Source organism: Chionomys nivalis, chromosome 1, assembly GCF_950005125.1.
Source record: "Chionomys nivalis chromosome 1, mChiNiv1.1, whole genome shotgun sequence".
Taxonomy (NCBI): domain Eukaryota; kingdom Metazoa; phylum Chordata; class Mammalia; order Rodentia; family Cricetidae; genus Chionomys; species Chionomys nivalis.
In genome coordinates, this window is record NC_080086.1 from 141,837,001 (window position 1) to 141,963,877 (window position 126,877).

General features: G+C 43.4%; 3 protein-coding genes and 1 pseudogene across 4 annotated transcripts in view; 1 reads left to right on the forward strand and 3 right to left on the reverse strand.

Moving 5' to 3' along the window:
- The window catches only part of Mturn (maturin, neural progenitor differentiation regulator homolog), a 21,678-nt gene extending 12,054 nt beyond the window's left edge, over positions 1–9,624 (reverse strand). The window contains exons 1-2 of the mRNA XM_057782974.1: positions 9,368–9,624; positions 2,489–2,611 (exon numbers count right to left, since the gene is read on the reverse strand). Coding sequence (XP_057638957.1) covers positions 2,489–2,611; positions 9,368–9,529 — 285 coding nt within the window. The 5' untranslated portion in view covers positions 9,530–9,624. The remainder of the gene's footprint in view (positions 1–2,488; positions 2,612–9,367) is intronic.
- Positions 9,625–36,457: 26,833 nt separating this feature from the next.
- On the reverse strand, positions 36,458–36,828 carry LOC130886611 (60S ribosomal protein L31-like; annotated as a pseudogene).
- Positions 36,829–43,022: 6,194 nt separating this feature from the next.
- Plekha8 (pleckstrin homology domain containing A8) lies at positions 43,023–104,852 on the reverse strand. Of its 2 annotated transcripts, none has more exons than XM_057768848.1 (14): positions 104,612–104,852; positions 82,147–82,263; positions 80,221–80,376; positions 78,850–78,974; positions 76,295–76,453; positions 75,380–75,420; positions 73,590–73,747; positions 71,725–71,881; positions 71,371–71,456; positions 66,163–66,221; positions 65,134–65,264; positions 64,531–64,601; positions 56,288–56,349; positions 43,023–48,103 (listed from the first exon to the last, which is right to left on the reverse strand). In XM_057768848.1, the coding sequence occupies exons 1-14, from the start codon at positions 104,649–104,651 to the stop codon at positions 47,906–47,908; spliced, it is 1,560 nt and encodes a 519-aa protein (XP_057624831.1). In that variant the 5' UTR covers positions 104,652–104,852; the 3' UTR covers positions 43,023–47,905. The 2 variants fall into 2 exon arrangements, 1 of the variants encoding a protein (XP_057624831.1); XR_009057038.1 differs by having other exon boundaries at positions 48,032–48,103; positions 65,175–65,264.
- A 2,291-nt stretch (positions 104,853–107,143) lies between these two features.
- Fkbp14 (FKBP prolyl isomerase 14) lies at positions 107,144–119,688 on the forward strand. The gene is made up of 4 exons (XM_057774743.1): positions 107,144–107,427; positions 110,091–110,242; positions 112,786–112,913; positions 117,648–119,688. Exons 1-4 carry the CDS (start codon positions 107,231–107,233, stop codon positions 117,804–117,806), a joined length of 636 nt encoding a protein of 211 aa, XP_057630726.1. The 5' UTR covers positions 107,144–107,230; the 3' UTR covers positions 117,807–119,688.
- Positions 119,689–126,877: the final 7,189 nt, after the last annotated feature.

Below are 126,877 nucleotides of genomic sequence, written 5' to 3' on the forward strand. Positions count from 1 at the left end.
AAGCAGGGGACAAGGGACACAAGGTTCCCCCCGACTTCCCAGTCCCACAAAATGACATTCTAACAGCACCAGGTCCATGCGTCTCCTCCTGTCGCCCTCCAAGCCTCAGTCTACCACTATGACGTCCCTCCACTGCATGGCCAAGAAACTCAGCTTCCACCTTTCTCTCATTTTCTCATACTCTACTTCAACCCAACAGCGAGGCCAGCTGGGTCTGCTTTCCAGGCATTTCCAGCATCCGAGGTTCTTGTTCCACTTTTGCTATTTTTGAGCTGCCCTCACATCTGCCTGGAAGATGGCACTGGTCTTGCTGCTGCTGGTCAATCTAAGCACGTTAGTCCTCAAGAGGGAACCTCTCAAAAGAGGATATCAACATGGCCTTCTTGCTCTTGTCTCTTCAGGCTCTGCAGGACTGGTAAAGCCAAGTCCTTCCACAGCTACGAGACCCGATGTCTTCCTGGACTCCCCTCTCACTGTGCCCAGGTTCTCAACTCCAAACCCCTGTAGCTACATGGATACCTTCTGTACCCTAGGCTTTCAGATCTGCTAGTCTTTGTGCAGGGACACCCCCACCCATTATGATCATTGCAGACTCCAAAATATCCTCCTCACTGAAGACTACTTGTTGTTATTTTGAGACAGGGTTTCTCTGTGTAACAGCCCTGGCTGTCCCGGAACTCGCTTCATAGACCAGGCTGGCCTCAAACTCACAGAGATCCACCGGCCTCTGCCTCCTGAGTGCTGGGATTAAGGGCATGCACCACCACCACCCAGCTCAGGCTAACACCTCTTCCCCTCAGCCCTGGTTTATTTCCTGCTGTCTTGGCACCTATTGTGGACACACTGAGGTGTACTTGCTTATCTTGTCTTCCCCCAGGGGAACACAATGTTTACCACCTGGTTCCTGTGCTAGACCAGAGTAGGAAATGGTCCAAATGAGTTGGTGGGCATTCACCACACCTAACAAGGGCTTAGAAAATTAGCAAGGAAAAGACTAGAAGGCCAGATGGGTGACTGAAATAAGAGACTGTGACAAGAGCCACTGAGATTCCATTTCTCATGATGGTGGGCCAAATGATTAGGACAACTCTTTTCCTAAGAACAGCTAGGACATTTCACCATTTCACATCAAGTACGGAAATAGCTTCTTAAGTATGGGGAGGTCTTGGAAGCCAGAGAGGTTGACCTAATCTGACTGGGAAGCAAGAAGATAGATAGATAGATAGATAGATAGATAGATAGATAGATAGATAGAAGATAGATACATAGATAGATAGATAGATAGATAGATAGATAGATAGATAGAAGATAGATACATAGATAGATAGATAGATAGATAGATAGATAGATAGATAGATAGACTGTTCTAAGAACCATGAAGAAGGGAGTCAATGCCTAGGGCCTCTACGGGAACAGAACACAATAGGGTCCCCACTTTAACCTGGAGCCCTCCAAATGCCAACACTCCTGGAACAAAGATAAGCTAAGAGAGACAAGATCTGAACCCCATCTTTTCATCACTTAGAATGTCTGGGAACTACAAGTACTGAAGACCACCCCAGGCTGACAGGGCTCTCAAGGCCTGACAGCCCCAACACAAGTCCTCTCTGGATAAGGTACTGTCATCTTGAGATATCTGTGGGATACCAGAAGGGCCAGTCAGGAGACAAAAAAGACGCCAAACACCAACCCTGAGATGTCAGAAAGGCAGTTATGCAACCGACCTCCCTGGACCATAAAACAAGCTTGAGCTGCTTAGTGGAGAAGTAGAGACAGCAATTCCACAGCACAGCACTGAATGCATGGACTACAACCACAGTGGGCAGGGAAGCAAACGAGGGTGGGGCGGGGCAGGACGGGGCAGGGCATGATGCTAGGCATGGCTTTGGGAGAGAGAGGGAAGGGCTCACCAAGCTAGGGGAGAGTATAAACTTCACAGCCATCAGCTCTCACGAAAGCAGGCCATCGGCATACCAGAGAAATAGAGTCCTAAGTCCCAAGAGGGGACGCGAGCTTTATGAAGCACTTTTGAGAACTGAGACGAGAAAAAGAATCAATAATACTACCCTTCCCCACAGACACAAACCTGGATGGGCTTTACCTAGATTTGTGGCCATGTTCCTGATGCAGGCACCGCTATGATAAAACAAACAAGCAAGCAAGCAAAACCTGCACTACTTCCAGGTGCATTTGGGGTCTACCGGGTGAGAAATGGACTACCCCACTGTCTCGCAAAGGCTCTGTTTCTCCCACCCTCTCAGTACTTCTCAACTCAAGTGATGCTAGAGAGAGCCACCATTCCTGCACCAAATGGCCCTGCCACATCCCACCCTCGGCCTCCCCACTGCCCGCTACCTTTATACCCCAGAGCCTACAGTAGACAAGAGAAAAACAGTCATCCCTGGTTTGCCCCTTTCCCGACCATCCCTGCTATCAAGGTGCCCTACAGAGGGGGACAGGGCAGCTTCAGGAGCCACACAGCACCTACAGGTCGGAAGGACTTGAAGACTTTTTCCAAGACTTCATGGAGTGTCTTCTTGCCGCAGGAAGAGATGTAGTCCTGTGCAAGCTGCAGGAAGGGCAGGCAGTCCTCACTCTCGCTCCACACGTGCTGGGGCCCCACGGGGGCAGGAGAGACAAAGAACACAGGTCGTTACCCTAGAGTTTCACAGAATCGGGCATTCAAGGTTGGCCTCCCTTACAGGGTGAAATCCATCCCCTCGGTCTTCATTTGTTAGCACAGCAAGGGATCAGAAAATGTCAAATCCATAGAGCTCTCCCAAGCTTCATGCTCCCAGTCTCACCTGCTCTGTCTGCCATCTGTTCACACGTGACCAGAGAGCAGGGAGGCAGACAGACATCAGCCCTGCTCACCGTCACCCCTGTGTAGGGATAAGCCCCGCCCATTAGGGGGCGTGTTCGCCTCGGGCTAATGTTTACTTATAAATCTGCGGGGGGTGGGGGGGTGGGGGGGGTGTGCTCCGAGCCGCCCCTTATGCTTTCCTGTTCTCCGCGGGAACCTGTGGTTCTGTAAGTCTATTTCCCCATTAAAGCTGTATATATTTTTACAATTTGTCTGCATTCATTTACGCCGTTACACCCCTGCTCACCATCACCCCTGCTCACTATCACCCCTGCTCAACGTCTCCAGCAGGCACACGCACTGCACGAGGCTCATTTCAAAAGAGGAGAGAGGAGAAAGCAGAGCCATGGCCTTCAAATTCCTTTACTTTGCCTTCAGCTACCGCTGAGGAATTAATTAACCATAGTCTGGAATCACGAACTCGGAACAAGGTGTTCCCTCTGCAGATCGCCCCATGAATGGGGGTGCTGGTAAATTTCTTCAGAACGGAACGAACTTAGGAGAATTTGCAAAGTTGGCACGGAGTCACTGAAAAGCTCAGTTGTCCCTCCTGGCACCTTACGTGGGCATCCTACCTAGGCATCGCTGATAAACCTAGTATACGTGGAACCTGTATTTAGGTTTGCTGTTGTTACTGAGGCTGGGGAACATTGCTTTATGTGAGGAAAGCCATCTTAACATGTCTTTAAAATGAACACAAGTTTTTCCCAAAAAGGTCAAAGATGCAGATAAGCTGGGGAACCAGACTGGCAAGGTCTGGATGAAGAAGGCCTGGTTCTGTAGAGCCAACCAGTCAGGAACACAGGGCAGCCCACAGGTATCAAGGGTCTGTCTCGAGGGTGTAAACTGAGGAGACAGTGCTGAGGCCTGGGAATGGAAGGCATCTGGCAGACTGGAGGAGATACAGAGGCTAGGCGGTAGGAGACAAGACCTCGATAGAGAAGGACTCCGAGGGGTCCATGTAACACCACCTGCCTGCCACCATTCCTGTACGGAAGTGGGGTATCCCCCTAGGAAGTTCAGTTTGCTATCCTGTGAGCGCATCTCATCGCCCGCCCTCTTTGTCGCTGGAGGATGCCTTAGAATAGCTGTGGAGACTTCTAACACAGTAGGGGTCTAAAAAAAAAACACCGTTTATTAACTGCTAATCAGCTTATAGTTACTGTATTTAAAAATAAAAAGGATTTCATTTTATTTAAACTACTTCTCTCCTAAACTAAAGGTATCTAGCAGTGTTAGAATACAAGACAAGGTGATCCGAGAAGTCTGGAGAGCGTGTGTGTGTGTGTGTGTGTGTGTGTGTGTGTGTGTGTCCAGCAGGAACTGGAGAAGCTGGCTGCAGTCACAGAATTAGCTTAGGTGGGGGTGTCAGACTGAAGAATACTAGCTGCCTGTGGGTACAGAGGGTGCTTGGAGCCCATGGGCACAGTGGGCTCCAGGCTGCCCCTGATGGCAGGAGATGCCAAGGACGCCAAAAGTGAAGCGGAGCAAGTGACAATCACCCAGAAGCTTGTAACAATGCAGATTTCCAGGCCCACTTCCCAGAGTTTCTGATTGAGGTGGGCTACATTTCAAAACTTTGCATAGAGAACTCAAGCAGTTATGATACTAACCAGAGCCATGAGTTGCTGCGAAGTAGCCTACACGGCCCACACCCCGAGTGACCTGCCTTGCCCACAGCAAATGCCTGATGTGAACATTGTGATTACAGGCCCCCTGTGGCTCTTCTCTCTCTTACATCAGGCCTGAGCTCACCCAGCTAAGACAAAACAAGTGCGTCACCTTCAACAGGAAGGGAGCGTGTTCTACTTTCTATTAGAGATGACAAGGTCTGGTCATCAAAATGTGACATTAGATCAGTAAGACAACTCAACCCCGCTGAGTTCTTCTTGTCCTCAAGGGCATGCTGCTGGACTTTCTGCTGTGAACTGATGAAGTCAAGAGGGCTCGGAGCATACCCCGGATTCTTTCTGAGCCCCTGTGGCCTGCACCGTGTGCCTCTCTCATTGCTGTGTAACCACCCTCCCACAGTCACAGGTTCTGAGCCGTGCATGCGACCTGACCAGGAAGGGAATGACTTGAAGGAAAAGACGGCATCTGTACTGAACATGAGATGTTTGTCTGGCATTAGCCTGAACAATATAGAACAATGTGTACTTAATTTACATTCCCACTGTCCTAAGCACACTCAGTTATCTAAGACAGCGTACAGGGAACTGTGTGTAGGGTGTGTGTAAAGATGTCATTCCACACAACAGCTCTGAGCAGTCTCAAATTTGGGCAGCTAAAGAAGGTCCTAAAACCAATTTCCCCATGGACCATCTGAGCTGAAGTCAGGAGTGTCTGCTATTCTTGCTCTTTTTGGGGGAGGGGAGGTATTGTTGGTTCTTTGAGACAGAATAACAGTCTTAGCTGTCCCGGAACTCACTTGTAGCTCTATTTTTAATTGGTGTCTCTTAACCTAAAACTGATGTCTGTCTGTGGAGCAGACAGAACAGAAAAACCACAAGCCACCTTGTGGCAGCCAATGTACTAGCACACCCAGTGGGAAGAGCATAGTTAGCCATAACTAAGGCAGCTTGCTCATTGTGTTGAACATTCTGTCGGGGAGGAAACTGAGGTTCAAAAGGCCAAATAACTTGCTTGTGGTTACACGCGCAGCAGAAGGCAGGGAGTACCCCTTCTTGCATGCATACCCTCAACTACCTCTGTGCAAGCTGCTTAAGGGACCCTTGACTCAGTCACAGGTAAGTGACAGACAGGTTATTCCCAGAGGGGGTCAGAAGAGCTCAGGTGCCCGCCTGCAAACTGCCCACCATTTAGCAGATAATCAACAACTGCTTGTCCCCATTATTTGGACTCATAGCACCCCGACTTTACCCTCTTCATGATTAGCTGAATATACAAGTGGCTTTGTTCTCCCCTGAAATAACCTCTAGGAATAAGGCAACGCCGCTGCACACAGGACTCTTCGTACAGTGCTCACAGTAAGAACGGCTTAGCGTATGATTAGTCCACTCTGTGGGTGGGAAAACCAAAAGGAGCAGGTGGAGGGAAGTTTTTCCTCCTTCACACCATCACAAAACCACAAGGCAGCTCCATTTAAATACACCACAGAGACACGCTCACAAGGTACAACTATGTGAACATACATAGAAGAGATAGCCAGAATCCCTCTGTGAGTATTGCTTCTTTAAGAATATGACTATTGTTTCTGTGTGGGTTTGAGGGTGGATAAAACTGCACAAAAATGTGGATGCACATATGTTTCTTCTGGGTTGTCAAAAAAGGTGGAACTATTAGGTAAACAGAGCCCTCCCCACAATCAGTAATTTCTAGTCTAGGTGATGGTAGGGCATTTCTCAGTTAACAGACAAGGAAGAAGAGCAACCAATTGGATCCATACCTGCATATCTGCTCATGCACACACACACATGCACACGCTCACACACACAATTCTGTCCACCTGGTACTTGAATGGCTGCCCACATTTCCCTTCTCAGACCTGATAGCCACCAGGACCTTCTGAGTTGGCAGAAGAGGGAACCGCCATACAGTTGCTGAGTGCCCACCCCTCTGCCTGGGTGGCACAGGTCTTCCTGCCACTTGAAAAGCCACAACTCCCGGCATGATGTGCAGTTTGGGAAAGGGCTATATTGGCAGGTGGCCTGAGAAGTGAGGAGACAACAATGAGCTGCCCAGAGGAGTGGCAATCAAAAGAATCTTTGTCCTTGGGTCTCTGGAGCTACCATGGGCCAATCTTCAATGAGGGCACAGAGATCTGGGCTATCAGAGTCTCAATTTCCTCACCTATAAAATGAGTATAACATCTACCTCACAGAACTTTCGTGAGGCCCAATAAGATGTCATCTTTCAAGGCTGAGCAGATGGGTAAAGACTGGCTCAGTGGGGTAAAATACTTGTGGTACAAGCATGTGGACCTGAGTTCAGATCCCCAGTCCCCACTTAAAAACTTTTAACCCCAGCAGTTGAGGGCAGGATCCTCAGATCTCACTGGCCCTGAGGCAGGAAGTGCCTGTGCTGTAGGAAATGTCAGGAGATAGGTCATGCAAAGGCTTGAGATCCCCCCCACCCCGTCTTCTGACCACCCCGCCTTCTGAATGCTGGGCTTACCACCACCACGCCCAGCTCTAGCTCGTATTTTAGATACTTTAGAGAGACGCTAGTGGATGGCTAAGCTGCTTTCACAGCCATGGAGGGCACAGCACATGCCTTACCCACGATGCTGGTACAAGTCTGATGATCTGTACAGCAGAAGTGAGGAAGAGGAAGTTAGGAGGTTTTTAATTGGGGTTAGGATCTATCATACGGATGGCAGTAACATTTATAGCGATTGCCATAACACAGGCTCCCAGATATGAGGGCTGAGCTCAAGCCAGACACATTCTCCAGCAGCCCCACTAGGCATTGACAACAGGCTGCCACTTTAAGTCTGGTAACAGGCCACAAATATTTAAACTGCCAGAGAAGGGTTCAATGCTGTCTCCAAGCACACAGAAGTGGGAGCTTGGATGTTTGAGCAGAATCAGGGCTGCTATATCACTTCTGAGCTAGCTAAATGTACTGATGGGCCATTTGTATGTTGGCTATCCCTGACCCAGGAAAGCCTCATCAATGTTTGCAAGTTTTTCAATGATCTAAAACTTTGTAAATTGAGAGGTAAACAGTAAGGTTACATTCTTACTGTTACCCAAATCTTCAGATAGCAGAGATACCACTTAACTCAAACTTCTTTGGATGCTCTAACAGATTTTCTGAGAAAAATGACAAGACTCAAGAGGTGAGCGCTCTTAGCACACCCAACCTGGCACAGATTCGAGGAGCAATATGGCTAAGAAAACACCTGTGGTTGGCAACTTGTTCATCATGGTCTCCAGAATCTTTGCGACAGTGCTAATGTGTCCAAGCAGTTATCCTCTCTTCCTCATCCCCTCCTCCAGATGGTCAGCCAACACTGTAAAGACAGCTGAGGCGTGCTTACATGAATCAATAGTTTAATCTGTCTCCACTGGGAAAACTGTTTGGGGTGAGGTCTCAGGATCCTAGGCTGACAGGGAATGTAGGGATTACACCTCCACACACCCCACCCCCACTTCTGTAGTGCTGGGGGTCCAACCGGGGCTCTACACATGCTACTCAAGAGCTCTACCCACCAAGCAACATCCTTTATTCCAGGCAAGGGGTTTTAACAAAGAGAGTGGGGAACACCAGATCCCAGAACTTTAAATTTGCAGAACGCATGCTGTGCCTCAGACTGCTAGATGTACCTAAATGATCGCCAGAGAACTGGTATTAGGAAGCCAATTTTGTGGATAGGCAACTCAAGACATGTGGACAGAACTCAAATCTAGCTGCCACCCAAAGCCAGGAGCATATTGGCCAGGTGTACACCCAGACTACGCTTGTCCTGTCTGGGTTTGAGAAAGGTCTCGCTGTCTTCACTGTGAACTGTTGTACAGGTGAGATATTTATTTTGAGATAGGGTCTCACGGATCTTATGCTGAACTTCCCCATGAATGGGTCTGGGGCGCCGGGCCTGGGGTCCATGTCCAGCTTTGTCATTCCACCTGATGAGCCAAACCAATCGATGCACCGCCCATCTCCCTCCGCAGAAGCAGCAGCAGCGGCGGCAGCAGCAGCGCCTGCTCCAGCCTCAGGCCAGCGACCACACGATAACCCTCATTCCCAGCTGCCTCCATCTTACATTTGGGGACTATTATTTATAGTGCTTACGAACATTCCATGGCGTGCCATCCCCGCCCTGCTTCCACGCCTCCCATCTCAACCTCGTGCTCTCTGCATCCTCTTCCTAAACTGTCAGCGCCAGGATCCCTAGTGGGCGGGATGCAGGCCGAACGTTTGGTCACCATAATTCCTGGTCCTGGTCCCTCTGGGCCGGGTTGTGTAGGTTCTTTCTCTGGAAAAGCCGAAAGGCCTCGGTGGGGTCACAGAAGCCTCATGGCTGGCCAGAACCTGCACAGGGAACACACACTCCCTGGCAGCTCATTGAGGAGCTAGGGAAGCGTGGAACCGGGAATAGGCGTGCCCCCACCCCGAGAGAGCGCGCTCGCGCGTGTGTGCACGCGCGTGCATTTTCAAGCTCCTGGGCGTAATTCCGCAAATAGGGTCCAAAAGATCTAGCATTGCGGGTGTAGACAGAGGCTTTGTGTCTTTCCGAGGGATTTGCAGCCTGGGGCGGGGACCCTGCCGGGGAGGGGCGGCTGCAGAGTTGCATCTAAGACCCCGAAGGGTAAGAACATCTCCCTGGACCGGACCTCGGATCTAGACGCAGGGGCTGTGCGCCCCGCCCGGCGGATTTCATACAAGGACTCCCTGGGGATGCTCTAATCGAGTACGGGGGCGTCCGGGAGGTCGCCACACCTCGGCTCTGCGGCCCCGGGCGCCCTGCGCTGCCACTCCACCCCACCCAGCCTCCCTGGAGGAGCTCGGGCACAGCGGAGATCGCCTGCTCCAAGTACTCACAAAACTGTCGCCGCTGCCGTTGTCCGGACACAGCACGTAGAAGGATACGCCCGGGTCGGCATAGAAGTCCATCCTGCGCTCGGTCTCCTCGGCGGCGATGAGCTCGAAGGGTGTGCTGGAACACCACTTCTCCGCGACATCTGCCAGCTGCTGGAAGTCCATGGCGGCGCCACCCGCGCCTCCTCCGGGGCTCGCGGCTCCCGGGTCTGTTTACACCGCCCGCTCCGCCTCCGCCCCGCCCCCACCCCCGCCGCCCGTCTTGAAAGGAACCCAAGCACCCGGGGGCCCCGCCAGCCCGGGGCCGCCCCGGGATCGTGACGTCACGAGCCTTGACCAATCCCCGGAGCCCGACCCGGCGCTGCCCGGAGTTCGGTGACGTCAGGATGTGGGCGGGTCGCCCATCTCCGCAGGTGGTGGTGGGTGGGGCGGAGCAGGCTCCGGACCCTTACCCCAGCATCTGAGTCGCTCCCAGAACTACAGACAGATTGGCCCTTGCCAGGGTGGATGGTAGAGGTGCTGCCACAGCCTAGGAAAACAGCTTTGCTATCTACAGAAATCAAAATTTGGCCCTTCAAGGAACCCTGAATGTGTTTTCTAGACTGATTTGGGAGGAAGTGTACTCTTAACACGCAAAGATGTGCTTTTTAGAAATACCTTTACTATGATTCGGCCTGAATTTATGTTGAGTGTCCTAGAATGGCCAACTATTGTTTTAATTGTTGATTCTGGGGAATTGGGGCATTGTTTTGCATTTTGAGTTCCTGAAGATTGAATGCAGAGTCCTGCTTTTCCTATACAGGCAAGCTACCACTGATCCCCAGCTCACTGGAAAGCATGGCCTGACCATTGACTACACCTTTGATTGTTCTGGATGTTGCATGCTCAAGAGACACACTGGACTGCAGGAAGCGCAAGAGTCCTTGCACTTGAAGGGACACATTAAATAGCATCCATTCTATAAATGTCCACCGTGGTTGTTTTTAAAGTGGGCCTTCTGAACCAGGAGGCTTGCTAGCTGAGTGAACATGAGTGGTAGGCCACAGCCTAAGCAAACTGGCCGTCTAACCAAGTCCAGCTAACACACCTCTTATTCCCGAAAGGCCAGAGGTGTTGTTCCACAGTTACCTGCTTAGATCATTTCTGGGGCAGGAATTTTTCTTTCTCTTGACTCCCCTTAGTCAAATGAAGCCCAAAGGCATTGTGCACAACACAGCTGTCTGGGTCTTTTCCTTAGCTTGTCTAGAACTTGACCATGTAAAACAATTTCCTGATTCTACCTGTCTTCCTTGAAACTAGTTTAGTTCAGTAACTGTGGAGTGTATGTTGGGTACCAAAGATGCATGAGGCACGGCCTTGCCCTCAAAAAAGCATACAGCTCTACCCAGAACCTAAATGACCCCTAAAATTTCTGTCCCCCTGGGTGTACACACACCCACCAATTATCCTGTCAGATACTAATCTAGGTGCTGGTAATCCTGCAGAGGCACTTAAGGCACTTGAGATAGAGAGGATCCTGATGAGCCTGCTGACATGACCTCTTCACATGCGCTGGGTACTTCCTGGGGCCTGGGGAATATCCCTGCCATGGGTTCATCACTAAGGGCGGGGGTGGGAACCTTGCTTGGAACAGGTGCTAAGAGCAATCCTAGCCAATAACCAGTGAGAAAGCAGACTGCAAGAATGAGCTGAAATTGACTTTCTCTCAAAGTTTCCAGAGAGAACTGTGCCTTGCTAATGCCACAGATTCACTTTTGAGAAGCCCCGAGCCAAGAAGCCAGTTGTGCATGACCGAGCTGCACTCTCAGCTCCCAGAACTGACGACCACTAAAGGGGTGTTTTAAGTTGCTAAATTTGTTTCAATTTCTCTCATAGTAATAGAAACAAATAGAGGGGAAAATGAAAGAAACAAGAAGAACAATTACAAAACTTCAGTAAAACGTTATGTGGAATATACTATTACAAAGTCGCAAAGTGGGCAGCACAAGGTATCTCAAGCTTCCTTCCAATTTTACCTGGCTCTGACACCTAACTATGTTCTAATCTGGAGGGCAAAGTCGCCCTTCCTGGAGAGGCACAAGTGGAGAAAGGAAAGCCTGGAAGCAGTTCTGCTTTGGTTACATACTGAGTGGTTCACAGCTTGTCCATATATCATAGTCCAAATCTGTTCCAGAAAGTGTTTTACTTGAACCTCCGTTTCCCTAGATGCCTGGAAAAGTGGCCTCTGCTTGGATAAGATTATCAGCCTTCATCAAGACTCCACCTCCTTGGGCTGGTCTGGGGGGAGGGGCAGTCCAAGTATTCCAGGCCCGAGGGCAGGCCTGTGTCCACTCAGAGCTTCAGTCTGGCCTTTTGTGTTGTCCGTGGGTGAAGGAACTTCAGGGCCTATAGAACACCTTTTCCTTGTGTTCCCATGAGCCTATTACTATTGTCTGGAAGCAGAAGGAAATGAACGTTTATTACTATCCATGAGCAGAGACTTGAGTAGTCTTCATTGTACTTAGAAATATATTTCTGCTTAGAAGCCTTTAAAAATTATCGCCTGGCTTTTGGGAGCTGTGCATTGGAAAAAAAGAAAATGCAGATGCATACCCACAGGCTGGGAGGTCTTGGGAACTCAGTTTGGGGGAGCAGAGCCCACCCTACACTCAGACGAAAGCCAGCTTTTCACCCACCTGGCTCTTCAGGCCTCTGGGTTTTTAATTCTCCTTTGAACAGGTCTGACTTTAACATACAAGCTCACTCCAGCTCACTCCCACCTGGCAAGTCCATGTATTGAGTCTACTCTGGAAAAATCTTCTTCACCTACACAGACTCGCATTTCCACCGCAGGAGGAGCTGGGAGCGGAGAATGCTGGTTCCATGTCGCCCCTTGGTCTGAGCCCAAGGCAGCCGCATCCTGTCAGGGGGCACTGTCCAGAAAGTTGGTAAAGGTATGTGTGGTCTGATCCAACATCTGAGTGACACAAAACGAGAAGAGGGCACCCCTGAAACACAGTCTGGAGGGTGCACGTGGTGAGGGAGAGTGAGAAGAGGGGGCCCAGAGATTTGCGCCAAAGCTTGTCTCCTTGAAAACAGTCTGAAGAAAAGTGAAATTAAGAGACGAACAAAAATTACAATTTCCTTAAAAGAATCATTTGAAATTTACATTAAGTGTCTACAAAGCTCAGGGGAGAGAATGCTGTCAACAATCCTATCATCTTTAGCTGATTTGTGCAAACTGCACATTCCATACTTGTACAAGTAGCCCAGGTGATCCAGCCTCTCAGAATGCCTCTGTTGTAGTTTCCTCAAAAATCTGCACACAGGAAAACTTCAAAGCAGCTACTAAGATGGCCTAGCCTCACAAATTACTCCAGCCAGAACTTCAGATAAGCTCTACACTTTCCCTTCACACAGAGACCGAACAATAAATGATTCACCTAGCTCTCTTCTGGGACTTGGTCATTTTTCCAGTTTTCTCAGAGTCCTCTAAAGATGCCATCACTCCCAGATTACTGAAAGTAGTTTTAAGAACATGACACCCACATTCCCAAGAGGTGAGATGGATAGTTTTTGGTTATTCAGTGGGCTATGGATGTTTGTCATTGTTTAGGGAGGCTAGTTGCAAGTTGTTTTTGGTCATGGTCAGAGAGGAAACTAAACCAAGGAGGTTAGATTAAAGGATTCCTTTCTTTTTCTTTCCTCTATCTTTCTTTCCTATCTAGTGAGAAAAGGGAGGAGGGATATAGGAATGACAGAATAAAATGGTAGATTATTGAATCTAATTTTAAAAGAAAAAGCAAATACTAGTCTCAAATATTGTACATTGGTATGGGTTTTTGTATATTGATCCAAATTTAAGGTTATTTTTGTTATAACATACTGTATATATATGTTTCTACTCTTGCTTATTGTACTTATGCAGTTTATTTAAAAATGTAATGCAAAGGGGCTGGAGAGATGGCTCAGAGGTTAAGAACACTGGCTGCTCTTCCAGAGGTCCTGAGTTTAATTCCCAGCAACCACATGGTGGCTCACAACCATCTGTAATGAGATCTGGTGCCCTCTTCTGGTTTCTGGTGTGTGGGCATACATGGAGGCAGAATGCTGTATACAAAATAAATAAATAAATCTTTTAAAAAATGTAATGCAAAGTTCTAGTACTTGAAAGCTATTATTACAAACTGTTTAGGATAAGTAAGAAATGCAGGCCAGTGGTTAGTCATCTATAACAATCAAACTTGTAGTCATGTTAGATATGCCTTCAAGGTTAAACAGAGATATAATTTAGATAGATTGATGATATTCAAACATTTCAGAGATGTATAGAATATGGCATTTAAGATATTTTAATAACCCAAGGCTTTTCATGACAGTGAAACAAGTCTGCTCCTGGAAGCACCAATCTACTTCAGAGAAGATAATAGGCATTGAGGAACTTCCATACCGAATTTGCTTTAATGTGGCAAAGCTAGATTCTTGGAAAAAAAAAAAAAACTGTCGTTGCCTCGACTGCTAACAGTATGCTATCTGTATTGGATAAGCAGGACACAAAGGAAGTCAACTGCCATATTTTGTCAAGATAATGTCAGCCAGTCGTTTAAATTCCTGCTTCACAGAATAGTCCATCAGATATTCTAGGCCAAAGATGGATGTCCCAAAATTACAGAGGAACCTTGGGTGACTGTCTAGGCAGTCAGCTGTCTCTATCTGATGTGAAATTCCCCTCTGTATGCTGTGAAGATGCTTTGTTACTATTGGTTAATAAAGAAGCTGCTTTGGGCCTCTGGCAGGGCAGAATAGAGCAAGGCAGGAATTCTAAGCAGAGATATAAGAGGAAAGAAGGTGGAGAGTCGGGGAGATGTTATGTAGTTGCCAAAGGAGACAGACGCCTGGGAAACTTACTGGTAAACCATGAGCTTTGTGGCAAAACACAAAATTATAGAAATGGGTTGATTTAAGATATAAGAGTTATCCAGGAATATGCCTAAGCTATTGGTCAAGCAGTGTTGTAATTAATACAGTTTCTATGTGATTATTTCAGGTCTGGCAGCTGGGAAACAAAAAACAAATGGTCTCCGTTTACAAATTGGCACCCAACATGGGCAACTATATCCACATAAAACCTGAGAGAGCTTGGTAAGAAATTCTAGATACAAAATAACAGTTTAGTGCAACTTCTTGGTAGCCACATTATTTTTTTCTGGATGGGCTCTGTTTGCTGGTGGTGAGCTGGGGCCCTGCAGCTCCTTTAAGAGAGATCTTCCTGATTCATCATTGGCAGTGAAGGCTGTGCAGCTTCTTTACGGGGAGGGCTTCCTGGTTCTTGCTAGTTGCACAATCAGTCCTGGCTCTTTCGGGAGGCTAAGCACTTAAATGGGGATCTGTGAGCAGCATGTTACAAATTCAAATTGCTTAATGGAGACAAAGACCTACTGTGTCCCTGGAGCTGAGGTGGAGAGAATGGCTAAAAGAGCTGGCACTAAACATGTTGGACTGGGTGGATCAACAGGCAGAGTCACAGAATTGGTCCTTGTTGTGCCCACTTAGCATTTAAAAAAAAGCATTCTTAATTAAAAAATAATTACAGATACACAATAAAGACAGATTCAGATGAAAAATACTTCTAAATAAGACGCAGTGTTGGATAAATGTACATAGGATTGAGAGAGGAAAAAAAGAGTATAGATAGTTATAAAAGAGTAAATTTGTAAAAAAAATGTAATAGAGTAAGAAAAATAAGCCACGTAAAGATGGAAAATATACACAAATGGATGGAAATAGAAAACACTTTACTGAGTGAGATAACCCAGATCCAAAAAGATGAATATTGTATATACTCACTCAAAAGTGGATTCTAGCCATAAATAAAGGACATTGAGCCTATAATTCGTGATCCTAGAGAAGCTAAATAAGAAGGTGAACCCAAAGAAAACATATAGTTATCCTCCTGGATATTGGAAGTAGACAAGATTGCCAGGTAAAAGTTGGGAGCACGGGGGTGGGGGTAGGGTTGGGGTAAGGAGAGATGGGGAGAGAGAAGGGAGGAGGGGAGGATTGGGGAGAGCTTGGGGGAATGGGATGGTTGAGATGGAGGAAGGGTGGATATGGGAGCAGGGAAGTAGATATCTTAATTAAGGGAGCCATTTTAGGGTTGACAAGAGACTTGACTCTAGAGGGGTTCCCAGGTGTCCTAGGAGATGTCCCCAGCTTGTTCCTTGGGCAGCAGAGGAGGTGGTGCCTGAATTGGCCTTATCCCATAGCCACACTGATGAATATCTTGCATATCACCATAGAACCTTCATCTGGCAATGAATGGAGATAGAGACAGAGACCCACATTGGAGCACTGGACTGTGTTCCCAAGGTCCAAATGAAGAGCAGAAGGAGGGAGAACATGAGCAAGGAAGTCAGTACTGCGAGGGGTGCATCCACCCATGGAGACAGTGGGAATGATCTAATGAGAGCTCACCAAGGCCAGCTGGACTGGGACTGAACATGCATGTGATCAAACTGGAGTCTCTGAATGTGACTGACAATGAAGGCTGTCTGAGAAGCCAAGGACAATGGCACTGGGTTTTGATTCTACTGCATGTACTGGCTTTGTGGGAGCCTAGTCTGTTTGAATGCTCACCTTCCTAGAACTGGATGGAGGGGGGAGGACCTTGGACTTCCCACAGAGCAGGGAACCCTGACTGCTCTTAGGACTAGAGAGGGAGGGGGAGGGGAAGTGGGGAGAGTGGGAGGGAAATGAGAGGAGGGGAGGACGTGGAAATTTTTACTAAATAAAAAAAGATGTAAAATACACAGAGTCTGGATTATGTATACTATTGTGCTTTCTTTGAATTTTTTTTTTACTGTGAATGAGTACAGAGAGACATTTCATTGTACAGGCTGCTAAGCTAAACATATATATATTTAAAGGTATCTTGACTTCAAAATGTGGGTCTAAGGATATGTTGCTTTGGAAAAGAGTTTCTGTTTTTATTTCCACAGAAGATAGAAAGCTGTTGCTTCCTTATTGGCTAATATGGTTTGATCAAACAAGACCCCTGAGGCAATAACCCAGATCAGATGGTCCAATATCCATGACAGCTTCTGGACCGCTATCTGAGATGAACCTACCACACAGATACCCCATTGTGTGATTCTGTGTGATTATTTTGGGTCTGAAGGGCCAGGAAATGAACATGCTGTCTTTGTCTATATCTATCATTTCTAAGTTTTGAAAGTTGCTTGCTCTTCACTCCCTGTTTACTCAGGTAACAGTTTATCTTTCACAGGTATCTTATGGGGGTGAAGACTAAATTAGTTATAGTTTTACAGTTTTCATTGTCACCAAATTCAGTAAAGACTCTCACAAAAGAGATGTAAAGTTTATAAAGATTGAGAGTCTTCAAAGCTTTAGCTGTTTAATCTAAGAAAATGTTTTAAGGTCAAAAAGGATATTTTTAAGACTGGTAATACAAGTTACGATTGAAAGTGGTTTCAGTATAAAAACTTTACTCATTAAAATGGGATAGATAATAGCATACTTTCTCTAAATTTGGCAAATATTAATAAACTGGGCATTGTGAATGAAATTCTTATTTAATAATTGTTTTCATTGTATATTGTTTACCTGTGTTAGAGTTAATAGCTTTCCTTTTTATTTAGACAAAAGGGGGAAATGTTGTGGGATAATCTTTTTATCTACTGTGAAGCTGCATCTCTGCCAAGGCACCTTCTGATTGGTTTAATAAAGAGCTGAACAGCCAATAGCTAGGCAGGAGAAAAGAGGTGTGACTTTTGGGGAGATAGAGAAACTCTGAGAAGAATCTGAGGTGTTTGGGATTTTCCAGCCAGATACAGAGAAATAAGACACATGATACTAAACAGAGGTAATGAGCCACAAGGCAGAATGTAGATTAATATAACAGATTATTTTAAGTTTTCAGAGCTTGTTGGGAAAAGCCTTAGCTAAGGCCAAGATTTCAAACTTAATAAGTCTCAGTGTCATTATTTGGAAGCTGGTAATCCAAAGAAAGTCCTACAATTGACTTATTCCCCATTTCTACATCAAGGGATTCAAACAACCTTGATTCAGAAATACTGGAAACTGAGTTTTATGGCACTCTACTGAACTTGTATATTTTCTTTGTCAGGAATCCATTTAATACAAATATGGCTGCCTTATGAAGACGGGCATTCTCAGTGAAAGAGTAGAGCTGGGCATGCATTCCGCATAGTGCCTATTCCACCTGCTCAAAATAAGTACCCACGGGAGATGGAGAGGTGCGTCAGAAGTGAAGAGCGCCCTCAACTCTTCCAGAGGACCTGGGTTCAATTCCTAGCTCCCATATAAGACAGCTTACAAACCCTTGTAACTCTAATCCAGCAGATCTGACACCATCTTCTGGCCTCTGCAGGCACTCCCATGCATGTGGCACACACATGCACAGACACACAGATACATACAAAGAAGTCTTAAAAAAATTACACAAAGCCGGGCGGTGGTGGCGCACGCCTTTAATCCCAGCACTCGGGAGGCAGAGGCAGGCGGATCTCTGTGAGTTTGAGACCAGCCTGGTCTACAAGAGCTAGTTCCGGGACAGGCTCCAAAACCACAGAGAAACCCTGTCTCAAAAAACAAAAAACAAAAAACAAACAAACAAAAATTACACAAGTTCATAGCAGCCCCAGAAAGAAAGAAGAACTTTAAGGTGACGAGACTCAGGATACTTTTAACAGCAACAAAACAACCTTGGAAGAGGGCGTATTCAAAGGATATAGAAAGCTGAACATGAGTCATAGTAAGCCTTTTTAAGAAATAAAGTAGGGAAATGGCACCATGGGAAGTATAGCTCCAAGTGTGACACACACAGCTTTTAGAGTCTTGCCTGATTCATGCCCACTTGGCAATGAGGATACCAAAAGATCCATATATAGATATTACCAAAGAGTACTAGAATAGCCAAATGTAGCAGCTCACAAGCTAGTGTGTTGTGATTCTGCATCTTAGAAAAAGACCATTGGTTGGAAGCCCAGAAAGAGCCAGATTCACCCTAACTATCTTGTGTTCTTGGGTCATGCTCTTCTATTTCTCTATGCAGATACATTTATGACTGCCTGCCTCCTGCTGGAGCATCATAAATGGAGACGATGTAGCTCAAAGATACAGCTAATCTACTACCTGCCTTACATGCTGGATTAGCCACACAACTGGCTCCAGGATGTCAGTGTTTTTTTGTTTTTTTTTTCCCCCTTGGGAGAATAGGGCCAACTGGGACCTGGAGTTTACAGCATCCTCCAACATAGAGGGAAAGATTGCGCCACATCACTAGCTTGGGCATCCTGCTCTCCAACTTCCATAGGAGGAAGTATCTAAGCTAGGGCAGCTGCACATCCAGAGAGAAAGCTAGGAATATTGCTTTCTCCTAAGCCCTACCTGGCTCAGCCATTTTCCCAAGTTCAGCGTGACTGCTTAAGCTAGCTAGATAAAGGGAATTCTAAAAGGCTTGAGACAGGAAAATATGAGCACCATTTCCTGAAGGGGAGATGCATGCTGATGAGGCCAGCACTTCTGGAAGCAGCAGTCGGCTAGTTTGGGATCTTTGACATTGTTTCTTCATCGATTTAGAAACTAAGACAACATCTTCTCTAAAATCTGCCTCTGAACAGATAGCCAAAGATTAAGCCACAAATGAATGCAGTCAATTCATTTTCCAGGCAAGGAGCATAGATAAACCTCTTAATCCTGCTGGTATGCCAATCTCTCTCAAGATTTTTTCTGACCAGTGTCTTCCTGATATCCAATGTGTGTGACCATTTTAGGACCAGCTTCCCCATGAAAGAAGTGAAACAAATCCTGGTCCATGAAAACGCAGGTTGGCAGAGAGGAAGGCTCTGTTTTCCTCGGCAATCTTGCTACTCAAAGCTTCTGAGCCTAATCCTAGTACATAATCTGGGCTCTGGTTCTGGGTCTTGGTTTCATTTCTCTTAGGTAAAACACACACACAATGCACACTTGACATTGGCATAGAATGAGACAAAAATCTTACACTCAAGGGGGTGAGACTGAATGAAACTGTCTTTGAGGTACAGTTCCAAGATTGAGAGGCTGAAGATGTTCAGGGGTAGAAATCTGGGCATAAAAATTTTGTCCTAAGAATTTTGATGAATTCCATAAAACCTTAAAAACATACTTTATTTTTTAAAAAATTAAAATAAAGATGCATCATTTACCCCTTTCCCTTTTCCCCTCTAATCCTTCCTATGCCCCCTACTCCCTCTCCAATTAATGGTTATGATCTTTTTCTTTAGTTGTGATATATGTGTGTATTATATTATTAGCTATGTAATATATGAAATAATATATAAATATGACTTGTGGACCTACTTATTGTTGCTTGCACATATATGATCTCAGAACTGACAGCTTGGTATTGCATAACCAGTTAAGGGGCTTATTCCTTGTAGTGGGGGCTGTGGGCTGTGTTCCTGCCGTCCCAGCTCCTGGTTGCCTGGCTAGCTTATGCCCCGAAATAACTACACACAAACTGTATTCTTTTAAACACTGCTTGGCCCATTATATCTAGCCTCTTCTCAGCTAACTCTCGCACCTGGACTAGCCCATTTCTAATAATGTGTGTAGCACCCCAAGGTGTGCTTACCGGGAAGATTCTAGCCTACGTCCATCCTGGGTCGGAGCTTCATCACATCTGCTCTGAGAGGAGCTACCCTGCATCTGAGCTCACTTCCTCTTCCTCCCAGCATTCCATTCTGCCTACTCCACCCACCTATGTTCTAACCTATGAAGGCCAAGCAGTTTCTTTTTTAATTAACCAATGACCTTCCTCCATCAATCCCTGGAAGACTAATTCTCCCTCAGCATTCCTTAGTATCCTGTAGTTCTTTGTCTAGAGGTGGGGTCCAATGATGTGTCCCCCTTCCACATTAGCTTGTCTTTTCCTTATTCAGGTCTTATTTAGGCAGCCACTTTTGGTGCAGGACAATTGTCTATATTCTGTCAATTAGGTTTTAAATAAATACTGATTGGCTAGTAGCCAGGCAGGAAGTATAGGTGGGACAACCAGAAAGGAAGTAGAGGCGAGTCAATGAGAACAGGAGAATTCTGGGAAGGAGGAAGCCCATTCTTCCCCAGTTCTGTTTCAACCACAGAAGAAGGAAGATGTGATTGCCCTGCTGAAAAAGGTACCAAGCCATGTGGCTAACATAGATAAGAATAATGGGTTAATATAAGTTATAAGAGTTAATAAGAAGCCTGAGCTAATGGGCCAATCAGTTTATCATTAATATAGACTTTTGTGTGATTTCTTTGGGGCTAAATGGCTGTGGGACCTGGTGGGAGGACAGAAACCAGGCAGGACAGAAACCCAGACAACACACTTTGTTGAAGTATAATGGGTGAAGCTTCCCTGGCATTTCTAGGAGAAAAACAATCTCATAGCAGATGTCCTGTGTTGGGGGCTGTGGACCCCCAGACCCTTAATTTCCTGTGACCACTTGCCTGCCTGAGTAAACATGCTTGCAGTTGCTCTGAGCATGAGACAGGGGAGTAGTTTCTGGTGGGCTTGCAGCTGAGAGTTGGAGTGTGGCCATTGGTCAGGGAGATCCTATATAAACTGCTCTGTAACACAGTAAAGTGGGCATTCTTTATCAAGGGAGCATTCTTGTTTCAAAGATGACCCGTGTCTCTCTGTGTGTGTCCCTGTGTGTTTAAATCTCCAGATCTCCAGGCCCTTGCCCGAGGCTCAAATGCAAATGCCTTGTAGTGCAGGTGCCGCACTATAGGCATAGTACCATAGTACACATAGTACCGTAGTACATGTAGTACCATAGTACACATAGTACCGTAGTACATGTAGTAGGACAGACTGTACAGCCCTGGTCCTCTGTTTCTTACATCTTTCTACCCTTCTTTTTCCATGCTCCCTGAGCCCTACAGGAAGGATTTGTTATAGATTTACCAGGTGGGGGCGGGCACCCCCTGGTCAGTTGATCTCTGCATTTTGACCAGTTGTTCTCTGCAACCGTCTCCATGTGCTACAAAGAGAAGCTTCTTTGAAGAGGGGCGAGAACTCGAATTATTTGTGGTATGAAGATGAATACTCAGGATGCAGATAGTAATTATGCTGGTTTAGTAACATAGCAGTAGGACATTCTCTAAATCCAGAACCTCACTCGTCTCCAGTAGCTGCCTAGGTTTCTAGCACCAGGCATGATTTCCCTCCTGTTGAGCGGGTCTCAAGTCCGCTTAGGTAGTCGTTGGTAACTGTTAAGATATGAGAGCTACTACTGCATCCTTAGGGCTATTTTGCCATGCTGGTTATGGTTGTGGGTCACAGGCATCACAGCCGGCTAGGGCTTTTTAATCTCATTCATTCACTCAGATACTAGAGAAAGAAAACTGTTGGTTTCCTTTGCAAAGAGGTCCTTAGGCATTTCTTGGGAATTATGGTGAAACATTTATACTTTTCTGACTGTTGTGTAACAATCATCATTCTCTTTTACAATGTTTTAATTGCTTCGGACAAAACCAATATTCATTTTGTTAGTCATATCCTATCCTCCTCTCTCCTAAATCCTAACCACCAATCTGCTTTCAGTCTCTGTGGCTTTACCTATAAAGACTTTGTACAAATGGACTCATACACTATGTGACCTCTTACATCTGGCTTCTTGCAATGACAATGTTTTAAGCTTCCATGTCATAGTTTTCAGTTGTGTCATTGCTTCGTATGGTGGAATCCCATCCTACGGCACAGACTTACCTCAGTTTGCTCATCCATCACTTGATGGATACCTGAGCTATTTCACTTTTTGGCAAATGTCGTTTTGTATGTGCATTTTCTTTAAACATCACTTTTCAGATCTTGGGGGTCTTCACCCAGGAGCAGAATTCCTGGGCCTTACAGTAGTTCTATGTTTAGCCCACTGAGGAGTTGCCCAAATGCTTTCCCATAATAGCTGTGCCATTTACACTCTTAACTAATCACAATGCAAAGGTTCCAATTTTTCTGCATCCTTGCCTTCGCTTGTTGCTCTCTGGCCTTCAGCCTCTAATTATAGACATCCTAGTGAATGTGAAGAGATATCTTATTGTGGTTTTAACTCACATTTCCCCATTGGCTAAGTTCTTGCCTTGTTGAGGTCATAGAAGACTAGTTTCATAATGTGGATTATATTTTAGAGAGCTAACACTCTCAGAGCACAGTAGATCAGTGCTCCTTGACCTTCCTAGTGCTGTGACCCTTTAATACAGTTCTTCATGTGGTGACGACCCCCAAGCATAAATTTTCATCACGACTTCACAACTGTAATTTTGTTACTGTTATGAATTATAATATAAAATATCTGTGTTTTCTGATGGTCTTAGGTGACCCCCTGAAAAGGGGTCATTCAACCTCCAAAGGGGTCATCACCCACAGATCGAGAACTATTGCAGTAAATAGATGAGTGCTCATTACCCACAGATAGCTTTTCTGCAGACAGGATGGCTTTGTATATCAGCTGAGTACTCAAAACAGTTACATTTGGCTTGGAGTCAGGAGAGCAATGGGCGTGAATACATCCTAAAGGCTAATATGCTGGAAGCTAGTGAATTTACAGCCCAACACAAGCCTCTCTAATCCATTGGACTAAATAGCGGCTGAAGGTCAGTCACAGCTAACACAGACAGCAACCACTGTTCTCATGTCCATTGTCACTCTTAATCACATGTGTCTTGGTGGAAACCTCTCAAGGAAGATGGGTACCCATGTCTTAAAAGGTTTTTGTTGTAGAAATGCGAGCAGAGCGCTCTGATGAGAAGACCGCTGCTGTAATGGAAAGCCGATAGGCTCTTTTTAATAGTCTTCCGGGGGAGCATTTACTGTGTGGGATCCTGCCCCGGGCGAGTTATTAGTAGCTGAGGATGCACAGCTTGCAGACATTCTATCATTCTTAATAACAGTCGTCTCCGCGGCAGCAAGCTGATTTTGCCTAGGTTCAGGCCCGAGTCCCGTCACATGCTAGCTAGTCTCTATGAACACCACTTTCATTATCTATAAATATGGAAATTAGCATTCCCATCTCTTAGGGTTGTTTTCAGGATGTGTAAAGATAACCCATTTAACTTCCCACACTGCTGGGTGCACGAACAAAAGACAGCCCGTGTGTTACGTTTGCCTCCCCTCAAAACGGGAATTGGCAGATCCTCTTTACTTTGTAGCTGGGGAAAGGGAGGGACCAGTCCCACAGAGGTCACTGATTTTGAGGGTGCCTTCCTAGCTCACAGCCATTTCCAGTCCCCGGATAATTACGTGCTGGCTCAAAGTGGTGAGCACATAGCAGTGACGTCAGAGCCCTTCAGGCCACTTTGGAATGAACACAGAGATAGCAACGGGACCAAAGTAGGCCAGTCCCATTTCTGTCCGAGGGTTTGGGAATGAGATCGTAAGACAGATGGTTCCAACTATTTGTAGCTAGTACTATGGCACATGACTTAGGAACGCTGCCGGAGTTCTAGCTCCATGGTGGGACAAGAGGAAGTACATTCTCAGAAAGAGCAGAGGAGAGCAGACAAGCAGCAGGGAGTATTGACGGCAGCAGAGGGAAGTCCAGCAGCCTCCCCGCTTCTGGTGTTGGCCCTTCCCGAGTGAGCCCTGGGCTCTCTTTCATTTGGAGGTGCAGTCACTTGCTTAGTTATAACTAAAGCCTTCAGGTGGCTTTTCTGATTTGGTGGGCAAGATTTCTCAGAGGTCACAGACTTAACTGGGCAAGCAGTTGAGCTTGATTTAATGTCCCATTTGAGACCTCCTTCCATCCAATGGCAGTAAAGTGTATTCCTATCCAGATAAGAAAGCGTATCTAGCTCCAGATAAACTCAGACATTTCCAGCTGCCTAGACACTTTAGGGTTCACCCAAACTCAGGATATTCTCATAGGTGACTTTCTCTTCGGGATGTCACTACATGACTTCTTGGGTGTACTGGTATGGAAGAGTTAGTATTGGATCATCCTATTGTTTATAATACAAATCTTAAGAATCTCATTTAGACTTGGCATGTTGCAATCCCAGAACCTGAGACATGAACACAAGATGATCAGGAGTTTAAGAGCAGCCTCAACCGCATTCTAAGCTTAAGTCCAGCTCTGGGAATGAGGTCTGTCTCAAATAATGGTAATAATAAAATAATAATAATGATAATAACAAATAATTGTTATAAGGCATCTCATTTGGAACTAAATTTGAATGGAATCGACTTACATCATCATCATTGTCGTTGTCATTCTCATCATCATTATTATCAAGAACCTGACTCAGAGTTCAAGTATTTTGTTGAGCCATTTCAGTGTGCCGACAGATGCGGAAGGCCATCAGGTGACTTCTAGGGTGTGCATATACACTATTCACCATGCTGTATGAGTTTGAGCTGATTGCTTGATTGCTGGGATCTGAGAATCTGCCTCCCAAGAATCTTTTTCATCTTGCAAACCTACCACCCCGCCATGATTCCAGGATCTTCTCCTCCCAGATACTCAGTTTGCATTCATTCCTCAGTAATTCTGTCACCTGGAGGAGACAAAAGGCTGAGCCAATGATAGACTGTCGTCTGCAAGAGCAGTTAAGACAATGGGACCCATTCTCTTGAAGCCAGATCACTTCTGGAGGAGGAAAGAAGTGCTACCCCATCTAAGAAGCTTGTCACTTGTCACTGAGTTATCCTCGTGTTTTGGCCTAGTGGGAAGCTTGTCAATCCCTTCTAGCCCCTCCCAGCATGTGATGTAAGTAGTTGTAGGCTCACTTCAGACATCCCGGTCTTGTTGAGCAGTATCCACCAAGAAAGGCAGAATGGGGGGATAGCTAAGTGTGGAAGATGTTTTAGCACACGGGCAACTAGAAATAATAGTTGAGTCACTCAGAATAATCATTTAAAACCATGGTCTTTAAATTACTTCCTTCAAATATATGGTGTCTATCAGGGCTATAGAACTAATTGAAATCACAGGGATATTAGCTTGGGTATTTCATTTTGAAATATCTAAGTGGTAGGGACACAATAGTAAATTTGCCGAATAGCCAAATACATCCTTGAAGCCTCCCATTTATCTTTTCTCCTGTCTGTCTGTCTGTCTGTCTTGTGTGTTTGTGAGGGGTGTGCACCAAAGTACACATGCGGAGGTTAGAGAACAGCTTGGAGAGTTGTTTTTTTCTCCCAACACAAGGGTTCTGGGATGAAGCTTAGGTGGTCAAGCTATATAACAAACACCTTTGCCCAATCTTTAGGCATCTCAGTGGCCTCCATTTATCCACAGAAGTTTTTCTTTCATTATAATAAAATTTTAATTTTATAAGAAACACACAATAGGGGAGCTAGAGAGATGGCTCAGAGGTAAAGAATATTGCCTGCTCTTCCAAAGATCCCGAGTTCAATTCCCAGTAACCACATGGTGGCTCACAACCATCTGTAATGAGGTCTGGTGCCCTCTTCTGGCCAGCAGGCAAACACACAGACAGCATATTGTATACATAATAAATATTTTTTAAAAAAGAAACACACAATAGTAAGTAAAAATGACACATATAAATACTTGTATGCTTGCAAGCCCAGTTATGCCATAAACACATAAAATAAAAAAAATAAGGAAACATACAGCCATATCCAGTACTATTTTTTCATTTCATTCCAATAATTTTATGAATGTTCTTGAATTTTCATTAATGCAATAACAATGAAGCTTTTTAAAAGAGTGGGAATGGGACTTCTGATTTTCATATAGGTAAGGAAGAATAATTTGATAATTCTCCTTTGCTGCACTGTCTAAGAAAGCTGTACAAAATCTATCAAAAATATTTTAATATTTGTATAAACTGCATGAAAAAAAGGCCCAGGTGTGTGCCTAACAAAAAGGGGAAACCAGCAGAGAGGATGTGAAATGTTCATACAGCTGGGGTTGGTTAAAAGCTACCGTGGTTTCTAAAGAGCTGCACCCACAATGAAATCTCAGAAAGCCGTCACCAGTACAGACAGACAGAAAAGAATTTGTATGCTCTTAGTGGACAAAAATGATCGTGTGAAAAACAAAACCTTTCTGGTTGGTTTTCTCCCTGAATGTAGATTCAAGTTTGCAGGTAGCCCAGGACAAGATGAGAGCTCCTTAGATGATAAGTGACCAAAGAAGTGGTCTAGAAATCAAGACAATCAGTGCTCCCTTAAATGATAAGTGACCGAAGAAGTGATCTAGGAACCAAGACTGATCTAGTTCCCCAAGATAATAAGTCATCAAAGAAGCAGCCCAGGAATCAAGACAATTAGTGCCCCATTAAATGATTACTGACCATAGAAGTGGTCCAGAGAATTTTCTGTGGTGAGTGAAAAAGAGCTCTTGAGGGACTCATCTACAGTGCAGGCCACAGGACACTCTCATTGGACAAGTTTGCTAAAGATGAGCTCACAAACAAAAACTATGAAATGCAGGAAGATTCCTTCTGAAGAGTCAAGAGACACACAGGCCAGCGCTAGAAGATCCTGAGGATTTCACAAGATAAAATGATGATGTAAAAGAGGTTGTCAAGCAATCATGTTTCAAATAATTAAACCCTAGAATATCTAATTAAAACACTAGTAAAAAATCAAAATGGATGAAAGTTGCTTTCACATGGTAGGTGTGGGGATAGAAACTGGAGCTCGGTTGTTGTGTTTGGAAGTCAACACTACCATCTACTGCCCAGGAAGCTTTGGGAGACTCACCTCATACATATGCTTAGGTTCCTCATCTGGTAAGTGCAGATTTTAATAGTGCCCGCAGTGATGGGCTGTGAGGATTAAATGCCTACCTCCTACTGCTTAGAGCATTGCAAATATGCTGGGAATGGGTGGTTGCTATACTTTGATTGCTAAATCTCTCCAAAGGCCCGTGTGTTAAAAGCTTGGTGCTCAGAGCTGTGCTGTTGAGAGGTTCTGGAACGATGAAGAGGAAGGGCTATGTAGGAGGTCTTTAGGTCACTGGAACTGTGCCTTTGAAAGAGATCGTGGACCCCAGTCCCCATCTCTACCTTTCTTTCTGGACAGATGAAGAGTTTCACCACTCTATTTCCACCGTGCTATCCTTCCTTAGCAAAGGCTAAACCCAAAGAGGCCAATTAATCATGGACTGAAACCTCCTGAGAGTTAAACCATTTATCTTTAAAAGTTAATTGTTTTAGCTATTTTGGTACAGTTGCAGAAAGTTCACCAGTACTCTGTTATTATTATCAAAAAATGGGTGGGGGGAGATTTGGGAAAGAAACAGAATGTTTAGAAACAACACAAGTCATTGCATTTATTTATTTATCTATTTATTCTGGCAATCAAACCCAGAACCTCACACATACTGGGTAAGGGTTCTGCCACTTTGAAATTAAAAGTGAACTGATGAAAAAGAAATTGAAGAGAGAATTAATAAATTAGAAGGACCACTTAAAGAAATTACACAAAATATAGCACGAGGGTAAAGACATGGAAAACATAAAAAGAGTTTGAGAGACCCAAGACTAAGATGGTTCAGTACAGAGGAGGGAGTCAAAGAAAGCATCAGGGAGAAGTGTGGGGACTGCAGAGAGCCATGATGAGAATTCTAGGACCAGAGGGAGAAAAGAATGCTCCACCGAAAGGCACATAATCAATCTAGGCAAGACTTGAAATAAATCTATCCTAGACACTGTGTGGGAGAATCACAGAATCCACACAAAAGAGGTTGAAAGCATGACCAGAGATGAAAGACTGCCAACTATACAACAAACCAAGTGACAGCAGGTCACTCACTAGTTACAGCCGAAGGAGACAATAGAAACATATTTTCAAAATGTAGAAGGAAAATAAGTTACAATTTAGAATTTTGTAACTAGCTGAACCAATCAAAAGTGAGGCAGAAAAAGAGATTTTGCTTTTTAGGTAAAGTCTAAAGGAATCTATCATTCATAAAGTCTTACAGAAAATATCACCATGGGTAAACTCCAGGGAGGACGAAACCAACATCAGAGGGAAATGGAAGAGAAAAATAGTGACCACCAGAGACAAACAGGCAGGTAAACCTGACCCACCACTGGCTGCTGCTGACCCAATGGGAGGGAACAATGACTAGGGCAACCTAAAACCAAGCAGGAACACGAGGTTAAGAAAAGCAAGGACAGCGGAGGGGTACTGAAGTATCCTAAGGTCATATAGCCTTCAGAGAGGAAGACAGAGATAATGGTAAATGTCCAACTGTTGGGGAATACATGCTAAAAGTTCAAGGGTAACACTGAAAGAAAAGAAACGCAGTATTGCCAAACAAAGGTAAAGGGGAAAAAACCTCAACCCAATGCAGAATAGGGAAGGACAAAAGAAGTGGAGTGAAGCAGGATAAAAAGCAGGCTTTCTCTGGTGTTATAAGTGAACTAAGCTACATGGGTAACTCATATATACAGGCATGCGTGCACACACATATACTTATTACACCTACAAACATAAAAATAGACTTTAGATATAAAAAACAAAAACCTAACAATAGTCTATAATGGGCACATTCAAAATCCAACAGTCTGTGATGAGTGAGAGGAATAAAATCACAGTAATTACTCCAAGTTAGGAACCCACAGGGCACTGCTTAGTGGCCACAACAAAAGCCAGAAGAGAGTGGAATTATGTTGGTATTAGATAAAAGAAACTTTTTTAAACTTAGGGATAAAAACAGTGTGTGTCAAAGAGAAGTCTTGAGGAGTGAGCATATTTAGCCCTAAAGGCAGCTTTAGGTTGAGGCATATGGCTATGGTAACATCAGAGTCTTCGGTGGACTTCATGCCATATGTTAGGAAATGAGATCCTGACAGATGTCGAGACTAATGCCCAGTTTATAGTTTGAGAACAAATACATAAACCCAAGAATCTAGAACCTAGAAAATAACAAAAACAAGAATGCGAATTGATAAAAGGGAAAACAGAAAAAAACGATGAATAAAATCATAAACCTAAAGCAGTAATAAGAAAAGGAGCAAGATGACATCGACTACCAAGCAGACTAGAATAAGAACCATGCTGGGGGAGTTTAACCTTCTCCTTTCAAAACTGACCACAGAGTTGCAGAGACTAAGCTGTAATATTAAGGATCAAAGGATCAGTCAAACATACTGAGGAATTCAGTGGGAAAAGAGGACTCTTCTTTGCAAATGGCATCGGAAGACTCTCAAATGGCTGAGAAACACTTAAGGAGATTTTCAACATCCTTAGCCATCAGGAAAATGCAAACCAAAATGACTCTGAGATCCCATCTTACACTCGTCAGAATGGCTAAGATAGGATATAGAGCAAGGGGAACACTCCTCCATCGCTAGTGGGAGATAATGTGGGATGCCCTTCTGTATGCTGTGAATCTGTTTTATTACCATTGGTTAATAAAGAAGGGGATTTGGCCCATAGCAGAACAAAATTTCAGTGGGAAATCCAAATAAAGATACAGGGAAAAAGAGGGCAGAGTCTGGGAGATGCCAGCAGCCATCGGAGAAGCAAGATGTGAGGCAACAAGCAACGAGCCTCATGGTAAAATATAGAATAGAAATGGGCTAATTTAAGTTGTAAGAGCTAGTTAATAATAATCCTGAGCTAATAGGACAAACACTTTGTAGTTAATATTAAACCTCAGAGTGATTATTTGGGAACTGGAGTGCAAAGATGTCCAGCTACTTTGGAAGTTGGTATGGCGGTTTCTCAGAAAACTGGAAATCAGCCTACCACAAGATCCAGTACTACTGCTCTTGGACATATATCCAAAGGATGCTCAATCATATCACAAGGACACTTGCTCAACTACGTTTATAGCAGCTTTATTTGTAATATCCAGAACCTGGAAACAACCTATATGTCCTTCAACCAAGGAATAGATAAAAAAAAATGTGTGTATGGACTATTACTCAGATGTTAAAAACAAGAACACTGGGAAATTTGAAGGCAAATGGATGGAACTAGAAAAAAAATCATCCTGAGTGAGGTAAACCAGAGCTAGAAAGACAAACATGGTATAAACTCACTCATAAGTGGATATTAACTATAAAATAAAGGATAACCATGCTACAATCCACAACCCCAGAAAGATTAGGTAACAAAGAGGGTTCATGAGGGAATGCCCGGATCTCCCTGGGAAGGGGAAATAGAAGAGATTTAGTGAAGTGGACTGAGCGGGTCCACTCAGGTCAGGATGGGGACAAGAGTGATCAGTTTTGGGTGTCAGGGGGAGTCCTGAAAGAGACTACTGGAAAGGTGGCTCATTTTGGAGTCAGGTTAAAACCTGGCCCAAGGAGAAATCTCCTAGGAATCTACAAGGAAAACCCCAGCTTAGACTCCTAGCAATAGTAGATACATAACCCGATTTGGCCATCTCCTGTGGTCAGATTTGTGTCTATCCTAGTTGTTATGAGAGAGATTTCATCCAGCAGCTGATGGAAACAGATTCAGACCCATAGCCAAACATTAGGCAGGGTTGGGTGAACGCCTGCAGAAGAGGAGGAGGAAGGATTGTAGGAACCGGAGGGGGTCAAAGGCACCATAAGAAAACCCACAGAATCAACTAACCTGGACTCACAGGGACTCACAGAGACCGAATTGACAACCAGGGAGCCTGCATGGGACTGACCTAGGCACTCTGCATGTGTTACAGTTAGTTCTCTTATAGGTCTCCTAACAGTGGGAACGGGGCTGCCTCTGGCTCTTTTACGGGCCTCCAGGACTCTATTTCTCGTACTGGTTCACCTTGCTGAGCCTTAATACACAGGAAGGAGGTTAGTCTAACTGTAACCTGATATGTCATGTTTTGTTGACACTCATGGGAGACCTGTTCTTTCCTAAACAGAAACAGAGGAGGAGTGGATTGGGGGGTAGCAACAGAGGGGATGGGGGAAGAGGCTAGGAGGAGAGGAGGGAGGAGAAACTGAGGCCAGGATGAAAAATAAATAAATACATAAATTTATTTTTAAAACCCATAGAAGAAAAAATATGGGGGAAAATTCTGAGCCGGGGTAGTGGTGGCACACGCCTTTAATCCCAGCACTTTGGAGGCAGCAGCAGGTGGATCTCTGTGAGTTTGAGGACAGCCAGGACTGTTTCACAGAGAAATCCTATCTTGGAAGAAAATGAAAAAAGAAAAAAAGACTTTTTTTTTTAAAAAAAAAAAACAAAACACAATACGAATACACAAGAAAAACCACAGAAATGTCATCAAATTAAAATGTGCTTCAAATAACACCATTAAAAAAAAAGACGAAACTATTGACTGAGAAAATGTTGAGAACTATGGATCTGAAAGGGGACTTACATTCAAAATATATTTGCGAATTCTTGCAACTCAAACAAACAAACAAACAAACAAACAAGAAAACGACTCAGAAGTCGGGCAAAGATTTGAATAGAACATCTCTAAGGAAGATGCACAAAGAGCTGACAAGCAAAAAGAGATGTTCAAATCCATAAGTCACTAGAGAAACACAAGTCAAAATCACAATTGGATGCCACTTTATACACACTAGATTGGCTATAATTCGAAACAAAACAAAAATCCATAGTAAAAAGTGTTGATGAAGGTACGGGTGAGCAAGAAGTATGAGGCATTGCCAAATACTGCGAAACGATGCGGCCACATCAGGAGGAGGTGGGAAATTCCTGAAATGTTAAACATGAACTTCCCACATATGACCGAGCAATTCTGTGTTTAGCATATAGAAATAAAAGCATACATCGACACAAATGTCCATAGCAACATTATTAATAGCAAAAAATGGAAACAGTCCAAAAAACTCATTAATTAGGAATGGGTAAACAAAATTGTATCCATGTAAGGGAATAACACACAGCAACATAAAAGAATAAAATAGATCTAAATTACAATATGAATGAACCTGAAGAACTTGCTCACTGAAAAAAATTAGTCATAAAACACCACATATTGCACATCTGCATTATATAAAAGGCCTCAGATAATTCACTACGGGGGTAGAAAACAGATCGACAAGTGTCTGTGGCCAGAGAGGGAAGAATGGGTAAGGGCCATGTATCAATTACTGTTCTTGCTCTTGGGACAAAGCACCCGACCAGAAGCAACTTAAGAAGCAAGGGTTCATTTTGCTCCCCAGTTTAAAGGAAATGGTTCATCATGTTGGCGAAGGCAAGTGCATGTGAACCCAGAGCATGAGACGATCGCAGCTGGAGGGCAAGTGCTCACATGCCTGTGTGCATGCCTGTGTGCATGCCTGTGTGCTCGGAGACATTCCTCCAATCGCACTGGCCAGCCGCAACAGCTGCTTAGTGGGTGTGGGGATTCCTTTAAGGTTAACGAAGACAGTCTGAAGTTACGGTACAGTAAGGGCTGCTTTGTGAGTGTAAGAAAAGTAAGACTGCGAGTGTGAGGAAAAACCACAGAATCACGCAGAACGTTGAGAAGTCCATAAACGAAATGCACCCTGGCTAAAGCCTGCTTGCTCCTGCTCACTCGCCGTCACTGGCTGGCGGGTTTGATTAGCCCCGGTAGGGCTCATGCTCTCACTGGCCATCCCTGGCGGCCAGTTTAATCAGACCTGCCGCTGCTAAGCAACAGCATCACCGCAGGGTGATTTCACTCAGGCAGGGGAAGACTTGACATTACGTTTCCCAAGTCGCAGCAGCATAGAGAAAACAAGCTTCTTGCTCTGCTGACAGACAGTAGAGGCCAGGTGGAAACCCTATGCTCCCGAGTCCCGACAGCTCCCTGCACAAGGCTGGCTCCAGATGGCTTCTCCAGACGTCCCATTTGTTCAGCTGGACTGGGAAACTGTATCACTGTGAGTTCAGTTTTCCTCTTGAGACCCAAAAGAATGTTACAACACTCCCGAGTTCCATAAATTGTGCTGTTTGGATAACTAATATCTCCCTGTGGGTAAAGGAATAGCAACTTGAAAAAAACCTGGTGAGGAGAGGAAGTGATTGGTGGTAACGTAGTAATTTTTCCATCACTATGACACAATGGCTGAGATAAAAGGAGAGACAACTTTGTTTTAGAGTCATGGTTTCAAGAGGTTCCAATCTGTGCTCAGTCGGCCTACCGAACACAGTACCAGGGAACAATGCAGCTCACTTCCTGGTGACCAGGAAGAGGGTCGGGGAGGAACAGACCCGCAGTGACCTGACTTCCTCCACCCAAGCCCCATCTCCTCCATAGCATGTGAAGCCTGTGACCAAACCTCCAAGACAGGCTATGCAGGACATATAAGATATGATTGATACTATCAAGCCAGTGTCATATGAGGAACAGGAGACCCCACACATACCTTCATTTTAGAGCAATGGCGCCGATCCTTTATTTTTCCTTGCATGCTGGGGATGGACCTAGGAGCCTTGTGCATGCCGTGAGCTGCACCCCAGTCCTTCCCCAGTTGTAACAGGCTTTTATTTTGGGCCACCAACCAGCTCCAAAGCATACCACAAAGATTTACTAATAATTTTGAATGCTTGGCCTAGCTTAGGCACATTTCTGGCTAAATTGACCTGTTTCTCTTTATCTACCATTTGCCTTGGGTCTTAGTACCTTTCTTCTGTATACTTTACTTTGATTGCTTCTCTTGTCTGGCTGGTGGCTGCCTGACTTCTGGCCCCAGGTGTGTCCCTTATTCTCTCCTCCTTCTCTCATTCTTCCATTTTTTTTTTGAGCTTAGTATTCTCCTATTTATTCTCTCTGCCCACCCAGCCCCACCTATCCTTTCTCTGCCTAGCTACTGGCCATTCAGCTCTTTATTAGACCAGTCCGGTGCCTTAGGCAGGCAAGGTAAAACAAATGCAACACATCTTTATTAATGAAACATATCCTTACATCGTTAAACAAATGCAGCATAAACAAAAGGAACCCATCCTTACACAGTTAAAGTCATGGCCATGTTCTGCAGAGTAAACAAATCTTACACATCTTTGCCTAGTTAGAATTCCATAAGACTTCATGGTTTTCAAACAAAAACAAGCAACACATAAAGTAAAAAACAGACAAAAACAAAACTAAGAAAACCAAAAACAAAACCACAAAACCCAAACCAAACTACCGTCTTGATTTCACACGGATGGCTTTCTAAGTGTCTCTCTCTACCCAGACATGGTAGAGAGGTGGAGAGGGTTTTTATAAACATAGTTATATTTTAAATTTCTCATGTTGACTTCTTTTTTTTTGTTGTTATTGTTTTGGTTTTTTTTGAGACAGGGTTTCTCTGTGGTTTTGGAGCCTGTCCCGGAACTAGCTCTTGTAGACCAGGCTGGTCTCAAACTCACAGAGATCCGCCTGCCTCTGCCTCCCGAGTGCTGGGATTAAAGGCGTGCGCCACCACCGCCCGGCTCATGTTGACTTCTAATCACATTTATCTTTAATGAGAAAGGATCCTGCCAACTTGCGTGCAAATATTTATAAAAGATAAACTGAACTGAAGCAATTACTAAACTCTAAATATCCCCTTAAGCCAGGGGTTATCCCTCTGTAGTGTTAGGGCCCTGATAGATTATAAACTAGTCATGTAGAATGCGAGTCTGTAAGAAATAATCAACCAAGGGGAATGGAAGAGACTCAGTTCTACCTCAAACTACCAGAACAACCTGAGAGACTGGGGTCCCCAGACCCTGCAGCTAAGTACCCAAGGGACTGAGGAGTCTGTTCAGTGTTTGGGACTTAGCCCTTGTAGTGCAGAGTAGGGAGGAGTGCCTGGCTTCCTGTGGCCCAGAAATGGCTTGTGGGTGGGTCACAGGAAGGCTGCAGTCTGAACCAGCATGCCTATTTTTGCAACCTCCTGGCTCCAGGGCCAGTGTGGTAGTGGGGGAGGAGGATCACTTTCCAGAAGCCCATGGGCAGCAGGTTTCTTGAAGCCTGGGTCCTGTTTTGGACTGTGGTTTGGGACTGAGGGATTTCCTTTAGAGCCAGCTTGGACCACACGGGGAGACTGCGTCTCAAAATACAGAACAAGTGTAGAAACAATAAAAAGAATAAGTTTCTGCTCCACACATTCAGCCTGGGTGGCACTAGCTGCCTGGCAGGGGCTTGCAGCTGTCCTGTGTTCTTTCTTCATCTGGGCCAATACCTAACCTGACTCGAGGCACCTTTGTCTAGAAAGTGGACTGAGGTTTTAATTTCTTAATTACACACAGTTTGCTGTGCTGCTGAACTGCTGGTTCTGTCCAATAGCTTCTTTAGAGGTGTGCTACAAGCCTCCTGCATGCTTAGCAAAACTTGACATTCTGCTTTTCTCTTGCCTGCAATCATGCATAGTGGTTTTTCTTTTTTTCTATCCAGAACTTTGGAAATGACCCTCTATTACTTTCTGTCACTAAAACTCTTTATTTTTCACTGAATCCAGGCCCCTGATGACTTGCTTTTATGGAGTAGTGGTGAAGCAACTTCCTCAGAATATTTGAGAGTCTAGCATTTTCTGGTGGATTTTCTAGAACAAAAACCATTCATTCATTGATATCAACCTTTTGGTAGCACACAAAGAATGGCATTGTCATATATATATATATATATATATCATATTTTTTTCTTTTTCTCTTTTTTTTCGGGGAAGGGGTTTAGAGACAGGGTCTCTCTAGATAGTCCTGGCCGTCCTGGAGTTCAATATGTAGACCAGGCTGGCCTCGAACTCACGGAGATCCACTTGCCTCTGCCTCCCAAGTGCTGGAATTAAAGGTGTGCACCACCACACCTGGCATTATGTATCAACACTATGATCTCCAGGTCCATCTTGTAAATGTCATAATTCCATTCTTCATAGCCGAGCAAAATTCCACTCTATATATGCACATTTTATTCATCTGTTGGTCCGTTGCCTCTGATACTCTAGCTTGGGTCAAGTTGTCATAAAACCAGCCAGTCCTGGCTCTGACTGGCTTCAAATTCAGGATCCTCTGTCTTCACTTCCTAGGTACTGGGATCATAGGTGTGTGCCACAACATCCGGGTTTTTCTAGCTCATTTATTTCTTCTACAATATTCTCTGTAGCCAGTCTTTTTCTTTCCTGTTGCTCCTGGTCATGTCTGAATACGTGTTTTAGGCATTCAGGGTCCAAGTTTCTTTCTTTTTTTTTTTGGCAGTTCTCCGACTTTATTTGAGATTCAGTAGGTTAGTTCTCATCCACATTGACTGTCTGTAGCCAGGCACGTAAGTTACCAATGTGTAGAGTTTGTTTGGTGAGTCCTCATTCTCATTACGTTTTCTGGACAAACGTACCCGGATATGATATGGAACATTCCTTATTCCTTTGGCCCAGACGGCTTTATTGAGCCTGGTATCAATCCGCACATCTGGAGTCCCCATCTCCTTCATGTCAATTTTCCGGATTTCTTTGAGTGCCCTAGGAGCATGCTTCTTGAAGCCCACGCCATGGATGTGCTTGTGAATGTTGATGGTGTATTCTCGGGTCACCACCTCGTTGATGGCAGAACGGCCCTTCTTCTTCTCGCCACCCTTCTTTGCGGGAGCCATTCTGCCGGGCCCAAGCTGGAAAGCAGGGTCCAAGTTTCTTAAGGGCAGAGTACACCTGCAGGGACTCTGCCTCTTGCATGAGCGTCTCTTCTAAATTGGATCCACCTGTTCTCCACCCATCCCCCTCTTCTGACTATAGCACACTTAGTTGCCAGATCATTTTGTTTAAAATTGCTTACATCTGTGGTATGCTCCTCAGTTCAGACCACTTGCTGGTTTCATACAATCTTAGTGTATTTGCTTTGTTAAAATACCTACATGTCTTAGTTATTGTCCAATTGCTGTGAAGAGAAACCATGACCAAAGCAACTCTTACCAAAAAAAAAAAAAAAAATTTAATTAGAGGCTGGCTTACAGTTTGAGAGGATTTGTCCATGATCATTATGATGATATTTTGTTTGTGCTATAACAAATTAAGCTTGCCTGAAGATCAGAGTGCAGAACTATCCACACTAGTTAGCCATAGAGGTCAGGCAGTGGTGGAGCACACCTTTAATCTTAGCCCTGGGGGGGGGGCAAAGACAGGTGGATCTCTGAATTCAAGGCCACCCTAGGCTACATGAGATTGAATCAATCTAAAAGACAGAGTCAAGCAGTGATGGCTCACACCTTTAATCCCAGCACTAGGGAGGTTGAGATGGGAAATGATATGGCTGGGTGGAGAGAGGAATATAAGGCAGGAGGAGACAGGATTCTGTGGCTGGCTGTTCTGCTTCTCTGATATTTCAGCTTTCACTACCTCATATCTGACTCCATATTTTTATTTTATTTTATTATTATTTTGCAAGACCAGGTTTCTCTGCAGCTTTGGAGCCTGTCCTAGAACTAGCTCTTATAGACCAGACTGGCCCGGAAGTCACAGAGATCGTTCTCCCTCTGCCTCCCAAGTGTTGGGATTAAAGGCATGCACCACTACCGCCCAGCTAGGTTTTTATTATTAAGACCAGTTAAATATTGTAGTACAGCTCATCACAGCAGGAAGCAGGCAGGCAGGTGCTGAGCAGAAGCTGAGAGCTTTGCCTGCTGCCTGGTGATCAGGATGTAAAGAGAGACTGAACCTGGGGTGGGCTTTTGAAACCTCAGTGCCCACCTCCAGTGATATATGTCTTCCAAGGCCACACCTCCTAATCCTTCCTCAACAGTTCCACCAACTGGGACCTGAGCATTTAAACATATGAGCCTATAGGGACCATTCTCCTTCAAACCACCAAACCTATTGACTCATAAACAAAAAAGTTTTATTTGTTGTTTATTAAATTGTTTATTATTTGTTTCCATCCAGAATAAACTGGTCCTATTGATTTGGGCCTGTGATAAGTCTGAAAACCATGGGGGAGAATTGTCAGTGTGTGGCAGAGCAAGGCGGTTTACAAGTCAAAGGAGCGTAGGGACAGAGGCAGAGGCTGTGGTGTGTGTCCCATGATCCCTTTCAAGAGCACATCCCAGTGACCTAAAGACCTTTCAGTTGTTCTACAGGTTCCATGAAGGGACACAGTCTCCTTCTGCTGCCCGTGGATCAAGATGTAGAACTTTCAGCTACCTCTTCAGCACCATGTCTGTCCTCACGCCACCATGTCCCACCATGGTGATAATGGACTAAACCTCTGAAACTGTAAGGTAGCCCCAATGAAATGTTTTCATTATAAGAGTTGCTGTGGTAATGGTGCCTCTTCACAGCAATAGAAATTCTAACTAGGACACTTGTTATATTCCTATAAACAAGTCCAATAAATTCATTGATTCACCAAGATGGGCTTAACATATAATCCTTTCTTTGGTTTCTTGTTGATCTACCTGGTTAACAGACATTTGGTCACACCTCCTCAGAAAAAAAAGGAATTAATTGAGAAATGCCGAGCTGACTGCATGCCTGTGACACCCTTAGCTGAGAACACCGTGCTGACTGCATGCCTTGTACTCTTAGCTGAGGACACCGTGCTGACTGCATGCCTTGTACTCTTAGCTGAGGACACCGTGCTGACTGCATGCCTTGTGACACTCTTAGCTGAGGACACCGTGGTGACTGCATGCCTTGTACTCTTAGCTGAGGACACCGTGCTGACTGCATGCCTTGTACTCTTAGCTGAGGACACCGTGCTGACTGCATGCCTTGTACTCTTAGCTGAGGACGCCGTGCTGACTGCATGCCTTGTACTCTTAGCTGAGGGACGCCGTGCTGACTGCATGCCTTGTACTCTTAGCTGAGGGACGCCGTGCTGACTGCATGCCTTGTACTCTTAGCTGAGGGACGCCGTGCTGACTGCATGCCTTGTACTCTTAGCTGAGGGACGCCGTGCTGACTGCATGCCTTGTACTCTTAGCTGAGGGACGCCGTGCTGACTGCATGCCTTGTACTCTTAGCTGAGGACACCGTGCTGACTGCATGCCTTGTACTCTTAGCTGAGGACGCCGTGCTGACTGCATGCCTTGTACTCTTAGCTGAGGGACGCCGTGCTGACTGCATGCCTTGTACTCTTAGCTGAGGGACGCCGTGCTGACTGCATGCCTTGTACTCTTAGCTGAGGGACGCCGTGCTGACTGCATGCCTTGTACTCTTAGCTGAGGGACGCCGTGCTGACTGCATGCCTTGTACTCTTAGCTGAGGACACCGTGCTGACTGCATGCCTTGTACTCTTAGCTGAGGGACGCCGTGCTGACTGCATGCCTTGTACTCTTAGCTGAGGACGCCGTGCTGACTGCATGCCTTGTACTCTTAGCTGAGGGACGCCGTGCTGACTGCATGCCTTGTACTCTTAGCTGAGGACGCCGTGCTGACTGCATGCCTTGTACTCTTAGCTGAGGGATGCCGTGCTGACTGCATGCCTTGTACTCTTAGCTGAGGACGCCGTGCTGACTGCATGCCTTGTACTCTTAGCTGAGGGACGCCGTGCTGACTGCATGCCTTGTACTCTTAGCTGAGGACGCCGTGCTGAGTGCATGCCTTGTACTCTTAGCTGAGGGATGAGCTGTGTGTGTCCTAGTCTTTTTTCACTCCTACAACTGCATTCCCACTTCAACTCTGCCCCGGAATCACTCTGCTCAGAGGAAGACAGAAGGATGCCATTACAGCAAGAGTTTGTCAACTCAGACCACAGCGCTTACTCTGAAGAGAAGACCAAATGTAATATGAGCCAGATCTGAGTGACTGTGGTCTGGGGACACAGATTCAGGCTCCCCTGAATGGCACATTCCACTGTGGAATCAGTTACATAAGTTTGTAACAGAAAATGCAAGCATTTGCTAAATATATTGGTGAGGACTCAAGTAGATGGTTTACAATTAAGCAGGGGAATCCCTGATATGTGTTTCTGAGGCTGTTGGATGACGTTCTCAGCTTTGGGGCGATTGGTGGGAACTAGCAGTCTGCTTATGGCTCAGTGCATTTCAAAGGTTTCCCTGACAGAAACATGTCTGGTCGGATACACAGATGCACATGAAATAGCGAGGGGACCGAGGACAGATAGGTGATCTGCCTCTTCACCTGCAACATCCCAACTCTCCAAAGCCACACAAGTCCTAACCAGTCTGGAGAATCAACGTGGCTTTCTCAGGAGACTTCCTTTACTACCAGCTCCTTTCTAACCCCGAGATTTTAGTGAGATTCTGGATTTTCCCTCAGTGGAAAGGGGATTAGGAGCTATTCTGTCTCGATGGGAAATCTAGTCTTTATCTTTGGCTAGTACTCTGGAGCTCAAGGCACAAATGCAAATCTCAGTTCCTTCCACTGCTTGATCCCTGGAAACTTTCAAAGTTTTTTTTTTTAAACTTTTTAGAATTTTATTTATTTTGATTGCTATGTTGTTGGATCTTAGGAAAGAAGTTCTGCAGTCTGGATTCATCCTTAGAGGCTCCCTGGACAATTGTAAAGGCTTGCACCAGTAGCTCCAAGGATTTCAATCAGGGATGGGTGTCAGGATTACTGGGGAGAGTTTAACAGCATCAGGAAAAGGCCACGCTCCAGAGAATTGACGCATAGGGAGGGACCCAGACATTGGTGCTTTTAGACTCCTCCCACCAGATCTATATACAGAGTTGAGAACCATGAACTGGTCTAATCCTACCCTTTCATAATTTGACATCCAAAATATCATTGACACATTTTAGTAGAATTAGCAAAGACCAAGTAATATTATACATAGACATACTGACAGACACACTCAGAGTCACATGCATAGACACATAAACACAGACGCACACAGACGCACACACACACACACACACACACACGCAAAGATGCACAGCCATACAGACACACAAAATCAGCCCTCCACTCCTGACTCCTCCTTCCCTCCAGCCCCATTGCAGCCAGTCTCTCTGAGTATTGCTTAAATAATCAGGGCAGTAGGGGGGAGCTGCACTGTGTGGGGCACTGCCTCATATCTATTTTCATGTAGTTGGATAATAGAAATAATTCATCTGAAAGAATTAGGAAACACCATTTGAGGTGACAGAAAGCTTGTAAAAGTCCTTGCAGAGACAGAAAAAGCACCATCCGAGGCAGGGTACATGGACCTCAGAGTCAGTGGTAGCTACACCAATAACTAGACATGACACCAAAGAATTAGCCTAGTAACCTTCGAAGTCATGCCGCCTGCTCCCAAGTCCTCTTGACATGGTATCGTTTAGACACATAGGAGTGTTAAAGGAACTGGCAGCTAGGATTTTGTGGCTGGGAGGTTTGGAATTGTTTTCTTGGAGTGGCAAAGGGGTGTGGCTTTCCAAGTTGGTGCAGGGACTTGAGTCATGGCATGGAGCTAAGGGAGCATTTCCAAGTTTGGAAGACACGTCAGGCAGGGTGAGAGGGAAGAGGATTGAGAGGTCATGCAGCTTAGGGAATGTGGGTGTCAAGGAGACCTTGAAGACAAAGTGGGTACAGAGAGTGAAGGAGAAAGGAGATGAGCGTATGTCCACTGACCTCAGCTGGAAACATTTAAGGGGCAGCCAGGCTCTCTCTGGGGTCTTAGGGGAAGGAAGGACTACTGAAAGAAACATTAGGAGACAGGTGGGTCTAAATGGAGCCACCACTCAGTCCAGCTGTAATTTAAAGACTATCTACGGGGAGTCTAGGCTCTAGGGCCACCCAAGTGTGCAAGGAGGACAGGAAAAATAGGACTAATTCAAAGCCAATGGGAGGGAACATCATCCTCCTTTCCCCAGTGACTGAGGGAAAGTGGGCACATGTGGGGGTGGGCAATGATGTCAGAGGATGGAGAAGGCGGAGGGAGGGCCCAGCATCTGAGTAATCTATGAAGGGCTTTGAACACTTAGAAATTTAATACCATTTCAACAATTCTGACTCTACAGACAAACAATGGCCTACGACAGGCTACACATGTCATCAAACACTTGGCGGCTCTGTTCTCTAAGGGGGACAGCTTCACACAGCAAAGCAACCTGTGTACTCAGTCACCAGTGCCAACATGAACATCACCGCTCTGAAGGCTCCCTTCTGTGCCTCTGGAAGGATGACAGTGGTGGATCCTGGTTACACACCGATGTGTGTGTGGTGCAGAGGGTATCTCATCTGCTGTACTTGTATGAATATAAGGGGAACTAAAATATCAACTATCAACCCCCCTCCCTTACACCTGAAGTGTGCACCGTCTCTTCTACTTGATGAACACTAATTTTGCTTCTCTTGAGTTCTAAGATTCTTTTCTGAGGCAGACAAGGATCTGGCTTCACTGGAGTGGAGTGCTCTAAGGGAAGAACTTCCCAGGCTCTGGCAGTAGTGCTGGGCTGTGACATCACTGCTGCTCATACCTCTAAAAACAAAGAAGAGAACCATGTCTGAGAAGGGCTGGTCTTTCTAGAATGCCCAGATCACCAATGCAGATGCCACTACACTGGCTGATGCTGCCGGTCTTCAGAGCTTTGTGAAGACCTGGAGCTGGCGGTTCTAGGTTTGTAGCCTGTCTCCAGTCTTCAGCTGTGGGAATTAGGCAAGAGGCTGCCCAGTCTGTGCCTCAGTACTCCTAACTGTACCCTGAGGTACTCTGTATAGTACCTAGCTTACAGTCAGGAGAAAATGGTTAGTATCTGTCAAGGGCTCGGAATGATGACTGGTATGACGTGAGAGTTTCATAAACAATGCATATCATTGGCATATAAACAAAACTCATACAAAACCCCTGAAGAACACTTAATAAAATACTCTAAAAATGTTTATTGTAACTAATGAATATAAAAATTTGACAGAAGTTTTCAAACATTCTCCAAAGGAAGTAAAACCCTCCCCTGCCCCACTTAGCATGAAATACAGAATAACAACTTGGACAGAGAAGCAGACAAATTTGCACACCAGATTTCTACTCAACAATTGGTCCTAAAAGGCTCCAACACATTTCTAAGTACAGGTCCATTCCATTAAATCAAGAAGTCACAAGCTGTTTGATGCTTTTGTAGTTTCACTTGTTTCCTATCAGCATTCTGATGTCCATTCAAAATACTGAGAGACAAGAGGAGGTGACACGATTCTGTGACAGACACTCAGGACATGTGGCTCTACAAAACTACAAACACTCATGAGGATACAGACTGTGGAATTAAACATTAACGTGGAAAGGAACCCAAGAAAAATCTATTTATAGTTTAGCCTTTGGCATCTGGTATAACATGCTTCTTCTTCACAGAGACACCACACTGTTCAATTTATTAACCAGAATAAAGTTCTCTGAACACATTTCCCACCTGACACAGGTTGTCCACAGCCAATTTCACATGAGGTAGTTGGGCTGTTGAATGACATTCTAGTGAAATTCTCATGTCACATGGGAACCGTACATTTCTCGTGCCATGAAGCTGGCTCATCCACCGTCTAGATCATCCTTCTCTTCATGACTCCACCTACTGTGGGCACACAGAGTTCTGTGTGGATGGGATAAGCTGTGCAATGAAGCCATCCACGCTAGGGCTGACAAAACCATCCACCACAGGGTGAAGGGACCACCCGACCCAGGGTAAGGAGAGGAGGGCACTGACCACACTTTAAATACATGAGACATTTAAAACAAGCTGGATATTATGCCCCTACAGCTCGGCTGGAAATGCCTTTCACTCTGAGGAGTGATTCAAGGATTTACAATTTACAAGAATCCTGAAAAACTCGCATTGCAGAGTAGGGGCATTTTTTCCTTTCAATTAAAGGCTATAAATAGACAATGGAGAAGAGAGATCAACGCATGCGTCATCTGTATGCGAGGCATCACCAGTGACTGGTTGATCACATCCTAGATTTCTTGAATGCAGCTGTGCAGTAAGAAATCATGCAAATGGTCTTCAGGCTAGTCTAGACGGGGTTGGACCGGGAGCATTCCCGGGGAGGGCCAGTGAGCAGTTAAAGGACCTCAACTAACATTGTACATCTATAACCTTGTTACTGATAAAGCCCTGGGACACCATCAGACAGCTACTGGATAGTTACGTCGTTACTGTGACAGCCCTGAGTAAGCGACCGCAGGTCACACAGAAGCACACGGAAGAACACATTTCTCAGTACAGCACTTCATGTGTACTTCTGGGGTCTGCCGCACACAATCATGCGGACTGAGCAGTGTCACAAAGCATCTCAGGTCTGGCTCCCTATGGTCAAACATGAGATCGCTGAGCTGAACGATGGCTCAACACAGATCGTGGTTACATCTACAAACCTTCAACCTTACAAATGTTTGGTAGTGAAATCAGGGTGGAGAGTCGAACTGTTGCGAACCTGGGACTAAATCAGAAGCAGTGGTTTGAACTCATGGTTCAGAAACACAACATGACAGGACATGGTGGTCTAGTCGGAAATTCACAAAAAACCTGTTCTCCGGAAAGTCTCTAAAATGCCTTCTATCTTGTATTGCTCAAAACCCTCTCATGTCTCTGTTGCTTTATCTGAAATCTCTCCTTATATATGACCTTTAAAATTGGACTAGTTTTCTTTAGAAAAAATTCTTCGGCTCTTCTCACTTCCAAATTTAACATAGTGCACTGAATTTCCCAACCCTACCATACATTTCTCTTACCTAAAACACTGCTCGGCAGGTAGAAAGATGAACACACAGACTGTACAAGGAATAATCAAAGGCAGAGGTGTGCACACTCCCTGTGGCACCCAGCACTCCCACCGTGACCTTCCCCTACCTTACAGCTACAAATGTGCACACAGCTCTCCCCGAAGCTCTGGCAGTTTGCGTAGGTAGGTAACAGATCCTGGACCAGGCTGCGGCTGCTGCTGCTGCTGCTGCTACAGGGTAAACAAGAGCTAGGGGTGGAATCACTGAGGCAAGTTGATGGGGGGAGGCTGCAGCTCAATGCTAGCAATGCTCAGTAGCAGAGAAGAAAAAGCCCCAAGGCTGAAAGAGGGGGTATAGACAATGTCCCCCATTACGGAAGTGATGTGAAATGATGCTTTCCCCCTCAGCATGACTTGGAAGTAACAAGCCACTACATACTCAAAACACCCTTCATGTTTCAGGTTGTGTCAAGAGCTGCCATGGGAATCACCTCTGCCTCCGTTACAAGCTGGTTTCCACCCTCAATGGAACACACCTCCAAGTTAGTTTCTTTCGGTAAGTTTTGGTTATAATCAGATTTATTTTTTAAAAACAAAAGCCTTGTCACAATTGATGCCAGGCAGTGTGGAGCTGAGCTTCACGGGGTGGGGAGAAGAGCAGACTGATGTAATGCATGGTGGTGGGGCAGTACTCCATGAGGAAGGGGTCAGCCAACGGTTCAGCCAACGCTACTTAGTCAAGCCTGCTAGTGTCTAGGGAGATGCATTTCCCTAGTCTCCAGCTCCTCTCTTAAATTTACACTAGAAAATAACCCAAAAAACTGTCGTTAGCAATAAAGACAAGGTGAGCATTCTGTCAACAAACACAACAGTCCTTCACCTGTTAGGGTGAGGGTGGCTTAGGGATGCCAGAGCTCTTGGAAGGCCCCTGGCAGCACTTTCAGGATCTTTTCTTATTAACCCTTTCTTAGCAAGTAACGGAAAATCAGAAGAAACAAAACCTGGCTTTAACTAAAATGAGAAACAGGCAACTAGCAATCCAGGAAGAATGAACTATAAACAGACTGCCTGGCATGGCAGCTGTGCACTTGGAGCCTCACTGTAGACCAAAGTGTTCTCAGAGTGCCCCAGGCCTGGGTTCTAGAGACCACAGAGGCACCCAGAGCTGCTTAGTGCAGCCATGCTTAGCATCAATTTCCTGTTAGCACAGCACGGACGGCACACCCACTCTCAGACAGCAGATTAGCTGCCTTTTCTTTTTCTGGTCTTAAGAGGCTATGCCATGGACAGCAGGTCTAACTACGCCCTAGCTCCCCCTCAGATCTCCACCAGCCAGGGAAGAGGACCCATAGGAAGCTCTTGTGGGAGCAAAGCAGCACACTGTTAGTAATTGCAGGCCCTTCTTCCTGCTCCTGTTTACTTGCTACAACTTCTCATGTAAGCAAAATGCTTGCTTCACGTAAGCTTTTTTTTTTAAAAGATATTTTAAGAGGCAAGGTCTCTTGCTATGTTGCCCAGGTTAACCTCCAAACTCTGGGCTCAAGTGATAGTTCCACCTCATACTCCTGAGTAGCTTGGACTTCATGCACCACTGTGGCCCGCTCTACTGCTTCAATAACTTGAGGAAATGCCCACTTGCTTAAAGACAACAAAAAACAAAGCCAGTACCTTTCCCTGCACAAAACTCTCTGCAGAGCCCTAGTGTGTGCAGCAGGCACAGCCACTCCCTTCACCTGTACCTGGCAAAGGGGTCACTTTCTTTGGGGGACTGCTTATGCTGGAAAGACCTTCCTTGTTATGGAGGAGCATTTCCTGGAGAGGGTACTCATGGCTTCTCCCCTATGCATACTCTAGGCAGCTTGGATCATTACTGGGAGACAAGGGCACCTTGTCATTCTTTATAGAAATGCCACAAGCAGTGTTACCCACGCTGCCGGTCTACTCACTCTCCGTTTAATTATTTTACTTGAATGATACCCCCTTCCTCTTGGGGTTAGAGGATGCGATCATTTGGTTTTTGCAGGAGAATGGAAATTCTGAAAAACTAGAATTCAATTGGTAGCTCAACCAATTGAGTATCACCTGGGAAGGTCATCAAACAGCAAATTTCCTATTTCACCTCCAGATGTGGGTTCTTCAGGTAAGTTCTCGACTCTGTTCTTTGAAACAGTACACTGAGTGACTTCAATATGTGGGTGATCTAGTTCACATTTGAAAGCTACCTGGCTCTTTTGCTGAAGAGAGTTCATGAAGCTAGGCAAAAAATAAATAAATAAAAATAAAATAAACAGAAACAAGATACTTCATGAAAGTGAGCGGACCTTCCTATTAAAGACTTTACCACTGAAGTAGGATAGGAATCCTCATTATGCTATGTTGTCCCATTCAAACAATACACAGGAAATGTACTGATTGAGAGTGGTGGCATGTGCTACCCAAATGACTTACCCTGCCTTTCTATTCTGGTCTCAAGCATCTCCTGGAGCCACGGTCTCACCTGACAACAGGCATGGCAGTTCTTGTTAGTGTTTTCCCACAAATGAAGAAATGCCTTCACTACACAGCCTTCTCATCAGCAGAGTCACAGAGAAGGGACCCACTCGGGACAGTCTAGGAATAACAAACTGTTACATGGCAAGTCCTTCAACAAAGCGGCCTACACTCCCTCCAATGCTCAGTCAACTCCTAAGCTATTTTAAACACTGGCTTTGTGTTATAGTCCTGCATAGTGCTTGGGTTTGGGTGGTCCACTAAAACTAATAACTGAAACAGAGCAATACAAAGTATGATCCCAACAAGTCAGTTTGTTGATTTTGCTCTTACTGCTTGCTATTCAAGTCTATGATAGCTATGATTTGGTTTCCAGTAGGCCTGTTGAACTGAAATATTTAGCACCTTGATTTTTTAAACACACCAAACACAAACACATTAAAACAATTCTATAAAAGCTCTAGGTTTCGCTTCCTCCTGTCCATCTCCCCAAGGAAAGGAGTTGGAGGGCATCGAAGCTGTTGCTGGAAATTAACTAGGGCGACACAACACTTTAGCAAACTTTATTCCCTGAAGTTAGGAGGTGCTGTCCTATAGCCGTCACACCACCTCATCAGACTCCAGCCCGTGGATCTCGTATAAAGTGTCCAGTATGGCCAGCTGCTTTTCCATAGCAGGGAGGTAAAGGCTGAGGTCCCTCTGCATCCCGGTACTGAAAGCTTCTTTCTGGTGGTCACCTTCTTTTATGGTTAGCGCTGCCACAAAATCTTCATAAGATGGTGCTGCCCTCAGTGCTAACTGCAAAAGAATTACCTGTGAGAATCTGCAACACAACCGTTGCTTGCAAACTCTTAGACACACACCTACACACACACACACACACATACACACATGGGGAGGGGGAAAGGAGTGGGGAGCTGAGGAAAGCAAGGGTAAACAAATATGAATGCCCTTCTAATTCACAGATAGGCTAGAAAAGGCAGGGGTCTAGTTGGGACAATTTAATGATGACTGCTGCCATGAATCCTCACAATCAGTATGCACATCTGTCTGTTGGCATGTGCATGCTGATACTGCAGACCACCTGTCTAGCCTTCCGGGGTACTCTATTTGTATCTCACTTACATTTCATTTGTCTTATCGCCTATTATTTCCCAATATGGATATTTCCTAAAACTTTTTATAGTTTTCTAATAAAGAAGGAAACTTGTAATATTAATAATGATTGTTACCCTGACAGACCTAAGAGACAAACTTCTAGGCACGTGTGTGAGAGAGTTTCTCGATTGATTGAATGAGGTAGGAAGAACCACACTATAAATGTGGGTGGCATCATTATGTGTGTTGGAGTCTAGGAAGAAAAAGAAGAAAAGAGCCAAACAGCAACATTCACCTCTCTTACTTCCAGACTGGATGCAATATGACCAACTGTCTCATGCTCCAGGGAACAGGACTACACTCAAAATCTAAACCAAAATAAACTCTATTTCTTCAACTGCTTTTGCTGGATACTTTGTTGCAGCAATGCTAAAAGTAACTAATACAAAAGAACTAATACCAGGAGTGGGCTTGTTACTTGATGAAACTGACCTCATGTTTCTTGGACCTTTGGAACTGGTTTGAGGAAAAATGCAGAAGAGTGGAATTTCAGACTAAAAAAGCCTTAGGATGTTATAAGCAGAGCTTGGTAGACTGACCCAGTATGTGTTTGTAAGATTAAGAAGCCAACAGAACTGTGGGCAGTGGAGGTCTAGGTGATGCAGTTTCAGAGGGAAACAAGAACTCTACTGGGAACTGGACAGAGGCCAGTCACATCATATTCTGGCAAATTGATTATCTGGCTGCATTCTGCCTGTACTGAGACTCTGAGTGAGGCTGAACTCAAAGACGATGGTCTAATCTTTTAGGCAGAGGAAATCTCAGGATAGTTTGATGGTTTAAAAGAAAATGGCCCCTAAAGGGAGTGGTACTATTAGGAGGTGTGGGTTTGCTAAAATAGGTGTGGTCCTGTTGGAGGAACTGTGTTGTGGGGATGACCTTGGAGGTCTCCTTTGCTCAAGCTTCATTCAATGCTACACTCAGTTTACTTCCTGTTGCCTTTGATTGAGAAGAATTCCCCAGCACCATGTCTGCCTGCACACCACCATGCTCTCTGCCATGATGATGATGGACTAAACCTCTGAAACTCTATGATGCCACTTTAATTAAATGCTTTCCTTTATAAGAGTGCTTATGGTGTCTCTTCACAGCAATAGAAACCCTAAGACAGAAGTTCGTACTGGGGTCTGAGTATGCTGAGATAGGCTTGGCCATGCTTTTGTTCGGAGGACTTTAGATTTTGCAAGTTTGGGTTAGGAAAGCAGTGGAATGCTTTTAAGAACTGATTAACAGGCCATACCAGTTGGAGCATGGTAGACAATAGTGAAAGGAGTGATTTGAACTGTTGCGGGCTGGCTTGAGATTTCAGAGAAGAATTTTTGTACATTGCCTAGAGATCATGTTTGTGATATTTTAGTGAAGAAAGTGGCTGCTTTTTGCCCTTGTCTAAAGAGTCTGCCTGAGGCTAAAGTGAAGAAATCTGGATTAATTCCACTGTCAGAAGAAATCTCCAAATAGTCCAGTATTGACTCTGCTGTGTGGTTGTTATTACTGGTCACTCTTTAACAGATTTATAAATTAAAAGGAGCAAGAAAATGCAAAATTTGAGAAGGAAAGGAGCACCAGTATGTGGAATGGAGTTAAGTTCTGTGATCAAGGAGATAAACAGATTTAGAAATGGAATAAAGGGAGTAGTGACCTCAGGGCAAGATTCCATCCAGCTAAGTTTCCAACTTGTAAAAAAGAATTAAAGAAAAGTTTAGAAGCTGGGCAGTGGTGGTGCACACTTACAATCCCAACACTCTGGAGGCAGAGGCAAGTGGATCTGAGTTCAAGGCCAGGCTGGTCTACAAAGCAAGTTACAAGTCAGCCAGAGCTGCAGAGAAACCTTGTCTTGAAAAACAAAACAAAACGAACAAACAAAAATAAAACAAAAAATGAGAAAAGCTTAGATTCAGGTGTAGTGTTGCACATCTTTAATCCCAGCACTCCAGAGGCAAAGGGTGGCGGATCTAAGAGTTCAAGGCCAGCCTGGTCCACAGAGCAAGTTCCAGAACAGTCAAGCTTAGGTAGTGAAGGGAAGTCACTGAAAAAGCTGTGAAACTGAAGCCTGAATCGCCATGGAGACCCCAGTATGTTGGAGATGCCAGAGCAATGGGATACCTGCTAACGGGGAGTAGAACCAGCCCAAGAAAAAGAAGTTGTGTTGCAGTCAACAAAGCTGCCAGGACTTGGAGATCTGAAGAGTGTTTTGGCATCAGACATGGAGAGGCAGTGTTTGGTGTTTGCCCAAATGGTTTTCAGTGTTGCTTTGGTCCAGTATTTCCTCACTATGCTCCCTTCCCTGTATTCTGGAATGGTAATGTGTATCCTGTGTCATCATATGTTGGAAGTATGTGATCTGCTTTTTGATTTTGATTAAGAGATTGCATGAATCTCAGAAGAGACTTTGAATTTTAAACTTTTAGGTAATTTTGAGGTTGTGATATGAGACTATGGGGACTTTGGAAGTTGGACTGAATGCATTTTTGCATTATGATATGGCTACAAGCCATGGAGTGGAATGTGATGGTTTGAAAGAAAATAGTCCTCAAAGAGAGTGGCACTATTAGGAGGTGTAGCTTTGTTAGAGTAGGTGTGGCCTTGTTGGAGGAAATTTGTTACACCGTGGGGGTGGGCTTTGTGGTCTCCTTTGCTCAAGCTTCACTCAGTGTGACACTCAGTTCACTTCCTGTTGCTTTTGGATCAAAATACAGAGTTCTCCAGCACTATATCTGCCTACACACTACCATGCTCCCTGCCATGATGTTAATGGACTAAACCTCTGAAACTGTAAGCCACCACCTCAATCAAGTGTTTTCCTTTAAAAGAGTTGTTGAGGTCATGGTGTCTGTTCACAGTAATAAAAACCTGAAGACAGACAGTATCCAGGCTGTAGCATGTTCTGGTCTGATTCTATAGTCAGAGAACAAAAGGGAACAGAATTGTGGTATCTGTCAGAGAAAAGAAACTCAAATTTGTAGATAAGGCCAGTACCCAGAAAGCAGCTAGAATTGTAAAGATTAACATCATTAAAAAAAAATCTAGACAACAGGAAAGGTACCCTGAGGGAAAATCCTACCCAACAAAAGCTCTTGTATAAATACAAATTCATGGGGAGGGGGAAGGGGAGAGAGAGGAGAACATGAGGGATGGGGGGGGGTGACACCCAGACACCTGGCACTAGGGAAGTTGCCAGGAATCCACAAGGATGACCCCTAGCTAAGAACCTAAGACATATTAGAGAGAGTGCCTGAACTGGCCTTCCCCTGTAATCAGATTGATTACATAGAACCTTCATCCAGCAACTGATGGAAGCAGATCCAGAGATTTACAGCTAGGCACTGGGCTGAGCTCCCAGAATCCAGTCAAAGAGAAGTAGGAGCGATAATATGAGCAAAGAGATCAAGACCATGATGGAGATATCCACAGAAACAGCTGAGTTAATGGGAGCTTACTGACTCTGGACTGACAGTGGCGAAACCTGCATAGCACCACATTAGACCCTCTGAATGCGGGTGACAATAGTGTGGCTTAGGCAGTCTGTGGGGCCATTGGCAGTGCGACCAGGATTTATCCCTAGGGTATGAGCTGGCTTTTTGGAGCCCATTCTCTATGGAGGGGTACCTTGCTCAGCCTAGATACAGGCGGGGAGGGCCTTGGTCCTGCCTCAAAGGGATGTGCCAGACTTTGTTGACTACCTACAGAAATATTTATTCTCTCTCTCTCTGAGGATTGAATGGGGGGATGGGCTGGGGGGAATGTGGAGGGAGCGGGAAGAGGGGAGGGAATGGGAACTGGGACTGGTATGTAAAATGAGAAAAGATTGTTTAAAAAAATTAAATTCATTGAAAGGAGACCCTAAATTGAGAATATCACCAAAGAGGTTCCTTGGTTAACTACTACCACCTAGGGAAGTTTTCCCAGGGTCATCCTGGAAGACCCACAGAGGCCCATGCAACTGGATGCTGGAATGTCAGGCTACATTTTGCTGCTGACAGCAAAACTTGGGAATCCTATCCTTGTGTTACTGGCCTTACAGCCATGACAGATGCAAGAGTGAGGAAGTCACACAGGCTTGACTGAGATTCCAGAATGCCTGAGGCCAAGCTACATGAGGCAAGGTTGGATTCCTTTCAAGAAGGCCCAGGGAGCCCACTGCATAAAGCTGCCTGCGAATGGGAAGCCCAAGCTGCAATGGAGAATTCAAGATGATGGAGATGCCAGGACCATGAGATATCCACTGAGGAAAGCTAGAGACATGGATTAGAGGTGGCTCAAGAGAAAGGCTCCATGTGCTACAGTAGCAGAGCCGCAGGGGCAGGGCGGCCAAGCATTATGGAGTACAGTGAGTCCATCGTGTTCCCTAGACACCACATTTGGAGCTAAAGAATTTGGTGTTTTCCCCTCTGGGTTTTAGTCTTACGTTCCCATGTTATGCCCCCGCCCCAATTTCTCTCTTCTAGAACTGGAATGTCTACTCTGTGCCCTACTATGTGTTAGGTTTCCATCACCCAGCGCTTTGGCAAAATGTCTAATCACCCCAAACTCTGGCACTTTCTGGTTCGAGGCCACACATGCGCCATCAGGTGCTCAGACAATTTACATAGCCACCCAGGGCCCTCAAGCCCTATATGTACGTGCTGCATGGTCACATAATCTATGCATGAGGCAGATACAGCTATGTCAGCCCCTGTATGCTTGAGCTAGGCAGCCTTTAAAAACTGAACATGCCCACTCCATGCTCTCCTTCCGTCCCTCTTCTGAAGAGGTAACTACTGCCTTCCCAGCCCGCACCACTTCCTCAGGCCTGCGCATGTGTCTTTCTCTCTCTTAATGAACTCTTAAAGTGGGTTTCGTGATTTGTTCTCACTTGTGCCCGGTAATTTCACTATGTATGTTGGAAGAAGGTAACTTGATTTTTAAAAACTTTTTAATGACTCAAAGTTAAGGAGACTTTTGAGCAATTTTGGAATTGTCAAAGACAATAAAATGATAACTTCTGAAGTTGGACTGAATGCATTTTGTGTGATGGGATGGCATGAGCGATGGTAAAAAGGGTAGACTCATGACGACAACAGTGTCAACATGACAGTACACAGGATCTCTAAGGGGACAATCTTGTGAGCACATCTGTGTGTAAGCTTCAAGGTGGGGCCAGTTAAGGCTGGAGAGACTCACTCTCACCGTAAAAGGCACTATTCCATGAACTGGGGCCTCAGTCTAGGTGAAAAGGGAACACAGAAGAATTCACCTCTCTTGCTTCCTGACTATGGAAGTCATGTGACCAGCTGCTTGAGCTACTGCTGTCATGGCCTCTCTAACACAACGGCACCCTCAGATTGTGAGCTGAAATTCGCTTTCCTTCCTTACTGGAATTTTGCTGCAGCGACTAGTAACTAATAGAGAGATAATGTTTGCTTTGGTACTGATATTATAATCATAATTTGTAAGAACCATGAAGTTTCTATTTCTATTCTTGTATAAACACTGTAAGTCTCAGGCACTCGGGACCAGGTCTGAAACCTAGGCTCACTCTGTGCTGCTTCTCGACCACACCATGCCTCTTCTCGGCGGATGACTTCCCAGGTTCGCTCCCCACCTCTCACTGCAGTTTGGCTACTCTGGCTATTCCCAGCTGGCCAAAGCCCCTTTCTGAATTTCATTAGGCTTGGCTCTCCTGGACAGCAGAGGATCTATAATGGTTCCCCATATATTCTGAAAGCCTTTGAGAGTCCCTTCTACCCAGTTGTGAAGCAAGAGTGGCTTGTATCATTGAATCTCAGATTTTTCACATACCCATTTGAAGAACTGAACAAAGTGTTTAACTTCCTAAAACCTTACTTTCCTCAACTATAGAAGGTAGCTGAACTTCCTTTTCTTATTTTCAAGATTAAGATCATATGAAAATGTTTTACCAAAGCCTGGCACAATATTAACATTCAGAAGACAGTGTAAGTATAAGGGCGAGAGACAGAAAAAGGAAAATAAGGTAGTTATTCAAAATACAATGTAGAAAATCTTCTAGTACTGAAGAGGCCCTGTAATTTAAATGATGAAAAACAAAGAAAAGCTTATCATGAAATTTTAGAGCATAAAGAAAAGGAAAGTATACATAGTTCTCCTTATCTTGATGGCAGATACAGCTGACACAGACCAGGGCAGCAGATACACTGAATTTCCTAGCAGTGAGAGTGGAAGCTGGAGACAACACTTGAGGCTTCAAAATCGCTAAGGAAACAACTGTTAGTCTAAGTCTTTACCAGTCAGACCAGCGCTCCAGGAAAAAAGAGGCAGGGCCACTGCTAAGCTCACCTCCCAGTCTGACTGAAGAGGAAACAGGAAGGTCAAGTGACAGCTGGGTATCAATCAGCAAGCTGGCGGCAGAAGCTTGACTGACATCTGTTCAGACTTGACGTGTTTGAGGATTAAGGTTCACTACTTGGTTGGCAAATTAGTCAGATTCCAGGGATGGAAAGATGTGTTCTCTGAGCCACTGAGATCGGCCAGTTGGCACACTAGAAAATGCAGTAAGTCTTTCAAAGTGTGGATGACCTGAGGAATAACTATGAGGCTGTAAGGCCAGTGAAGATCAGACTTGACCCATCTACAGCAAGTGCTTTGTGACAATATGCTTGAACTCATGCACTGCTTAAATACCAGCAACATCAAACAACAGCAGATGGGCTAGCTCCATCTGTGTCAGGTCTCTGACTACAGCAGGAAAGGCAGTTATCTTCATGTTAGGGGAGTGCTAACTTTGTGTCCCTAACACGGAAAACAGCGTTTAGTGCATGGCAGGTGCTCTAAACTTTGAGCTGTAGATGCAACGCTTGGTATTTGGTAGGCAATTCTTTCAGCAATCTACTTTAAGAAAATAAGAATTTTAGTACAAGAATGTATGGGAGCAGATTCTGTGTTGCTGCTATGAACAAACTCACATATTATGGGATGTATTAGGCAGTCACTAAGAATAGGATTTATTCTTAGAATATCATGATATCAAAATGGTCCTAACAGGGGCTGGTGCAATAGTGCCTGTTTAGCACATGAGGCTGAGGGCTTGATCCTCAACAACAAACAACAACAAAAGTCACCACAGAATCTATTAAGTATGGATAAAGACAACAGAATTATACTGTAGCAAAATGTAAAAATATGAATTTATATAATTATATACATTCCATAAACATATATACTTATAAGTAGAACTATATATTTAAAGAAATATATAAACTAGATCAGTATTTAAAAGATAAATCAAAATGTATTTTTTAAAAGTTAGGAAGGTAAAACAAAATGTCAGGAAGAAGAAATGGCTGGTAGCAGGTGAACATGCATACAAGTGTCTAGTGTCTTCACCGTGATAACGACTGTTTAAGAAGGGATGACCAGCCCTGCCTGGTGTACCCACACAGTTAATATTTGACACAGATAAAAACAGCAATGGCAAAATGAACCAAGAGTTGAGAATGAATAGGGCTGACAGAATGGGCAGCAAAGGGAGCCGTTAGCTGGAACTCATAGCTGGACCTAATCTCTCCTTGGTGATTGGAAATCACAGCCTGCACCCAGCTCTCTCTGCATGGTTGCCCAGCCTCTTATTCCCTCTAGGAAGACAAACTGCAGAGCACAAGTGTCACTGAAACGCTCTACTCATGAGTCTTTGCTAGTCTGTGGGAGTGCTGATGTTTTCTACTGCTGACAGTCCACATTCCAAAGGCCTACAAGCATAAATGAGCTGGCAATTTTTGTCTTCTCTCCAAAACTAAAGCAAACAGAAATAACACACAACAAAACACACCTTCCTGATCACACAAACTTTAGAGGACAGGAATGACTTACCGCAAAAACCCCGCGAACTACCCAGCCATGGTGTTGCCGTAGTGTTTTGCCGTATGCGTTATCTTGAAAAAAAAAAAGGTTTTTGTGAGGTGCGAATGCTAAGATGCTGGTGTGATCTGCACAGTACACTGTTTAATACATGCTTACTACTGGGTTAGAATCTAATTCCAAGGCTTTGAACCCCCAGCGCTACAAAGGAGCATGCTCAGACTGCCACTTTCCCTTCTTACCCCTCTTCTTTTCTTGCACTAAGAAAACCAGGCATTTCCACCTATACTGGGGCCACTGTATCTGAACTTCAGTTTATTATCATAGTGGGAAAATGCTCATATAGAAAGAAGTAAGTAGAGAGAAAAGGTACAGAAAATTATGACTAAATACAATTAGAATGAAATTAACTTAAAACACAGTTCTTTGAAATGTAGCCTAAGCCTGGGCCAGGCTTATGTAACTTCTCTAATCACCGTCTCTCCCGTAGTGAAATAATCTTTAAGTTCTTGACCTAATGTTTGCTCCTGAGATAGCAAACCTTTTTCTTAATGCCCTATAGCCTTGAATATAAAATATAAAAGCCCCAAACCTCTGAAATGTTATGGAAAAACCATGTGTACTGTCTGTACCTACAGCTCCAGCCACTCTGCAGGCTAAGGCAGGAGAGTCATTCAAGGCAAAACCTTTGAGGTCAGTCTAAGCAACAGAGAGAGACTATCTCAAAACAAAACAAAACAAAACAAAATGTCTGAACAGGATGGCCTGAAGTTAGTCATAAAGCAAGTGTAGAGAGCTGTTAATAAAGTTATTCACATGCTATATGCTAAAGATAACTGCCTATTATTCTGGTCCCAAGATATTTTAAAGTGAGATTTAAAAACTGGTATATAGGGCTGGAGAGATGGCTCAGAGGTTAAGAGCACTGATTGTTCTTCCAGAGGTCCCGAGTTCAATTCCCAGCAACCACGTGGTGGCTCACAGCCATCTATGATGGGATCTGGTGCCCTCTACTGGCCTATATATCCTATGTAGGCAGAATACTGTATACATAATAAATAAATCTTTAAAAAAAAAACTGGTATATAATAATTTTAATTTAAAAAATTCTAAGAGCAAAGGATGGTATTTTACGCAAGGGATACATTTTCTGAAATATTGGGTAACTTAATATATAGAACATACACATGAGGCAGAGGCAGGTGAATCTCTGTGAGTTTGAGGTCAGTCTGGTCTACAGAGCGAGTTCCAGGACAGCTAGGGCTGTTGTTACACAGAGAAACCCTATCTCAAAAAGCCAAAAAAAAAAAACAGAAAAAAAGAAAATTCAAAACTGATTTTCCATCATTTCCACAAGATAGATATATCCTCAGAAGACAATCTGAAGCCCACCATGCACCTTCTTCCTATGTTTCATCCGTGTCTACACGTCGTCTCCAGGAGCACATGGCATCCTTGGGTTATCTGCACAGCGCACTACAGGGGGGCTCGACCTTTAACTCCATGTTTTTCCTGAGCACATCTAAGTTATCTATTCCAAACCTATCTACCTTCCTGTGCTACTCAGGGTGCGTGCGGGTACTGTGCCAGTGAAGGCTTAGGGATACTGTGACAGGCTGTACAGCCAGCTCGGCTCTGGCCGGGGCAGATGCACAGAAGACAGATCCTAGAACTACGAGCATGAGTTCCTATGTGGGGAGAGCAGTACAGAGCACAGGACACTGCACTCAGCTGCTAAGTACAGCACTGCCACATGGCTGCAGCTTAGAAGCGCTATAGCCTACCATAGCTTTAAAATTGTGGAATTTTAGCCAACTTCTAGTCCAATATTTTGCATAAGGCTTTATTAAAAACTTCAGTGTGTATTAGCATTTCCATTTTGCATAATTGGAATTTGTACAAATGTATTTCTATAAAACAATGCTTCAATATATGTTGTAACATACTTTATACTTAAGACTCAGATTATAAATACAACAGAATCCCTTGGCTATCTAGAGTTTGGAACAGGATGAGATGTCAGCATTAGTGTGGTAGCTCATGCAGAAGGGAAAAAATTAAATGCAATTATGGAGAAATTCTTAGATATAGTTGAAAGGAAAGTCCAAGATTAAATTTATTTTTTCCCCTTAGGTACATAGTATGAGCAGGCCAGGACCTGGTTAAAGGCACAAATCCTCCATGGAAGCCTGACACTTAGCTGACTCTGGGACAGCATGTGGGAAGTTTAGATGGTACCCAGGGCTTTGGTGATGACGCCATGGGAAGAGCACTACTGACTCACACAGTACAGAGAGTACAGCACAGGCAGGCAGTGCCAGACATAGCCCTGAGGAAAACCAGTACAACAGTCATACGTCTAACCCTCTCAGCTATCTAAGGAGCTACTTGGACCCGTAATTACTGGGGGAAGGTAGTAAGACTCCTTGCTTTCCTGTGACCCTAATCCAGCCAGTGTATTAAATGCCATTATGAAAATATGCTCTAAGCCAGGCAGTGGTGGTGCACACCTTTAATTCTTGCACTTGGGAGGCAGATCTGTGATTGTGAGGCCAGCCTGGTCTACAAAGTGAGTTCCAGGACAGCCAGGACTGTTACACTGTATAACCCTGCCTCACAAAAAACAAAAATAGCTCTGAATATCTTTAGTGAAAGCTGCTTCACTCAACAAGAGTTCAGAGTTCATCTACGACACTCCACACACTGTGGAGAGCAGTGGATTTCCAGATGAGTTAACCTTAGTCAATTCTGCCCTTAGAACTTACTGGATCCAGAAGGAGCTGGACTGTTAGCACACCATTATCCAGTAAATACGTTTATATGACAAACTGTACTCTAATGCCAAAGGAACAGACACTAACGCAGCCTCGGTGCAGCAGCCAGGGCTTTCAGGGATCCTGAAGGCTGGAAGGGGTATACAGAAGGGAAGATGGGGCTACAGATGAGGACTCATGGAACTGGGCCAGGTTGTGCAATCAGGAGCAGCTTATTGGGACAGGAAAGAGGCTGGAGTCAAACAGAAAGATCTTTATTCACTAGGTCATGGATTCTGAGTTACCTAGGGCTCAGTGGCAGCTCTGAAAACACGAACTTATTCCCTCCCTGGTTGTACAGTATCTAATGGAGAAGAGAAAGAGCATGGCAACATGGTGTGTACCCTGACATGTAAAAACTCACATACAGTTTTTAAATGTGGGGGCTAAAGAAACTGGTAGATTAAACTAATACACAACATTCCAGAGAAACTCTCCTTTTTATAGAAAATGTCCCTATACATAGTATTATTTTTATATAGAAACAAACCCATCCTCATCTTAATTACAACTGTGGAGGGAAATGACAGGATGAGACTCACTTCCTAACACTATACAGCAAACAGTGCTGTTCTGGTCTCAAGCCTCAGCTACAAAGGCCTTGGCTGGGAAACTGCTCTGGAGTCAGTGTTCTGCCAACCTCTGGGGGCTCACATTTCCTGCATTGTGCCACCTAAGTCAACCATTCCAAACCCTCTGGAAACCCTTTTCCATGCCCTTCTTCTAAAGGGCAAGAAGTAGAGAAGATCTCAAAACATGGGTAGCAGCCTAATGGCAGGGAACATCTTACCACATGCCACCTGTGTTTCCCACACAGCCCAGAGGAAGTGGCTGTTCCTGATGCCTGCACCCTGACCTTGATGGTGAGTGTTCTACCTGCTATGATGGAGAAGAGAGAAGATACAACTTGGGCTGGGTCCTAACGAAGTCTAGGAAGACTAAGATGAAATTCAAAATATTTAGACAAACTAAAAATGCATAAAAAAGTCAAAAGTTATTTGCTGACTACTAGGGCTGCAAGTAACTGTCATGTGAAGCTGTACTGAAATAAGATGAAGTCTAACCTGATCGAGTTCGGTTACACAGAGAAGGCTAAGTAATAAGAAGCATTAATCTTCACTGGAATTCTCATTACCATGAGGCATGCTCTGTGATCTGGCAGGATTTTTTGGCCTCTAAAAGACATAAATGAACCTGGCATGGTGGCACACACTTCTAATCCTGGCACTTAAGAGGCAGAGGCAGGTGGATCTCTCTGAGTTTGAGGCCAATCTGGTCTACACACTGAGCTCCAGGACAGTCAGGACGAGATAGAGAGACTCTATCTCAAGAACCCAAAACTAAACTAAGAAAGAACTCCACGAAATCTTGTGAAGCTCTAGTGAGGAAAATCACACGAGGAAGCATCAATTCAGTAACCAAAGGCAGATACTGAGCAAGCCCCCCAGACACACCCCATATTAACTCGGGACACTGTCATGAGCAAACTTGTCATAAGGCAACCCTGCCAGTTTAAGGCCTGCTGTGAATTCCTGCCCCTTCATGCTTTCAGAATAATTAGTAAGGTTTTGATCCAATATTAAATATTTGCCCTGCATTCTCACTTAGTTCTGCTTGTCTAGGATGGCCTTTCACATTAAATACATGACCTAGCATCCTTTAAACTTTTCTTACTGTTTTGGCCCAGATCTTGGTTTACATTTACAAAGCTGTTATGAGGTATGGTGTGTGAATTTGCCTTCCTGCTGAGATACAGGGCAGAGCAAGTAACATTTAGAACAATGATGCTCGGAATGCCAGGGCTGCTTCTGCACTACCATTGCCAAGAATGGTTTTCAAAACCTTTTGATTGTGGCATCTACAAATGGCTCCATCATAGGGCAAACCATTGACCCTATCACTGTGATCTGATCCTCCTGAGATGATCCTGAGTGTCAGGGGACACTAACAACACAAATCCACTGCTGAATGAGACCACCCCGATTGTTTCACTCCAATCAACTCCAAGCTCAAGAGCAAATGGGGCAAAAGAAAGCCCCAAGTTTCCCTCTGGGTGTTGGGAATTATTCCTTAGCTTAGTAGAAGAGCACTCTCTCAGCATGTGTGAGGCCCTGGTTTGGACCCTTAGTACTGCCAGAAAACAAAGCAAACAAAAACCAAATAGTTACTGTTATGGCTATAGTTGGGTACTATTTAGTAGTAGCTAAATTTAAATAAAGTTTTAGACTTTAAAGAAGCAAGCTAATTTGTTTACATGCAGCATATAAGTTGTACAGTGTTTAAATGTTTTATGATCTATCTGTAGGAGTCTGTATATATAACAATGTACGTGTGGGTTAGGGACAACTTGTGGGAGTTCTACCATGTGGGTCCCAGGAATCAAAGTCAGGGCACTGGACGTGATGGCAAGTGCCTCTACTCGTTGAGCCATCTCAGTGGACCCTGTAATACACTCTTTTACCTACATAGTCACCTTAATTCAAGTCAGACAAGTTAGCAGCTCCACTTACAGAGGCTATAATTTTAAATAAGACAAGCAAAGCCATTGACCCGGAAGAAATCTACATCAAGGAGCCTCTAAGATCTGAGTAACTTAATGTAAATGGTTCTCTTAAGACCATATTTGCCATTTGCTGTGGGACAATGGTTTGTATGCTGTCAATTGTATTTTAATAAAACGCTGTTTGGCCAGTAGCCAGGAAGGAAGTAGAGGTGGGACAACCAGGCAGGAAGTAGAGGTGGGGTGACGAGAACAGAATTCTGGGAAGAGGAAAGCTCATTCTGCAGTTGTGACCCAGCCTCAGAGGAAGCAAGATATGACTGCTTCACCAAAAAAGGTACCAAGCCACATGGCTAACTCAAACAAGAAGTATGGATAATTCTTATAAGATATAAGAATTAGTTAATAAGAAGCCTGAGCTAATGGGTCAATCAGTTTATAACTAATGTAGACCTCTGTCTGATTCTTTGGGACTTAATGGCTGCAGGACCGGGTGGGACAGAAAAACCTCAGTCAATAGCCAATGGTGAACATGCCTGCCTGGGGTGCCTGAGAACCTTAGCATGCACTGACAGACTAGAGCTCATAGAGTCTGGGTCTGTGACTGGCTCTTCTAAGGCCCTCCTGCGGGGAATTCAAAGTGCGAGGAGTATTTATGGAGAAGGAGTTCAGCAGGAGTGGAAGAGGATGAGAGAAATATGGACAGAAATGACAAAATACTATAGGTATGAAACAACACGAAAGAAATACACATATAGGTGTGAAGTAAGAATTAAACCATGTCTGTCTGTAGTTTGTTCGCAGCCATGTATGAGGGGCGAGGGCTAGGGTACTTTATCTCCTCACACCAAATAGTAGCAGAAAATAGGGTTATTACAAAGACACCATTTAAGACCTTTGAAATAAGCGTGAATGTCAGAATGAAATTTCGAATTCACAGTTCCCTTTCTTTTCCAAGAACAGCACTGAAGGGAGAGTGGGGAGGCCTGGCTACGATAATCTTCAGCTACATAGCAACATCGGCCTTCAGAGTTTCTCTTCACAGAGTCAACATCTTCTGGGGCCGGTCTGCTGCTCAAGTCAATGTACCAGCCAGAGTGCTGGGGGTATGGGTAGCTCATGGGGAGAGTGCGTGTCTGGTGTGTGTGAAGTCCTGGGTTTGAGTCCCCAGACTCAGCACTGCAAGAACCAAGAGTGCTGATACAGGCCTATAAGCCCATCACTCGGGAGCTGGAGGCAGAGGGGACCCAAATTCCAAGGGTATTCTCAGAAGCATGTATGAGATCCTGCCTACAAACAAACAAACAAACAAACAAACAAACAAAGCACAAGTTCCGACTAGAGAACAAATGCAGAATGGCCTGGGAGAGCTGAACCTCAAGGTCAAAGCCCTCCTGTTCCTGAGCACAGCCATGTGAGCATCAAGGATCCTTTCTCCCAGCTGCAGCAAAGAGCACCATCAGCACTGCCCTGGCTCATGGGTGTGACCTGCAAGGCACAGAGCATCATCTCTGGCCCTTCCTACAGGGAAGTCACCCTTTCAGTAAGAACTTTCCATGCTAAGAAGCTGGTCTGAAGAGGAATTTCTGGTTTGGCATCTGAGATAAACAACCTTTCTACTTGTGAGTTGGGATAAGTAAGCCCCATTCTCTTGCGGTTACCAATGTCATGTGTGATGTGATGACTCTGGGATCTGCAGCAAGTATTTAAATCTCTCACAATTTCAGTTCTCTACTGAGTGAAATGGAACTGACATAGTTAAGCTGTGCCTATTTTTAAAGTGCTACAGAGCGTCAGCATAGCCGTCACATAGCACTTCAGCAGTTTCTAGCCAGGACAGACGGGGCAAATTTCAATGGGGCCCAGGGTCTCAGAACTCATATCAAGAGGGAAGACAACTTCTAGGAAACTGAAAAAAGTACCACAAAGAATATTCAAACTCTCCCCAAAGGCACAGAATTAACTAATTTTTCTGTTTATAACAATGGCCACATAATATCTGACTTTGTGTCTCAACACATAATTAATTATCCAGGCTTTAGAATAACAAGAATTTCACTCCCTCCATACATCCCAAGACTTATGAAGGCCTGGTGTGTTGGCACATGCCTATCATTCCAGCACCCAAAAGACTGGGGCATGGGATCATGTGTTGGAGGCCAGCCTGGGCTACACAGTGACAATAATACCAGAGCAAGTACACAAACAAAAAGACTCATGCAACATGATTTCCACAGGCCCAGAGTGAGGATTCAGTCATGTTATAATCAGTGTATTGTGAAGCTGCTATGAAGTCTAGTTTGTCAAAACTATTCTAACAGATGCACCAACCCACAACCCACCTATCAGTATTTACATACTAAGAAGCACCTGGATGCTATAGTTACCACACTGTGATGAAAATACAGGTCAATCTCCTCTCACAAAGACCTTTCTTGCAATCTTGGCTCTATCACTACAAAAAGGGCATGTGGAAGAGTGCAGGATGACAACTGGCCCCAGTCTCACTCCACAATCAGCTCCTCCAGATTCCCCCTTCCGCCTACTTTCATGCACTCTAAAATGAGCTGCTTTTCAAAACCTGCAAACTCATGTACAAAAACTAACCTCATGATAAATTAGGACGATAAACTGACTTTTAATAAGCCAGACCTAGATGACCTAGTCACTGCATAGGTACTTTCTTTCCCTTCCTTTATTCTGTTCTTATGACAGAGGGTTTGAACCCAGGGCCTCATACATGCTAGGTAAATGCTCTACCACTAAATCACATCCTCACAGATTCCATTTAAAGAAAGCATGTAAGAAGAAATGAAATTTAAAAAATGGAAAGAAAACCAAACCCATGGAAGCAGAGATGTCCTCTATCCTCTGTCCCCATCTCCAGGGTGTCCCTCTCAAGTCTAAATGCGGACAATAAAAATATGACAAAGCACACTTACTCAGTGCTGTCTGGATATCTTTTTCCCCATTTTTCACTTCTGTCAAAAAGCCCTTTAAAAATTTGAGACCTCTAAAATGGAAGAGAGAAGAATATTATTTTCAAAGTTCAGATGGCAGATGCTAGCTTTTATATAAGTGTCTCAGGAAAGGCAGGGAGCAGACAGGATGGACAGAGGCCCTTCTGACTGGCTTCCTATTAGAAAGCTCTGGACACTCCTCTCACCCCCTCTGATATTCCTAATGCAGTGCTTTCAAATTATAGTGCTGTGATTGTGGCTTTAGCATCATCTAGAATTCATTAGAAATGAAAATTCTAGAACCCCACACCAAATTCAGGGGTTCAGAAACTGGTTCTGAGTTCAGTGTTTCCCCCAGGCACTGCCATTCAAGCGGAAAAACACTCACTTAAAGAGAAACTCACTGGCTTTCCTAGAATTCTGATCCTACAAATACTTCCACGATTCATAGCTATCACTATGAAGCTGATCAGACTTTCTAGAAAGTCCAACGTTTGGTGGATCCTTTATTCCAAGGCAACAGTGAGCTGTAGCATCTCGGCTGAGCTGGACTGAGCATGTATTTGCTCCACTTAACTGCCTCACCTCTTCAGCCACAAGAGGGCTTCAGTCGCTGAGTTCCTAACCTGAGCTACATCCGCCTCCACCTCATGCAGCACTATCTTCTGGAGGGTAGTAAACTCTTCCTTGTTGGTTATGTACTTTTGATTCACCTTCTGGAAAACGAAAACAAGAAACAGGACAACTGCCTAAGATGAAAACTGTAATATTACCAGTTGTATCAGTACAATATTCAAATTTAGAAGCAAGAAGAGTCTAAGAAGCCAAAGCGAGACTTTACTATCCTCCTTATGTTTTCAGGGTGAGTGTTTTAAACATTCCAAAAATTCTATGAGGCTTTAAGTAATATCAACAGACACAGGTTTTAAGCAATATTCTTGAGGGACCTTTGCCCACCTCTGAACATTCAGTTTTGTGAGTGACTCCATATACCTCACTACCTCCCAAACATGCCGGAAAGGTATCCACAGATACCTTCCAACTTCTTCAACATAGCATGTCTGGTGGTGGGGATTGTATTCTAATTTATTTTTGAGACAGTGACTCTCTACATAGCCCTGGCTGTCCTGGAACTCACTCTGTAGACAGGTTACCCTTGAACTCTCAGGGATTCTCCTGCCTCTGCCATGCAAGTACTGGGATGTTAGATGTAACACAAACAACTCTGGCTTTTCTGGGAAGGAGGCTCAGACTTCCTGTTGATGACAGCTCCACAGATGTACCAGAAAGCTGGCCTTTTGAGTAGCCCCAGACAAACGATAGCTATTGCTAGTGACATCTGTGGAGAAATGTTCCTTGTTATTGTTTAACTCCAAAGTGCATGCAATCATTGTCAACATGAGTGACTCTCCACTGACCCAGCTGACCTTTAAAGAGGTCAGCCTACCAAAGGCTTGTTTCTATCACATATGAGGGCTACCTCAGTCATTCTGCTTCTGAAATTTCCCAGTGTGAATGATTTTTCCCCCTCTGATTTACTCTTGTCAAACACAAAAGGAGTGAAAACCATTCCTTTATAGACACGGCTCTACAGAGACAAGTCAGTATATTCACCTTGATATTTCCAACAAGATCCATTTTCACAGGTGCAAACACTGTAGGACCAAGTTTGTCTGAAAGACAGTAGTGGAAATATTTTTGAAAAAGTTTTTTTTTTTAATGTAGGAAACACACATATATAATAGAAAATATTTGTACAGTAATAAATAACACGTTTAGAAGATCTTTTCTCCAATATTACTCTGACTTCTAAGTAATTTTCTAAACATAGGCTTTGGAACTGGACTTGGTCAGCAGCGCTTCTCTCTCATGCTGCTGAGATGAGTCCCAGTAACGAGGTCCTATGTGGTACATCTGATGAAAATGCCTCTTAAGTTTACAGTACCCATTTGAGATCCTTTAGGTTGGCTTCGTACTTGCTGAATCGAAAGCCTAAAATACACTATTAGATTTTAAAGATTTGTTCCCAGAGAATGAAAATTACCTCATTAATGGCTATCTGTAATGACTGCATGTTTCTATCACATTACAGATATGCTATATCTCAAAAGATATATTAATTTTTATTTTATTATTTTAATATATCTTCTATAAACTGAAAATTACATGTGGTTTGATTATACTACTAATTTTAATTTTGCTAGGTCTAACTTACTAATTTTAATTATTTAGGTTTACTAAACATAATCTTTAAAGTATAATATAAAAGCAGCAGAGAAAAAATAATGAATTCTAAAAAGTATCTGATTTTTAAAAAGGTTCAAAACAACATAGTTAAAAACAAACCCATATATGAAACAAAACAGCATACTGAAGAACAATAGCTTCATTGGCTCAAAGCCAGGAAATAAGAACAAAAAGGACAAAACAGAAAACACAAAATAAGATGGTAGAAACACAGCAAAACAGGAATGAATGTAAATGAATATAAAAATGTAGTTCATTATATAGGTAATTACCAGAAAAACATAACTTTAAATAGCTGCAGAAAAAATACTTTATAAAATATCTGATTTCATGGCTATAAAAACAACTACCAGCATACAATAATCAATGTGTCTACATATTTTAATAGTACATATGTAAATATGAAACCCATAAAATTCCGAAGTTTATTCCAAATAAAACACAAAGTTATACAAAGCATTGTTTAGAAAAAATACACATAATAAAAGGTATATATGTATATTTATATATTTCACATACTTGTGTATATAAAAATACATACATTAAATTAACACACACAAATATATCATACTAATGGACTAGAAGGCATAATGTTAGGTAATTTTCCTCAGAATGGCTTACAAATTCAATGCAGTTTTAATCAAATCCCAGAGGCCTTTAATAGGTAAGATAAAGCTAAAATTATACATACCTGTAAGGGACCTAGAATTGCCAAAACGATCATGAAAAGAAATAAAATTGGAAGACTTATAATCTCTGATTTTGAGCTTTACATACTTAAGACTTAAGGAAATACAAACAAATCATGGGAGCAGAAAAGAGACCCATTTTATAGGTCTACAGGTCTGGGAGCAGATGGCCAGGGCAACCTAAGAAGATACTGGTTGTTGTTTTTCTTGGCAAATGGTTCTTAAATAGCTAGATTATAATTAAGACAAAAATGACCCTCAGTCCCAACATCATGACACATAACGAAAAGAAAGTCCAGCATGGACTATGGGCTGAGGAGGCTGGAAAGTCCCTCCCTGCCTTTGGTCCCTAGCACCCATGGATGAGGGGATGGACTAGGCATGGTGGCACATGCTGACAGTCTCAATATTGGTGAGGACACTAAGGAGTCAGATGCAGGAAGATCCTTGTTTAGCTACAGGCCAGTAAGATACTTTGTCTCAAAAAAAAACAATGTGGGTGGCATAAGACCACCCAAAGTGGTCCTCTAGCTTCCATAAGAATGTACACTTGTGCACACGTACTCTAGCACACATGTGCACACACGAACACATGTGCGCACACACATAAACACACATATACCTATACACACATCATAAATATAAAAATTAAAAATCTAGAAAAATTATGAGAAAGCATCTTTATGACCCTTGATTAAAAATAACCATAGGACAACTGAAAACATTAACACAAAAATCAACTTTGTCAAAATGTAAAACTTAATTTTCAAAAAACAGTTACAAAATGATATTTTAAAACATAAATAGGCAAATGAAGAGTCTGTGGGAGAAATATTTTTGATCCATGTCTATAATGGGATTTTACTTGGAATATTTAAAGAATTCTCAAAATTCAATAATACAAACATCTTCAGTAATAGTACCCTAAGTAATAAAAATAAACAATTTTAAACATAGGCTAAATTTGGAGAAACACATCACAACAAAAAAAATATTTCAGTGGCTATAATTGTACGATAACATACTCAACACCACAGTCACTGGTAAATGCAAATTAAAGCTACCAGTGGAGCCACTGACGACACAAGGATGGCCTAAACTTGAAGTACCTACACCAGCAAATGTGAAGAGGTGAAGCATCTGCAATCCCAGCATGAGGCAGCTGTGAGTGCGCAGCTGTGCTAGCGTCTGCTCCTACGGGCTATCACAAAGGGATAATAATTCAGTGACTCAGTAACACTGGAAGTTCTTGTCCTAGACACCCGAGAAAATGAGGAATATACACACCATGGGGATGAATCTCTAAACACACATAGTGAGAAATGCCAGACACAAGAGTAGACAACAGGATTCCATTCAGATAGACAGGGAAAAACTAAAGTATGGTGACAGGAATCAGTACAACGAATTGTGAAACAACTGGCACAGGAATGTTCTAGGTGATGAAACTGTCCTCTGCTCTGACAGGAACGTAGAATATATACAATCACAACACTTAAGTTCTAGATGCAAGTTATACCTCAATTTAAAAAACATGGAGAGGGTTTGGGAGATGTTTAGTGTACGGAGCACTTGTTCAAGTGTGAAGGCCAAAGTTCAGGTCCCCAGACCTCATGCCAAAGCTGGGAAGGTGCAGAAACCACCTATAATCACAGTATTTGGGAGGCATAGGATCTGACAGAGGAGCACTGTAAATAAAGTGGAGACTGATGGAAGAAGACACCTGACATCAACCTCTAAATCCTACATATATGAACACACAGTGCACCCACTCCCTCACACATATTAACACACATACATTCACATGTACCACATACTCAAACATATGAGAAACAAGGGAAAACATACATAATAGATCATAGAGTAAATTTCAACACATTAACATTTTACTACCTTTATACTAAGTAAATTAAACACATATACACACATATGCAGGGTGGAGTACACTCCAGTCAAGACTCAACTATAACCCTAAATTTTCTCAGGGTCCCCCAAAGATTACCAGCAGCCCCAACCAACAGGAAGTAGTCTAGAAACTATGTCCACATTCCCCCAAAATGGGTTATAGATATTTATTATCATTTAAGGGGGGCTGATTACAAACTGTCAGGAAAAAAGCTAGATAAGGGAGTAAAATTCAAAGATCTCTTTCTAAAGGAAAAAAAAGAAGGATACGATTTAGAAATGATACAATGAAAGGGAAGATTATTGAATCTACTTTAATCTAAAAACAACTATTAATCTTTAAAATTTTTACATTGGTATGGATTTTGGCATGTAAGTTTAAAGTTAATTTTGTTATACTGTAGGTATATTCCTACTCTTATTTAAGGTATTGTGTTTATGAAGCTCATTTTAAAATGTAATGTATAATTGAAAAATACAGACTAATAGTCATCTATAATAGTTAAACTTATAATCACGTTAGGTATGTTTTCAAGGTCATGCAGATATATTTAATAGATAGACAGTCTTCAAACATTTCAAAGACCTATAGAATATGGCACTTAATATGTTTAATAACTTAAGGTTTTTCATGACAATGAGACACATCTGCTCCTGGCAGCACCAATATACTTCAAAGAAGATGATGGGCATTGAAGAAACTCCATATGCTGTTTGTTTTCTTTATGGCAAAAGCTAGTTATGCGGCCAAAAAACTTGCCCTTGCCCCAATTGCTGACAATATACTGTCCAAACTGAACCAGCAGTACGCAAGAAAGGCAACTGCAAAACTTTGCTAAGACAGGGCAGGACAGTCCTTTAGAATTCCCTGCTTCAAAGGAAAGGCTGTCAGATATACCAGGTCTGTAGGCCATAGCTGGATGCCCTAATGTCACAAAAGAACCTAGGTGCTGTCCAGACAGCCTGATGTCCCTGTCATTAAATAACAGTTCACCCTTTTGGAGCCTCTGATGGAGCTGAAGACTAGATATAGTTTTCCTTAGTTATGATAAAAATGTAAATTATATATAAAACTTTAGACTCATCAAGATAAGATAAATAATAGAATATCTTCTGTAATTTTGCCAAATACAAATGGACTGGCTATTTTAACTGTAATTTTTGCTTAATAACTGTTTTTTGTATATAATTTTACTATGTTAAAATTAAAATCTTAGGCAAAAATGGGAAAATTCTGTGGAATAATCCTTTTGTGTACACTGTAAAGATCTGCCACTCAGATTTGTTAAATAAACACTGACTGGCCAATAGCAAGGCAAAAAGAATAGGTGGGGCAATCAAACCGAAGATGCTAGGAGGAAGAAGGGTGTAACCAGTGGAGCCACCGAAACAAGACGTGCAGAAAATAAGGTAACAAGCTATTAGACATGTGACAAAACATAGATAACAAATTTGGGTTAATTTAAGAGTTAGCTAGTAAGAAGTCTGAGCTATTGGTCTGGCATTTGTAATTAATATTAAGCCTCTGAGTGATGATTTGAGAGTGGCTGCGGAACAGGAAACTCCGACTACATATACATCTACATATATACACACAATTAATTTTAAAAAAATTCTTTTGACTGGTAAGCTATTTCCCCATAGTACTGATAAAAGGTCTGTTCCTGGCCTACCTCCACTTTGCAGTACTGATGAAAGACCTGTTCCTGAACTACCTCCACTTTGTATGAATATTTTCTAGAAAGCAGAATTCCCAGTTTTCATTATACTACCCTAAGATCAATAACTTAATCAATTAGAAATGGAATGGGAAAATACAAGAGTGTTTAAGTCACACAGTTTTCACTGTGTGGCATGTGATGCCAAAAGCTGAGAAGAATCAACTTACTGTATATAGTCCAGAATATTTATCATTTGAATTAACTGTGATGGGAAAACAGTCTAGAAACTAATGGATATAATGCAACTGTAGCAATCTTACCTAGTACTGGAACCACTGCATAACAAGATGCCAAGAACGCTTCTGTGGGAATGCCACTGTCTTCCAGAAGTTCAATGTCACTAAAGCTGAACAATTTGGTGACATGGAGAACGGAAGATTAAAACCACAACAGCACTCTGCAGTTCAGAGATGTTACAGAAACAGCTTTTTAGGAAAAACCACTTTGCCTGATTTTTGAGTAGCCCCAGACATTATTTTTCTATTATGAAACAATCCATTAACATAATTTTACAGAGATAATCCACCCTGATAATCCAAATCCTTGGTCACAATTGATTTCTCAAAAGGGAAGATAGGGTCTGATTGTCGGGGAGTTTAAAGGGCCTGGAATACCTGGCACTCATGGCACTGAAGAAAGTTGGAATAACTTCTTCATTGTTTTCCCAGACAGATTCAGGCGAGGAAACTGAGTCTGGCCCAGGCTGTGCCAGCTCACTGTCTTGATTCCCCAGGTTTTTCTCTCCATCTTCCTTTAGTATCTCACCTTGGACTACAAAGTAAATGATATCCATCACTAAGTTCTTATATATTATTATAAAAATTAACAATCATTAGTAGAAATTTCTAAAACATAGAACAGGAAAAGCACATACACACACACCTGTATGCATCACAATTACTTCACTATTGCTCAGTACTCTTCAGAAACATGATGCATTGGTTTCTGCAATATATTTATTGATATATTTTGTATATATGTGTGATCAGAGGACAACTTGGAGGAGTTGGCTCTCTCCTCCCACTGTATGCATTCTAGGGAATCCAACCCGAATCATCAAGCTTAGTGGGAAGTGCCTTTACTCACTCAGCCATCTTGCTGATCCCTGAAACATAATTTTAAGGACCTCATGGTAAAAGCTACAGCAACGCAAGAGGCTTTAGTGATTTCTAAGATCTTTCTCCTACAAATATAGCCAGTCCTGGCTGTAAGCATATTCTTTGTCTGTGGATTTGCCCACTTGTTAACATTTACTTGTGAATCCCAAATCAAGACTTGTGGTGCTTTTTAGGTAGTCCTGGCAGCGCAGGGTGGTACAAACTTGTTACCAAGGCTTAGGTATTTGTCTTGCTTCAATTCTCATGCCACAAATGCCTTTATTTACTACCATCGTTTCTGTATGTGTGTACCCTTTGTAACTAGTTTTGTAGTTTAAGAAGGCTCCAGGCAGTAATACTGTCTGGAGTGTATAAACAAGAAGTCTGAGATACACCTTTATGAAAAGAGTATGTGTGTGGACAAACTTCATTTAAACATGAGTTACAGTTGATGGCTGATGTCTGCTCTGAGTTCGATGTTTATCCAGACCACATAGGTGTTTTTAAGTAGAAAAGGGCGTTAGAGCAATGTTATTCATTGATTAGCTAGCTGATCAAAACCACAGAACTGTGGAAAGCAAACTATTCCCTTAGAGCACTCACATACTGGGTGCCTTCACACAGTATAAGCACAATACACGAGAACTGACGCTCATGCTGTAAAGAGCCTGTCCAAAGATCTGTGGCCGCAGACTCCTAGAGGGAATCTTTACTCAAGAGATCAGACTTTTAAAGGACGTGTGTTACTTTTATCAGATCCACATCTAATAGCTTCTAGGATTAACACAATTTAAAAAAAACTTGGCTAGAAAAATAACAGAACCTTTTATTTTAAGACAACTATAGAAGAAATTAACTCATTTAAGAACTCAGACTTAAAATCATTTATTAAGCACCTAACACACAACTACAAATTCTAGTATAGTTAATCTGGCTGATATGAAGACAGAGCTTTGTGATTAGTGCCAATGCAATTAGTAAATCTGAAAGGACATTATTCCCAACTACACAGGTATTACCTGGAATTTGGCGTGACTAACTCACAGAAGTATGGCGGCTGGTAAACTGTGACATCCTCAGGCTCTACTAGAAACCAGAAGATTGAAACACTTAAGCTGCTCTAATGTTATACACCAAGCCTGACATCACAGTCTGGTTCAGTAGAGGCTGGGATATTATGGGGGAGTCAGTGAACTACTTAGACCTGCCAGAACACAGCCATGACAACCAGCGCCAAGATGGGGTAACAGAATGCTGAACAGTTGCGTGACCTGCAGTAGCAGGCTCCCTTAGGTCAGTGGCACACTTGGAGGCTAATCTGTGTCAGTGTCCTCCTAAGTCTAGTGTTCAATACAGCATGGAAAACTTTCTTTTGACATCACCTGTCACATGATCATCTGTGTTTTCTTCACTTGACATGCTGCAATCTACCTCTGTGGATTTCAAATACAAGGAACTCTTGGTTTTCATCAGGATTTCTTCATCACCATTTACTTCCATATTTAAAGATCCATTTTCACAACTGTTCAACTCCATCTGCCTAAAACAAATGGTTTAAAAGAAAACGTAATTTGCCACAGTTTGTTCAGATGTTACTCTAAGGGACGGGAAGATCCACAATCACTAAACATTGATTAAAAATAGGTATCTTAAACTAAACCAAACCTCCCAGTCTCCTGAAGACACCAAAGCAAGAACAGAAACCAAACCACTAAAGCTGAGTATGGGGGCTCATGCCTGTAATCCTCTCTCTTAGGACACTGAGGCAAAAGGATTGTCATCATCCTAAGCTAACCTGGGCTATAGATTAATACCCACTTTAAAAAAATAAACAAGGAGCCTTAATGGCTTTTCCTATGCCACGTGTCCTGGTGACATCATCTTAGGCTAACTTGGGCTATAGATTAAGACCCTCTTTTTTTTTAAATAAATAAAGGAAGGAAGGAAGGGAGAAGGAAAGGACCCTTAATGGCTTTTCCTGTACCACATGATTCAACCTCCTTGCTTTCCACCAGCATCAGGTCAGGAAATGCTCAGGGCAAAAAGCTTTCTCCAGGTGCCACATTTAACACTTAGCTGACTTTCTTCAACTTCTCCCTGGGAGGTTTTTCCTCATCACAGTGGCTACTTAAACATGTTTGCTTAGTAGTCAATTATCTGAAGAGGCAGCTGTGGTCAGCAGAGATTTCTCCTGTCAGCAGGAGGATCACGGGGGACTGAGAATACATCAGGGCAGCAGAAAAAGCTGTTTGACACTTAAATGAAACAGCTGATTCTGCTAAAAGGGATGTGGTATCTTATACCCAGTCAAAGTAAAGAGTAACGGGACAGCATCCAAGCTACACAATGATTCTAGCAAAAGAAAAAATTTATTTCAAATGCATATACAAATCTACAATAAAAACTGTGGACACAGAGCCAAAGTCTGAAAAGAAACAGAAATCTACAAAAATGTTTCTAGTAAAAATATCTAAAAAGGAAAAAATTAGCGACCAAACTGAGGACAATCTTTCTAATAACAAATCCACATACACGCACACACACCACATATTGACAGCATATAAAGGGATGAACTTAGTAATTTGAAAGGATAATGTGCACTATATCAATTCATGGAGGTGCTTACACAACTTTATTCTTTTTATGAGTAAAGACCCTGACAACTGTGTAATGGGAGCTTTTCCTTTGTTGGTGGTACTTAGACACTCAAGTCCACACACACAAACTAAGTGAGGATTGTACCACTAAGTTACACAAACTTGCAGCGTGTGTGTGTGTGTGTGTATCTAAAAGCAAAGAATAATTTAGAGGAATGGTACTAGTTTAGATTTTGCTAGCAAGTTATCCTTCCACTTATGGAGCTACTTAAAATACTTTTGTCTAAATAAAACAGAGAAGCAGCACTAGTTTTCCTGGGAAAACCACACTGCAGCCAACACCAAGCTCTTCGACATGTTCTGACTCTCAGCAACTCTAGACAGACCAAGTCAGGGGATGTGACAGCAAATCTGCCCAATTCTGCCGACTGTAGTTTAGCTTCACACAGGGAAGTCTGTAGTTTGCTTCTGGTACCATCTCAAATCACATCACGACACCACTGTTTCTTTAAGATGAGGAACACGGTATACAGGTTTCTAACTTTTAGAAGGAAGAGGAACAAGAGTTACTATACCTTTCCATTGAATTATGAACTGGTATGATAGGATGTTTCATCTTAAAAAAAGCAAAGAAATGAAAGTTCATGTGTTAAATGACAACAGTGCTATTTAGAATACCATCACATAGGAAAGTGGTCAGTACAGTCATAATACAGAGTGCCCTCCTCAAGGAAAGAATTCTAAGTCCCCTCCAAATGAAGTGCATCCAAATATCTCAGGAAAGGAAGATAGGTTTTGAAAGATCTCATAGCTAAATTCCTAGTGACTAGCTCTTTTTGTAATTTGTTAGCCTTACTCAGCATTAATAGTTAGCAAATTATGGTGAGGCATTAAACCCAACACTAGCAGCATGAAGGTAAGCATTATGGACATTTCTGCCCTGAAGCCAACAGAAGTTAGGGAAATAGGGGAGTGTATGAGAAGAGATCTTCTTAGCCCAGTGTAGGGACTGAGGGAAGATTAATGAAGACAAGCAGGGGCTAAGCCGGCAGAGAAGAGTACATTCTCAGCACTGAAAAATGACACAAGCAACAGCACATTCAAGCTAGGTACTGCCAGGGGGAAAAGCAGGTGATACAGGAAAGGGCTACACAGTTTTGGTCTGAGCTTATAGGCCATGAGGGAAAGATCAAAAGGTTTAGATAAAATCCAATTTACACTTCATTACTATTGGCTAATGGAAGGACCAGACTGAACATGACTAGTAAGGGTAACAGTATTCTAGGGAAGACTCTTTGGGGTTATAGAGAAGAGGTTAAAGGGTCAAACTACCTAAAATAACTGACGAAACATAGGGGACCAAGGGCAAATACAAAAGTGTAGGTAAAGCAAACCGCTCTATAAACAGTATTAGTCATGAAACGATGTGTCCTTAAACGTCTAACGTCCCACGATGCTGCTGGAGAGAAACTGAGCTGGTGGATTCTTACCTTGCTGGACTTAAGCACTGCTAGCTGAGGGGACCCTGGGGGAGTATGATAGAGCAGCTCAGAGGTGAAGGCTGCATTTGCAATCTGCATGCATTCCTCCAGGGTCTTCAGGAAAGTGTTGCAGGTTGATTTCAGCAGAGTTCCCACATCGATTCCCTCCTACATAACAACCAGAAGAAGAGTCTTTTGTCTTGCTACAAGATGAAAAACTCAATTGTGTTATGTCCTGAGAAGCTTATATTCACAAAACAATACTAACATACCCAGTCAGAATGTTGCTGGATAAATATGCACATGAGTTACAAACAACAGAAATGAACTAGCCCAAGTTATCATATACAGCCTCTCTGTTCTGACCCTTCATTTGATCACCGCTCCAGCAAACACCAACTTCTTTTGGCTCTGGACAATAAGCTAGGTGCTAGGTGCTGGGCATAGATGCAGGCACTGTGCATTGTTTGCTCCCAGTGTGGATGATTCACGGGCTTATGATAACTGGAATTTTATTTTCTTCTAAGGTAGTTTACTTGTCTGGGTGTTTTGCAGCTGTATATTGATATATGTAAGATGTTCATGAAATATCTGGAGCCACACTCTTGACTAGAGATTGAAGAGATGGCATATATTTTTAATAACGGTCCCAGGTGATGCTGTCAGTTGTAATCCATATTTGTTATCAAGTTCATAGTCTCTCACTGTAATTTCTTTAATTACAGACTGCTATGTTCACTCTAGATATGGCTCCTATCCTGGCACCCCCGAAACTTTGGGTTAGTTAGTATGTGTGTGTACGTCTGTACAGTGGTTTGAATAGGAATGGCCTCAGAGACTCATATATTGAATGGTTAGTCATCAAGGAGTGGCACTCCTTGAGAGAGAGCAGGAGAAGAGCCTTGTGGAAGTAGGTGGCCTTGTTAGAGGAAGCATGTCACTGGGGGTAGACTTTAAAGTTTCAAAAGCCCAATCTAGGCCCAGTGTCTCTCCCTTCCTGCTATCTGTGGATCCCTCTGCAGCACCGTGTCTATCTAAATTCTGCCATGCTCCCTACTATGGTGAAAATGTATTAAACCTCTGAAACTGTAAGCAAGCCCCAACTAAATGCTTCCTCTTATAAGCATAGCCTTGGTCATGGCATCTCTTCACAGCAACAGTGTAACAACTAAAACAGTCTTTTTGTCTGTCTGCTGCTTACAGGGGTAAAATCCAATTCTCCTGCTCATTCAAAGAAGTTTAGTAGTACCCCTGGATTCTAAACAGTATATACCAATGGCACTTCCTCAATCTTGACATTCAAAATGTCCCCAGATACAAAACCTGCAGATTGGGAGCCCATGCTCTAGAATATAAATCCTTTAAGAACAGGAATGAAATGGCTTTTGGTTCTTCTCTTCCGTCATCCCCACAAACACAGTGTGCTACATTTATCAGGCAGCTGATAAATGATCTTAAAAAGTCAAAGAAAGTGAATGAAAGTGAGTTAAACCAGCTTAACAGAAAGACTTCAAAACAGTATTAGTGAGAGAGTTTTTTAATCCCTAAGGAAATGAACTGACACTCATATGTATAAGCTCCGGACTCCCCAGGCTGTAGACCAAAGCTGCCTGAGAGCGCTGCAGAGACCCTCTCTGAGTCAAGGCGAGTAATTCCACACACAGACGAATGGCTCTTTTTCTGATGCTTTGAGATGACTAAACAGCAACTTTATTAACAAATGGTAAAGTTCCAGATCCTCAACTGGGCAGGATGCACATGCCTAAAATCGCAGTACTCAGAAAAAAAAAAAAAAAAAAAAAAAAAACCAAAAACTTCAGTAGGAAGGTTTAGAGTTCAAAACTAGCCTGAGCTGAATAGTGAGATCCTGCCTCAAAATAACTAACTAACTAACTAAATAAATAAATAATCAATCAAAATCCTTGTTGGCATGTATCCATCTCTGAAAATATGGGGCTGTTTCAGAGCACATTTACTGTGACAGAGAACAGTCCTGTCAGTCTCACCAAGAGTGACAGACAGATATCATGCTGACATCTTAGTAGGCACATGTAAAGAAATAGTTCAGTTATACAGGTAAGACTAGCTATTTAAAAAGCAGTACAGCTGGGTGGTGGCGGCTCACGCCTTTAATCCCAGCAGTAAGGATGTAGGAGCAGGCAGAACTCTGTGAGTTTGAGGCCAGCCTGGCCTATAGAATGAGTTCCAGGACAGGGTCCAAAGCCTAACAGAGAAATTCTATCTTGAAAAACCACAAAGGGGGGAAAAAAAAGACAGTACAAACTGGGAAGAAACACACTTTCTTTTTTCTTAATACTAAAGCTAAAAATCCCCCATATTATGAGATTTTTATGGATTCATCCTAAATTCCTTTGAGGGTGGGAAAGTATGTTCTTCCAAGCAGCACAATGCATGCATGCATTTCTGTGCAGAATTCTGCCACTATCTCCTAAAGAACAGTCAATATCAAGATAGTCAGGAATTGTTAGAGAATAAATGCCCGCAGGCGATCTGGCACTACTTTTCTGTATCATTTCAGTAATGTCACAAAAACAATACTTTACCTCAGAGTCAGCAACACCGGATGTGGCCACTTCTTTTGTTTTATCAACTTGCTGAACAAGGAGGTCACAGTATAGCCTTAGTTCCGACATTTTGGTTTTCAAGTTTTCAGTGTTTTCTGCAAATTCTAAGTTAACACCAAGAAGAAAAGGTAAAGCAGTCAGTCACCAGAAGGAACAGCCATGTCCACGTTAGTAGCTGCACAGAAGTAGAGGAGTAACTAAGGCCTCAGATGAGGGTTATGGTGTATGTTTCAGATGTGATAGGTAAAGGTATAGGAGGGACAAAAGAGGGCATACCCTAGCTATTTCTTGAGACAATACACTAAACAATCTCAGATTCAGAAAGAGAAGAGTCTGGGGAGCCCCCTCTCCTGGGAACTGGGAGCAGAGCCAGAGCTCAGAGTTGTGGTCTGAGTCTGCCTCTCTGTACTATGGGATCATAGTTATCCACCCACCGGGAACAGTGTTCTGTCTGAGGACTGGTTGTACATGCGCCCATCAGGGTTAATAGCACCTAGTTGTAAACAGCAAGGCTCTACCGTCACCTTAGTGCTGAGGGATCAGAAACAATTGCTCCTACTTCTGCTTCCTTTTCATGAAAGTGTTACACATTATCACCTGCTTTGAGTCCAGCCAACAGCTGAGAATTTGTTCCCGATTTAGCACCAAAACAACCAAGGAAAAGGCCACTTTATTGGATCTACTTGAAGAGTAGGACTTCTCCCTCTGTCACATGAAAGGCTCCCTCAGCACAGCCAATTTCCTCAAAGTACACATAGGCTTGTGGAGTTCTGACAGTAGTAACCAGGGGCCAGGAAGCAAGCCTAGACACTCTGAATCAGTGCAAAGAAAGTCCATCATGGTGCTCAGACCAAGTGACATCAGTGAGCATTAAGCAGCAGCAACATGGTAACAAAGTCTCCACCCACCATAGGGGAGAAAGCGGAAAGCAGGTGTACACTGCAGAGAACACCCTGACCCTAGGCTTCTCTGGATCACCTACTCTTCGCCAAGTTTTGTGATACCATTTCATGTCACCACCAGACCTCATAGTCATCCTTTGAAGGCAGAAACCATCACCTTTTCAAAGATGAGGTGAATGAAGCTCAGAAAAATTAAGTGACCTATGGCAGAATCATTCAGCTATGAAGTACTGATACATCATTCAAGCCAGGTTTGTCTGGCTCCAATGGCTTCATGTTTTTTTACTATGCTAAGAAAGCAGAATTGGAATTAGGTAGGGACCCTGGTGTAAGTTCTGCTTAAATGCATACATAGCATTTCAACAATACAAAACGCTGGGTTAGAGAATCCAGTGATGCCTCTGGGTAATTCCCAAGGTTCTGGGACAAGAGGACAATCAATACTTGCCTTTTTCCTTCTGGGTCCTACTATCTGTCAGGCAGGCCTTAGCAGATCCCAGGGCCACTAGCCACCGCTGTCTCTCTGCCACACTTCTGGCTTTTAAGTAGAAATATTGTTCCCCAGGGATGATCAGGTCCATGCGAGTGTTATCCACAGAATGAACTAGAAGCAAGGAAAGAGAGGGTGAGACTAGGTTAAGAACTGCCTGGGCAGCTCCACCTCAACTTCCTATTTTGTTAAGATTTATTATTTATTTATTGGTGTGCTTACGTGTGTGTGTGTGTGTGTGTGTGTGGTGGGGTGCATATGCCTGATGCCTGTGTGTATGCCAAGGCCAGAAGAGGTCAGCTCTTCTCCTCTATCACCATCCAGCTATTCCTCTGAGGGAGAGCTGCTCCCTGAGCGTGTGTTCTCACAGCTAAGGTAGAAGTCAGCAAGCCCGAGAGATCCTCTTGTCTCTGTCCTTCTCAGATCTGGGGTTACAGGAGTGTGCAAGATGCCTGGCTTATTATGTGGGTGCTGGGACCAAAATTCCAGTCCCTGTTATTGGGCATCAAGTGCTTTTAACCACTGAGCCAACTCTTGAGCCTCCTGACAGAGAGAGGGGCCAGTCCTTACCAACTCTTCTAGTGACACTAATTTCTGTCCACTTACCTTTCTCCACAGCTTTGCTGATCAAGAAGGGAAACCTTGCAGGGTACAGTGGCACACACCTTTAATCCTAGCACTTGGGAGGTAGAAGCCACTGTTTGGAGGTAATTACATAGTTCTCACGGGGTTCTGATTAGTACTTGAGGGGGGTCATTATACAAGAACAAAGGCTCCTCCCTGGTTTTTCTGGCTTCCTATGTGAACCTGCCTTCCCTGCAATCTATCACATGGTGCCATCTATCACAGTATGGCGTACCCAGTGTGCCCTAACCAGAGTTAGCACTCTCCTATTTTAGACTTTCATATTCTAATATGAAAGTATTAGCTAAATAAAATGATTTTCTTCATACATTACCCAGACTTGAGTATTTTATTATCACAACAGAAAACAGACCAATCAATATACCTGCTAACAAGCAGGGGTACAATCTTTATCTCCTTGGATATTCTAGGAATCAAGAACACATTCCCCCTTTCTACTTCCCTTGAGCAGTCAGACCAATGTGTGGGTCTTAGAACCCTCAGGGCTCTTCCAGAGAAACCAGCAAAACATGTTCTCCTTCACTTTCCCCAAACTAGTCCCACTGAATAGTTGAAGAGTTAGGAACACCTCAGCCACATAGTTCACTGTCTCAAGATTCCAAAGCTAAGAAGTGAGGACTATTTGCTGGCTCCAGAGGTATCTGCTTACTGTGACTGTGATTTAAACACAACCGCGTTTGATGCCAGAGTAAAATCACTGATGCCTTACGAACAATCTCTGGCCCCAGGTGAGCAGGTAAGGAATGGGTGCTGAGTGTGAAGATGGTGCTTACAACACTCTGATCAGCTCTTCTTCTTTATTTCTTTTTTTTTTTAAGAAAACAATGTTTTCTCATTTTTACATACCAAGCCCAGTTCCCACTCCCTCCCCTCCTCCTGCTTCCCTCACCTCCCTCCCACTCCCCCCCCCCATCTAGTCCTCAGAGAGGATAAGGCTTCCCATGGGGAGTCAACAAAGTCTGGCAGAGCACTTTGAGGCAGGACCAAGCTCCTCCTCCCTGTATCTAGGCTGAGCAAGCTATCCCTCTACAGGGAATGATGGGCGGATCAGTCTTAACCCATCCTGGAAAAGCTGGCTGCAGTTTTAGATTTCTTCCCAAGGCTCCACTGCAAGGACACTGGCCCATACCCCGGTGTGTACTGCAGGAACAGCAGAGGAAGCTCTGTGGGGCCAGGGCTTTTGCATTCTTCTAGGGAGGTACAAAAAAAAAAAAAGTTGCCACGTTGCGTGTCACTCACCTTGAATCTCACAGACTGCCATCTGGATGCTCCCTTTACAGCCCTTCCAGGCATCTTCAGGAGAATCATAGTAGGACAGTATCCCCCCACAAAGAAGGAACCATCTGGGCTGCCAACCTAAACAGGGGAAAGCCAGGGCAATTACTGTTGGTGTGTAAGGTGTCAACCCAGGTGTAGAAATGGGACCTAATAATGTAGGCTACCAAATCCCAGATGTGAGGCTCTTTTCATTGCTTCTAAGAAGGAAGCAGGTTAGAAAAGACTTGTCCATTGATCCTATTACTGTAAAATTAGAAACAGTCCTACAGGCACATACTTTAGTCATAGGAGATACAGAAGTTGGGAAGGATCAAGAGCAAAGAAGTAGTGGTGAAGCTGGGCAATGGTGGTGCACACCTTTAATCCCAGCACTTGGAGGCAGGAGCAGGCAGTACTCTGTGAGTTCAAGGCCAGCCTGGTCTACAGAGTGAGGTCCAGGACAGCCAGGATTGTTACACAGAGAAACCCTGTCTCAAAAAAAAAAAAAAAAAAAAGGGTTGGTGATATGTAATAGGGCTTACACAAGATTTTTATTTTCATCCCCAGCACAGTTCTAATAATCTATATTTCTTAATTTTTCTAAGACAAATAATTACTGTCATAAACATCATTGTCATCACAAATCCATTCCTCTTGTCTAAGAAATATCAGGACCTTAAAAACTGTGCGACAAAGATTATGGTGTCATCTCAGCAAAGGTTATGCACTGTCCAGACTAATGAGCCCGCCTAGAAGCTCTGAGCTCTAAGGACAGATTTCTCTGACTATTTAGTATTGATCAACCGAAGCACAGAAATCTTTAAACCCTCAAGATTTAAATGAAGCAAGAACCCACAAAGTCTGGTCAATAATTTATAAAGGGGTGCAATGGAAAAACAGACCCACAAATACAGAACAAGGTAGACACTGCTGCTGATCCAGTTGCTGCTGTCCTGCCATTCTGCCCAAGGGCAATGAGGACTAATAGCAAGACTTGCTACTACTCTGACCACCAGAGAGGGGGGGGGAAGGGAGGGAGACAGAGGAGGGAGGGAGACAGAGGGGAAGAGAGAGCACAAGCATGCAATCCATCTCCTCCATTTTATCCAGTAACATAACCAGAAAAAAACATGCCCATTGGGCTAGTTATTCCCCAACCCTCCAACCACACACCAACAGGCTTCTTCAGTTAGGTAGTTTTCCTCTTTGAGGTGCCACATTGTCTTTCTCTCGTGACTCTACTGTGGCTGAGGCATCCACAGAGAGGGTTGTGGGGACTTGGAGCAGAGCTCCAAGGACAGAGCAGACATAAATATCTATCCAATGGGTCCTTGGGGATGGCACAACCATGTCAGTAGGGCTGGAGAATGAGGAACACTTGCTGTTCTTGCAGAGAACCATGGTTTGGTTTCCAGCACTCACATGGTGGCTAATAACCGTTCCAGAAAATCTGATGCCCTCTCTGGTCTCCATGAGCACCAAGCAAGGCACAGGAACATACAAATGCAGGCTAAATGTTCACATGCATAAGAAAACATTTTTTTAAAAATATGGGTACAACACCAACTGATGTCCAAATGACAGTGACTTATTTTGATGTTTGGGGAGAATGCTGTACTTTCTGGAGCCACTCACTCCACACTTCACTCCCCCAGACTAAATGGTTTGCACTAAATCTAAGGGAAAGAGTTGGGAGGGCTGGTGAGATGTCCTTCCTACTCACCAGGGCCTGTTTTTCTAGGAACGGCAAGACACAAGCCTGCCAGGAAACATGCCTCTTGCTTCCTTAAATAAAACTAGATGAACATTAATTCTCAACATTTACTCTTCAATAATCCCTGAACTCAATTACCTTGCCATATAATTTTTTTTCTCACCAAAGATAAATATTTTTTTTTCAAAACTGCAGCTATTCCTCCTGTCACACTTTCTGTACTGAAAGGTTCTGCCTAAAGATGAAGATCCTTTGTTGACCGCACGGAGCCTCATGTTCTTACCACGGCCACAGTCCACAGTCCTAGCAAACTTGTTGAGATGAATTCATAAATATATGTTGGAAGACGGTACTTTGTAATCTCAACTTTAAGTTTTACCGAAACACAAACTTGATGGCCACCATCGGCACAACCAAGTACACCCAAGGCTCATTTGAGTACACCGCTACTCTCCTGGCATCAGACATCACTGATCCATTACACCTTTGCAAAAGAATCTGATTATTTACGCCACTATTTAGGCCACTTCCCCCTCACTGAAACATATAGTTTCTCAGAATCTGAAAACCAAAGAAGTCTTTGAAATTACCTAAGTCAATTTGTTCAATTTATAGATAAATAAACCTATCCCAAGGTATGTCCTGTACACAAGGGAACTAAAGAGAAAAATCATGCCTTCCTATATTGCCCTTGTGAGCACACAAACTCCTAAGCCTTGGCTCCCTACTGGCGGAAAGCCATCTCAATACATAACAGTATTTTCACTTATAGTTCAACTCCTGCCACTTTGACTTGTGTGGACACTCCCTGCCCCCAATATATACCACAATTCTTGCATAGCAAGCACTTAAAACATACCTGATAACTATTTCAACAAGTTTAGGGTTTATTTGCTTTAGCAGTCTCCAAGAAAAAGAAGCAACAGGATCACATATTGACATACAATATAAATTACTATAAAGAATCAGCTCATCCTAAGATCTGCAGTCAGCAATGGGGGGCATGGAGTAGGTTTCAATGAAGGTCAATGCCCTACCCTGTTATTATAGCTGGGCAGGTGGCGCCTTCTCACTCAACCTTTTTGTTTTAATCTGGTCTTTAAGTAGCTAGGATAGGCCCTATAAACATGATTGGAGGAACATTCTATTTACTTGATCTATCAATTCAAGGGCTAATCTTACCTAAAAACTCCTAGACTCATTGAGAGTGTTTCCACAAATGTTTGAGGATCCAAGCCCGTCGACTTTCCATCACTATGACAAACATCCTAAGATAAATGAACTTGCAAGGAAGAAAGATCTTGGCTTAGTATTTTACCACATGTTTTAGGGACTCCACTGCCTTTGGACACTGGTAAAGTGGTACAAGATGGTAGTGGTCAAGAGCTTGGTGATACAAGATGCTTGCCTCACAGTAGCTACGAAGCAGGAGAGGGACAGCACCCAACCTTTCCAGAGCATTCCTCATAACCCCACTTCCTTCATTTTTCTAGGCTCCTCAGAAAGTTTCTGCCACCTGACAACAGCAAGAAGCTGAGGACCAAGACTTAACTCATGGGCCTTTGAGGAGCACTCCGTATCCAAACTACACCAGCCCCTGTGGCTCAAACTCACACTAAATAAATCACATCAATTTCAAGACCATTTTTAATGTAGCACAGAATTTTTAAAAGTCTGCTAATTAAACAAAGACAAAACACTAATCACAATGTGATTCTAGATTCTGTAATAATAATGATAATGATAAACTTGAAATTAAAAAAGAACATACTAAGCTAGCTTTATCTTACAGGGCCCCTAAAATGCTGGAAGTCCTCCCCTCTGCTCCTAAAATGCTGAAAATCCTCCCCTCTGCTCCTAAAATGCTGGAAGTCTTCCCCTCTGCTCCTAAAATGCTGAAAGTCCTCCCCTCTGCTCCTAAAATGCTGGAAGTCCTCCCCTCTGCACAGCCCAGCTGCACTGAGTTTTGAGAGTGGCTCGGGATCTGAACTGTGGGAGGCACAGAGGTCCTAGTACTCACTGAGAAGCACTAAAAGAACCAGGAATGTTAATCACATAGGGTGTCTCCTCAATGGAGGAGATACAAATCAAATATCTACATTCCATCCAGGAAGCTGGAAATGGAGGCTGTTAACAACTGGTTATCTGAAAGAATAGTGTCACCCTAATTCTCCAGAATGATCATCCCAGACTCTCTTTCCCTAGACCATTCCCATCCTTAGGGGAGATGTCACAAGTACTTTATTCCTAGATTTAGGCCTTTTTAGCTGGAGAACCCACCCTCATAGTCACATGTACTTTGTAAAGAGTCTCTAGTTGGTCACACCTTAAGCTTCACTGTACACCTGGAATTGGACCAGTTGAACTGACTGTGTCCTGGAAACCTTTCCCCAAATTGTACTATGTTTTAAAGCTGTCTGGCATTAGACTCCCCAACGTCTGATCCAGGTTGACAAAGTCAATCTGCACTGGGTTTTCATTCTTATCACTTTGAGTGGTTCTCTTTCCTGAATGACACCCGCAGAGACCCCTCACTGCACTAATGACTGAAGCAACTCCTTCACTACTGTAAGGTGTTTTTACCTGGGGGAATATAATTATTCCGGGGAATTCAATAAGGCACCACTTCATTCTTTAATTTGGAACTATAGAAACTGACAAAAGGAGCTTTTTTAGAAGCTCAAGTTTCCTGAAGTCTCAAAAGATAGATACGTTAAGAAACCCCATTCCTGTTAGACGAGATTAAATGCTGGCATGGAAAGTCCCATTAGTGCTGGACACACTGTTCTTTTTAATGCCCAATGCTGACAACCTGGGCTACAGCCCAGCAAAGGCGAACTGAACAAGAAAAGATGCATGAATGGCGAGGTGGCTATTGATCTACTTCACATTTCAAGATCTTCTGCAGATAGCTGGGAATGGGAGATAATGAAAGACTCAAGTTAACAGAAGAACGGTGGAAACTACAGGTCTGTACCATTCTCGTTATCCTGCCAACTGACTCATCTTCCTGTCTAACCCAAACCCCTTTTTGCTATTCTCTATTAAGGAGGAACATGTTTCCAAACTACATACGTGAGTCAAGAAACTAGAGTTTTAGCTCACACCCTCTGTTATCACCAGAGATGGCTTTCATCAAGTTCAAGGCCATCCTGGTTTCTGTGGTGAGTTCTAGGACAGCTAAGACCACATAGATAAGACCCTATCTCAAAGACAAAACAAAACTCTAAACAACAAAGTATTTAAGTCCTAAATATCACCACTCCCAAACTACAATCTGCATATGAATTTCAATGTTAATTGAGTTTTAAAACTTTAGCAGGTATGGTGGCATGGTAGTACCAGCTACTCTGGAAGGCAAGGCAGAGGGATCCTTTGAGCTTGGGATTTTGAGGCTGGACCAACACAGCAATCCCCTGTCTCCCAGAAAGTGGATTCTGCAAATGGTTGTCCGAGGATTAAGTGTCGAAAGCATCTGCTGTGTGAAGGGACAGCAGACTGTAGACAGAAAAAGAGAGGAAATGGGGAGGGAGGGAGGCAGAGGATGCCTCTTCAGAAGAAGAAGACAGAGAGAGAGAAAGAGGAGGAGAGAATACAGGCATGCTGGAGATCAATTTGCCTCATTGGTAAGGGGGAGACTGGGAGTGGGCAGAGCTTGTCTCTTAAAAAGACAGGGTCCTCAGGTGACAGGGCAGGCCATCAGAATTATAACAGTCCTATCTTTCTCTTATAATAAAAACGCAAGGAGTTAGGCATGGCAGGTTAAGGGGATGAGGGCATCAAGTTCTCAAGACGGCGTCCTGCTGATTTGTGGACATCAGGGTCTTGGGGGATCTGAGAAAGCTGGATGCTGGTCATGGGGTAGCTGGTTGCTTCACTCCTGTACAGGATTTGTGGTGTGGAACTGTCTGGTGTTTCCTGGACCTGGCAAGGTATTGGCAGAGCAGGGGACAAGGTTAAGTTTAGGAAGAAAAATAATTTCCTTAAGTTCTGGTAATTGAGGAGGAGGATGTCAGGACCAGGAAATTGAGAGAGGGGTGTATCTGACATGTTTGAGATGAATCCTTCAATTTTGCTCCCTGGAACTCACAAGAATTCTTTGAGTTTGTGAAAACATAAGTTTTAGAAACATATATTGTATAAAGAGCAGCATATTTATGCCATAATGACTGTGACAGATGATTTTGTACAATGAAAAGTATCTTTAGAAAATGACCAAAGAGAATTCAAAGTCTTGATCTTGCAGTAGTGGTAGTGGTAGTACTCTGCCAGAGTTAGATTAGTAGCTTATCAGCATTTTTTTTAATAATGTTAAGACTATGAACGGCAGTATAATGAGAGAGAGATACAGTCAATGAATTTTGACTTGGTAGAAGAACAGACTTTTCAGCAGTGTCTAAAATGGCCTTGAAACACTTCTGCCATTTTGTGCTATGTGTTTAGGCAAAGTGGCATTCTCTGCATTGACCATTATACAATCCAAATGAGTTGAGTCTAGTGGGGTATGCCTTTAACCCCAGTACTCAAAAGGCAGGTGTGTGGGTGAGGGGGAGGGTCTCTGTGAATTTTAGGCTATCCAAATCTACATAGCTAGCTTTAGCCCAGGTAAGACTCTATCTCAAACACTGAAGATGCTCTGTCCTGCAATGTCATATATTCAGCCAAGATTTCATTTATATAAAAAGAAACCAGCATATCTCTTATTAATATGCAAATTTACTTCTCACCTTTAATGCTAGAATTTTATATATATATATATATATCAAAAGATTTGTTTTAAAATAAACTTCTTAATGATTTATTATCACTAAATGCTAAAGTCACACATAAAATGAGATTATAGATGGAAGTGTAAGAAGCCTTGCTGCAAAATTCTTCACAGACCACGAAAGAACAATACTCATCTTCACATGGAAAAGCATAAAACTCAAGAGAGCCAAAGCAATCCTGTACAATAAAGGAACTTCTGGAGGCATCACAATCCCTGACTTCAAACTCTACTACAGAGCTACAGTACTGAAAACAGCCTGGTATTAGCATAAAAACAAACAGGAGGACCAATGGAACTGAACAGAAGACCCAGATATCAATCCACACATCTACGAACACCTAATTTTTGAGAAAAAAAAGCAAAAAATAATCAAATGAAAAAAAGAAAGCATATTTAACAAATGGTGCTGGAATAACTGGATATCAACATGTAGAAGAATGAAAACCGATTCATATCTATCGCCACGCACAAAACTAAAGTCCAAATAAATCAAAGACCTCAACATAAAGCCAACCACACTGAATCTCATAGAAGTGAAAGTGGGAAGTACACTTGAACGCATTGGCACAGGAGACCACTTCCTAAATATAATACCATAGCACAGACACTGAGAGAAACAATTAATAAATGGGACCTCCTGAAACTGAAAAGCTTCTGTAAAGCAAAGGACATGGTCAATAAGATAAAACAGCAGCCTACAGATGGGAAAAGATCTTCACCAACCCCACGTCCGACAGAGTTCTGATCTCCAAAATATACAAAGAACTCAAGAAATTGGTTATTAAAAGAACAAATAATCCAATTTTAAAAAATGGAGTACAGACCTAAACAGAGAATTCTCAACAGAGGAATCTAAAATGGCCAAAAGACACTTAAGGAAATGTTCAACATCCTTAGTCATCAGAGAAATGCAAATCAAAACAACTCTGAGATTCCATCTTACACCTGTAAGAATGGTCAAGATCAGAAACACTGATGACAGCTTACGCTGGAAAGGATGTGGGACAAAGGGAACATTCCTGCATTGTTGGTCGGATTGCAAACTGGTACAGTCCCTTTAGATATCAGTGTGGCAATTTCTCAAAAAATTAGGAAACAACCTTCCTCAAGATTCAGCAATACCACTTTCGGGTATATATCCAAAGGATGCTCAACTGTACCACAAGGACATGTGCTCAACTATGTTCAAAGCAGCATTGTTTGTCATAGCCAGAACCTGGAAACAACTTAAATGCTTCTCGACTGAAGAATGGATAAGGAATAAGTTGTACATTTACACAATGGAGTATTACACAGAAAAAAAAAAACATCTTGAAATTTGCAGGAAAATGGATGGATCTAGAAAACATTATAATGTGTGAGGTAACCCAGACCCAGAAAGACAATTATCATATCTACTCACTCATAAGCAGCTTTTAGACATAAAGCAAAGGAAACCAGCCTACAATTCACAATCCCAGGGAACCTAGACAACAATGAGGGCCCTAAGAGAGACATACATGGATCTAATCTACATAGGAAGTAGAAAAAGATAAGATCTCCTGAGTAAACTGGGAGCATGGGGACCCTGGGAGAGGGCAGAAGGGGAGGGCAGAGGAAGGGAGAGGAGCAGAGAAAAATGTATAGCTCAATAAAAACAATTTTTTTTAAAAAAGGCATGCACCACAGGAGGAGGAGGAGGAGACAAAGACGCAGCCTTGCTGCAGCATAAGGCAGCCATTTCACCTGGGGGGAGCCTGTTTACTTGTTTAAGAGAATCACTATTGGGCCAAGAAGAAAAAAAACCCTTTAAACACTCTCAAATAGGAATTCTGAAAATTTGGGGCTAGAGAGATGGCTCGGCAGGTAAGAGCACTGACTGCTCTTCCAAAGGAGTTGGTTTCAATTGTCAGCACCCACATGGAGGCTTACAACCATCTGTAACTCCAGTTCAAGGGGATCCAACACCCTCTTCTGACCTTCCCAGGCATCAGACACTTATGAGGTGTACAGACATATATGCAAACAAACAACTAAACCCACACAATACAATAAAATAAAATATATTCTGATACAATACAATCCAAAGATAATACTAATTTAATATGTACAGGCTGAGAAATGGCAGTAGGAATAGAAGCAAGCCACTATATATTTTTAATATTTTTATTTGTTCTTTGAAAGTCTCATAAATGTATACAGTGTGTTTTGCTCATATCCACCATGTTCTCCCTCCAAGTTTCCTTAGTCCCACATTTCTCTCCCAAAGTCCTGTCCCCCATGTTTTGCTGTTATTGATAAGCTCAGAGTCCAAACAGTGCTTCCCATAGGTGTATGGGTGTGGGCCATGCACCGAGACCATGTCCCCAAAGGAGTGTGATTTTCCATCCCTCAGCAGCCATCCACTATAGTCTTCAAAAGCAGAAAGCTTGATATGCCCAGATAAAAACACCCAGTTCCTGGCACACACTAGTTTTAAATCTAGGCTGAGATGTTTCAGGCAGCATTTGTAGACAGTATGTGCCATAAAAATACGGACAGTAAAAATGCACACCATGCACGTTCAGACCAAAGCTGGAATGAAGGTCTGCCATGGAGCACAGGTGAGCTCATTTGATTCTGAACTGATTCCTGAACTGTGGGTAAAAATCCTTTAACTTTGGTGCAACTCCCTCAAATTCAATTATATGACTCTCCACAAAGTTGGGACCCACAGTTTTAGAATCTGGGTGCTTGAACACATCATTCTGCCCATCAACTCACCAGAGTGCCTTAAAGATATGCTAATTAAGGTATTAATGGGCACCAAGCATTTACAATCTCACCATTAAGCAGGAAGAACTGTAAAAGAAAACATTGGATTTATTGTTTAAATTCACAAGAAATATTGCTGGATAGAAATTCAGGGGGGAAAAGAGAAGAGCATTACTTAAATCCTTTACTGAAAATAAAGTTAAAAGTAGAAAAAAAATGCACTTCTTGATCAATAAAAGGAAAATTCAGTGACTTCAATAAATGTGCCAGATTGCTGGAGTGAAAGACAGCAAGGGCCCTTAATTAGCCTCCTGAACTCCTGAGTTAACCTCCTGAGTCCCTGAACTAACCTCCTGAACTGTTTAACTAATCTCCTGAGCCCCTTAACTAACCTCCTGAGCCCTTTAACTAACCTCCTGAGCCACTTAACTAACCTCCTGAGCCACTTAACTAACCTCCTAAGCCCTTTTACTAACCTCCTGAGCCCTTTAACTAACCTCCTGAGCCCCTTAACTAACCTCCTAAGCCCTTTTACTAACCTCCTTAGCCCTTTAACTAACCTCCTGAGCCCCTTAACTAACCTAAGCCCTTTAACTAACCTCCTGAGCCCCTTAACTAACCTCCTAAGCCCTTTTACTAACCTCCTTAGCCCTTTAACTAACCTCCTGAGCCCCTTAACTAACCTCCTAAGCACTTTTACTAACCTCCTTAGCCCTTTAACTAACCTCCTAAGCCCTTTTACTAACCTCCTTAGCCCTTTTACTAACCTCCTAAGCCCTTTTACTAACCTCCTAAGCCCTTTTACTAACCTCCTAAGCCCTTTACTAACCTCCTGAGCCCCTTAACTAACCTCCTAAGCCCTTTTACTAACCTCCTGAGCCCTTTTACTAACCTCCTGAGCCCTTTTACTAACCTCCTGAGCCCTTTTACTAACCTCCTAAGCCCTTTACTAACCTCCTGAGCCCCTTAACTAACCTCCTAAGCCCTTTTACTAACCTCCTGAGCCCTTTTACTAACCTCCTAAGCCCTTTTACTAACCTCCTGAGCCCCTTAACTAACCTCCTAAGCCCTTTTACTAACCTCCTAAGCCCTTTTACTAACCTCCTAAGCCCTTTTACTAACCTCCTGAGCCCTTTTACTAACCTCCTAAGCCCTTTTACTAACCTCCTGAGCCCCTTAACTAACCTCCTAAGCCCTTTTACTAACCTCCTAAGCCCTTTTACTAACCTCCTGAGCCCTTTTACTAACCTCCTAAGCCCTTTTACTAACCTCCTGAGCCCCTTAACTAACCTCCTAAGCCCTTTTACTAACCTCCTGAGCCCTTTTACTAACCTCCTGAGCCCTTTTACTTAACCTCCTTAGCCCTTTTACTAACCTCCTTAGCCCTTTTACTAACCTCCTGAGCCCTTAACTAACCTCCTGAGCCTTTTTACTAACCTCCTAAGCCCTTTACTAACTGCAGCTTTAGCTTTTCCCATAAAACTTCTGTGAACTCTGAATGTTCCCTAAGTTGCTGCAACGTTTTTTGTTTGGTTTTGTTTTGTTTTTCAAGACAGGGTTTCTCTGTAGGTTTGAAGCCTGTCCTAGAACTAGCTTTTGTAGACCCAGGCTGGCCTCGAACTCACAGAGATCCGCTTGTCTCTGCCTCCTGAGTGCTACGATTAAAGGCGTGTGCCACCACTGCCCAACTTTGCTGCAAGTTTTTTTTTTTTTTTTTTGCTGCAAGTTTTAAAATGTGTAAATCTTGCCCTCATATAGCGCAACAGAAAATTCAACTTTTCCCCAGATCATGTAAGGCTAAATGACTAATGTTAAGAAAAGAAATTGAAATTAAAAATTCTTAAAGAACTGACAAATTTTCTGTAGTAAGCCAAAATTCATCTTGTATCATAAAACTATAATTTTTATGTTTTTAACCCATGTTATAATACAGTGTTAGAATGATCTGAATAAGAATGGCCCCCACAGACTGATATATTTGAATGCTTATCCATCGGTGAGTGGAACTATTTGAGAAGGATTAAGAGGTGTGGCCTTGTTAGAGGCAGTGTGTTGGAAGGGTGGGATCAGAGGTTTTAAAAAGCTCACACCAAGTCCAGTGTTTCTCTCTGTCTGCCACCTACAGATTAGAATGTAGCTCTCAGCTACTGCTCTAAGGTCATGCATGCCTCTGAAACTGTAAGCAGCCCCCAATAAAATGCTTTGTTTCCTAAGACTTTCCTTGGTCATAATGCCTCTTCACAGCAATAGAACAGTGGGCAAGACAAGCATATATTGTTTGTGCTATATAAATGTATTAAGAATGAATCATTTTAAATGGAAGTAAAGCATGTACTGACCTCAGGTAACCCCGGCCTCCACAACCATTTTGCTAGCTTGTAACATCTAGCCTGGCACTCAGGCCAGATCTCCTCAGAGCCCACCTTCACCTTAACATCTCTAGCAGGGCCCCACACAGAAGGTGGCGAGCAAAGCCTTGGGCTCCTCTACCAGGCCAGTCAGTAACTGAGGAGGAGGAAGAGAAGGAAGAAACACCCCTTATCATAACAGGGAAGCTGTGATTAGTCAAACTACAGGCTCCTTAGCTAATATTAATTAATGCTCAGACTATGTTTTTAGGAGTTAAAATTGTCAAGCTTAGAGTCTACAGAAAAGATCCCAGACCTCAACATGTGACAGGCTTGTAGAGAGTGGGGATGCAGGCAGTGAGGCGCTGAGTATAATCACCATTATTCAAAACTCTTTGGACCCTCCTGTATGGTCTGCTCTGTTACCTCTCTTGTGTACACTAGGCAAACAGACGGCACAATATTTATCATGTATAACATGATTTCTGCATGTAGCACCAGATATTTTGGTGCAAGCCAAGACTCCTGATATACAGCAGAGTCATAGATGCATGCCACTCAGTTGGTCTGAGTCTTCTTTGCAATTAACTGCGGCGAACTAAATGGTTTTGAAGTTTCCTTCCAAGTTGAGCACATCATCTTCCCTCTTACTGGGTGTCTTTCTGAACAGATCTGGCATCACCATCCAAGCTGGAAGCCAGAAAGCCAATTCTGCCTCATCCTCTAGGCCAGTCACTGAGCCCCTCCACTCCTGATATTTCTACATGTGTTTTCAGCATCCCACTGTGCCACAATGGGACACAGAGCGTGAGGTAACAGACAGGATGGTAATGCAGGACGGGCTCACTGTCTCTAAGTTATTTATCGTGTGAACCTTGGTTTACTCATCAGTGACACGGGAATATTGCCCTTCTCCCCTTCTCCCTACCTCCACTGCACTCTTTCCTGTCATGCCCAGCCAGGTCAATCTTCCTTGAAGAGTGTTTTTACCCGCTCTTTCTTCCTGCTCTGAGGTCCTAAGTGATGTCTACCATACAAACTCCACACTTCCCAGCTTGGTCTAATGATCTGATTCTCTCCTCACACTGCTCCATCATTTCCTCTTCTGAAAAGAAAGTATTCTTGGTCTTGCTTTGTCCTTGGTAAGCAAATTTTGCTCCTTACCTTTCCCTGTATCCACACCAATTCTACTACCCCCTTCCATCTTACCTCTTACAAGAAGCTTTTCCTTCATCATTGCTAAAAGGGGGTTCTTAACATTTCTTTGACAAAAATATGCCTTTCTTTTAGCTAATTTTATACTTTCCTCTTTGTTTTTTTTCCTTCCTATTTTCTGGCCTGCAATGCCAAGCCAGATGGCCCCAAACACTAAGAGTTCAGCAGATTAGAGGTAATCTAACATTGCGTCAAAATCTTAGTAAAGACACTAGAGTGAAAGGTGGCACCTAAACTCCTCTAGAGATAGCCATATACAGTGTGATCTTCTGCTAGAGACAGCCATGTACAGTGTGATCCTCCGCTAGAGACGGCCATGTACAGTGTGATCCTCCGCTAGAGACAGTCATGTACAGTGTGATCCTCCGCTAGAGACAGCTATATACAGTGTGATCCTCCGCTAGAGAAAGCTATATACAGTGTGATCCTCCGCTACAGACAGCTATATACAGTGTGATCCTCCGCTAGAGAAAGCTATCTACAGTGTGATCCTCCGCTAGAGACAGCCATGTACAGTGTGATCCTCCGCTAGAGATAGCCATATACAGTGTGATCCTCAGCTAGAGACAGCTATATACAGTGTGATCCTCCGCTAGAGAAGCTATATACAGTGTGATCCTCCACTAGAGATAGCTATATACATTGTGATCCTCCGCTAGAGACAGCCATGTACAGTGTGTTCCTCCTCTAGAGACAGCTATATACAGTGTGGTCCTCCAAGACTCATGAAGTCACAGCCCTGGGGCAGCACATAAAAACTTGTATGTCCCCCATCAGACTACACTTTCTTAAGGACAAAGACTCCGTCCTGCTCCAGACACGGGTCCTAGCACTCGAAGGGTCTGATGGATGAGAAACTCAAGCTCAATAAGGGTTTCTCATGAGAATAAATGAAAAGCAGGTACTAGTGTTGAAAGAAAATTTGTGAAATCATTTCTCTGATTTTTAAAAATAAGGACAGCTTCTTGTCTTAGAACATTTCTAGCTGAAGGAAATGGAGTGCATTTCAAACAAATACTCAGTTTCCTGTTAGAATACTGAGAACAGTTAGCTCTCTGAAGCAGTATTCTCTCTATATTTGCGTTTCTTGATCTTATCAGGTGCTGCTACACACTCCACAAGCCTGACACAGGATCCAGAAAACATCCCGGCATTGCGGTATTTAGATGCATCTGACTTATCTGATACATCTGTCTTGTGCACAGCTGGCTTTGTCATCTGTCTTAAATCTGGTTTTAATGGGACTTGGCTGACTTTTGCTCAATCTAAGCAAAACCAAAGTGATGGTAACAGGATGTGGTAAGGATTAAACACCAAGAATACTATCTGAAAAACAATCCCCACTCTTCTTCAGTTCACAGACCTAAGACTCCAGATCATTCCTAATATACCCAACAACAGGACACAGCAAACAAGAATGTGGCACTTTTGACTGGGTGGTCACCACCATAATCCACCAGCTATCCTGCTATGCTTGTTTTGTTGTCTGGAGGGAAGAGCCGGACTACAGAGGTCTGGTCTAGTAGACATCTCTAGGACACAGGAATGTTCTTTAGGGAATCAGAACCTTAGCAACTTCCTTGCTCTGCTTCCTGGCCGTGAAGTAAGTGGTCTGATCTTCCACACACTTGCACCACGATGTGCCACCTCACCACAGGCCCAATAGATCACAGGCCAGAACCTCCAACATTACAAGTCATTCTCTTTATGGAGTTAATGACCACATGGATTTCACCCACTGTAGCAAGAACTGAACAACACACTCAGACACTGAATCTAAAATTTTGTGTAAACGTTAATCATTAGATATCTACGTGTGAAAGAATGAAGTTGCACTGCACCTCACATCAGATATGAAAGTGAATTCAAAATAAACCAGAGATCTAAATGAAGAACAAAAACTATCAAAAAAAAATTACAACTTTTATCTTCATGGCCTGGAGTTAGGCAACAGTTTGGTGTCAACAGTTATGCTATTAGAAGTATACAAATGAAAATTCCTGATAAATTAGACTATATGAAAATTTAAAACTTTTGTACTATCAATGACACCCTTGAGAAAATGAAAAAGCCAATCCAGAGAATAAATATTTAAATCCATATATTTGATAATAAATTGACATCCAGGCTAGAGAGATGGCTTAGAGGTTAAGAGCACTGGCTATTCTTCCAGAGGACCTGAGTTCAATTCTCAGCAACAACATGGTAGCTCACAACCATCTGTAATAAGATCTGGTGGTGACCTCTTCTGACTTGTAGGGATACATGCATGAAGAACACTGTATACATAATTAAATAAATCTTTTATTAAAAAAAAAGAATTTGACATCCACTCTAAAGAACTATTACAACTCCATAAGGAGAAAGAAACCCAATTAGCAAGTGAGCAAAATGTAAACGGACATTTCTAAATGGCTTATAAGCAACTAAAAAGATGCTCAAGAGCTATAGTTAGGGAAGCATAAATCCATTCGTGTCAGTAGGGTTAGCTATAACATGAAATCAAGTAACAACTATCAGCTAGGATGTAAAGAAACTGAACCCTGATTGCTAGTGAGAATGTAATGTGGTGTGAAGACTGAAAAACAATCAGGTACTTTCAAAATTGTTAAAAAAAATTATTGTACAACCCAACAAATCTACTTCTAGAAATATGTATACAAAAAAACTTGCACACAAGTATTCATTATATTATTCATAATAGCCCTTATATCTAGAAATTCCACTGTCCACCTATTGAAGAACAGGTATGCAAAACAGAGTATGTAGTGAAGTATTATTGAGTGGTAAGAAATGAATTAAAATATGCCATGACATTGATAAACAACAATTTAAAAAAACCCAAAAAAGCTAAAATCATGCGATTTGTTTAAGCAATGAGAATCCAGCTGTTCAAACTGTTCTGGGAAATTGTGGAACCTTCTGGATGGGACCCAGCTGGCAGAGGTGAGACTTGAGGATTATGGGCCAGCTCCACTTTTGATCCAAGCTTCTGTTTCCAGACTGCCTAGCAACATGACCAGATGCCGTATGCTCTTGATGCCACAGCCAGGGCAAGCTCACACTGCTATGCTTTTCCATGCATGGTGGACTGTGTTCCTTAAGCTGTTAGCCAGAGTAAGTCCTTCTTTTTTTTTTTTTTTTTTTCGAGACAAGGTTTCTCTGTGGTTTTGGAGCCTGTCCTGGAACTAGCTCTTGTAGCCCAGGCTGGTCTCGAACTCACAGAGATCCGCCTGCCTCTGCCTCCTGAGTGCTGGGATTAAAGGTGTGCGCCACCACCGCCCAGCAAGTCCTTCTTTCTTTAAGTAGTTTCTGTTAGGTATTCTGTCAATGATAGGAAAGTAAATGACACAAAAAATAGCTAGACTAGGCAAACCTATACAAATGCAATGGAGGTTGCTAAGGCAGGAGGAGGTAGGGCCGTGAAATGCTTTAAAACTGAGGGTAGTAATGGCTGCACCGTATGTGTGTACACACAAGTTGCTGACTTTTATGCTGTAAATGGGTGGATTTTATTGTATCTGAATTATTATTTCAATAAGAACGTTACAATTACAACAACAGAGAACATGAATAAGTAGCTATGAGACCGTGACTCCTACTCTGGGTCACCATGTTCTAGATGTCCTCTTGGCAATTGTACAACATAAAGGTACAGGGCAAGAGTCCCTTCTTCCACCTGCGGGAAGCATCACAGTGTCTCCTCACTGGCAGCCACCTGGCAGCATGATGCAAGCTTTTGTTATTTCTGGAGAGCAGTGCCAAAATATTTGTGCCTCACCTGCTGAAGAAACTTGCAGCTGGTTATAGCTTGAGGTGACAGCCCTCCTGTCTGCTAAGTGGGCAGGAGAATCAGCAAAGCAGAAAGCAGAGCTTGAATCTTTCTATGATTAAACAAATGCCGAGGATTCCAAGTATCCATACTCAAACCTTCCCTCACTCCTCAACTCCTCCCCAGCTCCTCCCCTCCATCGTCCTGCATTCTAGGTCAAACATGCTTCAAATATAGGTACATTATGAATCAGCTAGTATTATATAATGATCAAGCAGGAGGGACCTTTGACAGTATTATGTAATAGAGCGATGACTCTGGAGCCATTTATTAACTGCATGACCTTAAGCCCAATCTATTGCTGTGATTCAATGCCTTCATCTCAAAAGTGGAAATGATAAAGGCTTCTCAAAGTTAGTGTTAGGTTCAAATGCAAACTGTTCAGAACAGCAGGTAACACATTGTAAGTGATGTGTTTTTTATACAGTCTTAGAATTTAACTAGTAAATCACACTCTTTTTATGAGGGAGGAAGAGATTAAAGTTCAAAATGGGCCAAGTGACTGGCACTGGCAGTGATGGAGATGCTGTCCAAGTCCAGCTCTCATTGACCCTAGCCAACAGCTCTGCATGGAAGACACTGACTACATTTTAGGTTTTTTTTTTTTTTTTTTTTTTTTTGGTTTTTTCGAGACAGGGTTTTGATGGAGGAAGGTCAATGGCTAATAAAGAAACTGCCTTGGTCCATCTGATAGGGCAGAATTTAGATAGGCGGAGTAAACAGAACAGAATGCTGGGAGGAAGAGGAAGTGAGCTCAGATGCAGGGCAGCTCCTCTCAGAGCCAGACGCTATGAAGCAAGCCGCCAGGTCAGACATGCTGAATCTTTCCCGGTAAGACTGGTGCTACACAGATTATTAGAGATGGGTTGATCGGGATATGAGAATTAGCCAGTAAGGGCTAGAGCTAATGGGCCAAGCAGTGTTTAAAAGAATACAGCTTGTGTGCTGTTATTTCGGAGCATAAGCTAGCCAGGCCGGGAGCTGGGTGGCAGGAACGCAGCCCGCAGCTCCTTCAACAGGGTTTCTCTGTGGTTTTGGAGCCTGTCCTGGAACTAGCTCTTGTAGACCAGACTGGTCTCGAACTCACAGAGATCTGCCTGCCTCTGCCTCCCGAGTGCTGGTATTAAAGGTGTGCGCCACCATCGCCCGGCCATTTTAGGTTTTAAAAGATATGAATAGTGAGAAAACAGTGCCTAGCAGTCATATACCATGCATATCACAACACATTATTGATTCATTTAAAATATTCCAAATTAGCTGGGCAGTGGTGGAACACTCCTTTAATCCCAGCACTCAAAAGGAGTTCGAGGCCAACTTGGCCTACAGAGTAAGTTCCAGGACAGCCAGGGCTATATAGAAAAACCCTGTTTGAAAAAAAATCAATCAATCAATCTCCAAAATTTAATTTTCTGAGATCTGAAAATAAATTTCAACAAGTCCCTTAGCATCTAATATTCTGTACTTTAAAGAGCATTGACTAAGTAAGACTGGTCACTGAGTGAAAGAGGCCTTCTCTTCTGTTCCTGCCTCCTTGAGTCAGATTCATGCTAGAAATTTAAATGTTTTTCTCAGGATCTGATGCTTCTAACTTTCAGTAAAAGATGCCTATAAAATAACCTCACTGTGCTGGACAGTGGAGGTGCACGCCTTTAATCTCAGCACTTGGGAGGCGGAGGCAGAGGCAGATGGATCTCTGTGAGTTCGAGACCAGACTGGTCTATAAGAGCTAGTTCCAGGACAGGCTCTAAAGCTACAGAAAAACCCTGTCTTGAAAAACCAAAAACAAAAACCAAAAACCAAAAACAAAAAAACCCTCACTGCTTGTCAAAACACAGTAAGTGCAGTAGATACAGTAGAGAGAGAAGGTCTTACTATGCAGCCTAGGCTGGTACCATGTCTCAGGATCCTGAGTGCTAGGATTACAGGCATGTGTCACTAGTCTACCTGGCAAAAACAAAATACTTGGCTCTTTTATGCATGATAGGCAAGCTTTTCCAGTGAGCTATGACCCCAGACTGTAGCTGGAAAACATAGTATGATGCAAGTAGAGCAACTCATTTAAATTTCACATATACGCACACTTGTGTGTGCACATAAACACACCACAGCACACCAGGTCACACGGCTTACATGGGCCATGGTAAGGCTTCCCAATACCCTAGCACATCTGTTGCTTCAGTCAGATGGATTTTCTTCTCTCCACAGACTCCTGGCCCCTATCTTGTCTGAAGCCCCCATGCATCTCCTGTGTTACAAATTCTTCCACGATGTCTTCCACGCACAGCTGTCTCAGCCCACGTGCCTAGTTAGGTTGACTTACCTTCCGGCTCAACTTACTAAAGCAGTTTTCCCCAACCACCAGACCACCTCCTAGGTGTACCAATCCCACCACACACATTTGGAACCTGCTTCTAACTAACCCAATCTTTCTTACTGGCCAGACCACAGGCACAGCGAAGCAGGAGAGCTGTCTGCCTGTTGAACATTACTTTCCCTGTTCTAGCATAGTGCCTATGAACAAGCAGTGGGCAAATGAACTCATCATCAGGGGGTCACAGAGGGTAAGAACATGTACTCAGCAACATCAGACCTGGGTTGATCCCTGGTATCACAAAAGAGAAATTAATACATTCATTCAATGGGTGAATGGATATGCTAAAGTTTCTCCACTCAAATTTGACACCTCCTTTTTGTTTGTTCGTTTAAGAAAGGGTTTCACTTTGTAGCTCTGGCTGTCCTGGAACACACTATGTAGACCAAGCTGGCCTTGGAATTCACAAAGATTCAGCTGTCTGCCTCCTGGGTGCTGGAATTAAAGGTGTTCATTACCACACCCTGCACCAGACACCTAGTATCTCTTAATCTTTTCACAAGCAGAAATACCCAAGCTACATAAAACGGATAAGTTATGAGCTTGTTTTGGAGAAAATGTCACAAGAAACCTCAGGTACAATATTCTGTCTGTGTATATGCCTGCAGGCCAGAAGAGGGCACCAGACCTCATTACAGATGGTTGTGAGCCACCATGTGGTTGTTGGGAATTGAACTCAGGACCTTTGGAAGAGCAACCAATGCTCTTAATCACTGAGCCATCTCTCCAGCCCCCAGGTTATACATTTTTAAATAACTATATGTAAACTATAAGCAAAAAAGTTTTTAAAATAAGCTTCATACACCACATATTTGAGTCACAGAACACAGTGATCAAACTGGTCCTCAGCCTACTGGCTAGCTTTCCTAGTGCTAGAAGGTGCTGTGCACTCTAGTAGGGGAAAAATGCAATCTTCAGTCTCACTTAGCTGTGATCTCTTGGAGCTACAGTAGTGATGGGCTTGACAAGGACAAGATAAGCCCAGGTGCAACAGTGGCATGAACATTAGAGACATAACTAAACGTCTTCTGATTGATTCTAAAGCCTGCTCTGTGAAATGGAACTCATTTGTGGTTGGACAGGTGACAGGCCCAAGAGGACAAGGACAATCTAGTATATGTTATTCTGATAAATGGACACAGCATTAAACCAACTTTTAATGGCCTATTTCTGCGTCCATAGATCAGTACATTGCTTAATACTAACCAGAGAAGTTTCTCATCATTGTGGATAGCAATTAACACAGAGACCCTCAACTGGTCAATGGATAGAGAATTAAGAGCCTGGAGTGCTCAATCCTAAATGGCACAAAACATATCACACCCTACTCCTAAGGCTCAGGGATCTTAGTGGAAGAGTAGGTGAAAAGATTGTAAAATCCAAGGATGTAGATAACAACAAGGAAACAAATGTTTTCCGGGCACAACATGGCAGTTGCTCATATGCACTCAGTGATTGTGACAACACCCACAAGACTTATGCAAGCTCAAGCTAGACAAAATCCCAGCACCAACTGAGGAACTACTGGCATTCCATAGACGCTATGAGAGGGAGAGTCAGCTTTCCTTAATGGTATGATCCCTGGCAGGCCCCCTCTGGAGAGTATTTGGGCAACACTAGCTGAAGGAGAAGGGAGAGGAGAACCTTACTTTGTGTGGGGGAGTGAGGGTAGAAAGGGGGGATATGGCAGGAATTAGAGAAGGGGAAGCAGGGTGAACATCAACAAAATACATTGTGTGCCATTCTCAAAGAACTAATAAAATATTTTAAAAACAAAAGCTTCAGAAGAAAGAAGGTAGTAATGCCTCCACCAAAGCTCATCATGCACAGCACTCTGACAACGGTGGGAGACCAACAGCAAAGGAGACCAGAGGAAACGGGGACCCTTAGGACCTCCCTAAGCCAGTGCCATTCTCTTCCAAAGTAAGTTCATCCCCTAATGGAAGACAGTGTGCTGAGCCACAGTTCTCAGGGGTGAGGGCCTTTAATGGAGGGCAAGGGGCATGCAAGCCAACGGAACAAGCAGCAATGACTCCAGTGCCCATTCTCAGGCTTCATTCAGGAACCACTCAACAGTTCTAAGAGCTCTTACTCAGGGAAGAAAAGAGTAGACTCAACATCAAAACGGATGACATGGGCAGCCCAGAACCAAGATTCCCAAACACTCTTCTAGAAAAATGTTGGCACAAAGAAAGATACAGAAGAGGGGGGAGTTACTATCAAAACTTCCCATACTTAAAGGGGAGGGAAAGGAAGAAGGGGATTAAGTTGGGGCTGGAGAAGAAAGTGAGGTGTGAGTTTGTTGGTGGGGGGTGAAGTTGACTCAAGGATTGATGATTAAAATGCATACCTACCTCTCAGAGTTTAGGACAACCTCAAAAGGTGAATGAATGGCCTGGCCTCCTCTCTGCAGATAAACAGCATGCTAATAGGCTCTCAGAATTCAACAAACTGAAGCTCAGCTTTGAGTAATCTACACCTAACCTAATCTCTCTGCAGAGGGCTCTGAAGATCTGTGAAGTAAAAGCCAGGTCTTTTTATGGGCAACACCTCCCATCACTCCCTCCGACAGTGATTAAAGGGCAAATAACTCAGTGCTAATTACTGCACTAGTGAGAGAGAGAGAGAGAGAGAGAGAGAGAGAGAGAGAGAGAGAGAGAGAGAGAGAGAGAGAGAGAGAGATTTCTACACGCCAACAGGTGTACTTCCGCCCGTGCAGTGCCGTGACCTCCTCAAAGGTACTGGGCCAACTCCTCGCAGCCATGGCCGTCCTTACAACAGAACTGTCCCATCAAAGCGTGGGGAAACTCCAACTCTAGCTGGGTAGATTTCTGGTTCCTGCATTCTCACTGACACGTTCAATGTTAACCCATTTTTCCATAATAAAAAGTTTAACTTTAAAAACGCACCCAGTACAGTTCATAGAGCAAACAATTTATTAAATAGTGGCTGCTCGGATGAAAACAATGCTCACTGAGAACCATCTTCACGGCTGAGGAACAGTTCTAACTTCTAGATAGTTGAGGAAAGTGCTTCCAACAGCTAGAAGGGGGCAGGGTGCTATTTTAAGGCAAGGACACGGTTGCTAATACCTGCATTCATTTTATGACAGAGTCTGAAACAAAAGAAATACTCGGAGAGAAAAGCCGAACGCCAGCTCACACTTCGTGGTTTCGGACTGCGGAGCTAGAGTTCCGCTACCTCGGTCAGCAGGGGGATGACCCTGAAGGTGCGTAGGGAGAGTGTCTGCGTGGAGACTCTAGAATACCGGCGGCTGCTGGCACTCGCTCGGTACCCAGCAACTGGCCTAGGGCCCAGGCGAAGCCGCCTCCCGCCCCATTCACGAGATTGGGGTGTCCCCGCGGCGGGCCAGGGTTGCCGGTGGCACCCCAATCCCGGTCCCAGTCGCGAGCCGGCGGAGGGCGCCGCCTGGCGCAGCGCGCGCAAGGAGGCCGGCACTCACCGCTCAGGTAGTTGGTCCACTTGTACAGCACGCCCTCCATGGCGCCCGCGGGCCCCTCGCCGCCCCGGCCCGCCGCGGGGACACCGGACCGGCCTCACATTCCGGGCCCGGGGGCGGGGTCACCGCGACAGCCGAGAAGCACCCGCTTCTGGTCGGGGGTCTGCGCCTGCGCCAGGCGCGGTCGGCGTGGACTAGGCGGAGCGGCCGGCGGAGCGAGGCGAGGGAGGCGCGGCCCCTGGAGCGACGGTCGCGGGCGCCTTACCGCGGCCACCTAGCCCACAGCGCCCGCCCCGACGCGCTCGCGCATGCTCACTGCGTCGCGCGCACGCTCCCAAATCCACGCCGGGGTTTTGGCTGCGGCGCCGTGGGGTTCTCGGGAGGGCGAGGCGCGGTTGCAGACGTGGGTAGTAGCGGTTCACCCCTGGGCTCTAGTCTCCAGGGTCCAGCTTTTAATATCAAGATGATCAGTGTAGAATGATTCGGACTAAGACCCGGATGAGGCGAGTCTGTAGTGCGTTTCCGGATGCACTCCAGTGTGAGACGCTATTCAAAGCGCAGGGCCTCTTTGGTCCGCTGGCATTGACTTCACCTAGGATTTTCTTAAAAATTCAATTCCAGACCTTTTGGATCAAAAAAAAAAAATCTGCATTTTCACAAGCTCCTTAAGGGGAATGCCTATGCACAAGATAGTGTGAAATTGCACTGTTGTCAAGATTTTTTAGCCAAGAAGAGTGTTAATCAAAGGTTAAGTGAAAATGTTGACAAAGATACAACCCAGATGTCACAGAAATGTGCTCTGAAGCTCAAGTTTGGGCATTTTCTTTTCCTTTAATGTAAGGTTGACAGGCTCAGTAAATAATAGATAACTTAATTGGTTATTTACCTGAACTGCACACCTTACTTAATGCCCTGTTTACTTTTGGTTTAATCTAGAGATCTTCTTTTGGAGATTCCCAGTTTCTTCTCAGTCCTCTACAATGGGCTACGTCTGAAATCAGGGCAACCGTGTAGAACTAGGAACTTTAAGCTATATAATTCTTAAACACTAATGCCCTTTTTTTCTTTAAAAAGAGACGTCCTTAGCTATTATTTACTCTATCCTAAGGCCACTCAAATGATGAATCGCTAACAGTCACTAACAGTGGTGTTTGTAGAATGAATCAGGTCTAGTCTGAAGGCAGAGCGCAAATTCTTCACGGTCAAGTGACCTTAAACGGGACACTAACTTCTAGCTTCAATTTGTCTATCCTCTGTCCTGGCTAGTTTAATGTCAACTTGACACAGATACAAGTAATTTGGAAAGATGAACTCTGAACCGTTAGAGGATTTGTCTGTAGGCAAGTCTGTAGTGTATTTTCTTAATTACTGATAGAGGGTCCAGCCCATGGCCAGTGGTGCCATCTCTGGGCTGGTGGTCTTGGGTGCCATAAGAAAGCAGGCTGATCGGCAGATCTCTGTGAGTTTGAGGCCAGCTTGGTCTACAGAGTGAGTTCCAGGACAGCCAGGAGAGTTTCACAGAGAAACCCTGTCTCGGAAAACAAACAAACAACAATAGGAAAAGAAAAAAGAAAAGAGAAGCAAAGGAAGGAAGGGAGGGAGGGGGAGGGAGGGGAGGGAGGGGAGGGAGGGGGGAGGGAGGGGAGGGAGGGAGGGAGGGAGGGGAGGGAGGGGGGAGGGAGGGGAGGGAGGGAGGGAGGGAGGGAGAGAGGGGAGAGAGAGAGAGAGAGAGAGAGAGAGAGAGAGAGAGAGAGAGAGAGAGAGAGAGAGAGAGAGAGAGAGAAGGCTGAGCAAGCCAGTAAGCAGCATTCCTCCATGGACTGCTTCCAGTTCTTGCTTCCAGACTCCTGTTTTGAGTTCCTGCCCTGATTTGACTGGATGATGGACTGTGATATAAAGTGTAATCGATAAAAATTCTTTCCTCCCCAAGTTGCTACTGGTCATGATGTTTTAATCCAGGAACTAAGACACTGTCTAAATGGGAAAAGTAACCACGTTAAGTTAGTGAGAATCTTGCCCCAGAATGTGCTTTGGGAACCTTAAAGCATTCTTCTAATTCTGAGCCATCGTTTATGGTATCCTGGAGAGTGTGTATGTGGTGCTGGGGTCCTCTCTAGTATCCGGTCTTTGCAAAAGTCCAAGTGTCACCTGGCCCGGGGCTCTTCAGTGACTCAGTTGGAGTTCTTCACAGAGGCAAAGCCCTCCCGCAAGGTGTTAAGTGTTAGCTCTGCACCCAGCTGCCCTCCCAAGGTGGGAGAATCTCCTAATCCGCCGGCTCTAGGACTACTCGGAGAGGCTGGACCCTGCCTTCTGACCCAACGCCACACCGAAACACTACACTGTTGCAGCGCCATTGGCTGGAGAGGAGCCTGAGTGACAGCATCGCCAGCCAGTAGAAGGCAGGCTTTCCCCAGCAGCCTCCAGACCAGAGCCAATCTTGTTGGGATGGAGCTTAACTCTTTAAAGGAGAGTTCACAGTGTGTGGGAAAGTTGGTAGTAAAAGTGCCACGTCTTCCTAGGTGGTTGGGTGGGGGGGGAGTCCTGAACTTACCCGAGGCTGTTGCCGCTTTCGGCACTTTTTTAACTCTATGAAGTCGGGGGCCCTTTCTCTGCTTTGGTAACATGAGTTTTTTCTTGTGGAACGCGATCTTGACACTGTGGGTCACGGCTGTGAGTGGAGCTTTGATCCCTGAGCCAGAGGTGAAAATCGAAGTTCTCCAGAAGCCTTTCATCTGCCATCGCAAGACCAAGGGAGGAGACCTGATGTTGGTCCACTACGAGGGCTATTTAGAAAAGGACGGCTCCCTGTTTCACTCCACGTAAGTAATTATGCCTCGCAGGCAGAACGATGACGGACCCACCCAGGCACCCCAGCCCTCCTACCTGTAAAATTAACAGTTCCTTTACCTCTAAAAACAGAAACAAAACACTGAAACATCTCTCTTACCTACGGGGAAAGAAAATTGTCAAAAGCCAGTTTTAGAGAACAAGGCCTTGAAAGGACTTTTTGGAAACTTGTTTTGATAAGTTAAATTCCTTACACTTTTATTCTTTATAAAATTAGATCCAGAATATTTGAAGTTTTACAAAAATAGTAGTTATAATTAAGCAGTAAGTCGAAAAGGCTTAATAGAATCGTCTACCTTCTACTTCTAGGCAAATTATCTGATTTTACTTTTAATTGGTCATAAGAGATATTAAAACGTGTCACTCTGCTTCAGGAGCAAAATGCGCAATCGTCTATTTACCGCCTTCTGAAAGATGCACAAGTGCTCTTTCATTGACCTGTCTAACTGTCTAGCGTGTGGCATTTTGGTCAAAGCACAGGCTGGTGATTTCAGGAGTTCTTCCTTTCTTTTCGAAAGTCAGGCTTCCTCCGTGGAGTAGGTGTGGTTTTAGAAGTCCTAGTGGAAGGATTTCCAGGTGCTTGGCGCTAGCAATTTCTTTTCTCTAAACAAAGAAAAACAGCAGGTAACGTTCACAAGTGGAATATTTCCTTTCTGGAAGTGTTTAGTGAGCACTTCCTCAGGGACATTCTGGAAGTTCACCTTCTCACCACCTTCACCCATTCATTCATCCAGCCTGTGAATCGCCCCTTGAAAGGGGGCATTTCAGGTCCTGGAGATACAGCGTTTACTAAAAATAAGTTCTGGTCCTCCAGCAGCACTCCTTGTGCAGGGAACGGGAGATGGGACAAGGCTCACTTGGTGGAGAATGCAGAATGTTCAGAGCACTGGCAAAGCGCGGGGAGCCTGTGGTCAGTTGCGCCGAGGTGGAGGGTAAAGACGCATTCAGAACAGAACAGCCCGGAGATTGATGCGTGGAGATTATCAAGGCAGAGCTGCAGGAGGACTTTGCCAATGAGGGAATCCTAGGCGCTAAGCCTGAAGCTTTAGCTCACCTTAGGTCCTTAGGTTGGTTTTGTTTTAATAAACTGCTTGGAGAGGTGGTCTTTTGTGAGGGTTGAGGATAGTGAATGACATTTCTCTCTGAACACTGTTTGCCCTGGTAAAAGGTTCCAAAAACAGCCAGCCGGAAGGTGGTGGCACACGCCTTTAATCCCAGCACTCTGGAGGCAGAGGCAGGTGGATCTCTGTGAGTTCGAGGCCAGCCTGTTACAAGAGCTAGTTCCAGGACAGGCCCCCAAACCACAGAGAAACCCTGTCTCAAAAAAAAAAAAAAAAAACAACAATAACAAACCAAACAAACGAAAAGGTTCCAAAAACAGTTTGTCCTCGCCAGTAAGGCCAGTGCACGACAGATAGCAACCGATGATGTGACTCTGCCCTTCAAGGTTTCAGTTATAGGCTTGCTTTCAGTCTGGTCCCTTTCATATCTAGCCTGCTTTCCTTCCGGTCTTAGAGCCAACAACCTGGATGGATATTTTGTAGCATTTCGCTATTATGTTCCAGAACTTTGGGAAGGGACTGTCGTTATGCAACCTACATGTAAAATCATAGGCCTGGCTAACTGGGTATAATGATAATGAAGAAATATCATTAAATGAGTCTGCAAAGAGTGTTATGTGTTGCCAGAACCATCATCTATATGATGAATAGCTTAGCTGTAATAAGAAATGTGGCCAAATGTAGTTAGTTCCAATGATTGCTGCTTCACCATTCTTTTTGCCCCATGATCACGAGGGAACATGCAGGACAAGAAGGAACGCCATTTACGCAGTTTTTGTGACCATGGTACCCACAAACCTAACACAAGGATGTTTTATTTATATCCAAGAATTATTCTGAAATAGGATTCTTTCCTTGCTCTCTACCAGTTGGACTAAGCTGGTCTCTCAGGATACTCTGACATTTTTCTGTTCCTTTACCCTCCAGAACTTGAGGGGCTACTGCTCCAGGATTTGCCAAGTAGCCCCATAGTAGATCTCTGGAGAGGGTCTGGGTGTAAGTGGAGATTTAGGGTGAAAGCAGAACCATGAGTAAACTGTACATCAGAAAGGCCTGTAGGCAGGAAGTAAGATAATCCTGCCTCTGTGTGTGGGGTCGAATAGGCCTTCACAGTTTAGTAGTAATTCTCATAGCCTTGTATCTCCTTCTCAAACTCAAGACATTCCCTGAGTTTCTCCTTGGTCTATGGCCCTCCTGGGAAGTCACTAAGACCTTGAACTTAGGGGTTAGGTTTATCTGATATCAATGTTAGCACACTTAACTTTAATTTCCTGTATACAAAATGTTAATACTAGTATAGCTGGCCCTGTCTGCAGGTCCTGTGTCCCTTGATTCAAATATAGATCCAAAATATTTGAAATATATGTATATGTGTGTTTATTGAGCTTTAGTTTCTACTGCTGGTGGGTAGAAAAAATGAAGCGCAGCAGTGCTCTTTGTTATAAAGTCACTAAAACTATCTCTAATGTGTACAGTGCTTACCTAGCATTTGTGGGACTCTGGCTTCAATTTTTAGCAGGGGATGGGGGGGAGAACATAATTATTTGAATTCTGATGTGTTTTCTTTCTGGTAGTCACAAACATAACAATGGTCAGCCCATCTGGTTCACCCTGGGCATCCTGGAGGCTCTCAAAGGCTGGGACCAAGGCTTGAAGGGGATGTGTGTGGGAGAGAAGAGAAAGCTCATCATTCCTCCAGCCTTGGGCTACGGCAAAGAAGGGAAAGGTAAAGTTGTGTGACCTTCACTGCTGTGCATCTCTGAATGCTTCCTCCTTTCCTCCTTCCCAGACAGAAACCCACCGGCTCACTTTAACAATGCAACAGAAAGGCCATTTAGCAAAAGTGTCTTGATGATCTGAACGTTTGGAATACAGATCATTGGCTATGATTTGATGTGGTAGCTGTGTGTGTGTGTGTGTGTGTGTGTACAGTTTATAGCCAGGAAATCTTCCATACTGTAGGTCTCATTAGGAGTCCTTTCATTCTTGCTTTTAAATGTATTTGTAAAGTTTTCAATGGCTTATTTTAATTTTATTTATTTATTTTTGTGTTTTTAAGACAGGGTTTCCCTGGCTGCCCTGGAACTTGCTCTGTAAATCAGGCTGGCCTTCTAACTCAGAGATCTGCCTGACTCCACTTTATGAGTTCTGGGATTAAAGATGTGTGCCACCACTGCCCGGCTCAATAGCTTATTTTAAAATAATTCATTGACTTGAATTAAAAATAATTCTCTCTGTGTGATAAGCTACCTGGCTGGTCCATACAGCTTTTGTATCAATTTGTTTCAAGTCACAGCATACCTGGTGTTTAGGATGAGTTCAGGTAACTCTCCAAGGGTTGTTTGGGGATGCTTATCAGATGGCCCCAGCTGTAGTCTCTTCACTGAAATCTGCTCTGAGCCAATGGCCAGGTCTGAAGTGACAGGTTAGTGAAGCAGGCTGTCTACCACTGTGTTGTTTCTGATATTAAAACAATCGGAACCAACCCGAGTGTGTTATCACCAGAGGTTAGCCAAATCAAAGGTATGCTTCTTATTAAAAGTGCCGTTTGCAAAAAGTTTGTGTTATATATGAAATGTGTGTGGTGTAAAAGTAGCTGATAGATTTTCCCCATGAGTGAAAGGGGAAGTATATGCACATTTATTCCCAATGAATAAAATATTCATAGTGTACTATGATTCTGAGAATTGCATTCATTTCTGATTCTATTGTCCAAATTCTCGATGAAGAAGATGTAATATGTGTACAGTGAAGAAGCTATTGTAAGAAGCCGTCAGAAGCAGATAGAAAATCACTCTGATGTGGTTTAAATAGATTTCACACCATTTGTCCGCAAAGCGTAGCCCTCGACCAACTGGGGGTCAAGCATCCTTGCCCCAGTTTCCTAAGGAGGTTGAGTGCTGTATATGAATATGATGTACTCCAAAGTAGGACTTGCTATCTAAGCCATGTCCCACAGGCTTGGTTATTCACCAAATGCAACTCTGATCATATTCTCTACAGAAAGCCATCCAGTATCTAGGGAAGGTGTCTCTAATGCCTAGACGTAGTCTTTCTTTCTCGCGTCTTTGTTCTTTTGTTCTGAACTTTATGTATGCAGAGCAGCCGTAGTTGTCCATGACATACTTAATTCAGCTGTATATCATAGGCACTCCCTTCAGTATCGTGAAACTAACTCTTCTAATCTGTGTTTGCCACTGGTTTTGTAGTGTGTTAGTGCACGCTTGCATGCCTCCGTGGGAAGACACCAGCTTTCCCACCGACCTAGTGCATGTCCCTTCCCTGTGCCAGCGCGATGGTAAGCTCTGCCCCACACTGTGAGCGTTGCCCTTTTCTTACTGCCCTTCCTTCCGTGGAACTTTGAGGAGATGGGGGTGTAGCTAAAACTTGGCTAATGCGTGTGTCCAGACCTTTCTGTTATATAGAGTTGTAAGAAAGCAAGTTTGAAACAAAAATAAATGCCCACAATTCCAAGAAGGGTTTGTTTCTTTGATTATTAATTGGACTGTTTTTGTTTATACCCTGAGATTTTTAACAAATGCATAAAGTTCTTTGTTAGGGAGGTATTTCCTAAGTTGTTGAAAATTTTGAATGTTCCTTTATTATTTTTAAGACCCGTAAGAAAATTATTTCTTAGTAACATATAAAGCACTTACTGTTTACCAAGACTAACACTGAGGATTTTGTTTTTGTATGAGTTTTCCCCTTATATCCTTCTCACAGACTCCTAAGGTAGAAAACATTATCAATCTTATTTTACAGACAAGGAAGGAATTGATGCCTAGAGGCGGCAGTTGTGAACAGAGCTCACACTATTATATACTGCCTCCCAGTGGCAGACACAGCAGCACCACCCCTATGTACTTGAAGGTCAAGACTTTCTAATCTAAATTAGTAAATCTCTTGTAATATAATTAAGTCTGAACTACTCAAAGCCCTTTAAAAGTCATTCTTGACATATAACATAAAGGGTCTTAATTATATTTGAAATTTAGCATCGAGACTTTTAGAAACATCTGCCTCTGTACATGTATTTCATTGCTGCTGCAAACTAGAGTGCTTTTGTTCTGCCATTTGGGGTTAGTCCTTCTTGTGACCTACTTTTCATTCCTGGGTAAAGTGTAGCTATAGAATAAGTGATAACCACCATCTGTGACCGTCAAAGAGTCTCTCCATTTACTATAGTTAAAATGTCTGTTACCACAATTGATTTTGTTATGAATACTTTTAGATCTTCTAAGTAAAAACTTCCCTATCTCTTCATCTCAGGCAAAATCCCCCCAGAGAGCACATTGATATTCAACATTGACCTCCTGGAGATTCGAAATGGCCCACGGTCCCATGAATCATTTCAAGAAATGGATCTGAATGACGACTGGAAGCTCTCTAAGCATGAGGTGATCATACCCTCTACCTCTGTGCTGTCTTCTTCTGCTTCTTTAAGGCCCACCCTTGCAGAAATGCATGAGCTGCTGGGAGAAGGAAGATTGTTGTGGGAACTGTGGGCTGTGTTCCTGCCGCCCCAGCTCCTGGTTGCCTGGCTAGCTTATGCCCCAAAATAACGACACACAAACTGTATTCTTTTAAACACTGCTTGGCCCATTAGCTCTAGCCCTTACTGGCTAATTCTCATATCCCGATCAACCCATCTCTAATAATCTGTGTAGCACTAGTCTTACCGGGAAAGATTCAGCATGTCTGACCTGGCGGCTGGCTGCATTGCTTCTGGCTCTGAGAGGAGCTGCATGATTTTTGAGCTCACTTCCTCTTCCTCCCAGCATTCTGTTCTGTTTACTCCACCCACCTATGTTCTAACCTATGAGGGCCAAGCAGTTTCTTTATTATTTAACCAATGACCTTCCTCCATCAGAAGATCAGTGTTCTTCAGTGAAATGACACTGGGCATGTTAGCCACAGTCCAGGGCAGGCCCCATGCTCAGGAGTAGTGGCCAACACCAACTGGACTCCCATGGCTTTTAGTGACTTTATTTTTAAAAAAGAGAAAGGAGCCAGCGGTAGTGGCACACACCTTTAATCCCAGCATTAGGGAGGCAGAGGCAGGTGGATCTCTGTGAGTTCAAGGCCAACAAGATCTACAAGAGCTAGTTCCAGGACAGGCTCCAAAGCTATAGAGAAACCTTATCTCAAAAAACCAAAATAAATAAATAAATAAAATAAGAAAGAGAAAGAACCTGACATTGGGTGAAGGGGGAAATCTGAGAGTTGTGGGTTCATAAAATATGATAAAATATACCCAATAAAATTCTCAAAGAATAAATAAATGAGGGAAATTTATTTTGTTTAGATAAAATATTATTCACAGCTTTCCCTGAAGTGCTTTGAAAGTTGCCTTTTCTGTAGGAACCCATATTGTAAGCTGGGGATTTGTAGCCCTCATGCTCACACAGCCATCTCCGCTGTCCTTTGTCCTTGGTTATGTTTTTAAAGACAATAGAAAATTGTAGCACAGGCAGTCGAAAGATACTGCTTTGATTTTCAAGTTTACAGGATCCTGGTTAGGCTCCGCTGGTGTGGCGTGATCACAGCCAGACACACCGTTTTTTTTGTTGTTGTTGTTGTTTGTTTGTTTTTTTTCACTTGTAGCTGTGGCTTTAGATGAAAGGGGAGAATATAATCTTATTCTAGAAGGACTGTCTAGAATTCTGACTCTTCTAGAAAGAAAGCCTGATGAAACCAATGTGTCCAAAGGCAGCCATTGTCCAGGCGTGCAGTTGTTTGCATTCTGACAGGAGCAGGCAGTATGCATTGTTGACCCAAGCTGGCCAAGGAACACAGCTCAGGACGGCTCATCCCGATGATCACTCTGTAGGCTACACTGCTACCTGTGCTGTCTTTGCTTAGTTATTCCATCAGAGAAAGCTCTGTTCCTTGGCAACCACTTTTGCCAAAGCTCTGGCTATTTGCAGTAAATTTTGGAGAAAGGTCTATTGAAGGAAAGCCGGAAATACTTGCATGCTCTCTATACTTGCATGCTCTCTGGGAAGAATACTGGAAGTGACAAAATATTTTTTACAACTATTATGCAAGCGTTAGGTGAACTCAAGACAAGTCCTTGTCATTACCTGACTTGTTTCAAACGGTTCTATGATAGGGTCAGAAAAGCATAGATTTGAGGCACCAGTGTTTTGGGGATCCAAGAGTAGAGAAATTTGGATATGGCTTTCAAAATAAATTTTGTTACACACCGAGTCATATATTAGCATGCAAATCCTGCTGATTAGAATGGATGCTTTGTCTTCACGATACATGCTTCATACAGGGCTTCGCTCCAGTGTGTCGCTGCCCCATCATGGAGCACAGTGGCACCAACACAGTGTGACCTCATGCCCTGTAGATCTGCCTTGCCTGGATGTAGCCTGTGGCAGGAAGGGAGGGAGGGAAGGAGAGAGGAAGGAAGGAAAGAAGGAAGGAAGGTGGATAAGCACATTTTAGAAACTAGAATCAAATGAGCAGTGGGAGAATTTGATGAGAGAAAAGAGGTGACAGGCAGTGCGGGGGTGACAGGAGGGTAGGAAGAAGAGGGAGTGACGTCTGTGGTGAACCACTTAGAAATAAACCCCTGGACAGATTTAGATGGAGCACAGATGTAAAAGAAAAGTTGCTTCTGTCAAGCATATTATAATTTTTTTCTAAAAGTAGATGTTTCTTTACCTGATTTGATTTCAAACCTCTTGATTATAAAAGCTTAGATAGAACCTTTCTAAGAGCATTTTCTCATATGTGTGAGTATGTGTGTATGTGTGTGTGTATATAATGTATATATATTTTAAAACTATTAGCTTTTGATAAGTATAATATTTCTTTCTTTTGTATTTGTTTTGTGTTGTTATTTTTGAGAAAGGGTTTCTCTATGTAGCTAGCCCTGACTGACCTAAACTCACGATATAGACCAGTCTGACTTTGAATTCAGAAATCTACTTACTTTTGCTGGCCTCAAAGGCATGTACTATCATGCCTGACAGTCTAGTATTTCTTATTACACACTTATCTCTTAGTTTCAACAAAGTGAATTATAGTGTTCAAGTAAATCAGGAAACATAATTTGTTTAAAGTTTTCTTTGGTTCTTGAGAGTCAAACAAACAAACATAAAAACATCCAGTTTATAAGAATGCTCGACTTGGGGGTGGAAAGATAGCTCAGTGGTTTAGAGCACTAACTGCTTTTTCAGAGCGCCCAGATTCCATTCCCAGCACCCACATGACTCACAACTGTCTCTAAGTCCAGTTCCAGCTGATCCGATGCCCAGTGGCCTCTTTTGACCTCCATGGGCACGAGGCACATGTGTACACATGCAGGCAAGTGCTCAGAAAATTAAAATAAATCTTTTAAAATTTCCTTTTCTATAAGTTAAACTTTAAAAGAACATTTGATTAAAAAATCAAATCTACAAACTTCTAGAAGCTTTTATAATGTTAAAAAATTTTTGAAAGTGAATTTTATTCAGTGGTTTTAATATAATGCTGTAAAATATTAGCCAAACCTAGCACACAATGCAATATGTGTGGCATGATTAAATATTTTAAAGGTTATGTTAATTCTGTGAATACTTTAAAATACTGCCCAAACATCTTTGTAAATTCTACATTTTTATTTTCAGATAAATTAGTATAACAACCAGTTTGAAAACCAAACTGAATAAAACAGGAAGACAATGTCCTAAAACTTAATGTCCGGTCCCCCCCACACACACACATTCCCCCTTAGTTATTGTCCAGTGAGTGGATGAGTCTGTTTACTGTAGGCATCCTGTGGCGAGCCAATCAGTCAAGTTTGTTTGCCACCATTCTTGATTCTCTTAAGAATGTGAGACTTCCCACAAAATGCTGTGTCTACGGGACTGTACTGGGAGTTCATAAATGAACCATTTTTCACACTTGAAGAATAGTAATAAATGCAGTTCACAGTCAGAGAATATTGGTGTATAATCCTGGAATTAAAACTGCTTATAGATGGGAGATGAAGAGGTGGCTGTCAGTGAAGCTCTTGCCATTCAAGTGTGATGACTTGAGTTCCAGGCCCAGAATCCAAGGTGGGTGTGGAAGGGTAGCAGTGTAATCCAGAGCAGGCAGATGGAGACTGGCAGCTCCCTGGAGGTTGCCAGCCAATCCAAAGTTCTAAGTGAGAGACCATAAATAAGACTGAGAAAAGAGACTGACTTCTGGCCTCTGTATACTGGCACACACACGTGCATACATGCACAACCCCGCGCGAACAAGCACATGCATATACACCTGAGAGCACACACAAATTTAAATGAACTGCCAAATAAACAGCTTCAAGTAAATGCTGACTTCTTAATGTGAAACTTTAAGAATGAAAGTGAAGCCCCTTAAAACAAGCAAAGGAACTGGGGAGATGGCTGTGTGTGGTAAGTGCTGGCCATGCAGGCCTGAGGACCTGGGTTGGGATCCTTAGTACCATGCGAAAAGCAGAGTATGGCAGTGCCTGCCTCCAATCCTAGCACAGAGGAGGCAGAGACAGGGAGCTGCCTGGGACTGGTTAGCCCGCCTGGGTAGCAATCAGTGAGCTTCAGGTTCAGTGAGAGACCACATCTCAAGCTATGAGGGGGAAGAATGGTGAAGGGACACACACGGATACACACACACAGACACACACACACACGGATACACACACACAGACACACACACACACGGATACACACACATAAGGATACACACACACACAGACACATACACACGGATGCACACACACAGATGCACACATACACATGGATACACACACACAGATACACACACTTGGATACACACACATGGATACACACACGGATACACACACACGGATATACACACACAGATACACACACATGGATATACATGCACACAGATACACACATTTTTTAAAAAGGCAAGTAATAGGTTTTAATAAAAACTATATTTAATACAAACATGTATATTTGAGTGTGTCTGTGTGTATATATGATATAAGCATATTTTCATTTCTGAAAACTATTTGGTATCTCCATCATTCCTGCAAAGCAAAGATTGCTCTTCTTCCTTTAGGAATGGGTCACAGAGTTGTTTTGTTCTTACTGTGTATCATTGCAATGATGCAGTGTGGATTATTATTAACAAGAACTGTTATTTTGTAGGTTAAAGTGTATCTGAAGAAGGAGTTTGAGAAGCACGGTGCAGTGGTGAATGAAAGTCACCATGATGCTTTGGTGGAGGATATCTTTGATAAAGAAGATGAAGACAAAGATGGCTTTATCTCAGCTAGAGAATTTACATATGTGCATGACGAACTGTGAGGGTGCACCTGCCATTGTATAGCATCCATCTGTAAAGGGAAGACGGTACCTTTAAAGAAAGTTGTAGTTTTGAGCAACATTCTGTTCTTGCTTTGTTTGCTTTCAGTTTTATGTTATTTTCTGTTATTTAAGAAACCCCATAGACTTTGTAAATATCTATATTATTCTTTTAAGTTATTGGGAAGAAACAGTCATCTTTGAGTACACTTCTGGGCCATTCCAAGTTCACACGAAGCTTGTCTGCTTGCTTCCTTCTCACAGCAATATTTTGCAGCTGGAAACGTGCCACAACATACAGACAGGTTGTAGGACAAATCGGCTCCCTAGGGCTTGTTCCTTTCAGGTAATAATGAAGTTTTTTCTTTACCTATTTTTGAGTCCCTGCCTGAGGAGGCATATGGTAGGCCTCATTCCTAAACAGTTATGGCCTCACTGTGGAGATGTGCAGTGTTGGATGATTAATGGAGTTAGCAGCTCGTGAATAGGTGTGCATTGAAGCATTCTGCCCCGACTTCATAGTGGCTAATGGCCTAGTAAAATAAGTCAGACAAATCATTTATGTGTTTGTTTCCTTGTAATCAATGATTCAAAATATGGTGGGCCTGGCAGAGAGTTGTATTTTTGGTCAATGTTTACTTTTAAGGCTACCAGATAAGCCTCTTGATTCCTCACTCAATAAAGTTTACAGTTAGTACATTATTTCACAATAACAATGAATTATGGGAGGAATTAGTAAATCAACTAGACTATCCCATTTCTGACTCATTGAAAATGAGGCCGACCTATACCAACTTCTATCACTACTTATCCTGAGTTTGAAAACGGACTTTTTTCATTTTCTCTCAAATTGACTTGTAAAAATGACAACTAATTCTGTTTTAAAAAATTGATTTTAATCAAATTGGCTGTTATCTTAAATACTTACAGCAGACTTTCCAGATCTCTATCTGTTAGACATAGGTTCTCATAGTTTATAAAAATGGGTCACATGTTCTACTGTTGTCTGACCATTGTTGTTCTGACACCTTCGGGAAGCTTCTGGGTCTGATGGTACCTCTTTATGGATGAGGGTGCTGTTCAGAGTTGACAGATGAGCCCAGCGCTGGTGGTTAAGCTACAGACACATCTTCAGCCCTGAGTTCACTTTTCTACTTCTGTGCTAAGGAAGAAGCAGCGAGTTTGTATGTATCAGTTGGGCCCCATTTCCCTTCGCACCTTTACCTCCGGGAACAGTTCCTGACTGATCCTGGCAGATCCCAGCTCTCCTCAGGATTCAGGAATGCCTGTGTTCTCATAGAATAATCTTCATATTTGCTCCCAGTGAGAGGGGCCAGGTCTTAATTCACCCATTCCCATCCCCTGATGTTTGTAGAAATTAGATGACTTCACTGTCTACGCATTGACACTTTCCTAGCTAAAGCATGTTGTTGGGAAGACCATACTCTAGGACCTGTTTTTGAAGATGTCAGGTATAACCGTGAAATGATTGTCAGCACTGCCTTTTTCTCGATCTTAGGAGGTTGTGGAAAGGCCTGTGACTGTCTTGAGAGGACAGTGGGGTGTCTTGAAGCCTGCCTTACACCGAAACTGCGACCACCATCTGTGTTGGAACAAGGAAGGAGAAAGAATCTTGATTATTGGATTGTATAAATTTGTATCGGTCCTCAGCTAAACAGTCAAACAAGTGTGAAAGAAAGACATGCCAGTAATAATGGTTGCTTAAGTCTTCTGCCTTTTGTATAGCAATATCTTTGCACCCTCCCATTAGCGGGAATAATCAAATACCAACTGTGACTTCACATATATGTCATTTAACTCATAACTGTTCCATGTGTCATATTTAAATTTCTATGTCTATTGTGATACTCCTTTTGCAAATAAAGTTTATTTGGGAAATAATTGGTTTTGCAAAAAAATGTTTTGCGTGTGTATACATGTGTCGTGTTTGTATATGTTGGGGGCACAGATGTGTGTGCAGGTACAGTGGTCTTCCTGGATTTTTCCAGCAGTACATGGAGGCAGGATCTCTCACTGAACCTGGAGCTCTTTGTTTTGGCTATCCAGCTTGATCCAGGAGTTCTGTCTCTGTCTCCTATGCAGCAGGGTTGCACCTAAGCCAGTTTGCCCACTGACTTTCTTATGTGGGTTCTGGGAAGCTGATGCTCAAGGCATCATCCCTGTTCATCCCCTCAACCCTGATTTTATGGGAAAAAAAGAACGATATTAAAGCAGCTGTGCCGCTTCTTCCTCCTCTCTCTCCCTCCTGTCTCTCCTTGCTGAGGATGGAGCCTTCTGTATGTCAAGCCACAGACCTGCCCCCCGTAGTTCCTCTCACATCTTAGTCTCGGTTTCATGATAGAGTGGGCAAGATGGACAGTGGCAGGAGATGGGCAGAGTGGTGCGGCCAGTCTCTGCGGAGCTCTGCTATGTGGTTCGCCAGAAAAGCTGTTGCTTCAAGTTAACAGGAAACCTGATCATTAAGGGCAGTGGTTGATAGTGAACTTCACACAGGGCTTATGGGTAGGGATAGGGGAAGGCAGGAGGGTGGGTGTTGTCCCTGTTGTTTAGGTTTGGCACCTGATTGTGTGTGTAGCAGGTGGACAAGGTTTCTGCCTGTTGAGTAGATTGGTGTCATCAGATGCCTAGGTGATGACATGGGATGCCCTGGTTGTCACAGATAGCAAGAAACAATAATTTCTGCTTCAGATGAAGCAATTAGCTGTTTGGAGTTCTTCTTGTGTAAATGAACTGTACTTATGAAGTGAATTAGTTCCACAGTGTTGTTTAGAGTTCGGCATGCTCCCTCTCGCCACAGAACTGAACGGTGTGTGTGTGTGTGCGTGTGTGTGTGTGTTAGAAGTGGTCCTTGGTGTCCGAAAATTCCAAGATGGGAAAGCATCGATTTGATGACATAGTATGGAGGAAATTCCAGTCGCCTTTTATTTGAAAAGAAAATTAGCACTGTCATGATAACTCTAGGGAAAAATAATTTCTTTTCCAAAGATACAGAGCACTTAGCAGTGGCCTTTTTGTTTTGTTTTTCGCTTTTTACCCGCTTTAGCTTGAATTGGAATCTAAATTATCAGCCATTATTTTAAATGTGTATGCCCGTCTAAAACACGTCTGCCTTGTGCAGGACCATCTGGCAGCCAAACTGCTTCAGTCTTCCAGAGTCCAACTGGGCCTGCCCACGAAAGATCATCACAGCTGGCCTTGTCAAAAGGACACACCAGGAGGATCATGGGACCCTCACCTCACTATCCAGCCACCACCATCCCCAACCACTTGTATGCAATTATGACCTAGTTGAATGTGGCCTTGGGGTCTCTAGGAGGAGCTAGAGGATAGAGGTTGGGAAGGATGAGGGGAGGAGGTTTCAGCTATGCAGCATGCAGAAACCATGATCCTTGCTGGGTGCCCATCTATCTGTGTGGCTGCTTCACCCATGCTCCTACCTGCAGTCCCTCACCTGCTGCTTTGTAAGCCAGCTTCATAAACTCTAGTAAACTTTGGTGGAATCACACCCTAGTTCATCATTAGGACTTTAGGAGGAGCCGTAGAGGTTCTGTATGTCTCTCCCCAAGGAAAGAATTTTAGCGACCTGCTTCTCTCCCTGGCTATCTGTATGTAGTATTCATAGGCATATGATTTCTGCATTCCCTTTAGTACAATAAAACCCACAAACTCTTACCTATGTAACAATATGAGTTGATGTGAGTTTGGGGTCTGATTGATGGGGCTTTCTTCTGTCATCTTGGGGGCAGGATGGTGGAGGGACAGCTGATAAGTGTGCTTTCCTGGCGCATGCAAGGCCTTGGGTTCTGTCTCTGGAGCCACAAAGAGTTACATGATGCCATCTTTTTGTCTTTCTTCTTTCCTCTTGCTCTCTCTTGTTCCCTCATGTTCCCTGCTTCAGAACTGCAGGAAGAGCCTGGCTTCAAAGCTCAGCCCTCAAATCAATGACAGGCACCCTTGGTGCCTACAGGTGGCAGGACCCTAACAATGGTTCCTTCCTTTGAGGTACATGAGAATCATATGTGGCATTTTAAAAGTGGGCATTACTGATTCCTCTCCTCAGGAATTCTGATTAATTCCTGTATCTAAGTTGTGTTGAAACCCCCTTGCTTGCTGATTCCAATTAAGAAAATGCACAAACATTAACTGGAGGTAGTGAACTTTACAGATCTACTCTCGGATGTAGACTAAGATTGTTTGCTCCTACAAATAATTTCCCCCTTATTTAGAAAGCAATGTTCAAATAATTGTCTGAGAATCAACAGATAGCCAAAAGGATACGAGGAGTTACTATTTTCCCAGAGATAAAATATGTCCTAAGTTGAAAAAAAAAGATCAGAAAATTAGCTTTTGTGAGCATCTCTCCTACAATGAGACAGTAGGAAGCACTGGGCTTTCCTGAAATTACTCTTTGATATTCTTTTTGAAATTATCTACAGACCACATCTCTAGAAGAATGCAAGGTCAGATTAATAGAATAGTGCATTATTCTCTTAATGTTGGGTGTGCATATGCTTATCTGTGTTTGGGTGTGTATGCACAAGTGTGTATGTGTGTGTGTATGTGAGTGTGCAACCTGATGCTAAAAAGTTTAGGACTCGGAGCATTTGTGGTTTGGGCTTTTCATGTTAGGGATGCTCAACTGGTAAAGACTTTAGAAATGTTTTTAAGATTTTTTTTTAATGTGTATATAGGTATGTTTTGCCTGCATATATGTCTGTTCACCAGAAGTGAGCCTGGTACCCTCAAGGGCCAGAAGAGGTCATCATATCTCCTGGAACTGGAATTGGAGTTGCAGACTGTTATGAACCACAACTATGTGGGTGCTGGGAACCGAACCTTGGTTCTCCGGAAGAGCAGCCAGTGCTCTTAATCACCGAGCCATCTCCTCAGCCCCTTTACAACTACCCATGAAAGTGAAAATGCTTCAGATCTAGAGCATTTCCATAAGGGATAGCCAGCCTCTACTGTGAAGCACGCATGACATTTCATGCCAAATACGATAATGGATTGTTCTCTTTAGTACATGACTCCCTCTCTCTGAAAATGTGTCCTTACTATGCAGTTACAATTCCTTGTGCTCCTTAGCATCCACCATTCCACACTGAGCCCATATTTCTGTGTTTTAACCACACATAAATTATACTAGAAGCAGTTGTTTTCCTTCTGATGCAACAGTGACTTCTCTCCCATAGCTTGAGCTGCACTGAAGCCAAGTGCATTTTCATTTCATTTACTTAAGTTATTGCTAAGGAAAGGGTTAAAGCCACTTGGAAGACCGAGAGATCCACAAAGCAATCGCCCTGGGGAGTCTTTGTTTACCAGTTCTCTGTGTTCCTGTGCTGCTGGTAAAACTGCTGATATAAAATGGATGGCTCAGTGCATTGAGTTAGCCAATCATATTGAAGCCAACCTTAAGTGCCTGCAAGCTAGACTAACATCAATTTTGCTTTACGATGTGAAGGGAGATGACAGGAGACCTTTGCTGAGTTCCCCCCCCCCCCAGTAATTCAGAGTAAAGTAAATGGGGTCCCGTTAGTCTCTGGTAATAACTAAATTATCCCCTTCTCTGGTGACAGCTAAATTATCCCCTGCTAGGGGTTTCTGGGAATTTATAAGGCATTTCATTAATTGGAAATTCCATGCTATAGCAGGAAACAGATAATTTCTTTAGTAAACAGTTGCAGTAAAATGGGCGTGAGCATAATGTGAAGCGAGATACAAAGAACCAATTTCATGATCACAAAGAAGGTAGGGGTACAGACACCCTTTGTTTGCTAAGCTCCAGCTTCTGACAGAGCATTTTCATGTATTTTCCAGCTCTCTTCTTGCAAGGTGTGTGTTATGTAACCTCCTGGTTAGGAGACCAGAATAAAACAGTCCACTCTGTACTTGTGACTCCTTCTCATATGATCATGTGTTTTCTAGAATTGTTATACAGTTATTTTTCTGCCAAACACAATCTGTTTAAGGTAATTTTCAGGTGGCCCTTCAGCAGCTAAATTTAGTTAAGTCAATAATTAAACTGATGGGGACTGGGGGGATGGCTCGGTGACTATGATGTTTGATGTGCAAGCCCACAGACCCGAGCTTCATCTCTAGCACCCAAGTGAAGGTGGAGGAACATGTGCACACCTGTAACCCCAGCATTAAGAGAGGGCAGAGACAGGTGGATTCCGGGGGCTTGCTGCAGCCAGTCTAGCCAAAAGGGTCAGCTGCAGGTTCAGAGGGAGACTGTACCTCCAGAAACCAAAAGGAAAGCAATAGAGAAAGACCCAAAATTGACCTCTGGACTCCATACATGGGCAGGTGCATCCCCCAACACCAACACACACACACACAGAGAGAGAGAGAGAGAGAGAGAGAGAGAGAGAGAGAGAGAGAGAGAGAGAGAGAGAGAGAGAGAGAGAGAGAGAGAATGCGAATAGTGATTAAAGCGTGTAGAATAACCAGGAGAAATAACAGTACAAATCTAAGGAGATTTCCCTTTAAGAAAGCTAACATTTTACATGTAGAATAATTTTGAAAAGCTCTTGCAATGAAATTTCCATCTGTAAAAGCCCATTTTCCTGAGGATCGATGTTAGTTCTCCTGCCAATGGCTCCTTGAGACTCTTTGCTAAAGTTCCCGCCCCCTCTATTATTTTGGCTCACTTTATAAGGACGGAGTCATCCAGAATATGCCCTACATTTTTTTTTCTTGCCTCCTGTGGCATTAGCCAAGGCTTTCTGCTTTGTGTCCTTGTCTTTAAAGAGAATTAAGCAGCTTGCTAAAGTTAATTGATTCTTACATTAAGACTGAGCAGTAAATCAACTCTGCTTGAATTTTTTTCTAACATTTTATTGCTATGGAAACAATATCTCCAAAGCTATTAACTCTTTGAGGTTTATTTCCTCGGACCTAGGCAATGTGCGTTGGGTTGGCTTTCTAATATCTCTTCTCTTTAGAGAGTGGAGTGATGTTTAGTAAAGTTAATATGTGCTCCAATAGCCGCCCCCTCTTCCTCCCCCCCCCCATGCTGCAATGTGCTAAGTGCCTTGCTCTGCTGTCCTTATTTTATTCTAATTGGTTTGACAATCTCATACATGCATAGAATCCATTCATACATGTCACACTCATCCCCTCCACCCTCTTACCTTCCACTCCCACCACCCCCCTTCTTCCCACCCAGGGAGGCAGTGGTGTGGGTTGGCGGGGGTCTGCTGGAAGACAGGAAGTCACTGCCTTCTGTGATACAGGACTGGGGAGTTACGTTTCTGTGACCAGCTCCACACTCATGTCCACATGAGTGGCCTTTATTAAACCAGGTGGGTCACCAAACAAAAACAGCCTTTTTATGTATGTGTGAGGGGATCTTGCCAAATAGCTCAGGGGGCTTTGAAATCATGATCTTCCTGCATCTCAGTCCCAAGTTTGGGATTAGAAGTGAGTGCTGCCATTCTGGTCGTGAGCTTTCAGACCAATCAACTTCAGGTTGGTCACATAACTCTAACCTTTAACACGGTTATAGGACATTTTATCACCTCAAAAACAAAGTCCCACATGATCTACAGATCCCCCCAGGACTAAACAGCCACAAATCTGCTCTTTCTGTGGATTTCAAGCATTTACAATAAAGTTCAACCCTTTCTTTCCATTCAAAGTAAGGATGGATAATCTAAAAAACAGTAATTTCTATTTTGGCTAGGCAGTGGTGGTGCATGCCTTCAATCCCAGCACTCTGCAGACAGAGACAGGTGGATCTCTGTGAGTTCAAAGCCAGCCTGATTTTACAAGAGCTAGTTTCAGGACAGGCTCCAAAGCTACAGAGAAACCCTGTCTCAAATACAAACAAACAAAAAAACCAATAAAATAAAAACATTAATTTCTATTTTAAATTCTATGTTAAGTGAGTATTATTTGAAATTCAAAGGTGGACTAGCCGTGGATCCCAACCCTAAGGAATAAATCACTCCACACAGCTGAAATGTGGAATTCTGTGCACATATAAGCGCTAGGACCTATGGGCCATGGGTAGAGCATGAACAGTGAAAACCTGGGAAGTGAAGAAGGAATTTAAAAACTAAAATGTTGCTACGAATCTGCATTACTTCCAGTTCCAAGAGAGCCAGGGGAGTTGATCCAACATGACGTTAAATGATACCTTTATAAAAAAATTTTTTCTTTTGTTTTTGTTTGTTTGTTTGGTTTGTTTTGATGGTTTTGGAAAATTAAAAAGTACCCAAACAGAATTCTTTTTCTAAAGCAAGAGAAATTGTATAATTCTCTCAATAATGGAGTCACTGTTGAATCACTCATAGCAAGAGACAAGCGTTCCTTTAGTGAAGCCAAAATTCCTATCGGACTTTAGACCAACTGTCAGGTTGTCTGAAGAACAGAACAAAAACTTATAGTCATCTCTGTGTAAAGTGACTTTGTAAGCAAGCAGTGTTAATACTGCAGGCTGAAGATGCTCACAATGGAATACAGTAGGTAAACCTTAACTATTAAAAATAGTTTGTGGGGGTTGGAGTGTTGGCTCAGCAATTAAGTGCATGGGCTGTTCTTCCATGGGACCCAGGTTCGATTCCCACCAACCACATGACTGATTCTACTACCAGCCACTCTCCGGATGCAGGGGATCAGACATCCTCTTCTGGCCTCCAAGAGCATCAGGCACTCATGAGGTACACATATATACATGAAGTTAAAACACTCATAGACATAAACTAAAAATAAATAAATCTTAGAAAGTGGTCTCGAATATCACTAGAATATTAAAAACAAATTTAAGTTTTTAAGCTGTACATACTACAAGGTGGACCATTTCCACACAGAGAAATGTGTGTGTGTGTGTTTGTGTGTGTGTGTGTGTGTGTGTGCATGTGGAGAGAGAGACAGAGACAGAGAGATAGAGAGAGAGGACACAGAGAGACACAAAGAGAGACAGAGACACACACACATTGTATATCACCAAGGAAGGGTTAGGATAAAACCTGAAGTCTGATTTGAATTTTGACTGGGTTTTGATCGTTGGAAAACCAGCTCTTAGCGCCAAACGGCTAAATTCATGCATG

Coding starts and splice junctions, on each gene's coding strand:
- Plekha8 (XM_057768848.1), bottom strand. CDS start 104,651: ATGGAGGGCGTGCTGTACAAGTGGACCAACTACCTGAGCG. Junction 71,882..73,589: donor CACAGATGATCATGTGACAG/GTGATGTCAAAA, acceptor TTTACTTTGTAG/TCCAAGGTGAGATACTAAAG. Junction 48,104..56,287: donor TAGTTCGCGGGGTTTTTGCG/GTAAGTCATTCC, acceptor ATTCTTTTGCAG/TTAGCACTGAGGGCAGCACC.
- Fkbp14 (XM_057774743.1), top strand. CDS start 107,231: ATGAGTTTTTTCTTGTGGAACGCGATCTTGACACTGTGGGTCACGGCT. Junction 110,243..112,785: donor CTACGGCAAAGAAGGGAAAG/GTAAAGTTGTGT, acceptor TCTTCATCTCAG/GCAAAATCCCCCCAGAGAGC. Junction 112,914..117,647: donor GGAAGCTCTCTAAGCATGAG/GTGATCATACCC, acceptor GTTATTTTGTAG/GTTAAAGTGTATCTGAAGAA.